Source organism: Cervus elaphus, chromosome 1 (assembly GCF_910594005.1).
Source record: "Cervus elaphus chromosome 1, mCerEla1.1, whole genome shotgun sequence".
Taxonomy (NCBI): Eukaryota; Metazoa; Chordata; class Mammalia; order Artiodactyla; family Cervidae; genus Cervus; species Cervus elaphus.
In genome coordinates this window covers 98027837-98170450 of record NC_057815.1, presented here as the reverse complement: position 1 = coordinate 98170450, position 142614 = coordinate 98027837, and the positions used below count along the sequence as shown (strand labels likewise).

Sequence of the window (142614 nt, the reverse complement as noted above, 5' to 3'; positions counted from 1 at the left end):
CTACTCTTAGCAAAATTTCAAGCTTACAATATAATGTTATTAACTATAGGCACTATGCTGTACATTAGATCCCCAGAATATATTTATCTTATAGCTGAAAGCTTGTACCCTTTGTCCAACATTTCCCTGTTTCCCCCAAGCCACAGCCCCTGGCAACTACCATTCTACCATCCACTTCTATGAGTCTGACTCTTTTTAGATGCTTTTCTCTAACTTATTTAACTTCGCATAATGCCTTCAAGATCCATTCATTGTGTTACAAATGGCAGAATTTCCCTCTTTCTCATGGCTGAAAAATGTCCCAGTGTGTGTGTGTGTGTGTGTGTGTATCCAGTTTCTTTATTCATTCATCAGTTGACAGACACTTAGGTTGATGCCATAATCCTGGCTATTGTCAACAATGCTGCAAAGAACAGATACCACTTTGAGGTACTGTAATCATGCTTGTTTCACAACCAAAGAATTGCTCATGGTTAAAGCTCGGGGGTTTGGTGGACTGGTTCCTTGTTCACTCAGACCTTTTTGCTCTCTTTCTGCCTTTGTTCCTGTTTTTCGGGAAATATATGACTACTGGCCCATAGAACAAACGTACTGATATGGACAATGTAATGACCACAATCAAGTTCCAACATGAAGGCATCTCATGATGAGAAGAGCAGCGTAGCCCCAGCACACAGCCTGCAGCCATTTCCTGCTCCCCTTCTTGCGTAAATCCCGGATAACACCTGGGGCATTGGGAGTTGGTTCTTTCCGACAGTAGTCCACCTCTCCCCAGGTTGGAAACTTCCTTAAAACAAAGCTACTTTTGGTTTACCCAGCACTTGTCTCTCAGTAAGATTTCTTGAGGAACAAGCAACAGAGTCCAAGGTCTGCAACAATACTGATTTCATTTTCTTTGGATGTACACCCCAAACTGAGATTGCGGAATTGAACAATAGTTCTATTTTTTTATTTCTTAAGAAAATGCATGCTGTTTTTCATAACAAAAAGCTATGACAAACCTAAACAGCGTTTAGGTTTAAAAAGACCAGACATTACATTGCTGACAGAGGTCTAGTCAAAGCTATGGTTTTTCCTGTAGTCAAGTATGGATGTGAGAGTTGGACCATAAAGAAGGCTGAGTGCCGAAAAACTGATGCTTTCGAACTATGGTGTTAGAGAAGACTCTTGAGAGTCCGTTGGACTGCAAAGGAGATCAAACTAGTCAATCCTGAAGGAAATCAACACTGAATGTTCATTGGAAGGACTATTGCTGAAGTTGAAGCTATAATACTTTGGCCACGTGATGCAAAGAGTTGACTTATTAGAAAAGACTGATGCTGAGAAAGATTGAGGGCAAAAGGAGAAGGGGGCAGCAGAGGATAATATGGTTAGATAGCATCAGTGACTTGACGGACATGAATTTGAGCAAACTCCCGGAGGTTGCGGAGGACAGAGGAGCCTGGCGTGCTGTAGTTCAAGGGGTCACAAAGAGTCAGACACAACATGACTGAGGGACAACAACCTTATCAGATATAAGGTACCTAATAAATATTTTTTCTCCCATTCTCTAGGCTGCCTCTTTAGTTTGCTGATGATTTCCTTTGCTGTGCAGAAGCTTTTCAGCTTGATATCGTCCTGCTTGTTTTTCTTTTTACTATTTACACTCTTGGTGTCATATCCAAAAAAATCATTGTCAAGACAAATGTCAAGGAGTTTCTTCTTCCCTCAGTTTTGTGTACATCTGTCAGGCCTATTTACTGGTTTCATTCGGTGGTGTCATGTCTGCCTGCTTCTTTGTAAACTCAAGTCCGTTTCCTTTGGTTTGCTTTCTCAATACAGCCCTCCTTGAGGACTCCACTGGGGTTTTACAACATCCTACCTGAAACCTGAGGTTTTCAGGTTGGAACTTTTGTCCATGAATGACTGCTAAAATAACTATTTCTATGGGGGGCTGTATCAGAGACTTTGTATTCCACCACCTTGCTGACCCTGAGCAAACCTTTTAAAGCCAGAGTATTCATTAGTAGCTTTTGGAAGAACCAGGATGGACATTTCTTACACGTGGCATGGAGCATCCTTCCTGGCACTCTGAAAATCCACATCTGATGTATATCTCAGTGTTTTCCTCCTGGGCCAGAAAACTTTCAGGGAAAATTCTTAGGGAAAAAAATCTTAGGTCAAAAACCACTGTGCCTAAAATGTTTTTAAATTAAAAAAAAAAAAAAAACACACAACTATGCCAAAGATCTTCCCATATGCCAAGCTCCCCCATCCTGTCTGCTCCAACTTCAGAATTACAACTTCTGTTTCCATTTGTATATGTCGTAAGCCCTGCCCCCATCACATTTAATCTCTCAGGAGACATAATTTGCTTATACATCCAGAGTGAAATGGGAAGGAGGAAACATTACTGAAAACATTCATTCACATAATTTATTCTCATTGGACTGAAGGGAATTTGAACCCTAATGGTTTAAGATGGGAAATAAAGAAATATTATTTCCTCATTCTCCCTAGCCATACCTTTCAAATCTTCCTGGTTTATTACGTTACTTGGGCAAGTGCACTTGACCACACCTCCTGACATTACTCAATATTTGCTTGAGTGAAAGAGACTGAGACAAACGGAAGGAGGAGCACCCAGCACCCTCTGTCCATCACCCATAAAGAGCCAGCCCAGCCTCACCACTCCTGAGCGAGCTGGAGAGATGAGACCACCACGCCAGCTCCCCCTAATGGGGCTGCTATTCTTTTCTCTTATTCCAAGTCAACTATGCCAGATCTGTAGTGAGTATGCTTTGAGCTAAAATTGCGCTAAACTTTGAGCATTTTGAGCTATGAGCTAAAAACAGCACGCCAGTCTCCTGGAGGCTACTGTGTCGTTACCTGAGGAAAGGCCCCACTCCAGTGCTGGGCATCGCTGGACTCTGCGTGACTGAAGGGTGGCAGGGGGTGGTGGGGACAGGTCTACGATGCGTGTTGTTCTAAGTGGGCTCAGAGGTTCAGGATTTACGTGTTTCACTCTTCTTCCTAGACTAAGATCCTTTCTCCCACAACAGCCCTGTCAAGGAGCTGTCTTTGCTCGTTCCTTTTTAAGAACAGAAAACTCATGATCTCAAAAAGTTTTCAGATCATGGAAAGATATCTTGTGACCTTGAGATACAATCTATTTTTAAGAAGTTCAACCCAGAGGTTTTGGGTTAACTCCTTGTAACTACACAGAAAAAAGTAATGTTAATAATGTCTTTCAAATAATGAAGATTACTCTCTTGTCCTTACTGAGTTTAGATATTCTAAGCGGTACATCTTCCTCTTTTCAACTCTTCCCCAGAGGACATGGGTAAAAACCCATCATCTCTCCTTTGGGTATAGGCTCCAGAGAGTATGTGATTCTATTAAAAAAATACTGAGAGAAAGAAAAGCTGGTCTCAGGTTTAGTGTGACCCCTTAGTAACTGAATGTACCAATGTCTTTTTAATGTTTATTTATTTGTTTATTTGGCTGTGCTGGGTCTTAGCTGTGGCATGTGGGATCTAGTTCCCTGGCCAGGAATCGAGCCTGGGCCCCCTGCTTTGGAAGCACAGAATTTGAACCACTGGACTGACAGGGAAGTCCCATGGATCATTTTAACTTCATCCAGAAATGAAGAATAACCAGAGAAGGTTGTTGAAGCAGGTGATTTGTTAAAGTATTATATAGCTCCACAGGTATGATTTCTCTATTGGAATTCTTTACCATGGAATTGAGCTTCAAACCAGGCCAAAGGTGATGCTACTATGTGGTACCAGCTGTGGCTACATCTCCCTGGTGTCTCTAGCCTACAAGAAGAAATCCATCCCACAGCGGGAAGATGAAAGCTCAGAATCTGGCAGCTCTTAATTCTTTCTCCTGGCCTGTTATTTCCTCAGTTGTGGCATAAGAACAGGGGTTCTCCATCGAGCTTTGGAAGCTTCATTCACAGTAGAAAATAATTAACTTTGCTTTTAGTGGGTAAGGAAGTTGACCTCAGTTGTTCCTTTACCAGGAACTAAAGAAGTCTATTTCAGTGCCCAAAAAATCTGCTGAACTGAATCTCAGAGGTGACTCACAATTGTCCAGTTATGCCTGCTAACAAACCATGACCTTTCTCAATCACTCTGTTCAGATCTTCCTGATTCTCTCTATTAAAGGCAGATGGGCAAGAAAAATAACATTTCCTGGACTCACTAAGGATAGTGACAGAAACTAGAGTTGAGCTAGAAGTAATAATACATACAGTATCTTATGGCTTATTTGGTGGTTTCTTGTCCATTATCTTTGGCTATTTCTTGACTTCTTGAAGTCAGGAAAGTTGCATAACTTACCCCCAGTTATAAGTTAAAGAATAAAGACCCCAGCAAAGATCTTCCTGAGCCCAAGGTTCACATTCTTTTCACTATTCCCCAAGCCCATGAGATAATCTGGAGATGGGAAGGATTTTCTTAGGTGATGGTCAAGGTATGCTGAGAAATATTTTCAGTGATGGTTAACTCTTCTTCTCCTCCAGGTTTATTGGGAGCTCTGGATTCTCTTTTTAATTCCACAGTATAGGAGGACTCCCTCCATCCTTGCCCCTGGGAATTGGACACATTGTAGGCTAAAACTGGAAGGTTTTCAAACGGTCCTCCCTGCTGAGTAATGCCTTGATCTTGATGCCTGGCCAGTTGGGCAATCAGACAATGCAGCTCTGAGTCACTGCAGTCAATCACTAATGACATGTAGAACTTCTGCCTTCTCTTCTCTCTCCTTCTTGTCAGCATTAACCCAGGTGAATAAGAAGAAGATGGAGGAGAAAATGACTGAATCCAGAAAGCAGACTGGGTTACAGGCGGGGACTTGGAAGATGTGCATTGCAGTCTCAGTTAGAGCTCCAATTACCAAGGCCCCTTAAGGACTCCCTCTGGGCCTTAGCGGCTAACATACACACACACACACACACACACACACACACACACACACACACACACACACACACACACACACACACACACACACACACACACACACACGAGCTACCAGGCAGGACACAATGGTAAGGCTGAACCAGTTGTTTAAATATTTAACACTTCCATGCTGGTTGGCAAAAAAACAATACATGGCAGAGTGGGGCGCCAGACCTCCCTTGCATCATTCCAGCAACATTGCCAGTGGCCACCAAGTGGGTCTGTGTCTATGCCATATCTGTTACTAAATATTTTAATATCATTCCTGTTCTTAGCCCTAATATTCTATGTGTGTGCCTCTTATTTCCTCTCTCCCTTCCACAGAGGTAAATAAAACAGACTTCAGGTGTCTAGAACCTCTGATAAACATGATGTTAAAGGCAAACTACACCAAAGGGATCCAAAATGCCAACGTCCTGTTGACCCTCAGACTTGTTGGGATTAAGAATCAAAGCCTAGAACAACAGCTGAGTCAACAAATCAAAGAAGACATAAATAGCAAAGGTGAGTGCCTATATTCCCTGGAATATTTAGAGAAAGAAGTACCCATCTATAAAGATCATCTCCAGTGAGTCCTAAAAATTGTGTGTCCAAGTCATCCCTGGTACATCCATCTTAGCTGTAGAAAACTTGAGATGAACAGGAGTAGAAATAAAATATTGTACACGTGAAACTTATATAATGTTATAAATGTTACCTAAATTTTTTTTTTTAAATCTAGTCCAAGTATGTAGTGGGGTTTTTTTTTAAATAAAGTTTACATAAGATTTTTTTTAAATTGAGGTGACAAAAAGGTACCTCAAATCCTCAACCCCCTGCCGCTTACTGTAGAGTGAAGCTTTCCTTCTTTGGGCCCTGAAAATAGGAAAAGCAAAAGAAATCATACACTCTCATCCATTGAGATTTACATCATTAAGTTGAGTTCACGACCAGACAAGAGCATGGGCCACAACCAAGAAAGCTGACAGCAGAGAGGTGACCATAGGGCTGTGGAGATATGGACTGGAATTGAGACCAGATTCCATATTGAAACTTTCATTTCAACACTGAGCTTTCTAACTAGTGTAAGGGGAAAATACAGCCACCGCTACCTACCCAACAATATTATTGTGAGGATAGGAGGAGCCTGAGAATTTGGATATTTTAAATACAAGTCGATTATTCCTATCCTGGCGAGAAGGCACCCTCAAGGAGGAAGATCCCAAGGCTTTATTATTTATCTATTTCTATTCTTCGTTCAAGGATTTCTTGATTCCAAAAACAGCCCGCAATTTCATGGGAAAGACTAAGATCTAGGTTGCATTTATACAGTACTGCTAGAAAAGGCTCTGTTTGGGGGGGATAAAGAAGAGGACAACAAAACATTAACAAAGAGTAGAACAGGACAAAAAAAGTGACAGCAATATAAATCACAAGGAAGACAGGAGGCCAAAAAAATCATAAGCATGTGCCTTGTTTAACTTGAATACTTTTCTTTTCAGAGATGGAGTTAACCTCAGGACAGCTTGCCTTGGGTATTCTGGCTTTGGGAGCATGTGAAAATCCGGATGAAGAGTTTATACATGGTGATCATCCGGTTAGCAAACTTGGAGACAAATTCCAAGCAGAAATTCAGAATATGGGTGAGAATCACATGCTCAGAGACCCTGGATGTCTTTGTCTCCTCCACTGATTCAGAACTGTATGAAGTTTCTACCTACTCGTTCCTTCTCTTCTTCACTCCACTCATCCCACGTGTAGAAGATCTTCCCTTTGTACCTCCCCCTGTTCCTTTGAAGACCACTTTCCCTTCTTTCTTTCAGATGTGCCTTGAGTTTTCTTTTCCAATATCTTCAGTTAAGCATTGACCCTACGTCAAGCTTACCTTACACTGGATGATAAATACACACACCCACATGCAAACACATGTGAATTAGCGTTTTCTCAGGATACATGCCCAGGATTGGGATTGCTGGGAGAACAGTATTTTTATCTCTTTCATGCTGAATTGCCTCAGGCATAAAATAAAAGGAGTTGAGTTGAATTTGGTGGCCCTGGAAAGTGAAAGTGTTAGTTGTTCAGGCATGTCTGACTCTGAGACCCCATGGACTGTAGCCCGCCAGGCTCCTCGTCCATGGGATTCTCCAGGCAAGAATACTGGAGTGGGTAACTGTTCCCTTCTCCAGGGGATCTTCCCGACCCAGGGATCGAACCTGGGTCTCTTGCATTGCAGGCAGATTCTGCACTGTCTGAACCGCCAGGGGGGCCCTTGGTGGACCTTAAAAGCCTTTAAATGTCTCAAGTTCGCTGTTTCTCTGAGCAATCTCTCCCCTCTCTCATTCATCTCTCTTTAAATGTAAAGAAATGGAGATAGAGTATGTAGAAATAAGCTTAAAATGTACTATTCCAGTACCACCTGTGTGAATAAGGTATTCCTTTGCTCCCTGACAGAAACACACGATGGCAACCCACTGACTAACTATTACCAGCTCAGTCTGGCCCTGTTGGCCTTGTGTCTGTTCAATGGGAGCTATTCAATCACCAGTGTTACTTATTACTTCACTCCTGAAAATAAGAACTATTATTTTGGGGACCAGTTCTCAGTAGGTAAGTCATTAAACCCAATTCCCTTGGTTTCAAGGACATGGGCACCGGGAGGCTTTGTCTTTTATATTTTTCTACCAATAAGTACTTGAAGTTTTTCTTTCCTCACTACCCTAGTCTTCTCAGAAGAGAATTTTTTTTTAGGAGAGCGGATATGGGATGGTTTTTAAGCCTCTTTCTAGGTGTGCAGTACAGAGCAAGGACCCAGTTCCTTCTCCCCCTTTTCTCTGAGTAGCCAATGGATGTTAGCTCTCAACTTTAATTTTCCCACTGGTAAAATGAGGCTAGATCATGAGGATCAATAAGGCATCTTAGGAAGCATAAATATTAGACAAAGGGGGTGTGGTGGAATTCACTTATCTCAACCCTGCATCATTCTCTAACCCATTGGGATCATTTGGATGCATGGGCTTACTTGAACAATACAATCTCTCCACTGGTAAGATGCAATATTTTGATCAATGAAGTGTGTATCCACCACGGAAAAGGACAGCTTACACATCCAAAAAGAAGTCCCCTTTAGACAGATCCACAAACTCATTTTTCCCCAAGAAGCTCTAAGAAAGCCACCATTCAGTGTCTCAGAGTAACAAGGAGAATGTGAATTTCTTACATTTCTCTTCCTATGAGAGGGACGGCACCAGGCCTAAAGAAAACAGAAGGAACCAAGAAATGAGCCAGAAAAACAGATCTTATCCCATTCTTCTAATCTCTTGCCATATCCTCCCCATTAAGAGTGTTTACTGAATAAACAGTTCTCCTAAGTGCTATTTTCAAATCAGTCTAATGAAAAACTTGGAAATTTAGAGACATTTTTGTTTGGTATGTCATCCTCGGTTTTCTCAGTTTCTTTGCCAACGTGGCTGAAAGATGAAAAAGATGAGAACAACCACATTGTAAAGGCAGACTGTTTGTATGTTTGCACCGACAAATTGATAAGTGTTTCTATGACCAAGATGTGAGTCCCTGAGTGCAAGGCTCATGGTTATCCACATAAGGAAGGAATCTTGACATACTTGAGAGGTCAGGGCGAGAGGATGGCTACTGTATCTGGAAATTCTTCTCTTGCATCATTAACTAGCATGACCAAGCATCCCATTCTGCCCAGAGTCCTCCTATTGTTAGTTCTGAAAGTCCCACATACCAGGAAACCGCTTAGCCCAGGGTGAACCCAGGAGGATTAGTCACTCGGTCACCAGCGTTTTGCTTCCTGACAGATACTGGAGCGATGGCCGTTCTTGCTCTAACCTGCGTGCAGAGGAATAAAACACAAAGGAAAATGGAAGCAAGTACAGAGGATAAAATCAATAATTATACAGCAACACTGGCAAAGAAGATCCAGTCTGAGGGAAAACAGGGTCTCTTCGGAAACATATTTAGCACGGGAGAAGCTATGCAGGTAAGTCAGAAGGCAAAACAGGAGACAGAGAACTGGGTCATGGCAGAAAGCAGCTCCTTCCTCCCTCCCTCTTGGTCTCCTGAGGACTTACTATCCACCTGACTTTGTTTCAATCACGTGATGTCCCTCCCCTGCCTGAAATGTACCCCCTCTCTGTCACTCTCCACATCCAATGTCTCTATGCAGCTTCTCCTGACCACATTAAGAAATGCTAGTGCCTACTGCAATCTATTTTGTTTTTCTTTAACATGTCATTTCCCGCTTTACCACATACCATTGTTCAGTGTTTCATCTTACCTCCCAAATTAGGTTATTGTTATGGAAATAAGAAGTAGTAGTGGCAGTAACAGCAGCTGATAATTATTGACATTGTCACTAATGCACAACCACCCAATGGAGAAAGAATTTTTACCTCCATTTCCTAGAATAAGAGCATGAATCACAGAGTACCAGTAAATTGCCTAATAGAACAAAGCCAAAGGGTGATGGAGAGGCGATAGGACCAAAATAATTGGTGTCAAAACTCACACTCAATGCTTACACTGTCCTGTATATGTTCTTTGAAGACCAAGAGTTTATTCCTGAGTTTAGTCATTGATCAGCTCAACTCTAAGGGGTACATACAAGAAGAGATGAGGAAAAGCATATAGGTGGAAAAAAGGATTTCACCAAGTCTTTGGTATGAATTGGGGCCTGCCAGGCTGACCCGGGATGAGAGGACTTTCATAGGGAGAGCAGAAGCGAGGAAAAAAGTGCAGAGGCACCTTCGGTAATTGAGGAAGATCAGAGCGTGCAGCCCAGCCAGTACAGGGCTCTGCTAGAACGACAAGATGAGGCTGATGCTGTGAGTCAGGGTCCAGTCTTAAAGACTGTCCATGTTGTTGTTCCTCTTTACACTTGCTCTGCTAGAAATTAATACAGAGCAGAGGTTTCCTGTTCTGGGTGCACATCTGATTTCCCTAGAGGAGAGGAGCTTTCAGGAAGTGCTCATGTTTACACCCCACACCAATCAGTTAATACACAATTTCAGGTGTGGAGCCTAGGCTTGGTCTTGATCAGCCTGTAGGTGGTATTCATTCATGGCAGGATCAAGAGCTGCTTACCCACCACATTGTTTATAAAAGAAGATATAATGTGATGAGTTTTTTCAGGATGACCTTTTTAATTTTTATTTATTTTTTTGGTCATGTCCCAAAGCATGTGGGATCTTAATTCCCAGACCAGGGATCAAACCTGTGCCCCATGCATTGAGAGCATGGAGTTTCAACCACTCCACCCCATGGAGTTTTAACCCCTGGACCACCAGAGAAGTCCCTTGTGAATTTTCTTTCTGTGTTGTTTTTAATAACTCACACACACACACACACAAAAAAAACCTGATTGACCACTTGGTTATCTTTAAGAGTCTTCAAGAAAAGATAAAAAGGGGAACTGTCCTTCCTCGAGAAACTCCAGAACAATATCTTCAAGCTCAGTCCATCTTAGTCCTTGTCTTACTCTTGTTGTTGTTTAGTCATTGAATCCTGTCCAACTCTTTTTGGACCCCATGGACTGTAGCCCCCAGGCTCCTCCGTCCATGGGATTTCCCAGGAAATTAATTAATACCCTCTTAAATTTTCCTACCCTGTAATTTTGCCCCTTGAGTCCACTTTACATCTGCTGCCTGGAGGGTTTCTGTTCAAGAACCTCTTAGACTTCCCACTGTCCAGCAATCACCCCATGACACTCAGGGTCGGCCCTTGTCTCCAGGCTGTCCTCCTGCGATGCTTTGCGTGTGCTCTCGACACCAGTCCTCCGAAGCCAAGAGGAATCCTCTGGGGAGCTTCCTGAAACTCAGACACTGTCACCACAAACAGGCCAGGCCCCGGCCGTCCCTACGCCCTTCAGTCAGCTGTTCACCTCCGCATGTCGCCTGAGACGCCACCATGGCACCGAGCCCTGTCCCGTATTGCCTTCCCTGCCAAGCCTTCCTCTGTCTCGCTAATGTTTAGGAGCTCTTCCCCTTCAGAAGGACCATGCCGCTAGGCGCTTCTCTTAGGCTTGCGCTGTGCTTAGTCGCTCAGTCGTGTCTGACTCTGCAACCCCATGGGCTGTAGCCCGCCAGGCTCCTCTGTCCATGGAATTCTCCAGACCAGAATACTGGAGTGGGTTGCCATTCCCTTCTCCAGGGGATCTTCCCAAGCCAGGGATCAAACCCAGGTCTCCCGCATGGCAGGCAGATTCTTTACCAGCTGAGCCACAAGGGAAGCCCAAGAATACTGGAGTGGGTTGCCTATCCCTTCCCCAGGGGATCGCCCCAACCCAGGAATGGAGCCAGGGTCTCCTGCATTGCAGGCAGATTCTTTACCAGCTGAGCTACCAGGGAAGCCCTTCTCTTAGGGCAGAGGTCCTCAACCTTTTTGGCACCAGGGCCCAGTTTCATGGAAGACAATTCCATTTTTCCGTGGAAGGGGGTGGGGGGACGTTTCAGACAGTTATGCAGTCAGAGGTTCAGGAGGTAAGGTGGGCGATGGGGAGGGGTAAGGGAAGCTTCCCTGATTTGCCTGCCACTCACCCCCTGCTGTGCGGTCCCCAGGGTGGGGGTGGGGGTTGGAGACACCAGTCTTAGGGCCTTTATCTTAGGGACTCCTTTACAAGAATCTGTTAACACTATCTGACAGTATTTCATACGGTTAACACTATCTCATAGTTAACACTATCTCATATGGTTTCAGTGTCAGCAATAAAGAGTAAATACGGTAGAGAAAGACTGTTTTCATTGACACTGTGAAAGTTTGAGTGATTAAACAATCCCCACCTCCCCACCCAAACTAGCTCATGAGCTTCTTGAAAGGTATCTTAGCGGTCTAAGGTGGTTCCCATGTAGTCAATGTCCAAAATAGATTTACTAAATTAGATTCAAGCTTTCCCACGATGTGAAGTCTCTCCCATTCATTCTCATTCTCTCTCCTTCTCTCTCTCTCGCACACACTAGGCTCTCTTTGTCTCATCGGACTATTACAAAAGTAAAACAAATTGTCAAGAAACTCTACGCACAGTATTTTACAACATTTCTCAGAATGCATTTTCCCTGCCGATTGCTGCAGCCCAGATCTTACCTGCCTTGATGGGAAAGACCTATTTGGATGTCACCAACACTTCTTGCAGCCACAATCCAGGTATAGCACTAATGAGCAGACTGTTCTGCCTTTCAGCGTAACACCCAAAGTGTGTAAGACTGAGACGTCCTCGGGAGCCAAAAGGGACCAGTTAAACCTCTAAAGTATAACAGTTCCCAGACAGATCCCAGACAGAACTCCGTCCTCCATGTCATCAGGGACCATAACTGCCAGAGGATTTGTCCTCATCAACCTTGGTTCAAACACTGACAACAAGGTAGCGTTGACTGAAGGATAAGCATGCTTGCTGAGTTGTGTCCCACTCTTTGGGACCCCCCTGGACTGTAGCCCAGCAGGCTCCTCTGTTTATGTGATTTCCCAGGCAAGAATGCTGGAGTGAGTTGCTGTTTCCTGCTCCAGGGGATCTTCCCTGCCCAGGGATTAAACCAGCCTCTCTCGGGCCTCCTGCATTGGCAGGCGGATTCTTTGCCACGAAGCCAGCTGGGAAGTGACTAAAGGGTGTCAGTCTCTCAAGGGGTGCTTTCTGATTTCTGGATACAGAGAGATTTTCTGAGCATCATTCCCAACCTAAAAAGTATAACGTCTCTGGCTTCTCATTAGGCTTGATGCGTGCGCACCCAGAGAGGTGCCGTTAATGGGGCAAGAATGTGGCAGTGTTATAAGAAAATTACAGCTTGAACCATTAATCAAACCACTGATTTTGCAACAAGGTATAAAGAAAGGAGACTTTTCCTTCTGTCTTGGTCATTTCTGGTTCAGCCACATATAGGTTTACGGAGCTTGGACAAAACCTTAAGCTTAAAAGTTTTCTACTATAAGAAATGCAAATGATAATAGTATGTATCAGGCATTAGTAAGGATTGAAGAAGATAATTCATACAAGATGATTAGCACACAGTGCCCACACGTAATGTTCTCTATAAATGTTAATAAATAAAAGGGCAGGGGGTTGGGAAAAATCTGGGAAGGATGCTAAGAGACACAAACTTCCTGTCATAAAATAAATACTTCATGGCAGTGTAGTGTGCAGCATAGAGAATATAGTCAATGGCATCGCAGTGACTTTGCCGTGGTGACGGGTAGGTTACTAGAGTCCCAGTGCCGACCACCTCCTCATGTATATAAATGTCGAATCGTGTTTTACATGTGAAACTAACATGATGCTGTGTGTCAATAATCAGATAGAAAATGAACAGGCCCAGGGGCTTCCCTGGCGGCTGAGTCACGCGGGACCCACCTGCCCCTGCGGGAGACGTGGGTTAAGTCCCGACCCGGGACGGCCCGACATGCTGAGGCGCACCTCGGCCGCGCACCGCGGCTCCTGAGCCTGCGTGCTCCAGCCTGGGAGCCGCGGCCCCTGGAGGCCGGGTGCCCTGGAGAAGCCGCAGCAAGGAGAACCAGGGCGTTCTCACCTCGCAACTAGAGGCAGCGACCCCGCTCACCGCGTCTAGAGCAAGGCCCACACAGTAGCAAAGACCCAGCACGGCCAAAGCTAAACACATAAATAAATGACTTATTTTTTAAAATCACAAAAAGGAAAAAAATTAAAAAGCACACGAAAAAAGAAAAGAAAAGGGCGGGGGGGGGGGGGGCGGGCATTATTGTATGCTGCACCAATGCAAAACAAAAAAGAAAAGTCAGGAGCCTCTGTGAGAAATGGGAAATGGGGCAACTGATCTGCTGCAACAGCTGGAAGTTGAGGCAAACACAAGCCTTCACAAGCCGGTGAGTATCTGGTTTTAATTCGTGCTCTAGTTGTTTGAGAGATACCCGCCCCCCCCCCCCCCCCCCACCCCCCCCGCCCCGCCCCCAGCTCCGATTGCTGACCGGGCTCCTGGTATAAACCCTCTTCCGCATTAACCGGGAAAGAGTTGTTGCACAGGGTTGGAGAGGTGTGCAGACTCTGACATCGTTTTCATTCTTCTGAATAATAATTCTCCTCTACTTTTCTGTGTCTGCCAGTCAAGTTCAACATCTCCCCTGAAAAGCGTGCTGCTGTGACACCAACGACAGCAACCTTGAATATCTCAGTCAAATACTCTGTGCGAATCAACCAGACAAGTCACACCGAAGTCACCGTGAGAAAGGGTTCTGTCTTCCTCGACGTCATGAAGGCCGCTCAGGAGAAAAATGAGACTCTGTTTCGGTACGTCTGTGCAGTCCGTGGAATTCTCCAGGCCAGAATCCTGGCGTGGGGAGCCTTTTCCTTCTCCAGGGATCTAACCCAGGTCTCCCGCATTGCGGGCGATTCTTTACCAGCTGGGTCACCAGGGAAGCCCAAGAATACTGGAATGGGTAGCCTCTCCCTTTTCCAGGGGATCTTCCGCGTTGCAGGCGGGTTCTTTACCACCTGAGCTATGAGGGAAGCCCGATAGATAACCTAAGATTAAGGAACTTAATGCGATCATGACTCAGCAGGAACACATCGCACCAGAGTACAATGTGCATTTAAAACACTTCTCAGCAGCTTCGCTGTTCATCCTCACAGCACAGCAGGGGTTTAAAAAAGGGAGGTGAAACCTTTCCTCTTCCAGCCCATAGCAGATATTAATAGATAGATAAATAAGTACCAGGGATCGCTCTTCTGTCAGTAGAGCTCCTTCAATTAACAGAATCTAAGTCAGACATTTTGTGTCTAGAATAGTGGTTCTTAACTGTTTTTTAATCACTGACCCCTTTGAAAGTCCGATGAGTGGGATTCTCATCCCAGAAAATGAACAAATGCATAAAATGTGTCATTTGTCATTTTTCATTTTGTATTGGAGTGTGGTTGATTAACGATGATGTGTTAGTTACAGGTATGCAGCAAAGTATACCCGTAAGAGTCTATTTTTTTCAGATTCTTTCCCCATTCAGGCTGTTATAGACTGTAGGGCAGAGTTCCCTCCGCCGTCCAGCAGGGCCCTGCTGGTTACCTGTTTCACACACAGCAGTGTGTGCGTCTCAATCCCAAACTCCCAGCCTATGCCGCCCCCCTCCTCCGCCACCCTTTCCCCCTGGTAGCCAAGAGTTCGTTCTCTAAATCTGAGTGCAAGACTTGTCACTTGAATCTGAGGTTTCACAGACCCTGGGAAGCTTCTGCAGGCCGCCTCCACCTTACAGGAGATTCAGGGACTCCTCAGTTAAGGCTCCCTGGCCTAGAGAGGTCAAATATTAAATTGAAGATATTGACTTTGCCTCTGAAAAATATGGCTTAAATGGCTCCTTAAGCCTAACTGGCATTTATTGTGTCTAATAACATGCTCTAAGATGCAACAGAGAAAATCATATACAAGAAAATATGTATCTCTGTGTATATATATAAAGCCTGTTTTCAAGTGTTCCCAGGAAGGTAGAAAAATCTGACTAAAGAATATGAAACAAATACCAATTATGTCACTTCTTGATAAGTAAATATGAGCTATTAAACTATCCTTTCCTTTTTCCCGAGTACCTCTAGGACAACTGGTTAACACTTTCTTGTACTGTTTAGCATCTTCAACTGTTACTGTCTTGGGTAGAAGATTAGGAACTGTTGATGTCAAAGTGTCTACTATGGCAGGAGAGAGGGGCAGAAACCACGGGCAGTGTTTCTATAATGTGCATGGGTTGTAGACTGCCTGCCTCAGAATGACCTAGAATGTTGATAAAACACGCAGATTCCTGGTTCTGGCCCAGATCTCCAGAATCAAGGTATCTGGGAAGAAGGCCAGGAGGTCTGTGTAATATCTTCCAGTGACTCTTAGGTGCACAAAAGAAGTGCCCGTGGGAGGGCTGCCTTTGAACATCCTGAATCCGTGTACCAACTCACTGTTCCCCACAGCTTCACAGTGGAGGAGACCTCGTGGGGCCCCTACGTCACCTCTGTCCAGGGCATAAGGGCCAGCAGTAGTGACAGAACCTACTGGCAACTTCTGAGCAATGGCCAGCCACTGAGCCAAGGTAAGGCGGAGGACGAGAACAGCCCTGCAGAGCGAGGCGCCCGAAGCACTCACGTGTGCGTGTGTGAGCTTCGGCGGGGACATGCCAAGGGTGTGAGTGTGTGCCCAGCCTCGCAGCCATGTCTGCCTCTCCGTGACCCCGTGGGCTGTAGTCTGCCAGGCTCCTCTGTCCGTGGGATTTCCCAGGCAAGAACACGTGGTGGAGGGGGTTGCTGTTTCCTTCTCCGAGGGTCTGGGAGCGCCAGATCCATTATTTGATGATTTGGTGATCAAATCATTGGATCCACGTCTCCTTCTTCCTTTTCAGGAGCTGGGAGTTATGTTGTCCAAAATGGAGACAATTTGGAGGTTCGTTGGAGCAAATACTAATAAATTCAAACCTCCCTCAGCTGGGTCTGAGCCTTCTGTGGTACAATTCTATGTGGAAATTTATCTTACACATTCCTTTTTGTTTATATCTCAATCCTCACAGCACATCAACAACCTCTACTTCTCTCTTTGAGTGTCCAGTAAAAGACCAACAGCTACACAAAAAGAGCACATTCTAATCATTTAATATCAAAGGGAATTACTATTAGAGGGAAGACTACCTCAGGAAGAAGCGAAGTGAGAAAGATTAGACCCACCTGTCTGAGAAGTTGAGTTCTGCTCACGGTTCCCCTGGTAACTTTCTGGGTGACCTGAGGCAACTGGGGGAAGTGGAGAGAAGGTTCTGAGTCAGACGGCGCAGCAACAACCAGTGAAATCAGGAGGCGTCTCATGGGGAGACTGAGCTCTCTGAGACCCGGGGCGAGGGAGGAACTGAGGAGACACATTGGCCTCACACAGGCAGCAAGTGGGTAGAGAGAAAAATACTGCCCTAGGCAAAGTAAAATGTGAGGCCTGTCCATAAACGTCAGAGCACAAGGTTTGAGGAACCACTTCATCCCCATCTCCAGCAGCCTTCCCTAGGTCCCACTTCTCTTATTTCACCATGAAAATCTTATTTCTTATTTTTCTCTTACTTCACCACGAAAATCACTCTCATAGTCACATCACCAAATCCACATGCAAAAAAAGAAATGACTCCAACGTTCAGTTCAGCAGAACTCACCTAAAAAAAAAGCTGAATCGTGTCTAAGCCTGAACTGGGTTACACTGTATACTGAGTATCTGAGCTGTGGGCACATTCAGTTAGGAACCAGAGATGCCTTTAAGATGCCAAACGTGCTTCAGATGAAGCACAAAGCAACCCATTTAAAGTCACCTGCAAGGGACTCCCCCGGTGGTCCGAGGCTGAGGCGTCACCTCCCAGGGCCGCGGCGCAGACTCGGTCTCTGGGTGGGGAGCTAAGGCCGCCCATGTCTCATCCACAAGGGGAAAACAGTAGCAGCATTTTAACAGGTCTACTAAAGACCTCACAAATGGTCCACATTAAAAAAAATCTTTAAAACACATGATAGTAGTCTCCAAAAGGAAGAGGCCTGCAGGTCGAATTAGTGAACTTGTTTCAGCAACATCTCTCTCATTTCTCCTTGTGTTTTCAAGATTCTCTTCTTTCCTCCCCCGACCAGCAGCCCTGCTTTACAGTCAGGGGCTGAGCGCTCCTCCTGCCCACTGCTTCGGGCACTGATCGTCGACTCTCAGATCCACCCCTGCCCTGGTCTTCATGAACCAGCGTGAACGCGGTCTTCTCAGCTGCAGAGCGATGGATTCCATCCTCTGGGGTCTGCGTCACATCCTGAGAACTCAGTTAGAGGCAGGGGACTTCCATGGTGCTGTGAGCATGGGGTGCCAGCTGTCAGATATATTTATAGACTATACAATCTACGTGAAATTGGAGAATAATGGCTTAAGAGTCTTGTTGTTGTTCAGTGACTCAGTCGTGTCTGACTCTGCGACCCCATGGACTGCAGCACGCCAGACCTCCCTGTCCATCACTCTCTCCTGGAGCTTGCTCAAACTCATGTCCATTGAGTCGGTGATGCCATCCAACCATCTCATCCTCTGTCATCCCCTTCTCCTCGTGCCCTCAATCTTTCCCAGCATCACGGTCCTTTCTGTTCAAAATCTCAGAACTGGCATTATTGTCCATCATAGTGGGACCATACAATTTATCATCCAACCACAACTCTGTTAAAAGTGAAAGTGATATGGAGAACAGTATGGATGTTTCTTTAAAAAATTAAATAAAGAACTACCAAATGATAAAAAAAAAAAAAAAGTGAAAGTGAGTACTATTAATAATTACACTCAGAAAAACAACAGGTTAAAAATGGGGACTATTCTGGAAAAACCAGTACAATGTTGTCCATAAGAAAGCTCAAGTAAAAAATACAAACACATATATGTCAAAATGACAGAAAATACTGCCCCTGAAATTAACCAATGAGACTTAATCTCAATATAACAAAGCTGGAATAGGTCTCTCCAAGATCCCTAACTCTCTCTCAATAATTCTCACTCATTTTCTTTTCCTTTTTTTGGCTGTGTCATGCAGCCTGTGGGATCTTAGTTCCCAGACCAGGTATCGAACCTGTGCCCCCTGAAGTGGAAGCACAGAGTCTTCACCACTGGATCACCAGGGAAGTTCCATCTAGCTTATTTTCAATAATATTCAGTCAATAACAGTAAAGTTCAGATCAGTTCAGTCGCTCAATCATGTCTGACTCTTTGCAACCCCATGAACCGCAGCACACCAGGCCTCCCTGTCCATCACCAACTCCTGGAGTTTACTCAAACACATGTCCACTGAGTCAGTGATGGCATCCAACCATCTCATCCTCTGTCATCCCCTTCTCCTCCCACCTTCAATCTTTCCCAGCATCAGAGTCTTTTCCAACGAGTCAGCTCTTCGGATCATGTGGTCAAAGGATTGAAGCTTCAGCTTCAGCATCAGGCCTTCCAATGAACACCCAGGACTGATCTCCTTTAGGATGGACTGGTTGCATCTCCTTGCAGTCCAAGGGACTCTCAAGAGTCTTCTCCAACACCACAGTTCAAAAGCATCAATTCTTTGGTGCTCAGCTTTCTTTATAGTCCAACTCTTACACCCACTGGAAAAACAATAGCTTTGCTTAGATGAACCTTTGTTCGCAAAGTAATGTCTCTGCTTTTTAGTATGCTGTCTAGGTTGGTCATAACTTTTCTTCCAAGGAGCAAGTGTCTTTTAATTTCATGGCTGCAGCCACCATCTGCAGTGATCTTGGAGCCCCCAAAAATAAAGTCTCTTACTGTTTCCATTGTTTCCCCATCTATTTGCCAAGAAGTGATGGGACCAGATGCCATAATCTTAGTTTTCTGAATGTTGGGTTTTAAGCCAAGTTTTTCACTCTCCTCTTTCACTTTCATCAAGAGGCTCTTTAGTTCTTGTTCACTTTCTGCCATAAGGGTGGTGTCATCTGCATATCTGAGGTTATTGATATTTCTCCCAGCAATCTTGATTCCAGCTTGTGCTTCACCCACTCCGGCCTTTTGCATGATGTACTCTGCATATAAGTAAAATAAGAAGGGTGACAATATACAGCCTTCACGTACTTCTTTTCCAATTTGGAACTAGTCTGTTGTTCCATGTCCACTTCTAACTGTTGCTTCTTGACCTGCATATAGGTTTCTCAGGAAGCAGGTCAGGTGGTCTGGTATTCCCATCTCTTTCAGAATTTTCCACAGTTTATTGTGATCCACACAGTCAAAGGCTTTGGCATAGTCAATAAAGCAGAAGTGGATGTTTTTCTGGAACTCTTGCTGTTTCAAAGATTCAGTGGATATTGGCAATTTGATCTCTGGTTTCTCTGCCTTTTCTAAATCCAGCTTGAGTATCTGGGAGTTCACAGTTCATGTATGGCTGAAGCCTGGCTTGGAGAATTTTGAGCATTACTTTGTTAGTGTATGAGATGAGTGCAATTGTGCGGTAGTTTGAACATTCTTTGGGATTGACTTTCTTTGGGATTGGAATGAAAACTGACCTTTTCCAGTCCTGTGGCCACTGCTGAGATTTCCAAATTTGCTGGCATATTGCATGCAGCACTTTCACAACATCATCTTTCAGGATTTGAAATAGCTCACCTGGAATTCCATCACCTCCACTAGCTTTGTTCATAGTGATGCTTCCTCAGGCCCACTTGACTTCACATTCCAGGATGTCTAGCTCTAAGTGAGTGATCACACCATTGTGATTACCTGGGTCATGAAGATCTTTTTTGTACAGTTCTTCTGTGTATTCTTGCCACCTCTTCTTAATATCTTCTGCTTCTGTTAGGTCCATATCATTTCTGTCCTTTATTGAGCCCATCTTTGCATGAAATGTTCCCTTGTTTTCTTGAAGAGATCTCTAGTCTTTCCCATTCTATTGTTTTCCTCTATTTCTTTGCATTGATCACTGAGGAAGACTTTCTTATCTCTCCTTGCTAGTCTTTGGAACTCTGCATTCAAATGGGTATATCTTTCCTTTTCTCCTTTGCCTTTTGCTTCTCTTCCTTCCTCAGCTATTTGTAAGGCCTCCTCAGACAACCTTTTTGCCTTTTTGCATTTCTTTTTCTTGGGGATTGCTGCCTCCTGTACGATGTCACAAATCTCCATCGATAGTTCTTCAGGCACTCTGTCTATCAGATCTAATCCCTTGAATCTATTTGTCACTTACACTCTATAATTGTAAGGGATTTGATTTAGGTCATACCTGAATGGTCTGGTGGTTTCCCCTACTTTCTTCAATTCATGTCTGAATTTAGCAATAAGGAGTTCATGATCTGAGCCACAGTCAGTTCCAGTCTTGTTTTTGCTGACTGTATAGAGCTTCTCCATCTTTGGCTGCAAAGAGTATAATCAGTCTGATTTTGGTGTTGACCATCTGGTGATGTCCACGTGTAGAGTCTTCTCTTGAGTTGTTGGAAGAGGGTGTTTGCTATGACCAGTGCATTCTCTTGGCAGAACTGTTAGACTTTGACCTGCTTCCTTCCATACTCCATGGCCAAATTTGCCTGTTACCCAATTTCATTAGACTGATTTCCCCAAAAGTGGTGTAAGAAATTAATCTCCTCAGTATATCAACATGGAATCAAACACTATGCCCTCATAGCATGAAAGTCATTTTCTTTGCAATTCTCTTTTAATTCTGAGTGGGTAAAGCATCAAACCTCACTTTATGCACAATGCTTTCCAACACTTCCCTTTAGCACAGCTAGCCTCAATTTCTGGCAGAGAAAGATGAGTTTCTCCCAGTCAGTGGTCTCTTAAGTAGAAGGTAGTAACACTGCTGTCTGATACAAATGGCCTCAATCTCAGAAACAGACAAGAAGGTCAATGGAGTAACATTCCTTTAGCATTTCACTAATATTGGTAAGTGAAACCTAGTTCTGGCCACACTTGCATTCTGAGAAACTCTTATAGTTTGGGATTATATCAGAACATAGATTGAGTCTGAAGGCAGAAACTTATGCCTGCAAAGAAGTAATTAACACAAATAAACCTTTCAGATATCCAGAGAGACTCTGGGTACTTTGATACCAAAAAATGAGGCACAGGAAAAAACAAAGAAAGAAGTCCAGTCAAGAGTTAGCCAAAGACTGTCAAAACATACTCCTTAAGAAACTATGGGCTCTGTGGTTCCTGTTCTGGAAGTTGTTTGCTAATGGAAACAACTGTGTGAACATGAAGCAACCATGGCTGTAAGAGGTAATGTACAAGAAAGTGGATGTTCAAACAGAAGATACATCAAGGGTGCATGGGTTATCTCAGGCTGGTCACCGCAGGCTCTGGAGCTCAAGGTCAGCATCATGCTGGTTCCCAACCCTGTATGAAATTCTTACTGCTGCTGTAACAAATTTCCACAACTGTACTGGCTTAAAACAGTATTATTCTCACACTTCCGGAGGTCAGAAGTCTGAACTGGGACTCTCTGAGCTGAAATCAGAAGTGTCAAAAAAGGGCTGTCTTCTTCTAGAGCTTCTAGGGAAGAATCACTTTCTCTCGTGTTCCAGCTCCTGCAGGAATCCTGCATTCCTAGGCTCTCAGCCCCACCATCTTCAAAGTCAGCAGTCAAATCATGCTGACCTCCGCATCCTTCATCACATCTCCTCCGACTCTAACTCTCCCGCCTCCCTCTTCCGCTTACAAGGACCCCTGTGATGACACTGGGCTCATCAAGATAGTCCACAATAAAAATAAGGAAGCTCAAGCAAAAAATACAAAGAAAATATAAATAATTACTAACCAGGATTCTTGGTCTCTTTAATCAAAAGAAGTTGATCAGAGGCCAGAAAAGATTTTCAGACAAGGCTTTATTGGGACCCCTGCAACAGCAGAGGGCAGCAAGAACAAATAACAGAGTTCCCTGCTAGCTCGTTCCCCCAGCAGAGGCGAGCTGATTCCTTACATGAGGGTGAAGGTAGTGGTGTGTGTCCACGGGTCAGGCAGGAGGGGTAGCGTAGGTGATTTGCCCACCTCTTTGTGGCTTTGTGCACAGAGGGGCCTACATAGTACCCTGCTTTTGCTCCCAGCTCTTCAGAAGTGCGAGCTGAGCTTTTTTGATCTTTATGTATCTCTTGTCCAGAATTTGTCCCCATTGCGCATGCATACAGTTATTTTCAGTCCTTTATCATTTCTTTCTATTTTGTGGCTTGAGGAGACTTTGTCCAGGTTGAAACACTGCAGCAAAGGGTCCCAGGTCCCAGCCTGTCTCAGATAACCTAATCCATTCACAGATTCCAGGGATTAGGACGGGCACATCTTAAAGGTGTGAGGATCATTCTACTCCTTCACACGGTGGACAAGGCTCTCCAGAAATGCAGACCAAAACTGCTTCAGTTCAGTTCATTCGCTCAGTTGTGTCTCACTCCTTGTGACCCCATGATCTGAAGCACGCCAGGCCTCCCTGTCCATCACCAACTCCCAGAGTTTACACAAACTCATGTCCATTGAGTCGGTGATGCCATCCAACCATCTCATCCTCTGTCGTCCCCTTCTCCTCCTACCTTCAACCTTTCCCAACCTCAGGGTCTTTTCAAATGAGTCAGCTCTTCGCATCAGGTGGCCAAAATATTGGAGTTTCAACTTCAACTTCAGTCCTTCCAATGAACACCCAGGACTGATCTCCTTTAGGATGGACTGGTTGGATCTCCTTGCAGTCCAAGGGACTCTCAAGAGTCTTATCCAACACCATAGTTCAAAAACATCAATTCTTCAGTGCTCAGCTTTCTTTATAGTCCAACTCTCACATCCATACATGACCACTGGAAAAACCATAGCCTTGACTAGATGGACCTTGTTGGCAAAGTAGTGTCTCTGCTTTTTTAATATGCTGTCTAGGTTGGTCATAACTTTCCTTCTAAGGAACAAGCATCTTTTAATTTCATGGCTGCAATCACCATCTGCAGTGATTTTGGAGTCCAGAAAAATACAGTCAGCCACTGTTTCCTTATCTATTTGCCAAGAAGTGATGGGACTGGATGCCATGATCTTAGTTTTCCGAATGTTGAGCTTTAAGCCAACTTTTTCACTCTCCCCTTTCACCTTCATCACCGCCCACCAAATACTGTGTTATTAGTCACATATTGCTGTGTAGCAAGTCGCCCTAACACTTAGTGGCTTAAAACAACAACACGTCATCTCACAGTTTCTCTGGGTGAGGAATGGAGGGACAGGTTGCCTGGGTCCTCTGGCTCCAGTCTTTCATGAACCTGCAATCAAGATGTCAGCTGGAGAGACTTCCCTTGAGGCCCAGTGGCTGGATCTCCGAGCTTCCACTGCAGGGGCCATGGTTTTGGTCCCTGATTAGGGAATTGGCATTTAGCAAGCTGTGCAGCAGAAGAAAAAAAAAAAAAAAAAACTCAAACTGAATAAAAATGAAAATACAACAAATCAACTTTAAAAAATAAATTAAAAAAAAAAAAGATGTTGGCTAGGGCTGCCTTCATCTCAAAACTCAACTGGGGAAGGAGCTGCTTTCAAGCTCCTTCACGTGACTGTGGCGGGATTCCTCCCTGCCTGGCTGTGGGCTGGAAGACGCTCTCAGCTCTTCCCCACACAGGCTCTTCCATAAGGAAACTCACAACACAGCAGCTGCTTCATCAGAGCAAGAAGCAAGAAGAGCCAGGGACTGCCAGCCAGACGGAGCTGCTCTTCTGCCACCTCATTCCATTGCTTTTCCTGGATCATGATTATTAGAAGCAAGGTCAACTCATAAGCTAAAGAAGTTCAATTCAGTCGCTCAGTTGTGTCCGGCTCTCTGTGACCCATAGACTGCAGCACGCCAGGCCTCCCTGTCCATCACCAGCTCCCGGAGTCCACCCAAACTCATGTCCATTGAGTTGGTGATGCCATCCAACCATCTCAAGAGGACTGATTGTATAATGGCATGAACGCCAGGAGGCGGAAACAGATGATGGTAGACGTGTATCACACCCTAATATGTATCCTGTGTTCTCACCCACACCACCACCGACATTCTCCAAGAAAGAAAAAAAATGCTTTCTCGCCTATGCTATATATTTGTTCATTAATTCACTCATTCAAAAAGTATTCATTTGATAATGCTGTTTGTAGCAACATGGAGAGATGTAGAGATGATCACACCAAGTCAGACAAAGACATCATTTCTTATGACATCATTTATATGTGGAATCTAAACTGTGATACAAACAAACTTATTTACAAAACATTAACAGATACACCAATTTAGGAAACAAATGTACTGTTACCACAGGGGAAGAGGGGTAGGGGAGGGATAACTTAGGAGTTTGGGATTAGCAGATACACACTGCTATAGACAAAATAGATAAAGGTCCTACTGTATAGCCCAGGGAACTATATTCAAGATCCTGTAACAAATCATAACGGAAAAGAATATACCTATGTATAACTGACTCGCTCTGCCGTACACCAGAAACTTACACAACACTGCAAATCAACTATATTTCAATGAAAAGATAAAATAAAAAACGTTTAAGTATTCCTTTGATGCAGACTAGGAGCGAGGCAGGGTCTCACGTACCTGGGACAAAGCCGTGGACAAAACAGAGGACGTCCCGGCACTGTGGAGCCGACACCCTCGTGGGAAGGAGGCGGACGGGACACGATGCGCGCAGTGCGACGGAGGGTGAGGACCGCAGCAGACGCGGGCGGCGGGTGTCGGGCGGAGGCCGTCCCGCACACAGGCGTCGGGGAAGGCGTCTCTGAGAGCCGACCTCTGACAGGGAACTCCACTCCGAGCTCCGTGGTGACCTCCGGGAGGAGACCCAGGATGGGGTGTGCGCACACACGTGGCTGATTCGCTGTGCCCGGCAGCAGGAATGGACGCCTTGTGAAGCAACTACACTCCAATTAAAAGTTTAAAATTAAAAGAATAAAAATGAAACGGGAACAGGAAAATAAATAGAAGCTGGCCTTTGGGCTTCCCTGGTGGCTCTGTGGTGTAGAATTCGCCTGCCAACGCAGGGGACACGGGTTCAGTTCCTGATCCGGGAAGGTCCCACGCGCTGCAGAGCAACTAAGCCCGCGTGCCACAACCACTGAGCCTGTGCCCTGGAGCCCGCGAGCCCCAGCAACTGGGCCACGTGCCCCAGAGCCCGTCCTCCACGGCAGGAGAGGCCTCCACAGCAGCGGTCCACACCCCACGACCAGCGAGCAGCCCCCACCTGACGCACACGGCAACGAAGATCCAGCATCGTCAAAAGTAAAAACATAAATAAAATTAAAAACCTGACCCCTGAGCAGAGTAGTGAAAGAAGTGAGGGAGCCATCGTGCCAGTACTTGGAGTAACGATGTCCCGGACACGGGGTGCAGCAAGACCCAAGGTGACCGACGGGTTCCAGGAACAAGAGGTGCTGCAGAAGCTGCAAGGGCGAGGGAGAGAGTGGATGGAGGTGAGGTCCAGAAGGAAGCCAGAGGGCAGATCTCACAGGGCCGGAGGTTGTTTGAAGGACTTTGAATCTTAGTTTAAGTTGGGAGTCACTGGAGAATGGCCTCCTAAAAGAAGCTACTTAAGATAGGTCGTTCAGTTCAGTTCAGTCGCTCAGTCGTGTCTGACTCTTTGTGACCCCATGAATCGCAGCACATCACGCCTCCCTGTCCATCACAAACTCCCGGAGTTTACTCAAACTCATGTCCATCGAGTCGGTGATGCCATCCAGCCATCTCATCCTTTGTCGTCCCCTTCTCCTCCTGCCCCCAATCCCTCCCAGCATCAGGGTCTTTTCCAATGAGTCAGTTCTTCGCATCAGGTGGCCAAAGTATTAGAGTTTCAGCTTCAGCATCAGTCCTTCCAATTAATATTCAGGACTGATCTCCTTTAGGATGGACTGGTTGGATCTCCTTGCAGTCCAAGGGACTCTCAAGAGTCTTCTCCAACACCACGGTTCAAAAGCATCAATTCTTCGGCGCTCAGCTTTCTTGATAGTCCAGCTCTCACATCCACACATGACTACTGGAAAAATCATAGCCTTGACTAGACGGACCTTTGTTGACAAAGTAACGTGTCTGCTTTTTAATATGCTGTCTAGGTTGTTAGAAAAGAAAAAAAGTAGTTCCCTCCTTCATAATCTCATTATTTTCAGTTCTCCATGATAAGGAGGCTTGGTTTGCTTTATTATACAGCCACAATCCTAAAAAAATTAATATACACATATTACTTAATATAGTTCATTGATCCCATGTTTTCCAATTACTTACTTTAAAAGACAATACCTGAAAGCCCTGGGTGTTTGAAACTGCTTTCTTCCTCAGATAAGAAAGAGAAATTTAAAAATAAAAAATTCTGGGGAACTGGGGAACCCAAGTAATGATGACTTAATTTGTTTCATAAAGCCAGCCCTCACCCCCGACGCTCACCTGAGAGCCTCAGAGGACTTCTCGTGAAACAAGTGCCTCAGACTGTAAGTGAGGGGTTGCTGTTCATCACCAAGTCATGTCTGACTCTTTGCAACCCCATGGACTGCAGCACACCAGGCCTCCCTGTCCATCACCATCTCCCAGGGCTTGCCCATGTTTCCCCTTCACAGATTCCATCACCATCTCCCGGGGCTTGCCCATGTTTCCCCTTCATGGATTACTGCCTCCTTGTGACGAAGGGGCTTGCATAACTCAATGAAGCCATGCCGTGCAGGGCCACCCAAGACGGACGGGTCACAGAGGAGAGTTCTGACAGAATGCGGTCCACTGGAGGAGGGAATGGCAAACCACTCCAGTGTTCTTGCCACGAGAACCCCATGAACTGTAAGTGAGGTGGGGCCTTAGGAATCACCCCAACTTCAATGAAGTGGTTGCCCATAAATAGCCAAGAGGTTTCTGGGCATGAAAAGGCTTAGGAGAAAGTCCCCTAAAGACTCACCCATTAGCCAGCCTCCCGGGACTTTAGTAAAGGACACTTGGCCTTCATCGCATACTAAGTCCCGAGTGACTCCTATGACCGTGCTGCCTAGACATGACCTTCAGACACCCTGGAAGGTCTGAAGTAGCTAAGCTTACGTAAGCAAATGGAAATCAGCATCAGCGGTTGGGAGTGGCTGGGATGGGGAGGCAGGCAGACTGCTTTACAAAGAGCAGCATACATAAGGGGAAGTAGAGAAACGCGAAACCTGCCTACACTGGGCTTGGGAACAGGAGACGTGGACACACCAGGAGACAGTGGGATGGCCCGGGCTGCCCTCCAGCTCCTGACCCTTCTCTGGGCTGTGACAAGGACCAGCACCCAGACCCAAAGCTCATGCTGTGAGTAGGGCATTTTTTCCAAGGAGGTCAAGGAAGCGGTTACCCTGGGGACAGGCAGAAACCTCAGACACTGACATCTAATGATGAGAGAGTGCCTGAAAGTAGCAATCGTGACAGGAGTTCCACTACAGGGTGTGAGTGTGTATGGTTCATCTCTCCTGACTTAATGGCATGAGTTCTTTGAGAGGCAAGTCTCTGCATTTTACATTAAGAGAAATTGCAGGAATGATGGTTGATGATTCGGGGGGAGACCCTCAGTGACTATTCTGACCATGTGCCACTAGCAGTGAGAATGTTGGGTACCTGCTGAGGATAGGTCAGAGCCCAGATCCTTCTTATATCTCATGTAAAAGTGAGAAAAAGAGGGATGCAAGGAAATCAGTGATTTCTGGGAACATGCTAGAAATAGATGAAATGTCTGTGAGCCATAGCATTTGATGCTGCTAAGTAAAAAAATCACTTTCTTAAAGATCACAGTTCTTTGGAAAGATGTAGGGACTAACTGGGGTTTCCCAGGGGCTCAGAATCTGCCTGCAATGCAGGAAACACAGGTTCAATTCCTGGGTTGGGAAGATCTCCTGGAGGAGGACATGGCAGCCCACTCCAGTATCCTTGCCTGGACAATCCCATGGACAGAGGAGCCTGGCAGGCTACAGGCCATGGGGTCATAAGAGTCAGACATGACTGAAGCACCTGACCATGCATGCAGGGACTGACTGGCCTCAAAAGGAAACCTCAGCGTTTTCTCCATTTCTCTTTAATAATCACCCCTAATGGGGGCATCCCCAAGGATACTAAGAGATGCTTTCTCCTAAGTGATGCAGAAAACATTTCTGAGAAGAGACAGTGAGGATGAGGGGTTTAGTAAATGGCTTTGCCCTTTGCAGCTGTTCCCTCAGCAAAGCAGCCCTGGGTCAATGGCATCCAAGTGATCATGGAGGACTCGGTGATCAACTCCACCTTCCCAAACCCCAGCATCCTGATTGCCATGAACCTGGCTGGAGCCTACAACTTGGAAGCCCAGAAGCTCCTGACTTTCGATCTCATGGCCAGTGACACAGCCGGTGAGAAACCAGAGCCCCTTAGCGGGCTCCCTGAATCTCCACTCCCAGACCCCCCTCCCCAAGTCCCTCCACCCCAACGCTACCTGTGATGGGGCTTGAATCACCCAAACACCTTTCCCTGCATCCCTGGAAGGGCGGAACCTCGAGTCCGGGCACTCACATAGGAGGGCAGTAAAGCAGAAAGAGCTCTAGATTAAACATAAATGAGCAGGCTTCCACGTCTGACTCTGCCACTTATTAACTCTGTGCTCTTGAAGTGGTCACAGATTCCTGTCAACCTCACCTCTGTCATTTACAAAATGCTGGTCATTCGAATAGCAATAACACTAGTAGCAGGATTTCTTTGATGGTCCAGTGGTTAAGACTCCACACTTCCAATGTAAGGTGACGCAAGTTCAATCCCTGGTTGGGGGAGAAACTAAGACCCCATATTCCATATGGCATGACTGAAAAAATAAACACGAACAGCAGTAATAACAAAAGCAATAAAATCTCTGTTCTGCCTACCTCACAGGAGTTGCCTTGAGGTCCAAGTTAGAGAAACGAGTAGAGTTAAAAGTGTCTTGTAACTAGACATGTTTCCATGTGAATTTGCAGGGGTATTCTTGCTGCCTTTCTAGGAAATCCGAATGAGGTGGTCAAACCACATAGAGGTCACCAGGTTGAACATTCCTGCAGTGTTTTCCCCCACCTCTTTCCTTAAGAAAGGTCAAAAAAACTATCTGATCACATTATTTTTGAAAAAATGAAAATTATCTGGAAAGAAGCAGAGAGCTCAGCCTGACCACTGGAGCACTCTCCTCTGGGAATGCCTTTGTTTACCAGTGTTCTCTCCTCCACAGGCCTGGCCGCTGGAGCTCTCTCCTCTGGGAATGCCTTTGTTTAACGGTTTTCTCTCCTCCACAGGTCTGACCACTGGTCAGCTCGCCCTCACCATCATGGCCCTCATCTCCTCCTGCCGAGACCCTGGGGACAAAATATCGACTCTGTGGACACAAATGGAGGACTGGACACCTTCCAGTAAGACCTCATCAGAAGGGGGGCGGGGAGTGAGGCCCTTCCTGAGAATTTCTGTAAAGAGAAGACGGAAGGGTGGACATGGAGGGAAGAGACTGGTGTTCCTCCACTCAGGGACACTCTGATAATCCCCACGTGAGGTCTCCACTTCCGGTCCAACGAACTAGAAAGACCACCCTCCCGGGAGGACATGACTGCATGCCTTCACCTGAAGACAGCAGCCTCCCTTTTATTCCGCGCCCCTGCCAGCTGCCATTCTTGGTCTGAGACACAGGAAGTTATCTCTTGCCGATACAGTATCTTCCTTTTTGGACAGGATTTCTAGCCATGTCCATTTCAAAGGTCTGGCTTTTCCTTTTTCACAAACACCTTCCTTGTGGTGAACGTTAGTCTTACGCAGGCTCCTGTCTCCTCTCAAGGCCTCGATTCCTATGCTTCCACCTTCTATGGGCCCAGTTTGGCCATCCTGGCTCTGTGCCAGAACAACCCAGAGACAGCCTTACCCATAGCAGCCCGCTTCGCCAAGGTCCTGCTGGCCAGCTCGTCTCCCTTTGACGTGGGTAAGTGGCCGGTTTTTAACGCTGCCCTGAGCTTGGAACACCAAGGTCACTGAAGGGTAGAGCTGGGGGTGCTGTGGGGCGGGGGCTTTCCACGGGGGAGGAGGGGAGGACCAGGAAGATGTCCGCAGGTGAGAGATGCTGGGCAAACACTTGGTGGGCGTGTGAGGGATAAACGAAACACAAGGCACACACGAACAGAGAAAGGAAAACAGAAAACCAGGGCAAAACTCGACGTGTCTGGCAGTTACAGAATCTCCATGGGAACCAATAAGTGTGTCATCCAAGTCAGGAGTCGTTCCCAAACAGCAGTTAAATTATTAAACCAACGTCTAGACTCAGCCCCACCCTGAGCCTCCCCTTTAAACCCTACTGAACTCCAGGAGTTGGTGATGGACAGGGAGGCCTGGCGTGCTGTGGTTCATGGGGTTGCAAAGAGTCGGACACGACTGAGAGACTGAACTGAACTGAACTGATGCGTCCACACTCTGTTCTTCTCAGGGCTTCTCCTTACAATGTCCAAACATTCTCTTTATATTAAACAGCTCCTCTCTGAACCTTAAAGCCATGGCGCTCTCCTTCAAGGGTGCCCTGGAACCTTCTTATTCCTGCATCCTGCAAGGCTGCCTATGAACGGAGACTCTCTCCGCCACCCTGTCACACATAATGACCCCTTCTCGGCACGATGCCCTCTGTGAGGTCCCTCATCTGTGGTCATCTTTTCTCCTCCACCACTGTCTAAGCAATAGGATCAGCTCATGTTTTCACCCCTCACGCATGATAGGCAGCTTCAGCGGCCTCTCTCATTCCAGCCTCTGTTAGACCAACACTCAGGTCGAGGTTTGCTCAAGTATCTTCCCTGTGGGTCAGACACAGACTGGCCTCTGTTTCTCATCAGGGACTTTCCCATGACTGGGGCATCTCTGCCAGTTCAGGAAATTGGGACTTCTCGGCCAACACTGTCATCCTTAGTGAGATGATGCAACTTTGGGGTGGAGATTAGGGTGGGGAGGAAAAGGTTAGTGAGGGAAGAAAATGCCATCTGGCGAGTCTCTGGTTTGTTCCCGTCTCACTGTACCAGAGTTTGCCCATTTAGTTCACACGTAGTAAGAAGGAAAGGGATGAGGACCCCTGTAACCGGGTACCCCGGAGGAGGCAGGCCCCCCCTTCCCCTTCATCCAAGAGTTCACTGCCAAGGACCCCTGTATCAGGTACCCTGGAGGAGGCAGGCCCCACCAGCCCCCCTCATCCGAGAGCAACAGGAGAGAGGGCCGAGAGGGAAAAACAGGTACAAGCAACGAATGCTGAAGGAGTTCAGAAAAGAGACCGCGCCTGTTGGGTGGGATGACAGAGGAGGCTTCACTGAGAAGTGACGACGGCTGGGACTCCACCAAGCACTGACTTTTTGGAAGATAAATGCTGGGACATGGGAAGCAGGGTTGAAAATGCTACCAGTCAACTTTCATTCCAGGCGTGAGCCTTGGCGTCGTGCGGAGCGGCTCTCAGGTCCTTTGCTCCTTACTAGCTGTGAGGCCCCTGGGGGGTTCCCCAACCTCTCTGAGTCTTCATGCTCATCCTTGGAATGGAGACCATCAGAGGTCCTATCTCACAGGCTGTCCTGAAGGGTCAGGGAGGTTACTGAACACAGTAAAGTGAAAAAGTGAAGTCAGCCCCACAGTCGTGTCCGACTTTGCGATTCCATGGACTGCAGCCTGTCCCCCTCCTCTGTCCGTGGAATTCTCCAGCAAGAGTGCCAGACTGGGTTGCCATTTCCTTCTCCAGGGGATCTTCCTGACCTGGGGACCAAGCCCGGGTCTCCTGCACTGCAGATTCTTTACCAACTGAGCCACTAGGAAAGCCCCCATTGAACGCAGCAATCCAACAGTAAAACGTGGGTTGTTCCTATTGTGGAGGGGGTGGTGGTCTTACCCTCTGCTCTGATTCACAGACGCGGGAGCAGTGGCGACCTTGGCTCTGACCTGTATGTACAACAGGATCCCCATAGGTTCGGAGGAAGGGTACCGCGCCCTGTTCGCTCAGTCACTAAAGAAGATCGTGGAGGATATCAGCACGAGGATCCGAGACAACGGCATCATCGGAGACATCTACAGCACTGGCCTTGCCATGCAGGTAAACGCATGCTGCAGGAGACGCAGGTTCAATCCCTGGTCGGGAAAATAGACCCCACATGCTGCACAGCCTGGCAAAAAAAAAAAAAAAAAAATGCAGGTAAGCCTTAATTCCCCTAACTTCACCGGTAAAGTATAAAAACAAATAAACATGAACTCTTTGTTTCCTTGGGGAAAAATAATAAATCCAAGAAATGTATTTGTTTGCTATTAATAATGATCAGTTTGTTCATAAAAATTCCCACGTGGCCCTAGTGGTAAAGAACCCACCTGCTAATGCAGGAGACATAGGAGACCCAGGTTCGATCCCTGGGTTGGGAAGATCCCCTGGAGGAGGGCATGGCAACCCACTCCAGTATTCTTGCCTGGAGAATCTCATGGACAGAGGAGCCTGGCAGGCTACAGTCCATGGGGTGGCAAAGAGTCTTGGACACAATTGAAGTGACTTAGCACGACAGTTTGGTCTATTAAAAAAAAAATAAGGCTATTAGAGTAAGTCCTCAAATAACATTGACTTTTCTGACTTCATCTTGCCAATCAAATGTTCTTTTATCAGCCTTATATCTTGATCCAAAAAAAAGTGGGATCATATTCAAAATGATTAATGAAAGTAAGCCAAAGCTGCCTAGACAACTAATTTTTGTCAAGCTGTTTTACTCTGTCGATGTCATTTCAACCTCACAAAGATCCCTACTACACGGCAACACCAGATGTGTATGGCCATCCAGTTTAGACTCTGTGCAGCGTTCCCCTGGGGTAGAGTCTCAGGCTCAGATGCTGTGAGATGCTGCTTGATATAGCTCCAAATACAACCACACACACACACACCTCTCCCTCCGTTGATTAGGGCAGCAGCCTCCTATGGAAAACACACCAATAAAATAGGGAGAGAGAGAACCAACTAGAATCAGAAATTAAAGGGTTATCTGCAGCCAAATCATCTCAAAATGCCCTGTGAAGTGAAGTCGCTCAGTCGTGTCCGACTCTTTGTGACCCCGTGGACTGTAGCCTGCCAGGCTCCTCGGTCCATGGGATTTTCCAGGACAGAATACTGGAGTAGGAAGCCATTTCCTTCTCCAGGGGATCTTCCCAACCCAGGGATCGAATCCGGTTCTCCCGAATTGCAGGCAGACTCTCTACCTTCTGAGCCCTACAGGAGTAATAGAAAAACTACATTATGACCTTGCCAACATGGAATGCCCAAGAACTAGAGAATCATAATATTATGCTTAGTGAAATAAAACAGGCAGAAAAAGACAAATGCTATATGATATCACTTACATGTAGAATCTAAAAAATAATACAATGAATGTATATGCAAAACAGAAACATTCTCGTAGATATAGAAAACAAACTTGTGGTTACCAAAAGGGAGTGAGAAGTGGAAGGACGAACTAGGGGCATGGGGTGAACAGATACAAACTACTAGGTATAAAATGGATCAACAACGAGGGTATGCTATGTAGCACAGGGCTTTATAGCCATTATCTTGTAATAACCTATCATGGAGTATAACCTGCAACAATACTGAAGCACTATCCTATATGCCTGAAACTAAAATAATATTATACAATCCATGAAATTCTCCAGGCCAGAATACTAGAATGGGTAACCATTCCCTTCTCCAGGGGATCTTCCCAACCCAGGGATCGAACCCAGGTCTCCCACATTGCAGGCAGATTCTTTACCAGCTGAGCCATCTGGAAAGCCCATAAATCAACTATACATCAATAAAAAATAAAGAAACAGAATCATGGTGTTATGATGCCAACCCTAAATCTAATTTAGTTCTGGATTAGTGCAGGAGGATGTATAGAATGGTTTGGTATTCTGTATATTAAATTAGCAATGCAATGTATAGCATGGTGACTATAGTTAATAATACTATATGATATATTTAAAAGTTACTAAGAGAGCAAATCTTAAGTTTTCATCACAGTATAAACACAGCGGAACTATGTGTGGCAATGGATGGCTAGACTATATTGCAACCATTTGACAGTATATACAAACATAAAACATACAGTACACCTGAAACAAATATAATGTTACATGTCAATTATATCTCAATTTTTAAAATATTTTTAAAATTAAGATTAAAAAATCAGCAAAGGCCATAAGTAGACTAGAAATCTGTTCATGTTACACATAAGAGTGGATACAAAATCCCCAATGTGCCATGGAACCAACTAGTGAAAATAAAATCAGTTTCTATATTATGTTTCAGTCAGTGGAATTTTGCCAGAGAACAAAACACCATTTTACTGGCTGAATCACACAGGAGCATTCCCAGGGCTCTGGTCTAGAAAGCTTTGTAGTGGGACAAAGGAAGTCTGGAAGAAATTCATGGTGTTTTTTTCATGACTCACTTAAAATAACCTTGCTCTCTTTAGCGCCAGAGAGAGAAGTGTTTGCTTTTGTTAATTTAGTTTGTCAATTCTGCAAGGTACACTGTGATAAGCTGTACCTGAGAATTAAAAGTTTCGCTTGGAAAAAGGCAGGGCCTCATTCATATCCAAATATCAAAGGCCAGGTGGATTTCTCGTCAGTTACATAGCCTCTCCCTAACTCCAGCATGCCAGGGTTTCTTACCCAGGCAATCTGAAGTTTGAAATCACCAGGTATCTACTATATACACTTTTTCTAATCTAAAATATTCTGGTGTCAAAAGCCAAGTGTTTCTGTTGCTGTTCAATCTCTCAGTCGTGTCCAACACCATGGACTGCAGCACGCCAATCTTCCCTGTCCATCACCATCTCCCAGAGCTTGCTCAAACTCATGTCCACTTGAATTAGTGATGCCATCCAACCATCTCATCCTCTGTCATCCCCTTCTCCTCCTGCCTTCAGTCTTTCCCAGCATCAGGGTCTTTTCCAATGAGTCAGTTCTTCACATCAGGTGGCCAAAGTATTGGAGCGTCAGCATCAAAGTTTCTAAGACTCTAACAACTTGAGCTTGAATCCCAGATTGACCACCATCTTGGGAAAATATTGACTTTCTTGGGATTTCATTTTCCCCATAATAGCAAAGGTATAAAAAAAAAATCACAGACATAACATGGCTTTTAATAACTGAGGTCTTTCCCAAGGGAATAAGGTGAATTAAGCTTTCTCCGCAGCCTTCACTTACCTCTGCCTGCTATCATTGCCCTTCAAGTGACCTAGGCCACTCACATTGCTTCCCAGGGGCACTCATGGGGCTTTCCCTCTGTTCCTGAATCCCTGCTCTTTCTTCCATCAACATGCCAATGCTTTCAAGTTTCCTCTGGCAAGAACTTAACTTGGAGAGGTAAACTTCTCCTGCCAAGCTACTATTGACTTCTAACAATGAACGCATCGTTGTTGCTGTTCTGTCACTGAGTCGTGTCCGACGCTGCAAGCCCATGGACTGAAGCACCGTGCACTCCAGCAGGCTCCTCTGTCCTCCACCATCTTCCCAGGTTTGTTCAAATTCATGTCCACTGAGTCAGTGATGCTGTCTCACCATCTCATCCTCTGCCGCCCCCTTCCTTTTTGCTTAATGCATCACTCCTTTCTAGAGAGTTGCTGTTAGTAATGTTTTATCCCAAAGGGATACAGATCACTTAGCAGGATCTGGGAGAGGAACGTGGCTAGCGGACAAAACGTGGTTGCTGAGAAATCCTAATGGATGCCCTTTAACCAAAGAGCCCAGTAAAGCGGACTCTGGGAAGAGCCACTGTCATGGTTGCGGAGGTCAACAGTGCCTGTCAGAACTGCCTGTTTGCTGACACTGTTGCCTCCAGCTCACAACCGCATCTGGCTCCCCTCTCGCATCTCCCATTTATCATTCGAAGCATCACATGAATCAGTCGTCAGCAACTCCAATCCATTAACACGCTCTGGTGGCTGTGATCAGTACAACCCTAAAGAGAGGGAGATGGGAGGACAGCTTCCACATCATACATTAAAAAATGCTGCCGCAGGGACTTCCTCGACAGGCGTGTCATTAAAACTCTGTGTTTCCACTGCAGGGGGCACGGATCCCATCCCTGGTTGGGGAACTAAGATCCCAAGAGACTTGGCCAAAAAAAAATTTTTTTAATTAAAAAAGATGCTTTTGCACAGTATCCCATCTGAAACTCCAATGACTACCCCTAAGGTAAGGCAGGAGCTACGATTTCTAATTTACCCATGAGATAGAAAACTCAGTAGAGTGACTTGCATGGTATATTCATCAAAGACTCATTATGCAGATAACAGAAACTCGAACAGTTTTTGCTTAAGAAAAAAAAACTGAGATTTACTATTTCACATAAACTAGAGACTCCAGGTGATTTCAGAATTAATCAGAATAAAGGTCTCAAATAAAATACCAGGGATCAGTCTATCATCGTCTCTCAGTCATGATTTTTCTGCTTCTCTCCTGCTTCTTCAAAGTGTCTGAGAAAAATGGTCACTAGCGCCTTCAGTTCAGTTCAGTTCAGTTCAGTCGCTCAGTCATGTCCAACTCTTTGCGACCCTATGGACTGCAGCACACCAGGCCTCCCTGTCCATCACCAACTCTCAGAGCTTACTGAAATTCGTGTCCATTGAGTCAGTGATGCCATCCAACCATCTCATCCTCTGTCAACCAGTTCTCTTCCCGCCTTCAATCTTTCCCAGCATCAGGGTCTTTTCCAAAAAGTCAGTTCTTCGAATCAGGTGGCCAAAGTATTGGAGTTTCAGCTTCAGCATCAGTCCTTCTAATGAACACCCAGTACTGATTTCCTTTAGGATGGACTGGTTGGATCTCCTTGCAGTCCAAGGGACTCTCAAGAGTCTTCTCCAACACCACAGCTCAAAAGCATCAATTCTTCAGTGCTCAGCTTTCTTTATGGTCCAAGTTTCACATCCACATATGACTACTGGAAAAACCATAGCTTTGACTAGATGGACTTTTGTTGGCAAAGTAATGTCTCTGCTTTTCAATAGCCTGTCTAGGTTGGTCATAACTTTTCTTCCAGGGAGCAAGCCTCTTTTAATTTCATAGCTGCAGTCACCATCTGCAGTGATTTTGGAGCCCAAAAAAGTGAAGTCTGTCACTGCTTCCACTGTTTCCCATCTATTTGCCAAGAAGTGATGGGACCGGATGCCATGATCTTAGTTTTCTGACCGCTGAGTTTTAGGCCAGCTTTCTCACTCTCCTCTTTCACTAGCGCCTTAGTGATTACTAACCCGTAAGGGAAAGAGAAGAGGCTTCTCCCTCAGGGGTCTGTATGTCAGGGAAGGACTCTGATTGGCATGTGCGTCTGCCAATCCCCGCCACCAAGAGGACGCACGCGGCGATTAGCCCTGCCCCTGCGTCGCCGCCTAGGCCAGGGCTACGGAACCTCTGGCTGGCGCTCCTGTGTGATCAAATGAGTGGCCAGTCCCCCGAAGGGTGTGCGGAGCAGAGAGTGAAGAGGTCTACCTCTGTGAGACGGCCAGGTTGTCCTAGACGAGAGCTCCCCAGAGGCTTGCTTTGCCAGCTCTCCTCGCCCTTCTCCATCTAAGAACTGTGAGCAAATGCAACCGCCCGGATAGCGCTCCCTGGATCTAAGTGTTGTTCAGTCCCGAAGTCGTGTCCGGCTCAATGCGACCGCGTGGACTACAGCCCGCCAGGCTCCTCTGTCCATGGGATTCTCCAGGCAAGGATGCTGGAGTGGGTTGCCATTTCCTCCTCCCAGGGATCTTCGCTACCCAGGAATTGAACCTGCGTCTCCTACCCCTCCTGCATAGGCAAGCAGATTTTTTTTTTACCGCTGAGTCACCTGGGAAGGCTCCATCTAAGGGTAGCTCAGATATTTACTGAGGCGCTGCTATGTGACAGACACTGCACTAAGCAGGGGGGACACAGCTGTGAATGAGACAGACATTGTCTGGAACCTCTGGCTGATCACAAAGGTTAGTGATGGAGTCTAACCCTCACAGGACTTACAAAGGCCAACTCTCGGCTATACCTAATCCGTGTGTGTGTGTCTCTTCCCCCTGGCCCCAGGCTCTCTCCGTGACACCTGAGAGACCTAACAAGGAGTGGGATTGCCAGCAGACGGTGGATACTATACTGGACGAGATCAAGGAGGGGAAATTCCAAAACCCCATGTCCATCGCCCAAATCCTCCCTTCACTGAAAGGCAAGACCTACCTAGATGTGCCCCAAGTGTCCTGCAGCCCTGGTAAGGACTCTGAACATCTCTCTCTCCCTATAAGGTGGCGTCTTATGCCAGGAATGACAGGTGGACCTCAGTGGTATATGTAATGACAGATGGACCTAAGTGGACCAATCGTAAGTGGCATAAGGGCTTCTTATACCCGTGACTTCCAGGCAGACAGAGCCACGTCTGACGTCCGGTCCCCCAGAGCTGTGTGCCAGCACGCAGCCATGCTGTCCTGCCCTTGGAATTCAGCCCCATGTCCACCTCATTCGGCACACGTTTTTTGAGCACCTACTATAGGTAAGGTGTTTTGTGGGATGCCGGTGGAGAGAGGTCCATGGTCCTAACAAATTAACGACTTCATTCATTCATTTGACAAGTGCAACAAGCATGACGCAGGATCTTGTCATATCTGCTCGTTACAAAGCCAGGAGATAAAGTGTAGACAAAAACTACAGTATTTGGAAGAGTGAAATAAATATTAAGTAGGGACCTCCTGGCACTCCAGTGGTTATGATTCCATCTTGCAATGAAGGAGGGGAAGGGTTGATCCCTGATTAAGGGACTAAGACCCCATATGTGTTCACTCGCTCAGTCATGTCCGACTCTGTGTGATGCTATGGACTGCAGCATGCCAGACTTCCCTGTCCTTCACACCTCACAGCCAAAAACCCAGAAAACAAAATGAAAGCAAAATTGTCACAAATTCAGCAAAGACTTTAAACAATGGTCCACATCAAAAAAAATCTTTAAAAAGAAAGAAGTATTGAGTAGAAATAGAAGCGTCTCACACTGCAAAAGCAAAGAAAGTCTGACCAATCATGAGTTTGCCTGGGAGGCTTAGGGGAAGAGCGAAGTTGACTCTACAGTCAAGACTTAGAGATGCAAGAATATGCTTACAGCGCACCACAGGGATGGGCTGAGAACCTGGCACAGAGATGTTATACATTTCCTTCTAATGACATACTAACATAAAATGTGATTCTTCTTACATTGCATGGACTTCCTGGTACAAGCAGTGATTAGCAAGCTCCTTGTCAGGCTCAGTACAGAATCTACAGACACCACAATTAAGCAATCCAGTCCCAATTGTACCAAACTCAGCTACACTCACCTAACTCCTTAGGCTGCTTACCAAAGATTTCCCAACTTGAGCAAGGTAGCCGTAGAGTCCTTCCTAGGATTCCACACTAGTTACCCAGGTATTTTGTTAAATGGTCTGAAACGTATTACCTTTGCTTCTAGATTCTTCAGGTTAACAAAAAGCCCCAAGTGAACAGGGAGTGTCATGTACAATACGTGACTTAGGGGTCACAATCTCCCCTTCAGTTTAAAAATTCTTTTAACAAAAGAAATGTTCATTGTTAAGGGAGCTGTCGGTTCTTTGGCTGTGACCATTTCTCTAGAAAGGTAAACAGCTTCATAGATCACACCAGTTTCTCAGAACATTCCACAAAGCACACAGAATCATTGTCATTTCTTGAAATGTTTCTGGGATGCTCTGCCAAAGACAGAGATGCTGCACCTAGACTGCTAACTCCATAGTCTTTAACGAGTTTGGCCTCTGTGCTCTTCACAGATCAAGAGGTGAAACCAACTCAATCCGACTTTCCCAGCCCTGTTCCCACCTCAGCCTCCAACATCACTGTCGTCTACACCATAAGTAACCAGCTGAGGGGCGTGGAGCTGCTCTTCAACGTGACCATCAGTGTGAGCGTGAAGAAAGGATCCGTGCTGCTCGTCGTCCTGGAGGAAGCACAGCGCCGGAACCCCAAGTTCAAGTGAGCGCTCCAGTGACTCTTGCCGCTCCTTCCAAGTTCAGTCTGAATCCCCATTCTCTCTCCTTCCTTCATGTTCCTGCTTTTTTCCCTTCTGATAAAGTAACAGATCTTTATCAAATAGCCCCTTGAGGTGCCTGCGATCTAGTAATGAAGCAAGGCCCTCATGAAAATTAAATCACTCAAGTGATTTAATAGATAATGGAGTTTTCAAAACAGGAATTCAGAGAGAGAGCACAGAGTGGATTAGAAGGGTCGAGGAATGCTTTTGATCGCCTCAAAGAATAGGCCTCATACAGGAAGATATGAAAGGATGGTATTCCCAGAGGAGGGGATTTTATCACCCCAGAGATAACAAGTTTGGGTATAAATTCCTTGAACTCTTAAAGAAGGACAAAACATTTGAGACAGAACTGAGCAAGGAATTTAGGGTCAATGAATAAACCAGCTTGACTAGAGAACAGAATACAGGCCTGAACTAAATGAACGGTGCCTGAAGGGATAGACTGGGTGATACTGTAGACAGCCTGAAATCCCAGGCTAAGGAAATGGGACTTCACGCTGTGGTGAAGCATTGCAAGTTTTTGAGTAAGATAAGTGTTGCAAAATGTTAACTGGGTTGGAGAATGAATGACAAGAAGGAAAGCAGGGGCGTGACTACAGAAACAGAGCTGTTACACAAAGTGAGGAGGACTTTATCTAGGAGAAACGCACTCATGCCAAGGAAGATGCCCCAGGGCTTGTGAGGGACTGGACGTGGAGGGGCAAGAGAAAGAAGCTTCAGAACTGTTGATGGGAGTGTCAGTAAGAAAGAGTGTCCTTCAGAGAAAAACAATCCCTTTAGACATGTTTGATTGTCTGAGTTTGAAGTGGAATCATCAGGAAGCTTTTGGAGGTCTGAAAGAAGTCCTAGAAAAAGAGGGCAGGGTAAGCAAAAGAGACTGGGTCCTCATCCAACAGAGACGATGATGGAAGTTAAGGACTGTGTAGTAGGTGGCAGATACAATGCTTCCACTAAAACCTGAGACAGATATAATTATTCCCATTTTACAGACAGAACCACTTATATCCAACACAGTTAAGTAATGTTCTAAAGATCACATAACATGTCACTAGTAGAGTTGAGATCTGAAGCCACATTTAACTGATTCCAAAGCCCATGTTCTTCCCACTGCCCAATTGGGGAAAAAAATGAAATAAAAAGGAGAATTTAAGCTTTGGGGAATATTTGTAGTTTGCAAAAAGAGGGAACAGTAGGGAAATATGGAGAAGCTAAGCTGTAAGAGGGGGGAAGGGGAAGATGCTAAGCCATGGAAAGAAAAAGATGAGTTACTTTCAAAGGAAAGATGACATAATCCAAATTCTGCAGAGAGATGTCCGGGAGAAAGACTGACAAAGGCCAAGGAATTGACGAATGGGTGACGCGGGAGCAGTGGCTCAGGGTTAGAATAAGTACACGGGTCTGCAGACCAGCTCAGAGCTTCTCCAACTTCTGTAGAACAGGTTGGGATAAAGATCACATTTCTAGAATACTTAATTTGCCAACAATCTTCTGAATATACTTTACTTCCTCTCCAATCTTAGCTTTAATTTTGCCTGAATTTTATTTTTCTAATTAAACTGTAGTAAATATACATAGGATAAATTTTGAGGAGGAAAAGCGTAAAGAAGAAAACAAAGCATCCATAGTCTATCCAGAACATAATCACTGTTGATAGTTTTTATAATTTTACAGGTATTTTGTCCATGCGTATTACAAATAGTTGTGATTCATATATACATGAAATAGATAAATATTTCTCATCCAATGTGTACCCCACATTTTCACTTAATATTATTGCATAAGCATTTTTCCATGTCACTGAAAACTACTGAAAAATATGCATTTTATATTCCATCACTCACCTAATTTTTTTGCCCATTGTTGAACATTAACATTTTTTAATTTGCTTATTGATAAGTTTTTTTAAAACCCATTTGTATTTTTATTTAATTCCAAGTGAAGTAAATGATTTGTTCATTAGTCATTTTCACTTTCTCTTTTAGACATCTTTTTCTGATCTTTGAAGCATTTAGAAGGTCTCTGGCCCTTCGTCTTTTTTTATTGCCTGACTTGGAGTGAGGCATTAATCATGTATGATATTATTCTCACAGATTTGAAACAACCATGACATCCTGGGGACTTCAGGTCTCTTCAATTAACAATATCGCTGGAAATGTTAATGACAAGACATACTGGCAATTCCTGAGTGGCAAAACACCTTTAATAGAAGGTGAGTGAAGAAAAGGAATGTAGGCACTTTTTCCACTGTTTGAAGTCTAAATTCTTTCATTTCCAAATTTAATTCATTCATTTATTTAATCAATAAATAATTGTGAGAGTATGTGTATATACAATAGTTGTATATATAGCAGCTTTGTATGTACATATGCACTTATATCATAAATATACAGTGGTGTTAGATAGATAAATAAATAGAACAAATGAGTAATTATTTTAAAATGTTTTTTAAAAAAATCAAGAATCCTGGGACATCTCTGGTGGTCCAACAGTTAAGACTCCACGCTTCCACTACAGGGGACAAGAGTTTGATCTCTGATCGGTGAACTAAGATCCCATATGCTGTGTGGCTCAGAAAAAAAAAAATCAAGAATTCTAACATCACTCTGAGCTAGTGGAAAAAAAAAAATTCAGTGAAGAAAAGTGGATTGACCTAAAGTAATAAGAGCTAAAGAAAGAAAAAGCAGATGTGAGAAAGACTTAAAACCAACAAAAAAAACAACAAAAAAGTGTGTTATCTAAGAAGATGGCCACTTTAGGGTTAAAAGACACATATGCGTGAAACAAGAGAACAGCAAACTCACAGCCAGAGGAAATCAATGAGGGATAAAATAACAGCTATCAATGTCGTGATGTTACTTTATTTCCTGTTCACATCAACTCTGTAGGTATTAGTGACTGTCCTTTTAAGCAGAAAAAACAACAACAACAAAAAAAAAACCTGTCTCAGAAAGAAAAGAGACTTGCCCGAGGCATATACATAGTATGTGATGGAGCAGGAATCAAGTCCACAGCTTCCCTCAAAGTCCATTTTTCACCTTCTTTCATAGTAGTGTTTTTAAAAATTGCCAAAAAGAAGAATGTTTGCTTGGAGAAATTTCGAAGAATGAAACTCAGACTCAGCAAAAACCTTAACTATCTCCAAAGTGTTTGCACAAACGCTAAAATATTCTCTAACTTAAAGAGCACTGGTCTACTTTGTCTAAGGATGATGTTAAGTTAACCAGATGTTCACAGAGAGATGTGACCATCCCTTCACACAGTTGTGAAGTCAGTAGAGTCATAGCAGAGTCGGACTGGAGCTTTGTCAAGATGCTTCGTTATCCAAGATAACAACGAGAGAGATGTCTTTCCTAGCACCTGTCATGAATTGAACAAAATCTGGCCCGTCAGAATTGGTGGAATTGCAGCCAAGCATAAAAGAAAGATTTTAGAGTCTCATAAGCCTTGGTTTGAAACACCCCCTCCTCTTGTTTAGCCACATGGCCCAGCTTGTGGGATTTTAGTTCCCCGACCAGGGATCAAACCTGGGCCCTGGCAGTAAGAGCACTGAGTCCTCGCCACGGGACCAACAGGCAGTTCCTAAAGCCCTTTCTTATTTTCTAGCTACGCTAAGCAGATAATGGCTCTTCTCTGAGCCACGGTGCCCACAGCTACCAACTGGAAATAAAAATGCCCTTTAGGTTATTGTGAGGATTAGAAATAACACATTTGAAACGAGTAAGTTCACTGCCTTTTGCATGGTATTTGTTCAAAAATGCGTATCACTCTTGTTATCAATTCTCTTACAGTTTTCATCTCATTAATTGCCCTGGAAACTTAAATCAGGTTTATTCTCCTGTCTGCTAGTTACTTTTCTTCTCTGGGGGGAAAAATGTCCTCTGAGATCCAAAATGATTTGGGCCTGGAATTGTCATGCTTTCTGACGCCTGGCTACTTCAAACTTAATCATCAGTTATGTCATAGTCTGTGTTCCCTGCCCAGAAAGACAAAAATTCTCAACCAACTGCCCTTCTTAAACCCTCCAAAATGTAGGCATTCCCAACTTGAATGCTCTAAATTTGGCTTACATGTGCCATTTTAATAGTAACAACTTTCTTGCACATTTATTATGTGTTAGGTACTGTATTAGGCACTGGCAGTCATTATTTCTAATCCTGGAAATAATTCTTCAGCATAAATACTAGTAGTCCAGTTGTATATAGGAGGGAAGGAGTCTGGGACAATCTAAGGGGTTTGGCCAAACATTTGCTCCACATGGCAGCTGAGAGCCTGAAAAAAAAAGACCTTGAAGTCTCAACTCCATGCTTCCTTCATACTGGTTAACTCTGGAGATCTTGTTCCCCTAACAAATTTAACGGGCTTCCCAGGTGGCGCTAGTGGTAAAGAACCCGCCTGCCAATGCAGGAGAGGTAAGAGACGCAGTTTCCATCCCTGGGTGGGGAAGGTCCCCTGGAGAAGGAAATGGCACCCCACTCCAGTCTTCTTGCCTGGAGAACCCCATGACAGAGGAGCCTGGCAGGCTACAGTCCACGGGGTCACCAAGAGCTGGACAGGACTGAAGCGACTCAGCGGCCCACTGGCAGCCAATGTAACCGGGGATCCTGCGGGCGGCGGGCGTGGCCGCGGGCACCGCGGTCACTTCCGGTGGTTCTCTGCCTGTTTCCAGGAGTCGCTGACTACATACCCTTCAACCGCGAGCACATCACAGCCAACTTCACTCAGTACTAAGAGAAGCGGGACTGAGCTTCTATCAAATGTCCCCAAGGGATGGCTGGAATTGTTTTTCACATCATTTGAAATCTATGCAAAAAAAAAAAAAAAAAGTGGGCATTTACGATGCCACCATATTACTGGTTAAAATATGGAAACCACAATGTAAAATAAATGATGCAAATCGCCGGAGTCTCAATGTCTGTGATCCATGAAAGAAGTCTGATTTTTCACGGCCATGATGGCCAGACATCATTTAAATGTAGGGTGAGGGTGAGGGAAAAGGGGCCCCTGGCTGATATATTGGAAGGTCATTCTGATCTCTTTTTGATTGATTAACCAACACAGTCTTTTATTCTATAAAGGAAATCTTTAAAAAAAAACTTTTTATATCTTATACCAAGTACTCCTTTTCAAATCACCTATTATAAACATAGACACATACACATTCATCCATACATGTGACAAAAATTATTCCATACGAAACTCCCAGAAGGTTCAGAACTAGATCAACGATGTTATATCACAATTCTCCCCTTCCATTTCCAATATTTGTTCTGGGTAAATCACATTTCAAATATATTTGATATAATTTATATTTATGCATAATTATATTTAATATTAATATAAATTTAGCATATGAAATATTTTATATATTAAAGGTAGACATATATCTGTAGCTGTGCTCCATAAATAATACATATAATATTTTGGATGTAAAATATAGGTGTGTATTGATAACCTCACCCTATCCTACGTATGTATATATATGTATACACACACACACACACACACACACACACACACACACACACACACGAAAAGTGAAAGTGAAAGTCGCTCAGTCGTGTCTGACTCTTTGCGACCCCACCCATGGGCTATACAGTCCATGGAAATCTCCAAGCCAGGACACTGGAGTAGTTACAGATCTTTCGGAGAAAAATTTAAGACAATAAACTCTAAACTCTGCTTGTTGGAGTCAATATTGGTATAAACTTTCTAAAGAAGAATATGAAAATGTGTATCAGAAGACCTAAGGTATACTCAACTTTGACCCCCAAAAGTCCCAATTTTGAAATTTATAGGAAGGGGAAAGCATAAGAGGACACAGATACATAAGAATCAAAACTTCAGCTGGGTGTGACTCCGGAACTCAAACCTGGTTCTGTAACAACCTAGGGGGTGGAATGCGGAGAGAGTTGGGAGGGACAGTTCAAGAGGAAGGGGACAGGTGTATACCTATGGCTGATTCACGTTGATGTTCGGCAGAAACCAACACAATTCTGGAAAGCAATTATCCTTCAATTTAAAAATAAATTTTAAAAAAGTCAGCTGGCACAATTAGAGAATAAGCCTTAGATGTGCAGCCTCAATAGACTTCCTAGAACTGAACCCAGACGTGGACAGGCTTAACTGCCGCATCACAGGCCACCCCTGCTGGCATCTGAGAGCAAGAACCTGCCCTCCGGTAACAGTCTGGCCCCCAGGAGAGAAGCATGGCCCACAGGCCCAGGTCCCCACCCCGTCACGGCTGTAAGGGAAGTCACAGGATCCCGGACAAAGGCCAGGACCGTCACCGTCACGGAAGGAGCCCTCAGGAAGTGGCGAAAACGCGCTTCCCAGGTGGCGCTGGTGGTAAAGCCGCCTGCCAACGCCAGAGACATAAGAGACGTGGGTTCAATCTCTGGGTCGGGAAGATCCCCTGGAGAAGGGAATGTCCACCCACTCCAGTATTCTTGCCTGGAGAGCCCCGTGACAGAAGAGCCTGGTGGGCCACAGTCCATGGGGTCGCAAAGAGTCAGACACGCCTGACACAACCTAGCGTGCATGCACATTTCTTCTACACTTAATTTATTGTGGTTTTTTTACGAGTTTGTTCCTAGGTCAGGAAGATCCCCTGGAGTAGGAAACGGCAACCCACTCCAGTGTTTTGCTTAGAAAACTCCATGGACAGAGAAACCTGGCAGACTCTGGGGTCACAAAGAGTTGGATACGACTGAGTGCGCACACACACATGATGTATCGTAACATTTGTAGCATGGGGAAAATGGAAGCCATCTGTACGTCCAACAAAAGAGCAAAATAGGCAGACCCCTTGGATCTACATGATGGGATTCTTAAAAGTCACTAAAATTCATGTTGGAGATAAATACTTGATGACATGAAAAGACATCCATGCATAGCCAAGTGAAGAAATTAGACTATACAACATCCCAATATCATCCATCCCAGGGTGTGATAGTGGTTACCTCTGCATGATAGAATGACTAGTGATCAATTTGTTTCTGTTTTCTAAGTTGTCTCCATTCAACACATAATAGTTGAGCAGTGGAAAATGGGGGAAAATTTTAAACAAAGATGACTTTGGGACTTCCCTGGTGGTTCAGCGGTTAAGACTGCATACTGCCAAAGCAGGGAACACAAGTTCAATCCCTGGTCAAAGAACTATGTAAGATACCACGTGCTGCATGGCACAGCCAAAAAATAAAAATTAAACCAAGACGACTTTTTCGCGTTTAACAATAAAGTTGGTAACAATTGCAGGCACACACAAAGGAATGTGTGTGTGTGTGAGTCCCGCACCCAACATTTGCTCTAATGATAGACATTAAAGGAAGAAAAGGGGCATGGAAGACAAAGAGAGGGGATCCTGGGCTGATTTCATGTGTGAAAACCTCCTTTTAACTACCTGCCTAGTAATTGACTGGGTTTCCCAGGTGGCCCTAGTGGTCAAGAACCTGCTTGCCAATGCAGGAGACATAAAAGACGTGGGTTTGATCCCTGGGTCGGGAAGATTCCCCTGGAGACGGAAATGGCAACCCACTCCAGTGTTCTCGCCTGGGAAACACCATGGACAGAGGAGCTTGGCTGACTACAGTCACAGAGTCGACACGACTGATGTTACTCAGCACACTAGTAATTAGCTGTGTTCATCTGTGTTGGCAGGGGTGGGGACAGGGGAGTGAGGCTGACGACGGGTCTGCTATGAGGAATTGCAATTCCACTTTGAGGAAGTGCCTTAATTAAATGCAATCTGTATGTGTTTATTTTTGCATAACTGCTAATGCACCAGACAGCATTCTGGTGTTTCAGTGACTATAATAAGCGCTTTTGTGACCTCTAGTGGTCATGGCTGGTAAAGGCTAAGTTTGCTTCCCGCAGGAAGTAGTCAGTTAAGTTCAGTTCAGTCACTCAGTCGTGTCCAGCTCTTTGCGACCTCACGGACCACAGCACGCCAGGCCTCCCTGTCCATCACCAACTCCAGGAGTTTACCGAAACTCATGTCCATCGAGTCGGTGATGCCATCCAGCCATCTCATCCTCTGTCATCCCCTTCTCCTCCTGCCTAATCTTTCCCAGCATCAGGGTCTTTTCCAATGAGTCAGCTCTTCGCATCAGGTGGCCAAAGGATTGGGGTTTCATCTTCAACATCAGTCCTTCCAATGAACACCCAGGACTGATCTCCTTTAGGATGGACTGGTTGGATCTCCTTGCAGTCCAAGGGACTCTCAAGGGTCTTCTCCAACACCACAGTTCAAAAGTAGTCAAGAAGTGGGCAGTTGGGCCCAACTACTTTTGTGAAGATGCAAGGGAAAGAGGAAGGAAGATTACCACCAAATACTATCCCCCATTTAAAAATAACACAGAACACAAAGTGCATATAGAGGGAATATTCCTCAATATGATGAAGGCTATATATGACAGTCCTACAGCCAACATCTTACTCAACCATGAAAAGCTGAAAGCATTTCCTCCAAGCTCAGGAACAAGACAAGGATGCCCATTCTTGTCCCTTTCATTCAACATAGTATTGAAATCTCTAGCCAGAGCAACATTGTAAAGCAATTACCCTCCAATTAAAAATAAATAAACTTCTTAAAAGAAAAATAAATGAAATAAAAAGGCTACCCTCTCATGTTTTCAAAGGAACTAACCATATACCTGGAGGAATTTTAAAAAAAACATATGAAATGAAACAAAAAAGAAAAGAACAGTTTTAAATTTTATCATGAAGATCAAGCATGCAAAAGGTGCCATAATATTTTTTTGCAGAGTAAAGTGCACAAGTGAAGAACTTGATCAGATGTATGTAAAAATGTGTAATAAAGTAACAATAATTAAAACAGTATGGCACTGGTTTCAGAAAGAGAGACTATGGGAGTGGAGTGAAATGTCAGAAGGAACTCAAAAAATTAAAATGTGGGAATTTAGTACATTATATCAAATGAGGATTTTCAACTTGGAAAAGAATTATGTTAGAGCCTTACCTCTGTTCCTTATAATCATATGATCAGTCTCAAAGACTCTGAAAATTACTGGTAGATTTTACTGCTTAAAAAATTATTATCATCATGCCTCAAAAAAATTAAAGGATGTACTGAAAGATGAAAAAAAATCAAAACACATACAACTGAACAGGAGTTAATATACATAACAAGAAGCTTTGAATCCAGAAGAAAAAAAATGAACAGTGTGATTAAAAAACAAAATACACAAGAAAGTGAATCACACATACAGAAAAACAGACAAAAAGATATAAAACCAAAAATATGAGAAAAGTTCATCATCAAATAGTAATTTTTTTAAATTGCAAACTAGGGACTTGCCTGGTGATTGAGTGTTTAAGACTGCACTCCCACGGCAGGGGGCCCAGCTTCAGTCCCTGGTCAGGGAACCCCCGAACGCAGCAGGGTGCAGCCAAAAATAATATGCAAAGTGTGTAACCAGGATGCAAGCAATGTCACTACACAGAGCTCAGAATATGCTATCGGAAATCAGCTACAGCTTTGCCTGAGATGCTTATCCAGACTAACTCTGGAAGGCCGTTTTGTTGCATTTTCTACTCACTCCTTGATTAAAGGAAAAAAAGTTGTGTTGTCACTTCCAGCCACGTAAAACATATTGATTTCAGTAACTAAAATATCCAAAACTGTGTAATAATGGAAACTTGGAATTGCATTTAAAAGTAAAGCTGCTCACCTCTTCCAGTTTCAGTCAGAGAGAAAGGGGTGAAAACAAAAATGGAGGCAAGGGGAGGGGTCTTTAGTTCTCATTTCTGCACATTTACCAACACTTAAGACCTTTCCTGCCCCTGACCCCTCACCTCTGACCCCTTTGGGATGGCTTACAGTCATGCCACCTGCTAGAAGTTGACCTGTACCCTCCTCTCCCCCAAGAAGAGTTCAGCTGGAGTCCTAACCAGCAACACCTTAAAATGCCTTATTTGGAGCGAGGATCTTCACAGAGGAAATCAAGTTAAAGTGAGGTAACCAAGGTGTGCCCTAATCTAATAAGATTGGTGTCCTTATAAAAAGTGGGGATTTGGACACAGGACAGACCAGCATAGAGGGAAAACGATATGAAGAGAAGGGAGAAGACGGCCATCTACCAGCCCAGCAGAGATGCTTAGAGCAGACCCTTTTCCACAACTCTCAGGAGAAACCAATGCTGCTGACACCTTGACTTCACACTTGGGCCCCCAGAACAGGCGTGCAGTAACCCTCATTGTTTCTGCCACCCAGTCTGGGATACTTTGTTAGAGCATTCCACTGGGTCATGAGATAGTTGTTTCAGGGTTTTTTTTAACGTGGATCATTTTCAAAGTCTTTATTGAATTTGTTACAATATTACCTCCATTTTGTGTTTTGGTTTTTTGGCCTGTGACGCATGTGGGATCCTTTGCTCCCCGACCAGGGATCAAACCCACACTCCCGGCATTGGAAGGCAAAGCCTCAACCACTGTGCCACCAGGGAAGTCCCGCGGGGACACTTTAAAGTGTCCTCTTTCTCCTCGGGGCGCTTCCTGGGGTTTCAGAGGGTACACACACTGACTGCGGAGGACATCTCAGGGGCCTTGATGCGGGCACGTCCATCGCTGCCGGACAGCTGGCTGCTGCGGGAACTCTTCCCGCTGGCCCTGGCCGTCTGTCGGTACAGCTCCTCTGGCTTCCACTGTAAGCCTGCACACGGCTCCACTTCTGGCCAACAGCATAGTCACACCTTTGACTTGACATCAGTGCAAACCCGGCTACTTCCTTCTACTCTGAAGCCACAGGGTGATTTGATCAGCCTCCAAACACAGACTTTCCCAGCTGTGTCTGTGGGATGATCTTGAAATGTCTCTCACTGAGCCTCATGGAGCACTTCATCCCTGAGCAGCGGGGAGGGAAGTGAAACTCACAGAATATCAACTCTGTCCCAAGAAACCCTTATTGTCATCACCAGTTTCCCCTTCCTTTTTTGATTTTTCCAGTGCTTCTTACAGACCGGGGCTTCCCTGGTGGCTTAGATGGTAAAGACTGCCTGCAATGCAAGAGACCCGGGTTCAATCCCTGGGTCAGGGAGATCCCCTGGAGAAGAAAAAGGCAACCCACTCCAGTATTCTTGCCTGAAGAATCCCATGGACAGAGGAGCCTGGTGGGCTACAGTCCAGGGGGTCCCAAAGAGTTGGACACGACTGAGTAACAAACTACACACTAGAGGAGAGTGAGTAGCTAAGAACAGCAAAGCCAATCCCTATCAGCTCCATTATATTAATAAATCCAGCCTAGGAAGCTCAACTCCTCAATCTGAATTACAGGAATTATCACATACCTTGGGGCCTCAGGCCAAACTGAGTCACAGGCAATTCTGTGTTAAAGTCCTGTTATAAACATAACATTGGATGTGGTTTTTCACCTGCCATATTCAGTTCAGTTCAGTCACTCAGTCGTGTCCGACTCTTTGTGACCCTTTCCATCACCAACTCCCTGAGTCCACCCAAACCCATGTCCATTGAGTTGGTGATGCCATCCAACCATCTCATCCTCTGTCATCCCCTTCTCCTCCTGCCCTCAATCTTTCCCAGCAGCAGGATCTTTTCAAATGAGTCAGCTCTTCGCATCAGGTGGCCAAAGGATTGGAGTTTCAGCTTCAACATCAGTCCTTCCAATGAACACCCAGGACTGATCTCCTTTAGGATGGACTGGCTGGATCTCCTTGCAGTCCAAGGGACTCTCAAGAGTCTTCTCCAACACCACAGTTCAAAAGCATCAATTCTTCAGCGCTCAGCTTTCTTTATAGTCCAACTCTCACATCCGTAACTTTCCTTCCAAGGAGTAAGCGTCTTTTAATTTCATGGCTGCAATCACCATCTGCAGTGATTTTGGAGCCCAGAAAAATAAAGTCAGCCACTGTTTCCACTATTTCCCCATCAATTTGCCTGTCATATTGGCAAAGCTTTAAAAGAACTTTCATATCCTTTCTCAGAAAGGATACAAACAGTCGTGCTCATCCATTGTTGGTGAAGGCTAGTTTTATGCAATTTTATGAGGCAAAATGATTTTAAATGAACGTCCCTTTGATCCAGTGACTTTTCTTTGGAATTTGCTCAATAGAAATACCAAAACAGTACCAAAATGGTATGACTAAGGATGTTTATTGCAGCGTGGTCTATAATAACAGACTTGTAAATAACTTGACTAAGCCACAGTAGGGATTCATTTATTATGGTGAAATCATTCATAGAAATGCCATGGATCTCGTCTGTAAATTCTAAGACAAAAGCAAGAACAGTAGTTGTCATGATTCCCTCTTCTTGGTCAAACAATTAGAAGTTGATCCATTCTTTGTGCCTGTTGACTCACTCCATGAGAAATGCTGGAAATAACTCCCTTGTAAAACTCTAGTAACTCCCCCAGAGTCTGGCTGACTGATTTAGCTGGAAAGCTCTGGAACATGTGTACACACGCTCATGTGTCTCATGACAAGAAGGTAGATGCTCAGTAGATACACATGCAAAGAAGGAAGACTTCTCTGAGCCTTGTTTCCACTGTCATCTACAGACAAAAAAGGACTCTAATACGATAACCTGTGTGTACATGAGAGCCCTTGGTAAACAGCAGGTCACTCCAGTATGTTCATTATTAATAGTGTGTTAGAGCACATTGTGTCTTTAACTCACCTGCTTGTTTTTGGCTGCGCTGGGTCTTCCTTGCTGCACACAGGCTTCCTCTGCTTGCAGGGGACAGGGGCTGCTCCTGGTCGCGTGCACAGGCTCCTCACTGCGGTGGTCCTCTCGTTGCAAAGCACAGGCTCTAGAAGTCCAGGCTGTAGCAGCTGGGGCGTGACCACGCAGCAGTTGCAGCTCATGGGCTAGTGCACAGACTCAATACTTGTGGTGAACGGGCTCAGCTGCTCCACGGCGTGTGGGATTCTCCCAGGCCAGGGATCAAACCTGTGTCACCTGCACCAGCAGGCAGATTCTTACCTCCTGGATCACCAGGGAAGTCGCCAGTACATTGTTTTTGTTGTGGAAAAAACTATGGTACCATTGTCCTTTTAGAAATGCTCTACACCATATGGAAGCTAAATGGATTTATTACAAAAAAAAAAAAAGCTAATATTAATGAGCCCCTTGAGAAGGTTCTGTGGGCTTCCTGAAGTGAAGAGACTGCATGGTTATTTATTACATTATAATATTCTGATTAGAATCTGAGAAGCAAAAATCCAATATTTTTATTAAAATGAGAGCGTACACACACACACATGCACATGCACACATGTGCGTGTTATGTATGCCAGGCATGTTATGATCAGTCAACAGCTGGACCTGGGCCTGGGTTACAGATTTGTTACCTCCATCTCTGGAGTTTAAAATAAGAAATTAAAAATGGAGGTGTTAGATAATTTTTATACAGATGGGAAAATTACAAATCTCAGTAGATACTGGCCTGAATAATCCAGAAACAATGCCTTGTGCCTATACTCTACTTTTTAAACTTTCAAAGTGCTCACAGAGCACAGATTCCCAAACTTGATCAGGTATTAGAATCACTGGTAGGGCTAGCTCAAGACAGGAATTCCTGAACCCCATCTTTAGAATTTCTTAATAAGTAGGAACCAGATATTTACATGTTTAACGAAGGCCTGAGGAAACTCTGAAAACCAACTTTTGGGAGGTGCTAGCAAACATTCCAATAAAACTAAGTCTGTCAAGATTCCCTATTTTGCACCATACTGCTGCTGCTGCTAAGTCACTTGAGTCATGTCTGACTCTGTGCGACCCCATAGACGGCAGCCCACCAGGCTCCCCCGTCCCTGGGATTCTCCAGGCCAGAACACTGAAGTGGGTTGCCATTTCCTTCTCCAATGCGTGAAAGTGAAGTCATACAGTCCTGTCCAACTCTTAGCGACCCCATGGACTGCAGCCCACCAGGCTCCTCCATCCATGGGATTTTCCAGGCAAGAGCACTGTAGTGGGGTGCCATTGCCATCTCCGTTGCACCATACTACATGTATAGCAAAAATTTAGTCTCTGAACCTCATTTTTCTGCAAAGAACTAGCCCTGAACTATCAGAAGAGAAGTGTAAATAAACAGCTGTGAAAAATTTGAGGGGAAAAATACTTTTCTGTGATTGGGGAAGACCTCAGGTCCATCCTTCCATTTTTCACACCCTTTATTTATTCTTCTCATATCTCAGCGTTAGCTGTTTGTATTCCCATCATATCGTTTCCACATAAATTCATAAAGATAGGATCACTGGATTTTCACATTTGTAGCCTCCATTGTACTTAACTCTTACAAAGAAAAAAATAGACATTACAGTTACTACTAAATGCAGAAATTTGAGTTAACGTTTAGTTCTTTTAAAATAAATAATGAGGTAGACGTTTCAGGGTACCAAAAGACTTAAGAGTCCAATCAACGAGTGCCTGTACTGCAGGTTTACTCTCCACCCAAAAAAATACTATACAGCGTTGGGCTTGAGACTTTTACATGCCTGAGCACATGGGAATCGCCCACTTTTTGTGAAGAGGCAAGGATAGCACAGAAGAGCTGCCCAAAATCTGACCCAGGCCGGGCGGGTGGGGGTGGGGGACAAGTTTAACCCTTTCAGAGCCGTTCTTGGGACAGAAATGAGTGGCTGCAGTAAAACCCACTAACTTCTCTGATACAGATTCAGCGTGCAAATAGTCAAGAAGTACATAAAACTGTGGGCAGGGAGGGTTCTCCCAAGACTACAGGTTTTATTGTTGCCGTTTACAAAATTAATCCTTGGAGAAAGACCACGCGCGGATTTAGCAGGAATTAAGTACAGTAGACATCAGCCTCAACTTGTAATCCCATTTTCCGTCTAGAAGCTTGGGGAAAGAGCCTCTTTCTAAATATGAAAAAGCTTCGGGCCCATAAAGATGACTTGCCCAACCTTCTCCCAGAATAATCACACCGTTTTTCATTTTAACTTGGTGTCAGGTTTTAACATTGTGCGTTCACTGGTTTCGGAATCACAGACTAAGCTCAAATTCGGGTTGCACCGCTTTCCGGGTGTGGGACTTGGGGCAAGTTAAACCTTTGGCCTTGGAGATGGAATCTGCGAAGTGGATGTAAGGATGCGCTTGTCGCAGAGATTTGTTGAGGACTCAACGCCAGGACGAGGCGCATTCAGTGCAGCGCCCGGGAAACGTGAAGGCAAGCATGCGTCCGTCGCTTTTTCCCCCTGTCCCGGGAGGGAGGAGGGGCGAGAGGCGGCGCGATGCAGCGAACCGCACGGCAGCACCTCGCCACGCGCGCCAGACCCTCTCCGCGCGGTCCTCCGCGGAGACAGCGCCCGCCCCCGCCGGACCCATCTCGGGACGGACCGCCAGCCCCCGCGGGCGCCAGGCCGGAACCCAGATACCGAGCCTCCGGTTTACTCCGCTTCCTCCAGGGACTCTCTGCGGGCTGGACCGGCGCGAACGCAACTTCCGGTCCGACGGAGCGGCGGCTGGAGCGGCTTGAGACCAGGTTCCCAGGCGTCGCTTTTGGCGGCCGCGCGAGCGGGGCCATGTGGCGGCTGCTGAGTGGCGCCCGCGCGCCCCTCCTGCGAGCGACCCTGTCAGGTCAGCTGTCCCCTGTCCCCCAGGCTTCACCCCCCACCCCCCGTCGGTTGTCTCGCATCGCCTGAGGCCCCCTCGCGGGTGCTGAAGCGCGAGCGGGCCAGCAGCGCCCTCCGCCCCTCACTCCGAGACTCGTGCAGAAGCATCCGCGTGACGTGTGGTCGCCCCCAAGTCCCCGGCTGGTCTTTCTCGGGAGCCGAAAGCCTGGGGTCTCCCTGAGTGGAGCCCGCGGCCCACAGGACAGCTCTTTCGGGAGCGTCAGCCCCAGAGCGCGTCAGGCCCTGTAGCTTTCGGGGTTTAATCTGACCTTTCTTTGTAGATTCGTGGGCAGCGCTGCCCGCCCGTGCCGGCCTGAAGACGCTGCTCCCGGTGCCAACGTTTGAAGGTGAGAGCTTGTCTGTCTTCTGGTCTGTAAACCATTTCTGTGATGGAACCTAGCGGGGGTAGATGAAGAGCAGGCGTTTCCTTGTGCCCCTGTTCCCATTTATCCCTTCAGTAGTCATGTATTGAAGGTATACTCTATGCCAGGCAGTGTTCTAAATGCTGGAGAAAACTCCGTAATGGATTATCTCCCCTGTGACCTACCACTGGTGCGAGACCCGCAGCCCCCTTCTCAGCTGCACCTAATCGGCCTCCAGTTTAGACTTCTGACGTTCGCTCCAAACGAGGTCACATGTGTGTTTGTACGTATTGTGTGAAAAGCATTAATTTGTTAATAGAAACAGTTAAGGTAAGCCACACTTTGATAAATCTTACGCTTTTAAAAATATATTGGAAATCTCAAAAATATGAAGGAGGCCTGGACTTCTGAAGGCCTCATCTTGTACGTGTAACTACCACGCCCATTGGAGCGCATACTGCCTGGAGACGAGGAAACATTACTGAGTTCCCTGTGGCGTGCTCGGTCGTGTTTGACTCTTCTGTAACCCGCGGACTGTAGCCCGCCAGGCTCCTCTGTCAACGGGATTTTCCAGGCAGGAGTACTGGAGTGGGTTGCCGTTTCCTTGTCCAGGGGGTCTTCTTGACCCACGGATCAAACACACATCTGCATTGGCAGGCAGATTCTTTACCGCTGAGCCGCCAGGGAAACCCAAGACACATAGAAATAGCAGGAGGCAGTTTTTGTAGCCTTAAAGGCTCCTGTTTTATATTTGACTTCATCACAGACCCATGCTTATTTTACTGTGGAAATAACAACTGTAAATGCAAGTTAATTTTTTTCCATATTGTCAGTATCAGACCTGATAAAAGACGTAGCATGTGTGGCCTGGGTTTCAGCCCACCTGCCTTCACCTGGCAAGGACATGGTAGGATGTATATACAGCTCTCAGCGTGAAATGCCCTTGAATATATAAAGGAAAGAGCATTGATCAGAGGAGTACTAGGTTGAAAGTTTCCCAGCAAGAATGTGGCAAGCAGGAAAACTTAGCTACTTTTAGGTACAATATAGTATCATACTGTCTGGCTTTGCTGTTTTAACTGGATGACCCAGATCAAATTATAAAATGTCTCCAGGCCTGAGGTTCCTCTTCTATAAAATGGAGATTAAAATTACTACCTTCCATTTCTCTATCTGGATGATAGTTATGTGCATGTTTGTTCACTTTGTGATAATTCACATTTTTGGGGCCCTTTAATATATGTGTGTTAAACTTTTAAAAGTTTAAAAAATTTAAAAAGGAAGCCCTAAAAAAAACCAGGGCTATAAAGTTGTTTTAAAGATTAAATGAGATAATGCATGTAAAGAATTCAGCTTAATTGCAGCACACAAAACATTCACATACACAAAAGAAGTTACCTCATGTTATTTTGTCACTGTCTCATATCTCTATACCTTCCCTAACAGTTCCTTTAGGGTAGGCGTTTTAAAAGAGTAGGCATTTTAAAAAGGCATTTTGCTTGGCAACTTAAACCTTTGCTATCTTAAAAGGTTCAAAAACATTTCTATCAGCAACTGTCGTAGTCAAAAGATTCCAGTTTCAATGAAAGCATCCACAGGGTAAATCGAACACACTTTTGGAATTGTTGTTGAGTGGTAACTTTAAGGCTTTGACCTGGTTGTTATGAATCTTTCTAGGAAGAAAATGAATCCTTCGACTTTGACCGAAGTCAAATCCTTCGGTTTGACTCATTCTTAGTTGTCTATGCTCCTTTTAGATGTCTCCATTCCTGAAAAGCCCAAGCTTAGATTTGTTGAAAGGGCACCACTTGTGCCAAAAGTGCGAAGAGAGCCTAAAAACCTGCGTGACATACGAGGTCCGTCCACGGAAGCCACTGAGTTCACAGAAGGCAGTTTTGCGATCTTGGTGAGTCCCGTGTCCAGCGGCTCCAGGACGGAATCCGGGGACCAAAGCAGACTCCTTGGGTTCCTTCTGGTCGCTTCCTCCACAGCTTTCACTGGAATGCCACCAGCAGCTCTTTAAACTGATGTGCAGCACCCAGTAAGCATTGAGTCATAAATGCTTTTTAACGTAGAGTGAAAATAATGTAAAAGCAGGAGACGGAAGAGGTTACCTCATTTATCCCATAGTCAGACCGTGAGATCTACTCAAACCTCTGATCGAGATTATTCATGATGTAGTATGTAGGATGTCTAGACATTTCCTGCTCATCAGGTAGCTTCTGTGAAGACTTGACGTCATTACCCACACAAATGGCTGTGGACGCTGGTTTAGTTCCCACCAGGCAGCCAGAGGTTTTCGAGTCCGCTTCCCAAAGCCTGCCCAACCAGCCCCTGCCAGCCTTTCAGCACCTCGGTCTGCTCCGCGTTCCTCTCTCTCCACCCCAGCCACACTGGCTTCTGCTCAGACTCACCACAGGCTTTGCATGTGCCATTCCTTTGCCCGGAACGCTCATCTGTTTTCCCTTGGCTGGTTTGTTCCCTTCTGGCAACAGCTATAAATGTCACCTCCTCAAAGAGGTCTTCCCTGGCTGTCCATTGAAGTGGGTCCACACTTGTTCTCAAGTTGTCATCATACCCTGGGCTTTTCCTCTATCATACTTATTAGGATTTATATTTTTACTTTTCATGTGTATCGTTGAAACCACAGTTACCATGAGACATCAGAATAGCACTCAGGCGTGCTAAGTCGCCTCAGTCGTGTCCATCTCTGCGATGCTGTGGTCTCTAACCTGCCAGGCTCCTCTCCATGTAATTCTCAGCAAGAATACTGGAGTGGGTTGCCACGGCCTCCCCCAGGGGATCTTCCCAACCCAGGGATTGAACCTGTCTCTCTTATGTCCCCTGCATTGGCAGGAGGGTTGTTTACCACTAGCATCACCTCTTAAACCACAAATGAAGAATATCTAAATTTTCATGTGTTTCTAATTCTTCCGTCCACTTCTAGGCACTGGGTGGCGGTTACCTCCATTGGGGGCATTTTGAAATGATGCGCCTGACAATCAACCGCTTCATGGACCCCAAGAACATGTTTGCCTTATGGCGAGTACCAGCCCCATTCAAGGCCATCACCCGCAAGGGTATGGGGCAGCGCATGGGGGGCGGCAAGGGTGCCATCGACCACTACGTGACTCCTGTGAAGGCGGGCCGCCTCATAGTCGAGGTGGGCGGGCGCTGCGAATTCCAGGAGGTACAAGGCATCCTTGACCAAGTTGCCCACAAGTTGCCTTTCCCTGCTAAGGCCGTGAGCCGTGAGACTCTAGAGAAGATGCAGAAAGACCAAGAGGAGCGAGAACGGAACAACCAGAACCCCTGGACCTTTGAGCGCATCGCCACCGCCAACATGCTGGGGATACGGAAAGTGCTGAGCCCCTACGACCTGACCCACCAGGGGCGGTACTGGGGCAAGTTCTACATGCCTGAGCGCGTGTAGTGAGGCTCAGGAGCGGGAACCCGTGCCTTTGTGCCCGTAAGCCAGCCCTTCGGGTCTTTAGGTACCTCCGATGTCATAACCGAGGAGCGGCATGTGAACGGATGCTCTGAAAAACTGTAAATCACCCGTCAGATTCTTAAGTGTATTATATTAAAGTGTGAGCATCAGCTCAAGATGATGTAACTTCTCGTTGGTCACTCAGTCCCTTAAAGGATGAAGAACCAGACCTGATTGGTTCTCAACTGGAAGAGGAATGTCTTCAAGGCTAAATCACATGCTTCCTTTTCTACCTCTGATACAAGTCAACCTTTTACGTACACACTTCAGAAGCTAGTTTTTATGGCACTTTACTAGTTACAAACTTTTACTGTTTCTGGAAAAACAAGAAAAACAGCAGTACACAGAATACTTGACTCAACATATTTATTTATGCCCAGCTACCCATCTTCTCTCAGTCATGGAAGGGGGGATGTTGGACAGTGTGGCAAGAGACATACCCTTGCCTTTTAGCAAAAGGAACTGATAGAAAAGCTGAATGGTGTGGTCTTTCCTAGGCCTGAAACCCTCTGAGGCTGGAGGGTGTCTGGCTCTGCGTCTGCTGCCCGGTGCTCAGATCCCTATTGCTGAATGAGCAAGGGCCCTGGGTCATTCAAAGGCCCATGGTTCCAGCTCCGTGTTTGCCTTGAACAAAGTTCATCTGTTTTTCAGAGCTAGCTAGTAGTGGTTTCTATCCTGTATGCAAACCAAAGGAGATACAGATTGACAGAAATATTAAACCATTTGCTTTGAAAGTGGGCAGAAAACAGCATTGACTAAAGTGTCCTTTTTTTTTTTTTTTTTAACCCCACTTTCTTAAAAAGTTAGACTTAATGGCAAAATAATTTACTTTGCAAAATACAAATTCATACTAAGCGTTGAGTGGTCAAGAATGGTATACTGTGCTTTTTAATGTATTTTTAGTGAGTCTCTTGTACAATAGCTAATCACTAAGTTGCATTAGGACACACCTGAACCTTGAAGAGGACAGTGTTTGGAACAGTTTGTTGTACACACGTTGCTTGCTGGCCAGTGCAGCCAGTGTGAGCTGGCAGCAGGAATCAGAAGGAACAGTGATGGGTTCATTTCGCCTTCTGCCCTGACATCATCACCTCTTTGTTAGGGCTCGTGGAGCAGTGGTGGTGATGACTATGGGGCATTCAGTCACAGCATAAACCTGTTTCGGGGTCCACGTTTAATTACTGAACCACGATCCTGGGGCTAGCCATCTCTGCACAGTAACAGGCTGTTGACAACTTTATCACCACCTCCCATAAATAAAGGACTTTTAAAGTGTATGTTGTGGAAATGGGGGTAGGCTGCATAAGTGGGTCAACCCACTCCAAGACATTTTTATACAGACTGATATAGATCATTTCCCATTGATGCCTTAAAATGTTGAAGAATCAAATCCAAGGATTCGTCCATAGCAGAAATCAGCATAGTGAAGTGGACAGAGTGAGCAGCTGTAAGTGGCAGGCCCTGTGCTAAGCACTGTGGACACAGCAGTGAGGCGCCATGCTCGGGGTCTATCACTGGACAATCGCCTCAGAGACTGAGGCTCTGAAGAAGGAAGGGGACGGAGGGTGGGTCAAAGGTGAGACCTGGAGCTGGAAGTGCAGAAGCAGCAGCACCCGGGTCAGATGTCCACCCCACCCCCCGCCGCTGGCCTGCCCACGGTGAAGTCCCGCCCCCAGCAGCTGACGTCAGAGGGCTCCAGCTCCAAGTCCATTTCCTGAACAGTCTCCTATGTGTTCTCCGCGAACTGCCTTCCTAGCCCGCCACAAAGTGCCATACTCCCCGCCCCGTCAGCCCTGCCTGCCGCCCAAGTCCGTATTCTCCTAAGTCTCCCTCTGCGTCACTTTGAATGGGGAGATGGTTGAGGTCCTGTGTCATACGAGGTTTCACAATGGAAAGAAGAACTTGGGAGGAGTCTGCGGCAGCGAAGTGGCGGCCCCAAGAGGTGGAAGAAGGATGAGAAAGCAGGTGAGGGTCCATCTGTGAGGGCTGAAGGGACGACAGAAACGGGGAGATCATAGATCATACACCGGGGTGGCTGCAGCCAGGGTCACCACTCCTGTCTACAGGCATGAAGAACAACTCACAGGCCTGCAAAAACCTGCCTAACCTAGGAAGGGAAGAACGTTACTTATTTTGGGTTCACCCTGTGGCCCTCTTCCAGAGTTTCAGGGTGCTTCCAGTCAATAACGAATTTGTTCTCCACCATTCCCACGTGCCAAAGCCTTCACTACAGGAGAGCCTTTACTGAGGGAGAGCCTTCACTACAGGAAGCCAACACTCTTAGGCAAAGGATTCCCAACAAAACCCCCTGCTGGCAGACCTGCTTACAAGACAGATGGCCACCTTCTGTCTCCTCATCCACCTGTGTTCTACCAGCTCCCTCTTCACTCATTTCCCTCTGTTTCTCGGTTTTCTCCAACCGTAACTCCAGCACCCAATCCCATGCAGATTAAGGCATGACAAACGGGTGACAAACAGCCTTCAGGACACGAGCATCTCAAGTGAAAACAGGTCTGACCCCCACCCCACCCCCGGCCCCCAGAGATGGCTCACCTGTTTTTTTTTTTCAGGCAAATATGCCCCCAATAGTAGAAGCTAAGATAATCGCAAGGATAACGCAGCAGATCATGATCATGATCTTCTTCTGTTCATCCAGATGAGGAAAGAAAAAGCAGGTGAGAAATGACGTCACTGCAGAGAGGGTTTCAGAGGAAGGCAGACAGGGATGGGTCTGGGCGCGGAAGCGGACGTGAAGGGAAAGCAAGATGGATCTGGCTTCTAGAACCCAGGATGCTAAGAGACACATCACCTTTCAGTGAGTGATTCACAGATCTGATCAACAGCAAGCTCCTATTTTCATATTCTGTTCTGCCTTGCAGCTACCATCAAATCAGGTTCACCCCACTTTCCCCCAGAGCCACAGATATTCTCAGTGAGTAAACCAAAGCCTTTTGGGGGGAGTCCCTTGAAATCTAAGATCCAAATACATGGATCTTTACAGTGCATTCTTTGGGAGTTAAACCATTGTCAAAAATTAGAACTTTCAATCCACCTGCTCTAGCACACGGTTAAAAAATTTTTTCACCCCTTTCCAAAACCTAAACAAAAGTCACCACCTGGGGCAGCCCATCACTAAGTGTTTCACAGGGACCTGGAGCCAGAACCACTTCACAATCGGTATATAGAGTCATTTATTTTTAAATTAGCAATTAAAATCATCCAGTTTACATTTTAAAAAAAGAACAAAAAAACCCTTCACTTGTTGTATCCAAATGATAAGCCTCCGGCCTCAGTCTCAGGAGAGCACAGGTCTGTGATTGGCGCTTGGCTGCCGCATTGCTGAAGCCCGGCCAGAGTCAGACATCACAGCCACAGGCGATGGGGGCCCCTCGGCTCCGTCCGAGTGCTGGGCGCTGGCTGAGTGAGTAGCCTTGGCACAGGAAGGCGGGGTGCCTGTGTCAGGCTGCTCCCCTCTCCTAGAAAGCACTAAAGTCAAAGCTGAGGTATGAATCGGGAGGCTGGCCGGGACCAGCCGGGAGTCTCGGGGGCTTACACTGGCTCAGCACAGAAACTACGCTTAAAAATTTCCTGGCTGTTGCTTCCTCCATGACAAGTGGGGCCACAAGGCATCTAACCTGGGAGCAGGAAGACTGCTGAGTGGACCTTGGCTTCCCGAGCTGGCTTAACACCCCCGCGGTCACGCGAACGATACCAGACTGCGATGGGGTGTTCTCAGGACAAGCCCAGCCCAGGCAGCAAGCAGGGAGGGGTGTCGCGCTCGTCCCGCCTTCTGTCTGCTAACGGGGACCGGCCTGGTGCCCACCCCAGCCATCTGGGTTCTCTGAGCGCTTGTGCAGAAAACAGCAAGTTTCCCTATGACATGAGAAGATCACCTTTCTATTATGATGCAGCTGCAGGTAAGCCAAAGTCTCTTACCTGATTTTTGGCCTAGCTCAAGTTACTCTTTTGAGGTTCGAATATCCTCATTTCCAGTTCCCTACTTCCTGAGAGACCCATGCATGTATGTACATACATGTCACACATAACGATTATAAAAATACATCTGGAACACATGAAATGCCTGAATACTCACAGCTGCCCCTGTCTGAAAGCTCCCCAGAGCCTGAGACTCAATCAAGCACCTCAGCCCTGGCTGATTTTACAGGACTGGTTATTCTGGGCCTCCCCGCAGCGGCTTCTCTGCCATCGCTCTAGCAGTAAACAGCCAGCTCCCCAGGCCCAGACGTGGGAACGGTGACCCCACAGCCCAGCCTGGACAGACAGCAACCTCAGAGGACAGTCTCAGGTGGTGCCTCCCTGAGTCCACGTGAGGACGTACAACAGAGACAGAGGTGGAAGTCAGCCACGGAGCTCAGCACACTGAGAGCTTCATTTCAAGGCTGCATTTCAGAGAAGTCAGCTTCCGAGACCACGGCAACCTCTGCCAGCGCCTCCTGCCCTCAGGCAAGGACAATAAGCTGGGATGACTGGGATCCTGCCAGGCTGGAGACTCAGGCCCAAGTCTTACTGTTGCCAAACTTGGAAGAATCCCCTTATTTTGTTAAAGATAGCCCACTTTTGAAAACACCCAACCATCACAATGCTGGGGAGAACTCGTGAGGTAGACAGCACAGTGCCTTGGGGAGGGCTCGGCGAGGCTCTCCGAGGCACAGGACGCAGTTTGACACATCGAGGGGAGACGGAGAAGCTAGCTTGGTTCCTGCAGTCCAGGAGAAGGCGCTTCAGAGCTGGGGGGCAGGAAGGGTGGCGCGGGCTGCATCGGGAGCTGAGGCTCCTCCGGGCGGGACCGTTTGCCGGGTCGGGTCCAGGGGTGGTTACAGGGAAACAAAGGCATGGGGCTCACTCTCTCAGGAAGGCCATTCACACTCCGCTCCCATCTGAAGACAGGGGTGGCGGCCACACCAGGCTGGGGTGAAACCGGGCTCTACGACAGGCAGGGGGGAGATGCTGGTCGGTCAGCACCCAGGGTGACGGTGAAGAGCGACAGTAAGACTCGGCCACACCTGGAAGGCGGAGAGGAGAGAGGAGCTGCACACAGATTCGTGGAGAAGTCAACGCGCACCCACCACATCCGACAGGCGTCCCTCGACGGGGCCTGAAGTAAACACCCCCATGCAAGGGACCCAACGTCCTGTTCTATAGAGCCGCTCAGTTGTGTCCCACTCTGACCCCGCGAACTACTGCCCGCCAGGCTCCTCTGTCCATAGGGTTTCCCAGGTTAGAATACTGGAGTGAGCTGCCATTTCCTTCTCCAGGGGATCTTCCTGACCCAGGGATTGAACCCACATCTCCTGCTTGGCAGGCGGATTCCTCACCACTGAGCCACCTGGGAAGATCCAAAAGCCCTGTTACAAGAGAGAGAGGGGGAAAAAAGGGAAACCCCTGGGCCTCTTACAACCCTTCCCAGGGGCTGTCAGTTCCGTGGATGGACGTGGGGTAGAGAGGCACCTTCGCTGGAGAAAGACAGCCATGCTGTGTACCGGGCCCCCATCAGTTCCGAATGCAAGCTCAGAGGCTTACTGGTACTGGAGACTTCTCACCTGCTCTGCGCCCGCCCAGCCTGTCTCAGAAGCAGAAAGGCACAGTGAACAGGACACGGGAAAGTCCAGGAGTCCTGTCATGGCCACTCTACCTTGCGAGCTGAGCAGGCTTTGGGCAAGTTCCTAATTTCCCTGAGCTCCACCGAGCTTCCCTGAAAACGGGGGTGATGCCGTTATCCTAGAGCGCTACTGGGGGCACAAACGTAGGGTGTCTTCTGTTCAGAGGTCTGACCCCCTCGGGTCACGCACAGGAGACAAGTCCAGGCCTGCCTGCCAGTCTGTCCGGATGTGGTCAGGGAATAAGAAAGCGACCCATCAAGGGCTCAGCAACTTAGCATCTTAGAAGTTGGTAAGTCAGCTAAAAACAATGGATTGATCAGCTGCCTCATTTTACAAAATGATTTACATTCTGAATGCCTGGACTTAGGAATGGTGAGGGGCCCTGTGAATTTGGAAGACATCTTTCATCCATGGATATGGAGAGATACTATACCTTTTCTTAATATCCTTTCCAGCTACAACCAAAAAAATGTCAAGGACTAGAGTCCAAGTACCAGGAAGGGAAAAAAAGCAAATCAATTAATTACTTATGAGGGATCAGCCACCTAATGGATGTATGTCTCAAGAAGTTGAATATTTAGGGTAAAAATAATAATCTGACTTTGAGACCCTCTAGTCACATGGGAGAAGGAGGAAGGAAGAAAAGGCAAACTGAGGCAAAAAGTGAAGGGTCAGCTCTGGTATCACTCTATTACCTCAGTAACCCACCTTCTATGAATTTGTAAAAAGGAGAAAAACATTATAAAAGTTAATCATACTGTTAGTCACAGCAAAACAATAATAGCAAACCTCCAACATTGGGAACATGTTAAATAATTGAGAGTATAGTCACAATCTTGTGTTGAACATGAGATTCCCAAAGAGATTTGAGTGTTGTGAAATGATGCTTGTGACCTTGTAACTGGGTACCAACCTGTTGATAACATAGTCTGAATGCTGTAAAACCACATCCGAGTGTGTGAATGTGCCACAAGGTTATCAGCAGTAATACTGAAAGTTAATTCTGTTCAACTTTTCAGTGTTTATCGGTCTTTTTTTAACCATACATAAATGCTGTTTTATTCAGAAAAATACTTCAGAGGTCACAGAAGTCTTCACAGCCCCAATAACCAGATCACTCTTGTCATGCTGCTGCTACATACATGAAACCCTGATTCAGTGGTCAGCTCTATTGTTTTTACCAGATTTTTTACAAATTCATATCCTAAATTTTAAAGTCACCATCCTCTAAGACTCTCTAGACTTTGCAGACAATGATAAATGGCCACCTTGTTTTACGAAGAGTAGCTCAGACATAGAAAGAATTCCCCTAGGTCCATTATTAGCTGTGTGCTCAAACTTGGCCCTGTTACTTTACTTCTCTAAGCCTGAGCATCTTCATTTATAAAACAGAGATGATAACAGCGCCTGTCTCCTGAAGGTGGTGTGAGGAGTCAATGATGCCTGTATTAGGTGTTGGCACAACTGCACACTCAAAAAACCGTAGCTACCGTATCATTCGAGATCCAGCCAGTCAGCCACTAACAAAACCCTACAGTCATGAATCCGGATTCAAAGCTTCATTTACAAGGAAAGGAAAGGGAAGGCAAAGCCCAACAGCCCTGAAAGACAGCAAGAACTCAGAGGACACGCCCCAGATCCCGGCTGGAGACCGCGCCCAGCGGAGGAGCAGGCTTGCTTGGGATGGGACGTGAAGATGAGGTGCTCAGGAAATGAATGAAGAACACATGGACACAGGAGCGGGAGCAGGGCCAGACCCCTCGGGGTACAGACCGACGAGCACCCAGGCCCCGCTGCAGCCAGGACCCGAGAGCAGGACGAGACGGAGGTCAGAGGAGGCGCGGGGCTGACAGCCGGGGGTGGAGAAGCAGAACCGGAGAGCCCCGAGAGCCTTCCCTTTACTTACATGTCAGCACGGCCGCCTCCGGGCCGCCCTCACTTCAGCCCAACGGCAAGTCCGATAACCAATGCTAAAATGCCCAGCAACACAACTACTACCACAATGAAAATTAGCAATTTCTGGAGAGAGGGATAAGAGAAATAAAAACAAATCATTATTACAAACCACCAAAAAGCCAGTCAGCCATCCAAAACCCACCTGTGCACCGGAAGCATCTTATCGACCCAAACAGAGTGAAATGAAAAGCTGACATCACTACATAAGGACGTCGCACCGGAATATCTTGTTTCCTGAGTCGCCTCTGCACTGGCAGTGCCAGCAGATGGAAATGCGGAGCCCCCATCAGCTCCGGGCCCACACTGCAGCCCTCACGTGTGGACGGCGCAACCCAACTGTCACGGGCCTCTAAGCAGCAACACGCCAAGGTACAACGTGACTGAGTTCCTCCTCCTCAAGGGGGAGTATGAAGACGTTTCTGACACAGTCCTCCTAAATGCAAACCCCCATCCATCTCTCCCCCAAAGAACACTCCCACCTGTCAAACCCAGGACAGTGACTGAGGGTCTGAAAGTGCAGGTCCTGTTGTGAACAGGACAGGACTCATCATGTGAAATAACTCCCCAGCTCCCTAGACCCCTGCCCAAGCAACAGGTAAAGTTAGAAGAAAAAGAACTGAAGAATGAAAATATCAGAGCGCAAAGTCAGAAAAGAGCAGGCTAAAAAGCAAACCCCAGCAGAGCTGGCAACCGCAGTGACTGGGCAGAGATACTCCAAGCAACAGGGGCACCAGAACTAGAGGCGGGAGCGGGCGGTGGGGCAGGATGATGTGATGGAAAGAGCTGAGCTGGACCCTGAATTTGAATCCCAGGTTCCTACACTTTCTAGGTGGCCAGGGACTTCAGTGATTCTTAACTGTTTGATCTATCAAGTAGAAAACACAGGCGTGCCCTGAGAGACGGCGTTCATAGCCATGAGCACACACCTGGGTTCACAGCAGGGAAAAAGAGACGAACGAGGACAGGTGTGGGCTATCGAGTGGAAGGCCGCGAGGAGCACAAGCTCCGCCCGCCGACCAGCAGCCACGCTGGGCAGCGACAGGTCCACCCCGCAGAGCTGCCTGCCCGTGTGGGCTCCTGAGTGGGGACAGTGGGAGCCAGATCCATACAGGACATGCTGGGGGGGGGGGGGGAGCTACTCCCTAGGGAGAGCTGAGGAAGGCTTTTGGAGGAGGCCGGACAAAGGGAAGGTGGGGGGGAATCTCAGGGACATGGATGGGGGCGACCAGGGAGAGGAGAAGCCGGCCGGTCCCGCCGAGACGCAGGGCTCACCCTGCGAGCTTCACTCTGATACTTGACCGCCTTTTTGGTGTCTGCCACGGCCCGCTCCACGAAGCCCACGGACTGGTCCATGTTGTTCTCAATACGGTCAATCATGGCGCCCTTTCCCGGGATGCCAGAGGTGGCGGCGGCAGAGACAGAGACGGGGAGAGGGAGGAGACAGCGAGAGAGCTCACACGATGGACCCTGTCCTCCGGGGGCAGCGAGGGGGCTCACCTTCCGGGCCTGACCCTGGTACTTCACGGCTCTTTTGGTCTCCTCCCGAGCTTTCTCCACATGGTCCACCGTGTGCATGACATTCAGCTCTATGTTATCTAACATCTCCCCCTGCAGAGGACAGGCTCCAGTCACGCCCTGGACATGCACCCCGGGACGGTCCCAGCGCCACGGGGAGCGCCCAGAACCCTGCCCGTGCGGCCTTCCACGGGGCAACCCCGCACACCTCCCTGTGACTGCCTGTGCTTCCCCAGGTCGAGGCGGCAGTCACCCGGCCCCGAGATATCCACTCACTCACTTACTTCGTGAGAGACCACGCCCTGCACGCCAGGAGCACATGGTCTAGAGGCCTGGAGTATCCTGAAGGGTCCCCCCTCCCCTTTTTTTAAAAAATGAAACGTGTGAGAAGAGAAGCCAGAATACATCTCATGTTGCCAGGAGGCTGGCCTCTTCCTGGTCACTCAGATCTGAACCAAGTTCGTTCAGTCTGAGCCGAGTGCCGGCTACTACAGAAAGTACCCGGCGCACGACGGGTGTTTACTAACAGCTGAGGTGGGGACGGATGCTTTCTCTAAGGTATCCCCAGGCCCTGTAAGTAACAAGACATTGGTTTTACCTGAGTTATCTGGTTAAGAGGTCATGGTCTCTTGGTAAGATTCCCGACCTTTCCCCAGCTGTTACTTCCTGACCGGAAGTTCAGTCTTTCCAATTGACTTCTGTGCATCTTAAGATGGGAATTCCTTCCACCCACCTAGACCTTCATTCCCTGCAACCCCTGGCTTTCTGGCAGAGAGAACGGCACTTACCATCACTTGACTCTCAAACCAGTTCCTCGGCAAGGCAGTGTGGGGGAAAAAGACAAGAGTGCGGATGGAGGGACAGGAGGAATGGTCTCCAAGGGTGGAAGGGGATGGAGCAGAGGTACCCCAGCCCGGAGCAGGAAACTGGTGTCAAAACCAGCCAGGCAGCGCTCGGGCTCCGTTAGGATTCCTGCTCCACAGGAAGCAGGTTCGGATCCTTTCCAGGTGGCGGAGCCATGGGGAGCTCATGGTGAGAGTGGCCCCCAACCGTGACATGTCACTGAATTTAACCGCATCCTAAGAAGCAGGAGCCATGTGATATGTGACGGTGACGCCACAGGCAGGGAACAGAGCCGTCCGTCCCTGGGCAAGCTGGCCCGGAACAAAGCAGGTGTCAAGCTAAGCACCATGACGGACTCCAGTTTTCCCACTAATGTTACTTTTGCTGTCCCTTCATTGCTTTTGTTGTTCCTCAGCAAAAAAAACCGTCCCAACAGTCAACCTTTTTGGAAAAACTCATTTAGAAGAAAAAGCAAAAATGGAAAAACATAAAAATCTCCATTACACCTAACTTTTCACCATAATCTGGGGGAAAGACCCCATGTTTGCAGTGTCACCAGTGAAACGCTGATAGCTCCTATCAGGAGACTGTTTTAAGGCATCACCATTAAGAACCCGTGTGCTAATAAAAAATAATGATGATGATGATCTCAAGGCCGGAGCGAACAGGTACGTTACAGAACACATCAAACCTCACATTAATTAGACGTGACTTCCAGGCCGGGGTAACGAGGCTACAGCTCTCCTAGCCCCAGCATCCCAGGTGCCCTCCTGCACCGGGATACTGGGATTCTGGGACTCCACTACGGCAACTCCCAATGCTGCTCCCTCCACACTCAACACCCTGGCTTTCTTGGAGCCAACCCCCTCCGCCCTGCCCTCCTCAGGAAGCCTCAGGCCACGTCCCCGCCCTGCCCCCGCAGTACCCACGGCCTCACCTGGTTCTCCACCAGCATGGCGATGTCCATGAACATGTCGTGGAGCTCCTTGATGCTGCTCTCCAGCCTCACGATGTCCTTGTGCCGGCCCTCAATCTCGCTGAGGGCTTGCTTGGAAATCTGAGAGTCGATGATCTACAGCGGGCCACAGAGAGATGGACCATCGGCCCCCAGGCCTGCCACAGCCCCCCAGGCACCCTTGCAGGGCTCCCACCCCCCAACCCCACACCATCACTCACCCCCGAGGTGAAGATGGCAGGGTTCCCACTCTCCAGCATCTCCTCCAGCTCCTCGTCGGTGGTCTTTTTGCCAGCTTTATAACAAAAGAAGGAGAGCCTCAGATAGAAGATCAAAGCTCATCATTTCAAAAATTCCCTGAAAACGGCCGTAGTCAGGCGCTCAGTCGCGTCCGACTTTGCAACCCTGAGGACTGTAGCCCGCCAGGCTTCTGTCCATGGGACTTTCCAGACGAGAACATTGGAGTGGGTTTCCAGTTCCTCCTCCAGTGGATCTCCCCAACCCAAGGATCGAACCCACACCTCCTGTGTTTCCTGCATTGGCAGACGAGTCTTTACCACTGAGCCACCTGGAAATCCCAGGGGAAGCGCAGTAAGTTTCACTCTAAAGACTGTGGCCTTTACAAGCCTGCTCGCCTTTCTTGATGTCCCCCCTACCCCAATCCAGCCTCGACCTTATCAGCAGTTACCCGCCTGAAGTCCGTGTCTGATTATATTCCTCACAGCCCGGAACGTCTCCGGGCCCCTTCACTCCGCCACGGGGCCCACAGGACAAGGAGCCGGTGCTGGGTGAGCCCTCCCTCCCACCGGCTCATCCCCACCCTGCTCCGCCCAAGCGCGCCCTGTCCCAGGCCCGGCCGGCCTGCCTTCCCTGCCTGCAGCCTGTTCATTCAGTTCCTGCGCTCAGAGCACGGTCCACCCCGCAGGGCCCTGATTCCTACCGATTCCTAAAGTTACTTATTCCTAAAGAGTGAGGTTGTATTAACTCCTTTACACAAATGGGGCAACCGGCACCGTTCTCTGCGTCAAGCAGGCAGCAAAGATGCCAGGAGCCCCAGGCAGCAGGGCTGTGTAGCAGGTACTTCCCTCCATGGATGTGGAAATGCTGGTTCCCATGGCAACCAACGACTTGGCCCTGGTACCACTGAGCCACCCGCTTTCAGCCTAAGATACGACATCCGGGCAGCAGCAGTGCCATGAGCCCCGTCCTCGGCTGGGGCGCAAAAGGGAAGGCAGAAACCACCCGGAGGCCCCGTCTCCCTGGGCCTGACGACCGGACAGACCAGCGCCTGACAGGTCAGGAGAGGGGCGCAGAACACGCTTCAAACACGCACTGATCTCGAGCTGCCGCTGGATCCGCCCTTTGCTGCGCTCACGGAAGTCCACCTGGGCCTCGTTGTACTTGGTCATCACCTCCACAAACTTCCGGGACAGGACAGAGTGCTGCGGGGACAAGGTCAAGGCCATGAGCCCCCAGGAGGCAAAGGGGGCGCAGGCTCAGAGCCCCGGCCCCAGCCTCGCCCACGGCAGCTCCAGAGCTGGGACTGCACGGCCAAGGGCAGCTCTTGGTGGGACGGCAGACTGGTGCAGCGCTGGGAAACGGTATGGAGGTTTCTCAAAAAACCTAAAAACAGAGCTGCCATTTCACCCAACAATTCCACTTCTGGGTGTATACATCTATATCTATATAAACTAATTCAAAATGATACACGCACCCCAGTGATCACAAGAGCTAAATTATTTACAACTGCCAGGAGGTGTAATCCCCCCAAGTATCAACCAACAAAGGACTCGATAAAGAAGATGTGACACACACCTATACATACATGGACAGTGAATACTACCCAGCAATTAAAAATGGAAATCTTGCCATTTGTGACAACCTAGATTGATCTAGAGGGTATTATGCCAAGTGAAATAAGTCAGAGAAAGATAAATACTGTATAACATCTTCCACCTTACATGCGGAATCTAAAAACTACAACAAACTATGAATCTAACAGAAAGGAGGCAGACTCACAGATACAGGGAAGAGACTGCGGTGACCAGTGGGAAGGTGCAGAGGGGACAGACAGGTGGGGAAGAGGGAGGCACACAGTCCTGGTGTCAGATAGGCTCAAGCATGCATTTTCCAACAGGGGGATACAGCCAAGATGGTGTAATAACTGTAACTGGAAAGGAACCTTTCAAAACTGTAAAAGAAATCAAAAAGAAAAACAAAAGAAAAAACCAAAGACCAGGTACAAGACTCAGTTTTTTTGGCTTCCTGACTTCACACCACTGGGAATGCCAGCTCACCTTTTCAAAGCATGTTTTCAGTATCTGTTAACCCGTCTTGCTGAATTCACAGAGTAGCTGAGGCCAACGGAGATACTCTGGGAATCCCAGAGGCCCTGCCCGACTCCCCTCCACATCCAAAGACCTTTGCGTTCTTACTCAAACTGATCGCCCAGCGTGTCCTGCTTCAAATTTTCTTGCTTCTGACTCAATGCATTCCATCAACAGCCCTGGTGCCTAAACGCAAATCATCACTTTTATTCCTTGCCCACTTCTCAGCATCAAGCCCCAACAAACGTTTTTCCTTTGCCAAATCACCAATATCTACACTTGTTTAAACCCACCATCACCAGGCAAATTCAGACCAAAATCATTACAAAAACCCAATGAGAGACCCACCCGCCCCTCGTCTCTTCCCCAGGCTGATCCAGTTTTCAAATGGCTACCAGGTTATCCTAACAGATTGCAACCCAAAGTAAATGCATACCAGCTAGTTGATCAGATCCAAACTCCCGAGACCACAGTCAAAGGCCCCAGGAATATGGCACTGGGTCCTCCACCGAAAACTGAACGCCCACTATCCTGTGACAAACTCTTGTCTCTAGACAGACTGTTCTCTTCACGTCTGCCCCTACCCACCCGACTACACACACCACTCCTGCCCCCGTGCCCCCAAGAATAACCTCTCCCTGAGCCTGCCCATATCAGCATCCTGCCCATCCAAGGCCCAGCCTCCTCTGGGCACCTCAGTCTTTCCAGGCTCTTCTGATGCTGGCAGCACAAGGACTGATCCCGTCTTCCTACCCTCTCTCCTGCGGGTCCTATGTCATAGCTTCCTTGTGACACTGGAACATCATGCCCGTTCTTCAGGGAGAAGGATCATATCTTTGATGACCACCAAACAGCCTGACTCCAAGCTGGACAACTGACGACCAACAGTCTGCAGAAAGAAGACTTCGGTTTCCTCTCCTGTAAACCAAGGAGGCCCACTACACCCTCACCCATGCTCTGGGAACCTCGGGCGCCTCCTGAGAGGACCTCCAGCTCTGTCCCCCACTTCGACCTGGGCAGCTCCCCTCTACCAGTTCTTCACACTGAGTTCCAAATAAGGTTTGGTTGGTTGGTTGTTTTTAAAGATCCACAGCCAGAAAAAGGAACTAACTCTCCTACACTGTTGGTGGGAATGTAAATTGGTGTCACTATGGAGAAGAGGATGGAGGTTCCTTAAAAAACTAAAAATAGAGCCTGCTATATGATCCAGCAATCCCCCTCCTGGGCACAGATCCAGAAAAGATGAAAACTCTAATTAGAAAAGATACAAGACCCCAGTGTTCACCGCAGCACTATTCACAATAGCCAAGAGATGGAAGCAATCTGTGTCCATCAACAGATGACTGGATAAAGAAGATGTGACATGTATATGCAATGGAATAATACTCTGCCGTGAAAAAGAATGAAATACTGCCATTCACAGCAACGTGGATGTACCTAAACAGTATCTCACTTAAATGCAGTAAGTCAAAGACAAATGTCATATAACATCACTGGTATTAAGTATGTGGAATCTAAAAACTAATACAAATGAATTTATTTACAAAACAGACAACAAACTTACAGTTACCAGAGGGGAGGTGGGGGGATAAATTAGGAGTAGAGGGTTAACAGACACACACTACTATACATAAAACAGGGTTTACTGTATAGCACAAGGAACTATATTCAGTATCTTGAGATAACTTACCATGGAAAAGGATCTGAAAAAGAAATACACATATGCGTGTATGTGTCATAACTGAATCACTTTGCTGTATATATGAACCTAACACTATATTGTAAATCAATTCTACTTCAATAAATATTTAAAAAAAAATAAAAAAGACTCCACAGCTAAGGAAAGAAAAATTAAAAGACTGGAATAGACGGTTGTCAGGCCAAGAAGAATCTCACCTGGGATTTGCGGATCCGAAGGTCTGCCGACGACCGCACCTCGTCCCCCTCAATATGCTGCTCCATGCCTGGGTGGGAGAGAAGGTTGTTCCAGCAACGCGGCCCCTGCTCTCCGCCAAGAAACACCGTGCGATGCAGCCCCTCTCTCACACACACGCCGGCCCGGGAGACCAGCAGCAGGCAGGTCCTGTCTCAAAAGCCGGCTCACGTCTGGGCCCCAGAACACGCGCTCCACGACCTTCAGCCCAAGGTCCCCCTCGGCCACGTCCCAGCGCAGCAGTTACCAGCACGAGTCTCCCCGTCCCCGAGAGACCCGGCTCAAATCCCCGCCCTGCCGCGTCCGTGTCCCCCGGAAAGGCCGCGTGCCCCCAGAGTTCCCGCTCTCCGGGCTGTGAACTGGGAGCGCAGCAGGGTCCCCTCGCAACGCCAAGGTGACATCAAACGCGAGCGCGCAGCCGGCGCGCCCGGAAGCGGCCGCCGCAAACCTCCGCCCACCGCCAGGAAGACAGGCAGGACGGACCCACGCGGGCGAAGAAGTGACACCTCAGGCTCGGCAACGCCGCTTGCCCGCCCGGACCAGCAGCACGCACGCATCACCAGACAGTGAGTGGGGCGAAACGCAGACAACAGCCACAGGCCTAAGGAAGTTTCCGAGCTCGCAGACGGACTGAATCTATGACAGCGGCCTCGCGGGACCCTGGCCTAACTCAGGGGTGGGGGTGGCGTGACGGGAGGTGCACCTGGTCCCCGGGAGATGCCTGCAGCCTTCATATCACTAACACCTGTTCCCACGCACGCAGGTGCTGGGAGAGGAAACGGGAGCAGGAAAAGGCGAGGGACCGCGTTAAGGGACCCGAGCCACCAGACATTCGCCAGCTGAAAGCACACTTCCATTCCCGTCCCCAAGCTTCAGTCCTCGCTCCCCCAGCCACAGACAAAGTTCTGGGGCTGTCATCCGTCATTCCAGAGACAGAGCCCAGGTCACAAGCAGACATGCCATGCACTATGTCACCCCTGAGGAAGTTCTGCTCCAGGAGGGCCGGACCCCAGGCGTGAGATGCTGGGGGGCTGCCTCGCGCTTAGCCCGCTTACTCTTCAGCTTGTTCCGGACATTGTTCGCCCTCTTCTTGATCTCGGCAGTGAGCTGCTCCAGGTCGTCCTTGGTTTCTGGGTAAACAAAGGCCAGCAGAACCAGTCAGAAGAGACTGAAGGCTTCATCAGCGACAACAATCGCTGGAGGAGGTGCGGCGCTTTCTCAGGCGCCCAGGGCAGTACGTATCCCGGGGCTCCCCAGACAGCGGTCATTAGAACGCAGGAAGCTTATTGTTTAAAGGCATTTTCCCAGGCACCCTGGCCTCGACCTACAGAATAAAAACACGTCGTGGAAAAAAAGGAGGGACTGGGGAAGCGTTTCAGGCAGAGGAAACAGCAGAGGTGCCGGGGGCAGGGACGCGGTATGCCAGCAGCAGTGAGTCCCCGCCAGTCACGAGAGGGACTCGGGAAGGAGCAGAAGGCCCCGCCAAGTGGGGCCGTGGGAAGCAGAGGTGATGGGAGCGTCCCTGGGGATCCAGTGGCTAAAGTTCCACGTTCCCAATGCAGGGGGCCCGGGTTCGACCCCTGGTCAGGGAACCAGATCCTCCAGGCCCCAACTTAAGAGTCTGCATGCTGCAGAAACAGCAAAGATCCCACGTGCTGCAACCAAGAGCTGGCGCAGCCTAATAAATAAATAGATGTTAAAAAAAACTTTTTTTTTTAAAGGTGACAGTAGCGGGGCAGTGTGAGCAGGACAGCGTGGAGGAGGGTGGGCGGTGACGCGGCACGCACCCTCCCCTCTGCTCACAGAGGGCCACCGAGGCCCAGCCCAAGGCCGGCGGCGCGGCGGCGGGTGAGCCCGCGCCGCACTCACTTCACTCACTTGGCTCGGGGATGGGCGCAGAGAGGATGACACTGTAGAGCCTCTTCGCTTCCTCCACGTGCTCGGAGATCTTGTCAATATTGACTCGCGTCTCCTCGATCTGTAAGTAGAGAGACCACAGCCTTGGCGTTAGGAGAGAGAACCTGGCCGCAAACAAGGCTCCCCGCCCAGCGTCGGGGCTCGTGGAAGGAGACGGTGATGCCGGGCAAGCCTTCTGAGGCCCACCGACCCCAGAGAGCACCCCGCCCACTGTCAGAGAAAGGCGTGCCAACAGCCGTCCGCGAGGCTGCGTCTTCACTGCTCCCTGGGAAGAAGACACTGCCCACCTCGGATGGAGGGTCCCGGCCGAGTCAAGAAGAGCCAGGAAAAGCAAGGCAGCATCAGAGGGAAGGGTCAGGACACCAGGCAGGTCCTCAGCTGCTCTGGAAGTAGGAACAACAATGGGTGAGGAGGAGAGGCAGGGAGAAAGGAAAGAGGAAAAGTGAAAGGGAGAGAACAAACCTAGAGGGTGAGAAACAGTGAAGAGTGAGGGGAAGAGAAGGAAACGGAGGTGAGGGGAGGGGAGGGGAGGGGAAGCGAGAGCCGAGGCGATGACTGTCCCGGCCGGGAGCCGCAGAGTGCCCCTGGACCCGTGTTCCGGGAAATGCCTCTCACCAGCTGCCCGCCCCGGACGGCCGGACCCGCTCCTCTCTGGCTCCTGACTGCCAGATGTGCAGGGGAAAGTCCCAGAGCCTCCCTGGAGGTCCAGCGGTCAGGACTCCCTGCTCCCAGCGCGGGGGGCCTGGGTTCAATCCCTGGTCGGGGAACTAGAGCCCACGGGCTGACACCAAGCGTCTCCATGACACAGCTGAAGAAGCTCCCACACGCTGCGGCTAAGACCCGGTGTAGCCAGATGAACACAAAGAAAGCAAGTACTTGGAGCCATGCCTTATTCCCGCATGGGCTCTGCCGCCCGCGTGTTAAGTTCAGCCTCCGCTCCATCTGCACAGGCACCAGCTGCCCCGGCCCCCCGGCCCCCCGGCCCCTGCGGGGGTGGCTTGCATCGAAGAGACCTTGAAGCCTCCACGTCCACCTGCCTGCCCTCCACAGCGAGGGGCACGCCAACACGGCCACAGTCAACAAACAGAAACCTCATAAGATGCCACACAGGAGGGTCTTAGCCCCTGAGATGCAATGGAAAGTCAATTCACAATGCAGCTTCCAGCAGCCCCTTCCTCCAGTGAATAAGCCACTTCTTTCAAAAAAAGGAAAAGAAAACCTGATCACGGCTCTGCAACTGGCAAAGAAAGCAGGGGAAAGACACGCGTTCTCTCTTTTTATATTTACTCATATTTCTGGCTGCTCTGGGTCTCCGTGTGGTGTTCAGGATTCGCACGGCGGTGGCGTCTCTGGCTGTGGAGCACCAGCTCTAGACGCAGGGGCTCAGCAGCTGCAGTCCCGGCTCGAGAGCGCGGGCTCAGGAGTCCTGGCGCACGGGTCAGCTGCCCCGCGGCACATGGGGTCTCCCAGACCAAGGGTCGAACCGGCGTCCAGCCATCTCATCCTCTGTCGTCCCCTTCTCCTGCCCCCAGTCCCTCCCAGCATCAGGGTCTTTTACAATGAGTCAACTCTTCGCATGAGGTGGCCAAAGTATTGGAGTTTCAGCTTCAGCATCAGTCCTTCCAATGAACACCCAGGACTGATCTCCTTTAGGATGGACTGGTTGGATCTCCTTGCAGTCCAAGGGACTCTCGAGAGTCTTCTCCAACACCACAGTTCAAAAGCATCAATTCTTCGGCACTCAGCTTTCTTCACAGTCCAACTCTCACATCCATACATGACCACTGGAAAAACCATAGCCTTGACTAGATGGACCTTGTTGGCAAAGTAATGTCTCTGCTTTTTAATATGCTGTCTAGGTTGGTCATACCTTTTCTTGCAAGGAGTAAGCGTCTTTTAATTTCATGGCTGCAATCACCATGCAGTGATTTTGGAGCCCAGAAAAATAAAGTCAGCCACTGTTTCCACTGTCTCCCCATCTATTTGCCATGAAGTGATGGAACTGCATGCCATGATCTTAGTTTTCTGAATGTTGAGCTTTAAGACAACTTTTTCACTCTCCTCTTTCACTTTCATTTTCACTTTCTGCCATATGGGTGGCGTCATCTGCATATCTGAGGTTATTGATATTTCTCCCAGCAATCTTGATTCCAGCTTGTGCTTCATCCAGTCCAGCACAGACAGAACCTTGTGCACCAGGACCCAGGAGAAAGGAGCAGTGACCCCACAAGAGGCTGACCTAGACGTGCCCGTGAGTGTCCAGGAGTCTCCGGTGGAGGCGTGGGTCGGCGGTGGCCTGCTGCAGGGTCGGGAGCACTGAGTGCAGCAGCCTGTGCATGGGACCTTTTGAAGGAGGTCCTCATTATCCTCATTACCTCCACCATAGTTTGGCCCCAGGTAAATAACAGGGAGGGAAACAGCCCCGCCCATCAACAGAAAATTGGATTAAAGATTTACTGAGCAAGGCCCCGCCCATCAGAACAAGACCCAGTTTCCCCCCAGTCTGTCCCATCAGAAAGCTTCCATAAGCCTCTTATCCTTCTCCATCAGAGGGCAGACAGAATGAAAACCACAATCACAGAAAACTAACCAATCTGATCACATGGACCACAGCCTCGTCTAAGTCAATGAAACTATGAGCCATGCCGTGTAAGGCCACGGAAGACGGACGAGACATGGTGAAGAGTTCTAACAAAATGTGGAGAAGGGAAAGCAAACCACCTCAGCATTCTTGCCTTGAGAACCCCATGAACAGTATGAAAAGGCAAAAAGACAGAACACTGAAAGATGAACTCCCTAGGTCGGGAGGTGCCAATATGCTACTGGAGATCAGTGGAGAAATAGCTCCATGAAGAATGAAGAGATGGAGCCAAAGCAAAAACAACACCCAGTTGTGGATGTGACTGGTAATGGAAGTAAAGTCTGATGCTGTAAAAAATAATTTTGCGTAGGATCCTGGAACGTTAGGTCCATGAATCTAGGCAAATTGGAAGTGGTCAAACAGGAGATGGCAAGAGTGAATGTCGACATTCTAGGAATCAGTGAACTAAGATGGACTGGAATGGGTGAATTTAACTCAGATGACTATATATCTACTACTGTGGGCAGGAATCCCTCAGAAGAAATGGAGTAGCCATCACAGTCAGTAAGAGTCCGAAATGCAGTACTTGGATGCAGTCTCAGAAATGACAGAATGACCTGTGTTCGTTTCCAAGGCAAACCATTCATATCACGGTAATCCAAGTCTACACATATAAGTGCAATCTAAAAACGGGCACAGATGCCCCTATTTGCAGGGCAGGAGCAGACACACAGGTCGCAGGCACGCGCAGTTCACTCCCTTTTGTGCATCTGCCAGGTAGCCAACGCCTGGGAAGGGCAGGGCGAGCAGGAAACCTAAGTGCCGAATCGAAATATCCAAGCGCTGTTTGTCTGCGTGTTCAGGTTCTTCTAAAGAGACGGACATCACCCCGCACAACGATGTCGTTAAGAACTAAACCCGACTTAACCTACACCTGTCCCAGAGACAAGGCCCTTCCCCGGACGGCTGTGACGGCCCCATCGCTCCCCTTCTTATGCACGAGAGCACTGCAGCGCGACGTGACTGAGGATGTCAGTCAAGGCCGTGACGGCAGCAAGAGGCAAAACCGAGGTCTGACCCCAGCATCTCTCAGATCCAAACCCCGTCTCCCGGACCAGGTGAGGGTGCAAGAACCACGCTCATCTTCTCCCAGGCCCATGTGTGTCCAGCCCGTGTCAGGTGGAGGTGTGGAATCCACTCACCATTCCATGAGACTGGCTCAGCGACCTCTGATAAACATCACAGGCCTTCTTTTCTCTAACCAAGGCTCCCTGGAAAGACCTTTTCTCCAAGGAGTGCTCTGTTGACCGAGGGAACCGATCCAAACATTTTTCTTTCTTGAATCACCATGCTAAATTTGCAGCCGATACATCCTCAATGCCTACTTATTGTATGTTACTTTCTGAAATATATTGGTGGTCCCTGGTGGTCCAGTGGTTAAGGATCTGCCTTCCAGTGCTGGGGACATGGGTTTGATCCCTGGTTGGGGAACTAAGATCCCTCAGGCCACAAGGAAACTCAGCCCGTTGTGCAACAGTACTGAGAGGGAAGCCCGCACACCGTAACGAAGGGCCCGTGCACCACAGTGAAGGGCTCTGCGTGCTGCGGCTGAGACCCAGCGCAGCCAGACCAAGGAAACAGTCAGTGATGGGCCCCGTGGTCACGGCACAAACCCTTCCGTCTCCTCACTGAGAGGGGGCATCTGTGTAGTCCTCTCTTGAATCAGGCAGGCTCATGACTGCTTCGGCAACAGCGTACAGTACAAATGATGGGCAGTGTGACTTCCACAGCCGCCGGGCCTGCCTTGGAGCCCCGAGCTGCCTCTACCAAACCAAAGACCCTGAGTCCAGTGTGCTGAGAAGCCCAAGCCACAGAAAGAGGTGAAATACAGGTCTCCTCTGAGACACCCTGGTGTCTCCTTCAGGCACCAGACGCCTGAGTTAAAAATCTCTGAGATTCCAGACTCTGGCTAGTCAAGACCCCAGAAACTGTGCAGCAAAAATAACCCACCTCTGGGTGTTCCCTGGTGGTCTGGCGGTTAAGATTCAGTGCTTTCACTGCTGGGGCCCAGGTTCAGTCCCTGCTCAGGGAACCGAGATCCTGTAAATCACAGAGCAGGGCCAGAAAGAAAAAAAACAAAAACCTCCACTGGGCCCTTGTCTGAACCCTGAATTCCTAATCCACAGAATCCCTCAGTATTACAGAAAGGTTATTTCACCCCCCCTAACTGGCAGACTGATTTGTTACATAAGCAGATACAATCAGAACAGACACCATCTCTCAGGCAGGTCCTGTTTCCTCTAAAACTTCATCCTCTCTGCCAGTGAAGAAAAAGACCAAGGGAAATATGCAGACAACTGCGAATCAGACAAAAATCTAAGGTTTACCATTTGCTAGACCCTGGCTTAGTCAGCCTGTGAGGCCTCAACACCCAAGGGTCAATCCCTTTCTGTAATAACTGGGAGGCGAGAGAAATCACTGGAGTTTCACAGGGCAAAGTACATTTGGAAACCTCCTGGTCTTGTGACTGCATCTGCACCTTGCAAATGCCTCTCTGACCATCTGTGATTCACACCGTCAGTCCTTGCAAATTACCAGGGGTGACCTACTTGCTGGAAGCAGTCCAGAAGTCCAAAAGATAAAAGTCTTGTGTACTTTTATCACGAGAGGACATTCACAGGCAATCCACTCTGCTCCATCCTGCAGGAGGTACGGGCTGTGTTCCTCAGACACGTAAAGAGGGAAACCTTTTCACTTCCCCAAACCCCCATTATCTGGGATGCACTTTAATCCACCTTCCAGGATATTTCCAGACCACATTCTCCAAAGCAGACTTTGTGATATATATATATGTATATATACATATGCATGCATGCTAAGTCACTTCAGTCGTGTCTGACTCTGTGTGACCCTATGGACAGCAGCCCACCAGGCTCCTCTATACACAGGATTCTCTAGGCAAGAATACTGGAGTGGGTTGCCATTTCCTTCTCCAGTATATATACATATATACATTAACAAATATACTGGGGAACAGAATGGTGAAAAAACTTAAATTTACTGAAGACAAACTTACTGTAGGTCACATGCTGTGCAGGTATAATAAAAAAAACTTTGATTATTATACAGTCAAATCAAAGTTATTACAAAATCAAAATCACTGTGGATGGTGACTGCAGCCATGAAGATACTTGCTCCTTGGAAGGAAGGCTATGACCAACCTAGACAGCATATTAAAAAGCAGAGACATTACTTTGCCAACATAGGTTGGTTTAGTCAAAGCTACGGTTTTTTCAGTAGTCATGTATAGATATGAGAGTTGGACTACAAAGAAAGCTGAGCACTGAAGAATTGATGCTTTTGAACTGTGGTGTTGGAGAAGACTCTTTAGAGTCCCTTGCACTGCAAGGAGATCCAACCAGTCCATCCTAAAGGAGATCAGTCCTGGGTGTTCACTGGACAGACTGATGCAGAAGCTCTAATACTTTGGCCACCTGATGCAAAGAGCTGACTCACTGGAAAAGACCCTGATGCTGGGAAAGCTTGAGGGCAGGAGGAGAAGGGGACGACAGAGGATGCGATGGTTGGATGGCATCACCGACTCAATGGACATGAGTCTGAGCAAGCTTGGAGAGATAGTGGAGGACAAAAGAGTTGGCGTGCTGCAGTCCTTGGGGTCACAAAGAGTCAGATACGACGTAGTGACTCAACAACAACAATACCGCTAGGCCTGTTCTAGAGGAAAGTGGGGTTGAGAGCAGTTACACCACTTTTCCAAAGCTACACCACGGTCATGAGCAGAGCTGAGACGCAGACCAAGACCCGTGCACCGGCTCCCTCCTGTCTCTGCCCAGAGACAGAGCCTCCAATACGGACCCTCTCTGCACCCTATTAGATGTGAAAGGAGGAAGTTAACCTTTACCACAGTCCCTTGCGAGCACTTTCTGAGTGCTGGATCCTTTCACCCCCAACTTATCTATCAGGTGAATATTTTTCTCCCCATTTCACAGCTAAACCCACAGAGACTTAGAGAGGTTAAGACATGTGCCCGATAGAGCATCTAAACAGACATTTCTCCAAAGAAGACAGACAGATGGCCAACTAGGCACATGCAGAGATCTTTAACATCGCTAGTGACCAGAGACATGGAAATCAAAACTACAATGAAATATCATCTCATACCAGCCAGAATGGCTATCACCAAAATATCCACAAGTAAATGCTGGAAAGGATGTGGAGAGAAGGGAACCCTCCTACACTGTTGGTGGGAATATAAATTGGTAAAGCCATTATGGAAAACAGTATGGAAGTTCCTTAAGAAACTAAAAACAGAGCTACGTATGACCCTGCAATCCCACTCCTGGACATACATCCAGAGAAAAACATGATAGGATATTCATATTTATATGAGGAAATGTAACGGATTTCCTCTATTCAAAAGGATACATATACCCCAGTGTTCACAGCAGCATTGTTTACAATAGCCCAGACATAGAAGCAACCTAAACATCCATCGACAGAGGAATGGATAAAAAAGTGTGGTACATATATACGATGGAATATTACTCAGCCATGAAAAGGAACGAAATCATTTGCAGCAACATGGATAGACCTAGAGAGTGTCATACTGAGTGAAGTAAGTTAGACAAAGAAGGAGAAATATCGTATGACATCCCTTATATGTGGAATCTAAGAGGAAATGATACAAATGAATTTACTCACAAAACAGAAAGAGATTCGCAGACTTTGAGAACGAGCTTATAGTTGCCAGGGGAAGAATGGGGGGAGGGATAGGTAGGGAGTTTGGGATGGTCGTGTATACGCTGGTGTACATATTTAAAATGATAACCAACAAGGACCTACCGTGCAGCACATTAAAGTCCGCTCAGGGTTACGTGGAGGCCTGGGTCAGAGGGGAGTTTGGGGGAGAATGGTTACATGTCTATGTATGGTTGAGTCCCTTCGCTATTCACCCAGAACTATCACGGCATTGTCAATCAGCTCTGCAAGTGAAGTGAAACTTAGCCGTGCCCGACTCTGTGACCCCATGGACTGCAGCCTCTGTTCACAGAATCTGCAGGCAAGCATACTGGAGTGGGCTGCCATTCCCTTCTCCAGGAAATCTTCCCAACCCAGGGATCGAACACAAGTCTCCCGCACTGCCGGCAGATTCTTGACCCTCTGAGACACCAGGGAAGCCCATTAATTAGCTATACCCCAATACAAAATAAAATGTTTAAAAAAAAAGACACGTGCCCAAGATCACACAATTAGCGGCAGATAAGGAATTAAGTCCAAAAGAATCATGCTCTTTCCAGCCAAGCATGCTGTCCCCTTCTCCACCTTAAATATGATGGGGCCTTTTTTTTTTTAATGATAGAAAAGCATTTAAGAAAGAGAAAGCAAGAAGAAAAGCGGCAGCCCCCTGAGACCTTGTTAAGTCTCCAAAAATAACTACCTTCCATCTGGCGCCAGATAATGCTTTCCAGATGTAAGATCCTCACGTGACCTCAAGGGATCCTCGGGCCAGGCTTGAAAGTAAGTTCTGCTGTTCCTGATTTCCAGAGCAGGGATTAAAGCCCAGCTGGGTTCAGGAACTTGCCCAAGGTCAGCTGCTATTTAAAGGCTTGAGGGAAGACTCAGACCAGGTCGTGGAAGCCAAGGCGCACCCATCTGCCCACCCAAGGAACACTACCTCTCGGGTCCCCTCCTACTGGGTTAAGAGAAAAGGGAGGACCCTGTTACTGCAGAAAGTCCTGATCTTAGGAAAGAAATCAATGTAACTGGTTCTCCGAGGCAAGAGCAGGGCGATGAGCGGCAGCAACGTCACCCAGCTCCTCACGCCCACCCCCAGCACTGAACTGAAAGAGCTTTTCCTTCCAGGGTCCACACCTAGAGCAACACGGGACTCATAAATAACTCAAGCACCGTCTGATCTCGTTATGACTCCTCCAGCAAAGGGACGGGCCCACCCACGGGAAGGGTGGGGTGCAGTCCGGGCTAACTTCCCAATCAGGCACGCACACGCGCAGGCTCACCCCGAAACCCGCTCTGACCCTCACAGATGGGTGGCAGGAGCCATGGGGCCCGGATCCACTTGGAGAAGGGCGAGGGGAGGCTCCCCCACACCCACACCTGCCCTGCAGAGACGGCGGGACGCCTCTCCAGACACAGCAGGAGAAGCCTGAATGGGGAGAGTGCAGTGTGGCGACGCAGGCCGGACCGGCCACGGTTTGGTTCGGGCTTGTTGAAACACCTGTATGGCAGGTGCTCTGTGAACCTTTCAGAAACATGAACCCGTTTAATCCTCCTAACAGTCCTTTGGGGAATTATGTTATCAGTCCCAATGTACAGATAAAGCAAGCAAGCCTGTGAAGGAATGTTCATAAAAACGGCAGCTGTCAGGAACAGAGCTGAGTTTCTTTTTTTACATGGGTCATTCATTTTTAAAGTCTTTATTGAATTTGTTACAATACTGCTTCTGTTTCATGTTTTGGTTTTTTAGTCATGGGGCATGTCGGATCTTAGGTGCCCCCCGACAGGAGAGCAAACCAGCCTCCACTGCGCTGGAAGGTGAAGTCTTAACCACCGGACTGCCAGGGGGAGTCCCCAGGGCTGAGGCAAACCCAAGCTCTCCATCACTCACGTCTTCCACAGCACCTTCCAGCAGGACCCTCTATCTCAAAGACCATGTGAATCTGTACACACAGGCCACCCATTTCTGCCTCTGCTGAATTTCAAAAAACCTAAACCGGCAGTTTCTTGGTTTGTGAGTTATTACCAGAATTAAATCAAAGGGACTGAAGTTTTGGTAACAACAATTCTGATCTATCCCAATTACAGGCCTAAAAAGACAATGAAATGCATTTTTTTTCTTTTTCTTACATTCGTGGCTGGGTCCCCTGGGTTAGTTCTCTATCTAAATTCTGTACTGTAGGCAAGACAGGATATCATGAAAATGTTATCATGACCGTAAGACTTTACCAGCATCTCTTTGATGTATATAGTGTACCTTCTGCTGGGTTCTCAGTAAGATTAGAAGTCCACATCCTCCCCAGTAATAGGAGGCTCTCCTCGCAGCCTCTCAGTCGGGCTCCCCACCCCAGGAAAACGCTTTCCTCTGCTGCCCCTGAAAGACCTGCGGGCTTTATTCTTGCCTGAGGAAGCTGTGTCTCCTTACGTCCATTCAGAAGAAACACAGCGGAAGGGCACCCACCTCGGAGAAGAACTCATCCATGAAAGCTGTGTTGTCAACAGCGATCTCGACCTCGTCGGCGTCGTCATCCTGCGTCAGCTGCTTCTGTGAGGGACAAAAAGGACAGGGTGAGACCAAGACCCCCAGAAAAGCCAAGAGCGCCGAGCGCGCGCTACGCGGCAGGACTGTATCTGCAGTGCGTGTCTCACACACGTGACCTTCAAACCTCAGAACAGCTCTGAGATGTAACAACCTCTCATGTACTCTGAGCTTAAATCCTAGCTCACCCCCAAAAATGTGTATATGTGTGTAGCTGAATCGCCGCTCTGCAGCAGAAATTAACGCAACATTGTAATTCAACTACAGGGAGCTCAGCTGGTGAAGGATCCACCTGCAATGCAGGAGACCCCGGTTCGACTCCTGGGTGGGGAAGATCCCCTGGAGAAGGGATCGGTTGCCCACTCCAGTCTTCTTGGGCTTCCCTGGTGGCTCAGCTGGGAAAGAATCTGCCCGCAGTGCGAGAGACCCCAGTTCGATTCCTGGGTTGGGAAGATCCCCTAGAGAAGGGAAAGGGTACCCGCTCAAATATTCTGGTCTGGAGAATTCCATGGACTGTACAGTCCATGGGATCACAAAGAGTTAGACATAACTGCCTTTCAATTAAATAGAAAAAAAAGAAAAATACCAGTCAATCAATCGAGTCCAGGTTTCCTCAGCTATAAAGGGCTAATCATAACACCAGTTAAATCACAGGTTTGTTTACAAAATAAATGAGATAAAAAATACATAAATAAATGAGATGATGAATATAAAACACTTTCAGACAGTGCCTGGCATACTGTAAGTACTCAATAAACATTATGGTTTTTTTTGGGGGGGGGTGGTAATGATGGTATTGGTGCTGTTATTATAACTTATTCCAGTTGGAGACCCTAAAACATTTAAGTAACTTGGCCAAAATCACACAGCTAAAGTGTTGGAGACAAGCAGATTCCAGCCCATCGTTTGGGTCTGGATCCCGTGTTTCTCACCTGCTCTCCACGATGTTCAGGTGCATGACCTACCCTACCAGGGACACATATTAGAACAGTCCCGATTCCTCCAAAGCACCAGCTTCAAAGCCTCAGGGTGGGAGCAAACCTTTTCCTGTTTTCAGCAACTACCTATCGTAAACGAAGCAGCACCAGGAGCGCTCCCGGTCAGAGCTGCGTTCCCAGGAAACAAGCAGCCCTCCCCGCCGCCTCCGGCACCCCGGCGACCCCAGCTTTCTGAACCTCATTCAACCACCTCCGCAGGACCGTGACGTGGCAGCGAAAGGAAGCGCCCCCATTCCCACCCGCCCAAGGGCCCGAGCAGCTTCTGCGTTCTTCCCAGACGTCCCCCCGGGCCGGGCTGCTGCGCTGCACACAACACCCCATCTCCAGGCGTCGGGGAGAAGGGGCTGCCCGGGGTGGAGGTGGCGAGGGGGGTGAACCTCGATACCGGCTTCTCCACCCACTTCAGGGGCCTGGGGCCTCCTAAGACAAGACATGCCACTCTCAACACAGGACTCCATGGGGAGGCAAGGCTGCCAGGGCCCCCGTTCCCTCCCCAGCTGCCATCCCGGGAATGGGCTACGGCCGATGCAGTTCCCAGAACTTCCCCTGAAATCTGGGGCTCTCAGCCCTCTGGGGAGCCGCCTTTGACTGCCGACCCCCTCATCTTGGGCTTCCCCAAGAGCTCGGTGGGTAAAGAGTCTGCCTGCAACGAAAGAGACCCGGGTCCAATTCCTGGGTGGGGAAGATCCCCTGGAGGAGGAAACAGAAACCCATTCCAGCATTCCTGCCTGAAAAAGCCTGTGAACAGAGGAGCCTGGTGGGCTGCAGTCCCTGGGGCCGCAGAGAGGCCGAGCGCCCCCACCTCGTTCTCTGGCATGCCTGCAGCCTTCAGCAACCCGAGGGTCACAGCTTCGTGCAAGGACGTGAACATCGAGGACGCCGCTCTGGCCCCACAAGCATCTTCCTGACACTTGGGACTGAGCTCATGAGAGTTCACTTCCCAGGATTAAAACTCCCAAAGCCTAGTGGGCCTGTGCCCAGGTAGGATGCTTCCCAATCCCAGGCCCTTTCCTGAAACCAAATTCATTCCTTAAGAGTTCAGTCAAATACTATTAGGTGTTTAGATATTGTTTGATCAGGTACTGTCATCTCCTTCAGTATTCTTTAAGATTTTGTGCTCAAGAAAAGGAAAATAAAAAAGGGGGAAATGCCCCCAATATGGTCTAAGGGGAAAAAAAAATGTCCCAAAGCCTAACAGAGCACACGGGCCCCCTAAGATCTGGCTCCCACTCACATTTCTTTTTTTAATTGAAGGATAATTGTTTTACAGAATTTTGTTGTTTTCCATCAAACCTCTACATCAATCTGCCGTAGGTATACATGTCTATCTACTCCATGATGCGTCTCTAGGCCAGGCGCTGGGAACCCCAAAATGTTTCTGGACACACCACGCTTTCATCTCGCCGAACTGTCATCCGAGGACTTCTTCCTGAAACGCATTTGTCCAGCTGGCAAAATTTCATTCAGCCTTTAAAATTCAATCCCAAACAAACTTCTCTGTCTCCCTGATCCCCACCTCCTGCAAAATTTAAAACCTCCCTGAGCTCCCAGTGCATCCTGTGCAAACCCTCTTCAGTCCCACCCCGCCCACCATTAATCACCCCTTCCCTACCGATCCTTCCCCACGGACCTGAACTCCCGGAGGGTCAGGGCTGCCTTGGGATTTGCCTAGAGAGGACACTTGGAGTGTGTGCCTGCCCAGAACACCTTCCTTTGGGAAGGTACCTAACCTCCACCTTCCCCACATGATTCTGGAAAAGTTATCAGTCCCCACGCGGGCTCCCTGAGGATTCTGAATTGTGAAATGAACAGAACCAAATCGCCCTCTAGCAACACCCAACAGAGATGCTACCCTCATTTCCGCCTTCCCTAAGCCACTCCTCGGCTCAGAGCAAGCTCTACGGATCTTCCGCAGTCTTCTTTCAACAGCACTCTTGCAATACTGCTTTTCACTTGTTTAGCCAGAAGCTTCTGTCACTTGCAATTAAAATGACTCACACTTGGACTTCCCTGGTGGTCCAGGGGTTAAGACTCTGCGCTCCCAATACAGCGGGCACGCGTTCAGTCCCTGGTCAGAGAAGATCTCACAGGCCGCATGGCAAGGCCAAAGAGAAAAAAAAATGAAATGAAATGACTTGTGGTTCAGTTCAGTTCAGTCGCTCATTCATGTCCGACTCTTTGCGACCCCATGAATCGCAGCATGCCAGGTCTCCCTGTCCATCACCAACTCCCGGAGTTTACCCAAACTCATGCCCATCGAGTCGGTGATGCCATCCAACCATCTCATCCTCTGTCGTCCCCTTCTCCTCCTGCCCCCAATCCCTCGCAGCATCAGGGTCTTTTCCAATGAGTCAACTCTTCGCATGAGGTGGCCAAAGTATTGGAGTTTCAGCTTCAGCATCAGTCCTTCCAATGAACACCCAGGACTGATCTCCTTCAGGATGGACTGGTTGGATCTCCTTGCAGTCCAGGGGACTCTCAAGAGTCTTCTCCAACACCACAGTTCAAAAGCATCTTGTGGTGGTAGTGGTTTAATCGCTAAGCTGTGTCCAACTCTTGCAACCCCACAGACTGGCCCACCAGCCTCCTCTGTCCATGGAATTCTCCAGGCAAGGATACTGGAGCCGGTTGCCATTTCCTTGTCCGGGGGATCTGCCCAACCCAGGGATCGAACCGTTGGCTCCTGTGTTGCAGGCAGATTCTTTACGGCTGAACCACCAGGGAAGCCCTGAAATGACTAGTACTTGTCGTTAATTAACCTATTCCAAACGTATAGCGGGCACGCACCACATGCTGAGAGGTAAGGAAAACTGAATGGATTGAGTTTAGAACCCCCACCGAGACCGGCAGCCTGGATCCACCCAGCAGTTTCTAAACCTTGAGATAAAATGCTGCTTTTACCAACTATCATCAATACCTGGGCCTCTCAGCGGACCCCAGGGGGCTCCATCTCCCAAGAAGGACCTCCAAGACCCTTGCTAGAAAACAGGAACCCGACCTTCCTGCAGGAAGGCGATTCAGTGCACCCCTGTTGAGACGTCCCTCTTTTGGAGGTGTTACAGAGACCCCCACTGGGGAAACACCCCAGGTTTGTGAATACACACGTAACTCAAACATAGACACACAAGTGTGCCCACTCAGTTTCATTCAAACAGGCAAATGCACTAAGGAAGTGAGGTGAGGCTGCATCATGGATGGACTCAGAGAAGTTTCTGGAAGCTGGGAACAACTATGTCCTGGAGCGTGGAGGCAGGCATGAGCCATCCGCCATGATACGCACGAGAGGCCTGGCCTTCGGACAGGGACTCCCCACCTGCTGGCTTTGAGCAGGCACCTCCAATGAGACGATGCCCGAACTGGGGGAAGAAGGAAGCCTTGGGTCACCCACAGCTGCGATTCAAGGCCTGTCATTTCACTTACCTGCGGTGAGGCCTCCAACAAGTTCTCTGACTGCTCTGAGTTTTTCTACTACTAAGTGGTCATAACACCACACAGCCTGTGACTAAGAGGTTTGGAAGAGCTCACCCGTGGGAAGCTTCACACGGCACCCAGCAGCGCATAGTGAGGGTCTGCTTCCCCACCACCCAATCGTAAGGACGTGCGGTCTAAACGGACAGCAAGCGCTCACATAAAGTCTCAGTCAAGGTCAGCTCTGCAGCAGCAGGACCGCCAGTCTGCAAGCGACTCCATCTCACGTTGGGCGTGCGTGCGTGCGTGCGCAGTCGTGTCTGATTCTCTGTGACCCCGTGGACTGTAGCCCGCGAGGCTCCTCTGTCCGTGGGATTCTCCAGGCGAGAGCACTGGAGTGGGCTGCGAGGCCCTTCTCCAGGGGATCTTCCCCACCCAGGGATCAAACCCGCATCTCCTGCAGGTTTGGCATCTTTACCACTGAGCCACCTGGGAAAGCCCCCCATGCTAGTCACTGAGGCTCAGGGGCTATTGATTTACTTGGCTCGACATCTCTGAGCCTCAATTTCCTTACCTACAAAACAGGGGCAACAGTGTCCAGCAGGGCTTTTGTGAGGATTAAATAAGGCGATCGCTTTAAGGTCCTCACATGATGAACAGCACATGGCCGTTGTTCAGCCGCTCAGTCGTGTCTGACCCTTCGTGACCCCATGGACGGCAGCACGCCGGGCCTCTGTGTCCCTCACCATCTCCCACAGTTCATGTCCCCTGCATCAGTGATGCCATCCAGCCATCGCATCCTCTGATGCCCTCTTCTCCTTCTGCCCTCAATCTTTCCCAACATCAGGGACTTTTCCAGTGAGTCAGCTGTCTGCATCAGATGGCCAAGATACTGGTACATGGTAACGTCTCAGTAAAGCAACTATACACAAGATCTAGCAAAGTCATCACTACAGCTTTCATCTGGATCTAAGTACTCTTAAACAGGAAAGAACAAAAAAAAAGATACAGAACGTTAGAGCTGAAAGTAACCCTGCAGATTCTATCATCAAATTCTCTCACTTAAGAGATGGGTAAACCAAAGCCCAAGACCAAATCATGAGCTATGGGAAGAGCCGGGAATAGAATCCAGGTTCCTGGACTCCCATCTGCCCAGGACGGGGAAGTTTTTCCTACAGTTCTTCCCACTGCAGCGAGCTGCCCCCAGAAATGACAACGATGGCAGCAAAGTTCAGCCCAGATGAGACAATTCCAGGAAGCGGCCATTGGCCCAGGTCATCTGAGCCACGTGCCAGTGGCATCGGGGTTTCCCTGAGGACAGATCCGCCCGATCCTGGGCGGGGGTCCTTCCCTTCAGACGCAGGGGTGCTCTCACAGGGGCCTCGGGAGCCCCAGGGCCAGCAAAGCACGTGATGCGCCTTATCTCCGGCCGGCGGGACTGCGCGCCGCCCTGAAGGGCACCGGGGCATCTTTATCGAGGCGTGTGGCAACAGGAACGTTACAGCAGCTGCAACAGCTGAGAACGCCTGCCAGCACCACGCACCCGCCACCTGCTTCCTCTTCCCGGACTCCTGCCCCTCGCCTGCCAGGAGACACGCCGTGCCTCAGCCGCATGGGGCTCACCTCCGTCCCCCACCCCTCGCCCCCCGCCCGGGCCCCCGAGCCCCTGAGGACGGCAGGGCCGAGCCGCCCTCTCTGCACACAGTGGGAGGGGGACACAGACCCAGGACTCAGCGCAACATGCAATCCCACTACCCGCCTGACCGCGTCTCAGCCGCCTTCTCTGTGGGCTCAGCCTGCGGGCCCCCATCACCGGCTCCTCTCAGGGGATCGTTTCCCACCCGCAGCCCGTGTCAGTTCAGTCGCTCAGGCGTGTCCGTCTCTGCCACCCCGTGGACTGGACCGTAGCTCGCCGGGCTCCTCTGTCCATGGGATTCTCAGGCAAGGACACTGGAGAGGGTTGCCACGGCCTTCTCCAGGGGCTCTTCCCGACCCAGGGATCGAACCCGCGTCTCCTGCTTGGCGGGTTTGCCGCCTGAGGAGCCCCTGGGAGGTGCTAGGTGGCCACCACCCTCTGGCTGAAAGCGGGGCTGGGACAGGGCACTGTGGGGGCCTCGGGCCGGCGCTGGTCCCCACTAAGCCTCGGTTTTCTCACCAAGTAAGGAGCTTAGCTTTCCAATGCGACTCTGGGGACCCCCAGGAGATCTCGGGGACGCCTCAGAAACCCCACAGGGAATTCGGGGTGGGGAGAGTCAAGCCCGCATCCCCTCTTCCACCTGCAGAGCTCCACCTTCATCTGCTTTTTACACTGAGGTTGAATACACGATTTCACTTTCAGAACGAGGCCTCTTGCCAAGAGAGAAAGGAAGAAAGAGAGAGAGGAGAGAAAGAGATGGAGCAGGAACCCCACCAGAGCACGTGAATGGAGCCTTCTAGAGAAAAGGGAAAGAACACGGGGTCCCCTCCCTCCTTTCCGAGGCAAAGCATGGCTGAGTGCACATCCAAATCACCAGCAATTCCTGAAGGGTCCTGACAAGTCAGGGTGTCAAGGGGGAAGGGACAAAGAGACAGGGGGAAAGGCCACCTCAAGTGCAGAGCTCTCTGCTTACGGGCTCTCTGATGCCCCTCCCGCGGTGGGTGTCAGGCCTAGGGAGACTCAGCAGCCCTCGGGAAAGGTTCGGGGTGAAGGAGATGACAACAGAAAGGGGGGACCAGCAGCCCGGCCTGGGGAGGCACGTCTGGGCCCGATGTCCCCGCCGGGAAAAGACCGTGGTCGGCGGGCCGGGCCCTCCGGCTGCTTCCTCCTCTCCACGTGGAAAGAGCTCTGTGCTTGGGAGACTCCTGTTTATAGACCCAGATCTTCACCCACTGAATCTGGTTCAAAGAGACAAGGACGTGGGATTCTCCTTGTCCCTAATGCCTGCCTCCCGCCCAGCCTCCTTTCCAGAATGAGGGGTTGTGGATTGCCAAGGACAAATACCATCACATCCAAGGCCTCCAAACACACACACACACCCCTGCCTGGGCCCAGCGTCTGGTTTTTCCAGTCTCTCTTCTCCAATGAGAAGCCAGAAAGTCTGAGTAAGTGTCAGCTCTCAGCAGGCACTCAGGGCTCTCTGTTCCCCATCTGAGAGTCAGAGGGACCTTCATCAACGCCCCTTCGCCCTCCTAAACCGAAACCTTCCTGGAGGGGACGTTCCCCTTTCTGCCTCTTCCTGACACCCTGCCCGATGAATCAAGAGGAAACGAAGCGGCATCCTGGGTGAGCCTCACGCGCTCACTTTCAAGACGTGGTTCTGGCTGAACAGTCTGAGGCAAGAACTGGCCCCATTTGGAAATGAAGACGTTGAGGAATAAACTCATCACCAGATTAGCCCAAGGCCACCAAGTCCCTAGACAACTGGACAAGCCCCAAAGCCCCAGCTGGCCGAGCTCCAGGCGTTCCACCGTCACGATGATAAGAAGGGTATTTTGTTGCAGGCACTCTCATGGTTTCAAACATAATATTTGCTTCTCACGGCAGCCCCAGGAGGGACACGGATGACACCCCTCTACAGCTGAGATGGCTACTTCATGTGGTTAAATGGCTCGTCCCAGGTGACCCCGCTGATAAGGAGCAGTTAGGGCTCAAATGCAGGGCTGCGGAAGTCAGGGCTCCTGGCTCTCAGCCTCCACACTGTCTGAAGACGCCCTCCCCAGGCCAGCTCAGAAACACACCTGCACTTACTTCAGGGACGCTGCAACGTCGATGAAACTGAACTGGACTCATCTACATGCAGGAATGAAAAAGATTCCAGTGTCGGGACTTCCCTGATGGTCCAGTGGCTAAGACGCTCAGCTCCCAGCACTGGGGGCTCGGGTCCAATCCCCGGTCAGGGAGCCAGACCCCACAAGCCGCAACTGAGAATTCGTACGCCACGTTAAAAGATCCCACCTGCCGCAACTAAGGCCTGGGGCAGCCAAATACATAGTATTTTTAATTTTTTAAAGAAACATACCAGTGTACATAAGCCCACAGACATGCGGGTTTGCAGAGATGCAGATGACTGCCTCGCCAAAGACCCAGCTGTGTGACCTTGATCGAGTGGCCTAACCTCCCCAAGACTCAGCTCCCCGCGTGCAGCAGGAGTAATCTGCCGGAGCTGCTGTGAGGATTAAACCAGTGAATGCATGTGAAGCATTCAGAGCGAGGCGGGTACAGATTAAACTCCCAAGACTATCAGTTTTCTCCAACATGAGTTTCTGCTAAAGATGCAACCCTAACGCCAATTCTCAGAAGCTGACAGCAGGTCCCTTAGAATGGACTGACATCCATTTGAATGAAGTCATCTCTCTACATGTGCATTTAAAGAACAGAGCTCTCTGTAAATTTTGCTTCTGCTAATTCTCAAAAATGTTGACCTTTACTACTCATCACTCATTTCTAAACAGTTGTCATTTCCACTTTGGTTTCTTTTGAACCCATGAGTTATTTAGAAAAGTAAGTAAACTTTCTAAATCAGTTCAGTTCAGTCGCTCAGTCATGGCTGACTCTTTGCGACCCCATGGACTGAAGCACGCCAGGCCTCCCTGTCCATCACCAACTCCCAGAGTTTACTCAAACTCATGTCCATCGAGTCAGTGATGCCATCCAGCCATCTCATCCTCTGTCGTCCCCTTCTCCTCCCACCTTCAATCTTTCCCAGCATCAGGGTCTTTTCCAATGAGTCAGTTCCTTCTAAATACATTAAGAATTTAAATCTTCAAAGTGGGTAAACCCAAGGAGAGCTATTATTGCATAGTTAATTTCTAACTTTATTATATTGTCGTCAGGGAACAAGTCCAATATGACTTAATATTTTGTGGAACTTAGCATTTTATTTGTGTGTTAGCACATGGTCAGTATTTTTTAATCGTCTGTGAAGCTTGAAAAGCTCCTGCACTCCATTTGTTGGACACAAAAATCATCAAGGCGTCACCCGCACCTGCTGCGTTCATTCCTCTGCTTTTGTTGGGCAGGACTTGAGCAAGATATAGAGCAGGAGTAGTGAAGAGAGATGGAAGTTCATCTAAAGAGAGGAAGGAGGAAAAACAAAAACACCGTGCAGGCAGACGTCATCTATACAGTAACCTGTGATCAGGGAAGTTAATTCACCCAGAACCACACGGTAATAAGGAACAGATGGACCCCTGCGTGGTCCAACCCCTGGGTCACAGTGGATTATTTCAGACAAAGATCTGGGGTCTCAAAACCAAGGGCCTCGCCCACACATTCTTCTCATTCACCACAAGGTCCCATCCGGAGTCACAGATCCATCTGTCCACTCACTCAGCCAGCGGTATTTGCTGAACATCTCATCTCCCAACAGCACACACCAGGCTGGGCACCCTGCCCTCCCCGAGCCTCACGGTCTCAGACGGGAGGCACCCGGGCCGCTCCGTCACCCTGTGGGGGAGACGACAGTCCAAGGAACGGGACGCCCAGGCGAGGACGGGGCGGAGCCTGGGAAGGTGAAGCATCGAACGGCTGGCAAGATGACTCCTGGGGAAACTGCAAAGGATGCCTGCGGGAAGGCATCTGCGGAGGGAAGGCCACACCTTCTTCCTGCTGGTCCTCTCACCCCAGGAGCATTCACGGAGATTCAAAGGTGAACCTCGGCTTCCTCTCCCCGACCCCAGGCTTCTCCACGCCTCCCTGGCTTCCTCCCCTGCTCCCAGCCCCATCAGCGCCCCACACCCCTCAGCATCCAGCTGCCAAGGATACCGGAAAGAGGAGGGAGCCTACACTGCCTGCCTCCCTCAGCCTCAGCCTCCCCCCAACCTGCTTTCAGCCTCTGTCCCCCAAGGCCCTCCCCCTCAGGATGCTCCGGGCGCGGCACACCAAAGGCTGTGGAAGTCGCTCAGTCGTGTCAACCCTGTGCCACCCCATGGATAGCCCAGGGGATTCTCCAGGCCAGAACACTGGAGTGGGCAGCCCTGCCCTTCTCCAGGGGATCTTCCCCACCCAGGGCTCCCGCATCGCAGGCGGATTCTTCACCGGCTGAGCCACCAGGGACGCCCAGGAATGCTCGCAGTTACTGAGCGCCCACCGTGAGGAAGACTCTAACACGGGCCTGGACTTCCCTGCTGGTTCCGTAGATAAGACTCTGCACGTCCAGCGCAGGGGCTGCGGGTTTGATCCCTGGGCAGGGAAGTAAGATCCCGCAGGCCACAGTGTGTGGTCAAAAAATAAATAAATAAAAATAAGACCAGAACCTAAGACATGGGTCTTAAATTTACCAAGGCGTTTAATCTCTGCAAGAATCTTCTGGGGCCCTCTCCACCTTACAGGTGAGAAAACCAAAGCATAAAGATGCCAGGCAGCCTCCCCAGACCCTGAAGGCTGAGTGCCGGAGCCGGGAGGAGAGCGGGTCGCTGGACGCAGATCCCTGAGGTCCGTGACCCTGGAGCGATGCGTCCGAACAGCACCTGCCACCCCCAACCACAGCATGCAGCCCTGGTCCCCCAGAAACACACGTCCAAGGCGCTGACACAGAGGCTGTACCAACAAGGTCGTGATGGATGAAAAGACTGAGAAACAGTCACAGCTCCGAGACGCCGAGGAAACGGGGAGCCCAACGCACTGTGCCATCCTGGGTGGGACCCCAGGCCAGAGACAGGACCACCCGTGGGAAAACGAGTGGGATCCACACAAAGTCTGGAGTTGAGTGACTCACGATGTTCCAAGGTCAGTTTCTCGGTTTAGACACACGTCCCATCACAACCTAAGACGCTAACAATGGAGGAAGCCTGGCCGGCGGGGACTCTCTGCACTCTGTGCAACCCTTCTGTCAGTCTAAAATTAGTCCAGCATAAAACACGCATTTCCACAAAAAGCAATCCCGCTGCCATCCTGCGGGTTCCCTGACCCAGGCAGCTAAACAAACCCAGACAGCATACGCTCCACTGATCTCTTTAGGTGCGAGGTGAGCCTCACCCAAGTGTCCACACACAGACAGAGGAACGTTGCCATGGAAATGGCCCAGCCAGGAAACAGGCTGACCCAACAGCAGAGAGGGGAGGAAGTTGCAAAGAGGCCTGATATAAAACGCTGCAGATAAGGCTCCCTCGGGACTGCCGAGCCTCGCAGCAACTTCATCTGCTGTGGCAGCTCAGTCACTCAGTCATGTCCAGTGCTTTGCGACCCATGGACTGCAGCCCACCAGACCTCCCTGTCCATCAGCAACTCCCATAGTTTACCCAAACTCATGTCCATTGAGTCAGTGATGCCATCCAACCATCTCAGCCTCTGTCATCCCCTTCTCCTCCTGCCTTCAATCGTTCCCAGCATCAGGGTCTTTTCCAATGAGTCAGCTCTTTGCATCAAGTGGCCAAAGTATTGGAGTTTCAGCTTCAGCATCAGTCCTTAAAGTGAATATTTAGGGTTGATTTCCTTTAGGATGGACTGGTTGTATCTCCTTGTAGTCCAAGGGACACTCAAGAGTCTCATCCAGCAGAAGAGTTTGAAAGCATGAATTCTTCGATGCTCAGCCTTCCTTATGGTCTAACTCATATTCGTACATGACTACTGGAAAAACCACAGGTTTACAGCTTCCTGGGCTGTGGGAGTGTGGTCTGGACTCACAGAGGACTTCGCTGGCAGGCAGCTTCTAAAACAGTGGCTGCTTTTACATATCAACAGAAACAAAGTTTGTGGAGGCTCCAGGAAGGCCTACTGAATGCTGTCAGCTCAGATCTGGAACGTGCCCTGCGGCGATGACACTGGAACTGAGCCTTCAGGGATGTGTAACAAGTTCTAGGGAGGAAGGAGGTGGCTGGATTCTCACCGTGATACCCACATCCTCTCCTTCGTGGTCTTCCTGAAAGGGGACAACCCTCCATGAGGAGCCGGGCTGGAAGTTCAGGTCCAGGTAGGAGCCTTGGAACTCACCCATCCTCATCCTTAAAGGTGGAACCAGCGACCTCTGGCTTTATTAGCACTTCAGGTAGGTCAAGTTTCACTAACCCAGAGGGGATGGAGCTGGAAGAGTAAGTCCCCGTGAAGAATAAGGAGTGTGTAAGGGCCAAGATGTTACTGATCAGTCGACAGACAAGGGTGTACCATGCGGAAGGGTACGGGTCCCACCTGCCACGGTGTCAAGGGGCAAACAGTACAGCTGGGGAGGCGGTCAATGACAGTGTGACAGATAAACAAGGAGGGCGTGCTCAAGTCTTGATCTCACCCCTCGGATCTCAAGCCAGTCTGAGCTTCAATTCCCTCACCTGTAAGATGGGAATACTATATAACGCCACCTTGCCTTGCAGGGTGGAGAGGATTAGACACACACACGTCCTTTCCAACAGTAAGCGGCAGCTCGATCAATGACCATTGCTACCACATTGATAGGTGAGGGGACACCAACAAGTCACAGGCCTGTGGATCTGAGAGACAGCAGGACTTAGGAGACCAGAGAGTCCAGCTCATAAAAGACAGCCGGAAGGTGCTTTCAAGCCCACGCCACGGTAAGGGGGAAAAAGGAAAGAAAAAACCCGCTGACAATAGAAGAGAAATATTTTGCTCTGAAGCAACGTGCAACCCATGAGGGCTGCTGGCAGGCAGAGGGGCAGGCCCCAGCCTGTGTTTCGGGAGTATTACCAGTAAGGAGCAAGCCTGGGAAGACAGGCAGGAATTCTGCCAAAAGGGGAAGGCAGCCCTGAAAGGAAGGTAGACAGCATGTCTCCCCCGGCCCCACCCACGGGACTAAAAATAGAACTAATCGCCTTCCTCCAGCCCCGCATTCTCTCTCTGACCTCTGGCTGCTGGTCTGTAATCCCTCGCAATCCCTGTCACTCCCGCCTCAGCTCCACCACCGTCTGCTCACCCCAACAGCGCTCCCAACCTGGGACCAGCTTTCCCAACCCCGGACCTGCTCTCCCAACCCCGGGCCAGCTCTCTCGGGGAGCGAATCCGGCCAGGGAGACAGGGAGGCAGGAAGGAACCACGGCCATTAGAACCTTCAAAGGGGAAGCACGGCCCCTGTTCTGATGGCTGTGACCACACTCCTGGGGAACAAGTGTGGGGAACCTCTAAATGCGGAAGGAGGCCAGGGACAAGCCCTGCAGGACACAAGAGCAAATAGAGAGAGTGAATAAGTCGGTATGGTCTTTAGCACCTCAGGAGTCGATTTCATTAGCACATCCTTATCGGCTCTCTGTGGAGGATCCGGTAAACCCCAAGAAGTTTCCAGCTCTCTGGGCACGTGTCCAAAGTCCACGACCTCCATTCCACACGTGGCTGCCTCTCTGTGAGCATGACCAACTCTCACGTCGCAGCTGTTCAGTCTCTCCGTCGTGTCCGACTCTTTCCGACCCCATGGACCGCAGCACGCCAAGCCTCCCTGTCCATCACCAACTCCAGGAGCTTACTCAAACTCATGTCCATCGATCGGTGATGCCATCCAACCATCTCATCCTCTGTCGTCCCCTTCTCCTCCCACCTTCAATCTTTCCCAGCATCAGGGTCTTTTCAAATGAGTCAGTTCTTCACAGCAGCTGGCCAAAGTATTGGAGTTTCAGCTTCAACATCAGTCCTTCCTATGAACATTCAGGGTTGATTTCCTTTAGGATTGACAGGTTTGATCTCCTTGCAGTCCTAGGGACTCTCAAGAGTCTTCTCCAACACCACAGTTCAAAAGCATCAATTCTTCAGCACTCAGCCTTCCATGTGGTCTAACTCTTACATATGACTACTGGAAAAACCATAGCTTTAACTATAAGAACTTTTGTCGGCAAAGTGATGTCTGCTTTTTAATATGCTCTGTAGGTTGGTCATAGCTTATCTTCCAAGGAGAGAGCATCTTTAAAGTTCATGGCTGCAGTCACTGCAGTGATTTTGGAGCCCAGGAAAATAAAGTCTGCCACTGTTTCCATTTGATGCTGGAGGCTCGCCTTTCATGGACCATATTCCTTTGTTTTCCCTACATGACCACGTGTTCTTTCAGACCAGGACTTTGTATAAGAACTCTGCCTAGAATTCCCTGGCGGTCCAGGGGTTAAGACCTGGTGCTTTCACTGCTGTGACCTGGGTTCGATCCCCGGTTGGGGATCTATTATTCATAAGATCCCACACGCCTTGTAGCATGGCCAAAAATAAAAATAAAAAACTCTACATCTCAGGATGCCCAGCAGTTCACGAGGCAGGCAGAGGTTAAAAGGCACCACCCGTGGTGTCTCCATGAAGCCCAGAGGGAGGATGGGTGAGAAACTCCAGGACCTTTGCCTCTCTACTAAGGAGCCTCTCCAGCCTCTGACGAGTAGATTTCAGTCTCAACAAGGACCCGAGCGGAAGCATCACTTCTTCTGGGAAGAGCCCGGAGGCCCTAACGCCCCAGGGCCGGGGACTGGCCCACGGGGTCTTCCGGGGGCTCTTTCTGTCCCAAGGATGGGATCGTCGGTCTGTTCCTCGGGTGCCCCCCTCGCTGTGATCCCCAAGGCCCAGCAGTATGTGTTGTCAGCATCAATTCCCACCCCCGCCCCAGCGCCTCTGGGAGGGTGGGGACAGAGAAGGTGCTGGCTGAACACTGGCTGAGTGAAACCAGGGCCCAGCAAGAGGCTGCGGGACGGGAAGGGTCTGGACTCAGCAGATCCAAAGTTCAGCGGCGGAGACCTCGGCAGGAACCGCCTGGAGAGACAGGCTGGGCGTGGGCACCAGAGCTCCCGGCCATCCTGACGTCACCAAAGGGCAGGCTTCTGGGCCGGGCCGGCCGGGAGGAGAAGGGCAAGAGGCGGATGAGTTGCGGCCGGTGACTGCGGCAGCAGGAAGGGGCACCCTTCAGGGACGGTGCTGCTCCCAGCCCGTCCGTTTGGGGAACTAGAGTTGACTGAGGTGGGTGATTATCAGGGATTATCTCATTTCACCCTCAGTGACCCTGAGGGGAGGGTGCAGTGATCCACTTTACACCAACTCTGAGACCTTGGTTCCAGAGTGCTTGCAACAGGCTCCCAGTGAAGCACTTTTAGAAACACACACCCTTAGGGTTGATGGAGACTTTGAACCTCCTCCTGGGCTGCCCACCTCTCCAAGAGGGCGCAAATTCCTACAACAGTCAACATCCCACCAAGCCTCCCTCCCAGGTCCCACCAGCCTGGCCCCGCCTTGGGCAGCTCTGACTATCACAAGGAGAGAAGCCCGGAACCACGGAGGGAGAGGGGCCCCCGCTCAGGCAGCTACGGGAGAGCTCCAGCAGCAGCAAAGGCCCAGCACAGTCAGTCAATAAGCAACTAAATGAAAAAAAAAAAAGTGCTTTCTAGGGTCAGCACGTCTGCCCGTCAGCCTCCGGGCCTCACTGTTCTCCTTCCACCCACAGGAGCAGCACTAACGCCCCGCACAGGACGCGCTTCCGCTGTCTGGGGGCAGTTCACGCTCCGCTGGCCCCAGGGTTTAGAAAGATCCCCGCAGACAGAGATCGCACTGCAGACCCCGCACAGAGATCACTGCGGCTCAGGGTGAAACTGGCTTTGAGCAGGTTAGCAAAGCATGACAAAAGGAATCAGAGAGCGAAGATGGTAACAGTGTTGCCGTGAAGTTGCGCTCTCTCTCTTCCGGGGGCGGGGGTGGGGGCTGGCTCGGGGAGGTGAGCAAGAAGCCAAAACCCACCTAAACCTTAACAGCAGTCTTCAAGGAAAGCGTTGGTATTGCTGGAAGGGACTTGGAGACCCACCGAACTCCCTGTGGCAAAGCGGGGTGAGAGGAGCAGCGAGGCGCAGTGACACGGAGGGGCAGCGCGCGGGCAGCAAGCCACAGCCAGAACCTCCTGACCCGAGCCGGTCCTCTCTGCACAGCGCGTCATCCCTCTCCCTGCTCCAGGGGGCCGCGCCCCCAGCCTCACCGCTCCGTCTAGCCTCCCTTCCACCGCGCTCCCGGGAGGAAAAGGGAGAGACGCAGCATTGGCGCCATTTTACAGACGGCAACACTGAGGCTCGGAGAACCAATGGGACTTGCTTGGGTTCCCCCCAACAATCTGAATTTCTACTTGGGCCTCAGCGCTCAGCTGAGGCTCTCTGCTGTCTGCTGAAAGGGCATCTCGCCCTGGAAATGGACTTCCTCACTTAAGGAAGGGCACTGCCTCTCCTGCTGACCAGCTCTGCACCGCGCCATGACCGCCCGCTGTGCTGGACCTGCGGGTCTTCAACACCAGGCTCTGCTTTGCTCTCTGCCTCCGGGGCAAGGGCTCGGGGAGAGGTCAGGAGCCTGGCTCCTCCCTGGATCGGGCTCCCGTCCGCCCCGTGACCCGGGGCATCCGTCCTTCCCAGGCTGAGCTCTAGTCTCCTCCTCTTTACAAACAGAGGCAGCCGCTTCTGCTCTGTCATTTCAGGGATGTTTGGAGGCAGCAGGGAGGCTGGCTCCCACCACCAGTGACCGTCCCCTGGCCTTGGTCACATCCCTTCCCCTGCCTCCAACGCAGTCCTACTACAAGCCGGTGAAAGGGTCAGGAAGGTCCCAGCTCAGATAAGGACAGGGAAAGAAAACAACTGTGACATCAGCCCAGCACTCCTTCACGCTTGCCCAAGGCTTCATTTTTCTGAAGAGATTTTACAGTGACTAGTGTGAGATTCACCACGGCTTAGTCCTGGGTGCGCCACGCACCATACAAAGGGCTGTGCGTGCTCTCTTGGGTTTAGTCCTGAGGACTACCCATTTTACAGATGACAAAACTTAGGCTCCAAGGTCACGGGCACAGCTGGTAAGCAGTGGAGCGGGGAGGCAACCCCAGCTCTATCCAGACCCCTGTTGCTCGGACTTCAGTTGCGCGTGATCACCTGGAGAGATTTATGGATAATCAGATTCTGATTCCCTTGCTCTGGAGGGAGGCCTAAGCGGCCGCGCCTCTGACAAGCTCCCAAGTAGATGGGGCGACGTTGCATCAGGGGCTAGATCTTAAATTCCCCTAAGACAGGGCCTGAGTGACCCAATCCCCAGGGCTGAGCACTGGGTTTGCCCCATAGAGAACACTCAGTAATTATTTATTCAATGAGTCAATGAATATTGCACGTAAATACCCATGCTTTACCCCTTCTCTATACTAAGCCCGATTACATCATCCGATCTCAACACAAATCTCTAGGGTACCATTAACCTTCCTTCGACAGATAAGGAAACAAGTTCAAAACAGTAGGCTGCCTAAGGTTTCACCGATTTTACGCAGCAGGGCTGGAAGCGGACTCCCTTCAGATCCTTGGGCCCGATCACAGCCGTCCCAAGGATGGGGGGCGCGGGAGGGGGGGATTAATAATTACAGACAGCTGGATGCCGAGGCGCTGAACATCCGCTGGACCAGATCAGCTCACGGTCAGGCGGTCGCCCACGGGAGCTGCTCTCTCGAGGGCGAGGGCAGCGGGCTCAGCGCCCCCCAAGGCGAGAGAGACTAGGGGGCGCCCGGAGGAGGCGGGTCCGGGCGCAGCGCCCGGCAGCGGCGGGCAGGCGGTGCGCGCCCCCGACCTTCACCGGGAGTCCCTCTGAACGCCCCCGCGGACCCCAGCTCTCGACAGACGCCGTCCAGCCGTGCGTGGGCGGGGGGGGGGGGGGGGTGGTTCCAGGGAGAGCGCAGCCTGGCGACGCATCGGCGGCAGGCGACCCGGGGACGGGGGCTCCGTGCGTCCGGGCTCGGGGAGTGCAGGCCTGGACCCGGGCCGGGAGAAAGACCCCGCCCGCCCCCGGACTCACGGCCTTCAGCTGCTCCAGCCGGTCCTTCATCCTGGCGCCGGGCCGGGGCCCAGGTGAGCGGCCGGAAGAGGCGGCGGCCGGGCGAAGAGGAGCGTCCGCGGCCCCGCGAGGCCCGACCGCGCTCCCGACGCGGCTCCGGGGGCGCGGCTCCGACCGGCGGCCCGCCCTCACCTGGGCCGCGCCCCGCCCTTAAAGGGCCCGCGCCCGGGCCGAGGGGCGGGCCCGCCTCGGTGCAGGCGCCCAGTCGTGTCCGACTCTCTGCGACCGCTCCGACTGCAGCACGCAGGGCTTCCCTGTCCGTCACCAACTCCTGGAGTTTGCCCAAACTCATGTCCGTTGAGTCGGTGATACAATCCAACCATCTCATCCTCTGTCGTCTCCTTCTCCTCCTGCCTTCAATCTTTCCCAGCATCAGGGTCTTTTCAAATGAGTCAGTTCTTCACATAAAGTGGCCAAAGTATTGGAGTTTCAGCTTTCAACACCAGTCCTTCCAATGAACATTCAGGACTGATCTCCTTTAGGATGGACTGGTTGGATCTCCTTGCAGTCCAAGGGACTCTCAAGAGTCTTCTCCAACACCACAGTTCAAAAGCATCAGTTCTTCACTGCTCAGCTTTCTTTATATACCAACTCTCACATCCATACATGACCACTGGAAAAACCATAGCCTTGACTAGATGGACCTTTGTTGGCAGAGTAATGTCTCTGCTTTTTAATATGCTGTCTAAACTGGTCATAACTTTCCTTCCAAGGAGTAAGCGTCTTTTAATTTCATGGCTGCGATCACCATCTGCAGTGATTTTGGAGCCCAAAAAAATAAAGTCAGCCACTGTTTCCCCATCTATTTGCCAAGAAGTGATGGGACCGGATGCCATGATCTTAGTTTTCTGAATGTTGAGTTTTAAGCCAACTTTTTCACTCTCCTCTTTCACTTTCATCAAGAGGCTCTTTAGTTCTTCACTTTCTGCCGTAAGGGTGGTGTCACCTGCATATCTGAGATTATTGATATTTCTCCCGGCAACCTTGATTCCAGTTTGTGCTTCATCCAGCCCAGCATTTCTCATGATGTACTCTGCATAGAAGTTAAATAAGCAGGGTGACAATATACAGCCTTGACATACTCCTTTCCCAATTTGGAACCAGTTGTTTTTCCATGTCCAGTTCTAACTGTTGCTTCCTGACCTGCATACAGATATCTCAGGAGGCAGGTCAGGTGGTCTGGTATTCCCATCTCTTTCAGAATTTTCCATATTTTGTTGTGATCCACACAGTGAAAGGCTTTGGCGTAGTCAATAAAGCAGAAGTAGATGTTTTTCTGGAACTCTTGCTGTTTCAAAGATTCAGTGGATATTGGCAATTTGATCTCTGGTTCCTCTGCCTTTTCTAAATCCAGCTTGACTATCTGGAAGTTCACAGTTCAGGTACTGTTGAAGCCTGGCTCGGAGGATTTTGAGCATTACTTTGCTAGTGTGTGAGATGAGTGCAATTGTGGGGTAGTTTGAACATTCTTTGGCATTACCTTTCTTTGGGATTGGAATGAAAACTGACCTTTTCCAGTCCTGTGGCCACTGCTGAGTTTTCCAAGTTTGCTGGCATTTTGAGTGCAGCACTTTCACAGCATCATCTTTCAGGATTTGAAATAGCTTAACTGGAATTCCATCATGTCCACTAGCTTTGCTCATATCAGCTGAGAAATAACTCCAGAAAGAATGAAGAGATGGAGCCAAAGCAAAAACAACACCCAGTTGTGGATGTGACGGGTGATGGAAGTAAAGTCCGATGCTGTAAACAGCAATATTGCATAGGAACCTGAAATGTTAGGTCCATGAATCAAGGTAAATTGGAAGAGGTCAAACAGGTGATGGCAGGATTGAACATTGACATTTCAGGAATCAGAGAACTAAAATGGGCTAGAATGGGTGATTTTAACTCAGATGACCATTATAGGAATCAGAGAACTAAAATGAACTGGAATGGGTGAATTTAACTCAGATGACCATTACATCTACTACTGTGGGCAAGAATCCCTTAGAAGAAATGGAGTAGCCATCATAGTCCACAAAAGAGTCCAAAATGCAGTACTTGGGTACAATCTGAAAAATGACAGAATGATCTCTGTTCATTTCCAAAGCAAGCCATTCAATATCACAGTAATCCAAGTCTATGCCCCAACCAGTAATGCTGAAGAAGCTGAACGGTTCTATGAAGAGCTACAAGACCTTCTAGAGCTAACACCCAAAAAAGATGTCCTTTTCATTATAGGGGACTGGAATGCAAAAATAGGAAGTCAAGAAATACCTGCAGTAAGAAGCGAATTTGGCCTTGGAGTACAGAATGAAGCAGGGCAAAGGCTAATAGAGTTTTGCCAAGAGAACGCACTGGTCATAGCAAACACCCTCTTCCAACCAGTCACTTCAGTCATGTTCTACTCTTTGCGGCCCCATGGACTGTAGCCCACCAGGCTCCTCCGTCCTTGGCATTCTCCAGGCAAGAATACTGGTGTGGGTTGCCATGCCCTCCTCTGAGGGATCTTCCCAACGCAGGGATTGCCGGTGCATCTCTTGTGTCTTCTGCATTGGCAAGCGGGTTCTTTACCACTAGCGCCAACTGGGAAGCCTCCCAACAGGTGGGAGAGGGAGCTACTAATTCTGCTGGAGGAAGGGCATTCCAAGTAAAGGAATGTGTATGGTCCAGGAACTGCGGGTTGGAGCTGAAAGGCTGTTCTTCATGGAAATTACTGGAGGTGAGGCAGGGTGGGGTGGGCTGGGAGGAAGACTTTGGATTTTATGATGTCGGCCATGGGGATCCGTCAGAGAAATGTACGCAGTTCAGTGGTGCAGTCAGAACACCTGCCACTCACCGTGTGGATGCCTTTGCAAAGTTACTGCTTCTCTAGGGGATGAATCAGAGATATCACAGCTTTCCAGGTTGCTGTGAGGCCTGTTGCCAGAGGGGGAACGGCTGATTCGTCGTCTCCTGTGGAGCAGAGGTGTAAGAGGACGATGTTTGTACTGGAAACCTTAGGCTGTTGTTTTCTGACTTCCCCAGGTGGCTCAGTTCAGTTCAGTCGCTCAGCCGTGTCCGACTCTTGGCGACCCCATGAACCACAGCACGCCAGGCCTCCCTGTGCATCACCAACTCCCAGAGTTTACTCAGACTCCTGTCCATCGCGTCGGTGATGCCATACCCCCTTCTCGTCCTCTGTCGCCCCCGTCTCCTCCCGCCCTCAGTCTTGCCCGGCCGGTACTCCCTTCCGAAAGCTGGGCGTGTTTTCCCCCTGCCCCTCCGTCTTCCCCCCCGCGCCTCCACACCTCCACTTTCTTTCCACTCCCCTGTCCGCCTTCCTACTCGGGAACAAACGCTATGTCCCGCAGATTACGGGTGGAGCTCAAAAAATGGGACCGGCGGTGGCGAAGGGTCAACACTCCACTCAGGGAAAGAATCTGCGCTTTGCATCCAGATTAAATGCTGTGAATATTTTCCTGGCTCTGGGGCTTCCCTCCTGTGGCTAAGACTTCCCCTTTCCATGGGGGTGGGGGCGTGCAGTGTGGGTTCCATCCCCGCTCAGGAACCAAATCACGAAACAGGAACAGTATTGTAACAAATTCTGTAAAGGCTTTTAAAAGTTTCCATATTTTAAAAAGTGGTTTTCTTCATAATCCTAGCAGAATTCGGCCTCCGGTGAGATCTCGGTGCGCCTTCCGTGCTGGCGTGCTGGCCTCCCGGGAAGGCGGTCTGCAGCGGGAGGCCGGCTTGCACCCTCGCCCCGCCCCGGTCTTCGCCGTCTGTCCGCGTCCCTGCAGCCCGCGATCCGGGGGCGCGGTCCCGTCTCGGGTCACAGGGAGGCTCGTGCGCCCCCAAGTGGTCAGCAGTGGGAAAGGCGAACAGGTCAGAAATCGCGTTCCACCTTCTCTCCTTAACGCAGGCTTGTCAATGAGGAGCGCGAAGCTCTGCGCTCTAGAACAGTCTTCTGAGGACGCAGACGCGTGAGCCGGTCTCCACGGTGGAAGTCTGAAAAGGACCGCAGGAGATTATCAGGGGTAGCCATCCAGCCTCTGCCTGAACATACTGTAATTTTTTTTTTAACGATTATTTCAAACACTCCCAAACATTTTCTCTGGTTGAACAGTTCCACCTGTTGTTTAAAAGTTTTTTGTTATGCAGAACAAAAATTTTCCCTCCCTCTAGCTTCCATCACTCTTTCTTGCTCCTTACCTTTGTCTGAATACTTAAGAAATTTAATCTGTCACCGGGAGGGTTTCCAGGTAGGGATGGCAGCTCTGGGGCCACGGACCAATTGCTGACACGTGGCCAGGAGGACTGCATTCTAGACACAGTTTCGCCCACAAAACAGCTGTCACCTGACATCACATAACCTGTTTTCTTATCTGTGAGATAAGGAGGTTGGTCAAAACGGGTGCTTCTCAACCTTTTCTTTTTTTTTCAGTTTTTTTTCCCTTAATGTATATATTTTATTTAAGTATAGTTGACTTACAATGCTTCAACGTGATTTGGTTGAACATATATTATTTTTTTAGATTATTTTCCATTACAGGTTATTATAAGGTATTGACTATAGTTCTCTGTGCTATACAGTAAACCTTTGCTGTTTGTTGCATATCTATTTTTTTTTTATTAGAAATCTAGCATTCTATTCTTACTAAGTCAAAGATCCAGAACATCTATTGTTACAAAGTCTAAGATCCAGAGCATCCCACATTCTTTATTTTTATTTGTGGATATCGTGCTTAACTGATTCTATAGCCCTTAGAAAATAAATTTACTCGATATTCAGAAATTTGATTTCTGCAAACTCATATATACAGAGAACAGATGATTGCCAGAAGTGGGGGCCGGGGAACAAAATGGGTCAAGAAGTATAATTATAAGATACTAAGTCCTGGGGATGTAATGTACAGCATTACATGTAGTTAACAATCCTGTATTATGTATTTAGAGTTGCTAAGAGAATAGATCTTTAAAGTTCTCATCATAATAAAAGTAAAATTGTAACTATGTGAGGTGATGGATATATTGTGGCAATCATTTTGCAGAATATGCATTTATCCAGCCATTTGATATAAATGAATTTATTTACAAAAAAGAAACACTAACAGGTTTTGAAAACAAATTTATAGTTACCAAAGGGGAAACTCCGCAGGGAGAGGTAAATTAGGAGCTTGCGATTAACATATGTACCCTACCATATGTAACATAGATAACCAACAAGGATAGCATAGGGCACTCTACTCAAATTTCTGTAATAACCTACATGAGAAAAGAATCTGAAAAAGAATGGGTATTTGTATAACTGAATTACTTTACACCTGAAACTAACGCAACATTGTAAATCAACTATACTCCAGGAAATCTTTTTAAGCTCATGTGGCACAGCTCAAACTAATGCAATGTTATGTGCCAATTATATCTCAATAAAACTAGGAAACAGAAAAGAAATCTGGTTTCCTAGGAAAGGATATTTCTGTGAAGAAAAATAAAACGACCTTTTGGTTATCCTGTGTGGCCATAACAGAAATGACTATTTGATTTTCTTTAAACTTTTAACACATGAAAACCAGAATATAGAGCCCTCTTGAGACTTCCCTGGTGGCCTGGTGGTAAGACCCCACACTCCCAACTCAGGGGCACGGACTCGACCCCTGGTTTGGGGGCCAAGACCCCATCTGCCGCACAGCATGGCCAAAACAAGCAAGAAACTATTAAAATGTTTTATTACAATGTTTTTTTAAAGAGCCTTCTTAACTGCACTTGGGAGTCCAGGGACCCATGAAGGGAAGCATCAACAGAGTTCTTTTCTTATGACATTCTATGTAAAGGTGGTTATCACAGACTTCAAGCCTTTTTAAAAGCTCCTGTTAGGTGTGAACCCAATTTTGTTCATCTTCTATTAATATTTGCTCTTCCGTGACAGGCGGAAGTCTGGATTCCAGAAGCCAGTTGTGTAAAACAAGCTGAAGAAAGGCAAGTTGATGAGGGACAAGGGACCTGGGCAAGGGGAGGCCAGAGGCTGGTGAGGGAGACTCTCACTGAGCCCAGGTGGGCGGCGGCGTCTCCAGGGAGGTGGAGAGCGCCTCGGCTTCAGGCTTTGCAGGAGCTGCTTCTGGCCGATGCATTTTCATCCCTCTGCTCGCCCCGGCGCCTGGCCTCCCACCTTGTCGAGCGCTCAGCTGTTTCCCACTAAAGGAGCCCTGCAGTGCTCAGCTTCACTTTGGTGTGTCCGACTCTCTGAGACCCCATGGTCCAGAGCCCGCCAGGCTCCTCTGTCCGTGGGATCTTCCCATCAGGACTACTGGAGTGGCTTGCCATGCTCGCCTCAAAACACTGTGTGTGGTTCATTCACTGGTTTCCCTGGTGGCTTAGATGGTAAAGAATCCGCCTGCAATGCGGGAGACCCAGGTTCAATCCCTGGGCCGAGAAGATCCCCTGGAGAAGGGAATGGCAATCCACTCCAATATTCCCATGGACAGAGGAGCCTGGCAGGCTACTGTCCATGGGGTCGCAAACAGTCGGACACCACTGAGTGACTGACACTTACTTACTTCAGCCATCAGGACTTCCCAGGTGGTGCAGTTGTATGCAGGAGATGCGGGTTCGATCCCTGGGTCGGGGATGGAGGAGGAAGTGGCAGCCACTCCAGTATTCGTGCTTGGGAAATCCCATGAACAGAGAAGCCTGGAGGGCTACAGTCCAGTTTGTGACTCGGGTCGCAAACGAGCGTAGTAAGATTAATTGAAGTGTTTGCATTTTGGCTATAGATGACCAATAGTTAATTTCATTTTTGCAGACAAACCCAAACAAGGACCCTGGGGTGTGGGTCTCTGCTTCCCTCTAAGCCTGTTTCTTCCCCACAGGAGGAAAGACCTGAGCCTTGGCCCATCCTGGCCCTCGGGGCTGCTCTGACCCTTGTACCTGGAGGCAGTACGGCCAGGGTGTGTCGTTCGGTCAGAGGAGATACGGGAAGCAGAGAGCTGAAGGGGAAGACCCTCTCTGCTCCCCATGGCAATTCCTCCCCACTGCGGGGGGTGGGGAATACATGTCTGACTTGTACTTTCCACCCCGTACCCTTTGCATTAGTTATCTATTGCCGTGTAACAAATTGCCCTAAAACAGAATAAACAACATCATCTTATGGTTTCTATGATTCGGGAATCCCGGTGCAGTTTAGCTGGGTGCCTCTGCCTCAAGACTGTAGTTAAGGTGTTGGCTGGGGGCTATGCCTCATCTCAGGGCTTGACCGGGAAAGAACCTGCTTCTGAAGTCACTCACATGGTTGCCGGCAGGATTCAGCTCATCAGGGCTGTTCCTCACCCCATGGGCCCCTTCCTAGGGCAGCCCAAGTCCATCAGACCAAGCAGGTGAGAGGGACAGAGAGAGACCAAAACGTGTTTAGAACCTAACCTCACTGTGACACCACTTTAGCCATATTCTATTGATTAAAAGTGAATCCCACCTCCTAGAGTAGAGAAAATAAAGACAAGAGTAAACAAGTGGGACCTGATTAAACTCAGAAGCTTTTGCACAGCAAAGGAAACTATAATCGAGGTAAAAACACAACCCTCAAAATGGGAGAAAATAATAGCAAATGAAACAACTGACAAAGGATTAATTTCCAAAATATACAAGCAGCTCATATAACTCAATACCAGAAAAACAAACAACCCAATCAAAAAGTGGGGAAAAGACCTAAACAGACATTTCTCCAAAGAAGACATACAGATGGCTAACAAACACATGCAAAGATGCTCAACATCGCTCATTATTAGAGAAATGGAAATCAAAGCTACAGTGAGATATCACCTCACACCGGTCAGAATGGCCATCATCAAAAAGTCTACAAACAATAAACCCTGGAGAGGGTGTGGGGAAAAGGGAACGCTCTTGCACTGTTGGTGGGAATGTAAATTGATACAGCCGCTATGGAAGAGGTATGGAGATTCCTTTAAAAACTAGGAATAACACCACCGTATGACCCAGCAATCCCATTCCTAGGCATATACCATGGGGAAACCAAATTGAAAAAGACACATGTATCCCATTGTTCATTGCAGCACTATATACAACAGCTAGAACTTGGAAGCAACCTAGATGTCCATCAACAGATGAATGGATAAAGAAGTTGTGGTGCATATACACAAAGGAATATCACTCAGCCACAAAAAGGAATGCATTTGAGTCAGTTCTAACGAGGTGGATGAACCTAGAGCCTATTGTACAGAGTGAAGTGAGTCAGAAAGAGAAAAATAAATATCATATTCTAACGCATATATACGGAATCTAGAAAAATGGTACTGAAGAATTTATTTACAGGGCAGCAATGGAGAAATAGACATTGAGAATAGACTTATGGACATGGGGAGAGGGAGGAGAGGGTGAGATGTATGGATAGAGTAACATGGAAATTTACATTATCATGTGTAAAATAGACAGCCAACAGGAATTTGCTGTGTGGCTCAGAAAACTCAAACAGGGGCTCTGTGTCAGCCTAGAGGGGTGGGGTGGGGAGGGAGATGGGAGGGAGGTTCAGAAGGGAGGGGGTATATGTGTACCTATGGTTGATTCATGCTGAGGTTTGACAGAAAACAGCAAAACTCTGTAAAGCAATTATCCTTCGATTTAAAAATTAATTAATTTAAAACAAACCCTCAACATTCAAAAAACTAAACAAAAAAAAGTGAATCACTAGGTTCGCCCCCCACTCAAGGCGAGGGGATACACACGGGCATGAAGGCCGGGAACCATCTCGGTAGCTGCCAGCAACACAGTTCAAACCCCAAAGGAACGCCAGGACTAGGCTATTTCACTGCCTCAGAGCTTGCTTCTCTGTATCTGAACTGGACAACGCTGGCCATTCTAGGATCGTGTCCCTCAAATGTGCTTCCGGGACACGCTGGGCTTCCTCACAGCCCCGCCACTGTGCGGTGACCTGTGCCTCCCACGCCTTCCATGAGCCGCCTTGCACCTCCTCGTCACGGGTGTGAACCCGGCCCCGATCGTCAGGCCAGAAACACGCAAGGCCCTCAGACTGCGCGCTTGCCTGGCCGCTCAGTCGTGTCTGGCTCTTTGCGACCCTGTGGACCGCAGCCCTCCAGGCTCCTCCATCCATGGGATTCTCCAGGCAGGAATACTGGAGCGAGTTGCCATTTCTTTCTCCAGGGGATCTTCCTGACCCGGAGATCCTGACCCAGGGATGGAATGCGGATCCCCTGCATTGCAGGCAGATTCTTCACCATCTGAGCCACCAGGGAAGCCCAGCACTCAGCCCTTGTTTACCAAATTTACTAAATGAGTCTTCTGGTAACATGACTCCATTACGTCTTTCTTCTGATTGAAATTCATCATTGGCTTCTCATTACAAGAGCAGAGGGTCCAGAGTCTTCTCTGAATAGTGTTCAAGCCTTTACTCAGTCTGGCTCCAAGCCCCATGCTCTGTTACTGCCTCACACACTCACACACACACACACACACATACACACACACACACACACACACACCAGCAGCCTCACCAATCTCTCTCCTCTTCTCTGCATCCACTGTGCCCGTGATTCCCACCTATCTCTGCCTGAGTTGCCCTTTCTGCATTTCATGTCCGGCAAGCCCCTGCTCCTCCTCAAGACTGAGGCCCTCTCCAGCTCACTCGGATGGTCTCCTTGATCCTCTGCCCTCCTGCCCTCAAGAGAACTTGTTCAGATCTCTTTTACAAACAAACCCTAGGTTGTCTTATACCAAGTTGCTTACACTTATGTTGACGGCAGTGTTGCTGTCCTTCTGTCACTGAGTCGTGTCCAGCCATTTGTGACCTCATGGATGCAGCACACTAGACTCCTCTGTTCTCTACTATGTCCCGGAATCTGCCCAGATTCATGTCCATTGAGTCAGTGATGCCATCCAACCATCTCATCCTCTGTCACCCCCTTCTCCTCCTGCCTTCAATCTTTCCCAACATCAGGGTCTTTCTCAATGAGTTGACTCTTCACATCAGGTGGCCAAAGTATTGGATCTTCAGCTTCAGCAATGTTCCAATGAACATGCAGGACTGATTTCCTTTAGGATGGACTGGTTTGATATCGTTGCTGTCCAAGGGACTCTCAAGAGTCTTCTCCAACACCACGGTTCAAAAGCATCAATTCTTTGGCACTCGGCTTTCTTTATAGTCCAACTCACATAAGTGACTACTGGAAAAACCATAGCCTTGACTAGACGAAGCTTTGTTGGCAAAGTGATGTCTCTGCTTTTTAATATGCTCTCTTGGTTTGTCATAGCTTTCCTTCCAAGAAGCAATCATTTTTTTTTTTAATTTCATGGCTGCAGTCACTGTCCACAGTGATTTTAGAGCCCAAGAAAATAAATCCGTGACCAGGTCTTATATTATTCACCTTCCAGGGCTACCACAAGGCAGGCGCACTACAATTATTTGGAGGCTAAATTAAAGCATAGTTGACCACTGACACACACAAACACACATGCATACACACACTCCCTGCAGATTCTCCTCTCCTCTCCCTAAGAAGGATTAAAGGGCCTTCCTGGACCTTAAAACTAAATGTAGTTGTTGCTCCATGCTCCACTGAAGGATGAACTCTGTGTCACTGAACTGTGTCTAAAACAATGTATTTTAAAAACATAGAGAACAGACTTGTCAGATGAGGGGGGATGGACTAGGAGTTTGGAATTAGCAGAGGCAAACTATTATATATAGAAATTTCTATATATATAGAAATCTATATGGATAAATTTATATATATAGAAATTCTATATATATTTATATATATGTAATATATATATAGAAAGGATAAGCAACAAGGTCCTACTGTATAGCACAGGAAACATATTCAATATGCTATAATAAGCCCTAATGGAAAAAGAATATGGAAAAAAATGTATATATGTGTATATAACTGAATCACTTTGCTGTACCGTAGAAATTAACACAACATTGTAAATCAACTATACTTCAATAAAATAAATTGTTTAAATATAATGTGTCTTGTTTATAGGGTGTTTTATATCAAGTTGTTCAGATTTTTTTTCTACCCACAAGTCTCCTTATACCACAAGATTATGCCTATGATTTGGCAGTATAAATAATTTGCACCATATTCACTGGTTTTTATGTTTATATGAATGCCTCAATCCCTGGAGCCCCTGACACATAGCTCTCCTCTGAAGAGCCTGGTAAGTGGGAGACACAATAACAAAGTGTCTTGTAGAGAAGTCTGCGGTTACTTCTGAGCTAGAGAAGACAGGCTTGCTTTTCTGTGAAGCAGCTGTCAAGAGTTAACCGGATAAGTATAGAGAAACCTCAGGTGAGAGGCAATTGAACACTTAGGTCTTTAAACTTTTTGTAATCAAAAAAATACACCATCTAGTGTATTTCTCCATGCAGACGTCTGCATGACCATGCTGCGTCTTTTATTGTCCTGTTATGTTTGGGAGTTCTTTCCTTGGCGACCTCACAGTAACTTAGGGAGACAGAGTAAATATTATTGTCCTCATTTTATTAGGCAATTGTAATTGGATGGCGTCACCAACTCGATGGACATGAGTTCGAGCAGGGTCCGGGAGTTGGTGGTGGAAAGGGAAGCCTGGCGTGCTGCAGTCCATGAGGTCGCAGGGAGTCGGGCACGACTGAGAGGCTGAAATGAATTGAATGACAGAAAAATGAAGCGATTTTCCCAAGTTCTCACAGGACCATCGTCGATGCTGGGAGAGACAGTGGTTTTGTGCCCAGGGTTTGAAACCACATTGCCTAGGGCAAAGCTCAGTTCTACGTTTCCTGGCCATGTGACCTTGAACAGGATATTTATCCTCCCTGTGTCTGAGTCTCCTCGTGTGTAAACAGAGATCATGATAACACGCATCTCATGCGTTCTCGTGATGATGAGTGCGTTGATATATGGCAATCATTAACTGCTTATTCAATCTCTAGAAAAGGCTGCTAACTCCTACCGACACTATTTGCTCAAAGAGGCTGGGGAATTGAAAAGTTCCTGGAGTATTGCAGTCACTAGTGAAATCACCCTTTTGGTGTTCAGTCAGGATCAGCTACAGCAGCATTTTCCAAAGTAGTTTTGGCAGGATAAAACATTTCCTGAGAGGTTCCAAGGAATAAAAGAGTTTGGTGGTGACAGAATTTAGAAACAGGGCGACGTAACATCCCCACCTTGGAGAGTCATGACGACGAGTGTTCACGTTACAGGCACTGAACAAACCCGCAGTGAACGATTCGTTTTATTTTGGTCAGTACGTGTTCTTCACATCTGTTCGACCGTATCATGTTTATCTCCCCCAAACACCTAGTACTGGCCAGGACTGGTGTCCTGCAGATATTGACCTCGTAGACCATTGCAGAACAACATACGAGGGGCAGCAAGACTCTGCAAGTGAACCAAAGAAGATCCTTTCGGGTTCTTGTCTTCCAGATTAAAATGACCTTTCAGGTTCCTGTGACTTCTGGTCACGGTTTCTGCCCTTGAGGCCTGTGATACGCGTCAGAAGAAAATCAGAGGACGCTTCTTTAGGTAGATATAGTCCTAAGTATTTTATTCTTTTTGTTGCAATGGTGAATGGTATTGTTTCCTTAATTTCTCTTTCTGTTTTTTCATTGTTAGTATATAGGGATGCCAGGGATTTCTGTGTGTTAATTTTATATCCTGCAACTTTACTATATTCATTGATTAGCTCTAGTAATTTTCTGGAAGAGTCTTTAGGGTTTTCTATGTAGAGGATCATGTCATCTGCAAACAGCGAGAGTTTCACTTCTTCTTTTCCTATCTGGATTCCTTTTACTTCTTTTTCTGCTCTGATTGCTGTAGCCAAAACTTCCAACACTATGTTGAATAGTAGTGGTGAGAGTCTTGTTCCTTGTCTTGTTCCTGATTTCAGGGGAAATGCTTTCAATTTTTCACCATTGAGGGTGATACTTGCTGTGGGTTTGTCATATATAGCTTTTATTATGTTGAGGTATGTTCCTTCTATTCCTGCTTTCTGGAGAGTTTTAATCATGAATGGGTGTTGAATTTTGTCAAAGGCTTTCTCTGCATCTATTGAGATAATCATATGGTTTTTATCTTTCAATTTGTTAACTATAAAACACTGATGAAAGAGATCAAAGAGGACACAAACAGATGGAGAAACATACCATGCTCATGGATTGGAAGAATCAATATTGTCAAAATGGCTATTCTACCCAAAGCAATCTATAGATTCAATGCAATCCCTATCAAGCTACCAACAGTATTTTTCACAGAACTAGAACAAATAATTTCACAATTTGTATGGAAATACAAAAAACCTCGAATAGCCAAAGTAATCTTGAGAAAGAAGAATGGAACTGGAGGAATCAACCTGCCTGACTTCAGACTATACTACAAAGCCACAGTCATCAAGACAGTATGGTACTGGCACAAAGACAGAAATATAGATCAATGGAACAGAATAGAAAGCCCAGAGATAAATCCACGAACTTATGGACACCTTATCTTTGACAAAGGAGGCAAGGATATACAATGGAAAAAAGACAACCTCTTTAACAAGTGGTGCTGGGAAAACTGGTCAACCACTTGTAAAAGAATGAAACTAGAACACTTTCTAACACCATACACAAAAATAAACTCAAAATGGATTAAAGATCTAAATGTAAGACCAGAAACTATAAAACTCCTAGAGGAGAACATAGGCAAAACACTCTCCGACATAAACCACAGCAAGATCCTCTATGACCCACCTCCCAGAATATTGGAAATAAAAGCAAAACTAAACAAATGGGACCTAATGAAACTTAAAAGCTTTTGCACAACAAAGGAAGCTATAAGTAAGGTGAAAAGACAGCCCTCAGATTGGGAGAAAATAATAGCAAATGAAGAAACAGACAAAGGATTAATCTCAAAAATATACAAGCAACTCCTGCAGCTCAATTCCAGAAAAATAAATGACCCAATCAAAAAATGGGCCAAAGAACTAAACAGACAGTTCTCCAAAGAAGACATACAGATGGCTAACAAACACATGAAAAGATGCTCAACATCACTCATTATCAGAGAAATGCAAACCAAAACCACAATGAGGTACCATTACACGCCAGTCAGGATGGCTGCTATCCAAAAGTCTACAAGCAATAAATGCTGGAGAGGGTGTGGAGAAAAGGGAACCCTCTTACACTGTTGGTGGGAATGCAAACTAGTACAGCCACTATGGAAAACAGTGTGGAGATTTCTTAAAAAACTGGAAATAGAACTGCCATATGACCCAGCAATCCCACTTATGGGCATACACACTGAGGAAACCAGATCTGAAAGAGACACGTGCACCCCGATGTTCATCACATGTTCATCGATGTGCACCCCGATGTTTATAATAGCCAGGACATGGAAGCAACCTAGATGCCCATCAGCAGATGAATGGATAAGGAAGCTGTGGTACATATACACCATGGAATATTACTCAGCCGTTAAAAAGAATTCATTTGAACCAGTTCTAATGAGATGGATGAAACTGGAGCCCATTATACAGAGTGAAGTAAGCCAGAAAGATAAAGAACATTACAGCATACTAACACATATATATGGGATTTAGAAAGATGGTAATGATAACCCTATGTGCAAAACAGAAAAAGAGACACAGAAGTACAGAACAGACTTTTGAACTCTGTGGGAGAAGGTGAGGGTGGGATGTTTCGAAAGAACAGCATGTATATTATCTATGGTGAAACAGATCACCAGCCCAGGTCGGATGCATGAGACAAGTGCTCAGGCCTGGTGCACTGGGAAGACCCAGAGGAATCGGGTGGAGAGGCAGGTGGGAGGGGGGATCGGGATGGGGAATACGTGTAACTCTATGGCTGATTCATATCAATGTATGACAAAACCCACTGAAAAAATAAATAAATAAAATAAAATTAAAAAAAAGAAAGAAAATCAGAGGACGCTGCTGCGGCGCCCCTTGGAGCTTCGGCGGCCGGAGCAGAGGCGCAGAGACGACGGCCGGTGGGCGCCGTGCCCGCCGGGTCCCCCAGGAGCGCCCTCCCCGCCCCTCTGCGCACGCGCGGGCCTGAGCCTGTGGCCCAGGTGCCCCGCCCCCTCCCAACGAGCCTGGATGCCCGTCACTGACCCTGCTTCGGTGGCTCAGAGCATTGCGGGGACAGCACTTGGCCTTTGCTGTCATCGTGGTTTCCGTTATTGTTTGCTCGTTTATTACGCCAGGTCTTAGTTGTGGCGCGGGGCATCCTCGATCTTCACTGCTGCTTGGAGGTCTTCAGTTGGAGCAGGTGGAATCTAGCTTCTCCCCCAGGGATCGAAACCATGCTCCCTGTATTGGGAGCTCACAGTCTTAGCCACTGGACCACCAGAGAAGTCCCAGCTACAGCCAGACTTGACTTCTTTCCGGGCTGGAGCTTCCTCTTACTTGCCTTTCTATTTCCTGCTCTACCTACCACAGGTGGGAGCATAGTACACAGTGAGTGAGTGAGTGAGTGAGTGAAAATCGCTCAGTCGTGTCCGACTCTTTGAGACCCCATGGACTGTACAGTCCGTGGAACTCTACAGGCCCGAATACTGGAGTGGGTAGCTCTTCCTTCTCCAGGGGATCTTCCCAACCCAGGGAGCAAACCCAGGTCTCCTGCATTGCAGGCGGATTCTTTACTGTCTGAGCCCCCAGAGAAGCCCAATGCTGGAGTGGGTAGCCTCTCCCTTCTCCAGCAGGTCTTCCCAACTGAGGGGTCGAACCGAGGTCTCCTGCTTTGCAAGCAGATTCTTTACCAGGTGAGCAAAAGTACACAGTAGAGTTCAATAACTCATTGTTTAATGTCTCCTTGAATGTTGTGGAATGAATCAGTTCCTCAATAATCAGGGGGTAGAAGAATGAATAAGCTTCCTCTACACAAAGATAGCAGGGTATCTGTGTTCTGCTGCCGTTTCCGTGAGACAAACGACCATCATCACAATGGTTTTCATCCTACGCAGACTGACCAGGGTCGTGTGAATGAGTCCTTTTCCCTCCTCACTGTCTCCAGCCAGTGTTTGTCTTCACAGAACTGGCTTTGTTTTACCTGAATCCAGATGTGAACCAACACTGCCTCAGTTCTACACCAAGGGGCTTCCTGAGCAAAGCCGTTTTCCCGCAGTGGGCGTACTTAGCTAGAGTCTTAGTCCATTCGAGCTGCTGTGACAAGATAGCACAGACGGGGTGGCTTACCAATGGTAGAAAGTTACTTCTCACTGGGACGCTGGGAGTCTGAGGTCAGGGTACCAGCCTGGCTGGGTAAAGGCCTTCTTCCAGGTCACAGACTTCTCATTGTACCCTCACACAGCGAAGGCACTAGGGAGCTCTGAGGAGTCTCTTTCATACAGGCAGTGATGCCACTCACGAAGTCTCTGGCCTCCTGACTAAGCCCCTCTTGTCCAAGGCCCATCTCTTAATGCCATCACACTGGACATTAGTATTTCAACCTGTGAATTTGGAAAGAATGCAAATATTCAGGCCATATCAACCACGGATAGGCACAAAGAGATAATAAGAGATAAGTGAACATCTATGTGTGTGTGTGTGTGTGTGTGTGTGTGTGTGTGTGTGTGTGTACAAGCAAGAGAGAGAGAATGAGAGGAGAAATGGACAGAGAATGGGGAAGAGAATAAGCAGATAAGATGTTCTGTTAAAAACATCTCTTCCTTCAGTTCAGTTCAGTTCAGCTAAGTCACTCAGTCGTGTCTGACTCTTTGTAACCCCATGAATCGCAGCACGCCAGGCCTCCCTGTCCATCACCAACTCCCGGAGTTTACTCAAACTCATGCCCATTGAGTCGGTGATGCCATCCAATCATCTCATCCTCTGTCGTCCCCTTCTCCTCCTGCCCCCAATCCCTCCAAGCATCAGGGTCTTTTCCAATGAGTCAGCTCTTCACATCAGGTGGCCAAAGTATTGGAGTTTCAGCTTCAACATCAGTCCTTCCAATGAACACCCAGGACTGATCTCCTTCAGGATGGACTGGTTGGATCTCCTTGCAGTCCAAGGGACTCTCAAGAGTCTTCTCCAACACCACAGTTCAAAAGCATCAATTCTTCTGTGCTCAGCTTTCTTTATAGTCCCACTATCACACCCATACATGACCACTGGAAAAACCATAGCCTTGACTAGACGGACCTTTGTTGGCAAAGTAATGTCTCTGCTTTTTAATATGCTATCTAGGTTGGTCATCACTTTTCTTCCAAGGAATAAGCGTCTTTTTATTTCATGGCTGCAATCACCACCTGCAGTGATTCTGGAGCCCCCCAAAATAAAATCTGCCACTGTTTCCACTGTTTCCATCTCTTCCTTACAAAGGAAAAATGACTTCTTGAAAATAATATAAGCAGGAAGAAGTAACTGCAAAACCTGTGACCACTTACCCCCGTCTCCCATCTCTCAGAGAGCACACCCGTCTGTCTCCAGTCCACCATGTTACAGAGAAGCATCCAGAGTGTTTGTTGTGTTTAGGACCACAGGAACCGCATCACTGCTCTCTTGAAAGCATCCTTAAGCTCTCTGTTCCTCATGCTGTAGATCAAGGGGTTCAGCATAGGGGTGATGAAGGTGTAAACCACGGACACCACTTGGCCCCTCTCCGGAGAGTAGCTGGAGCTGGGGCACAGGTAGATGAGGCTGGTACCTCCATACTGGATCAGAACCACAGTCATGTGGGAGGAGCAGGTGGAGAAGGCCTTGTGCCTCCCCTCTGCAGAGCGGATCTTCAGGATGGCGACCACGATGAAGACATAGGACAGGGTGATCAGCAGGAAGGGGAGGGTGAGGACAGCGACACTAACCACGAACAGCATGGCCTCGTGGACCCGGGTGTCTGCACAGGCCAGTCTCACCACGGGCAGGACGTCACAGTAGAACATGCCGATGTCTTTGCTGCTGCAGAAGGGGAGTCGGAAGATGAGCACAGTCAGCTGCATGGCCAAGATGAACCCCAGCACCAGGGATCCCAGGGCCAATTGGGCACACAGCCGCCAGCTCATCATGAGGCTGTAACGCAGAGGGTGGCAGATGGCCACGAACCTGTCATAGGCCATGACGGCCAGCAGGATGCAGTCGGCGCTGCCCAGGAAGATGAAGAAGAACATCTGGGCACCGCAGCCAGCCAGGGAGACGAGGGTTCTCCCCATGGACAGGGTGCTGGCCAGCGTCAGAGGGGCAATGGTGGAGGAGTAGCAGGTTTCCAGAGCCGCCAGGTTGGCCAGGAAGAAGTACATGGGGGTGTGCAGAGAGCGGTGGGTCCAGATGATGAGCGAAATGGAGATGTTGCCACTGACGCTGACGAGGTACATGATCAGGAAGGCCGCGAAAATCAGCATCTGAACCTCAGGTAGTTTGGAGAAGGGGCGGAAGTGGAAGTGAATCATCATCCCAGTCTGGTTTGCATCCTCCACGTGGTCCATGCCTCGGGCCTGCTAATGGTCCAGGCGCTGCCCCTGAGGATAGCCGAACGTCAGGACTCAGGACTCCTGCTGGCTGACCCACTCGGCTCTGCGTCTCTCCCTTCCCTCCTCAACTCCGACCATCTTTCCCTCCAAATTCAGCATCTCACTTCTTCAACAGCTCTTTTGTTGTTGTAATCACCCAGAAGTAGCTCCCCACTGAAATCTTTTTTAAGTTGTGGTAAAATATATGTTATGTAATATTTATCATTTTAACCCTGTGTCAGTGCACAGTTCAGTGACATTAAATACATTCACGATGTTGTATAACCATCGCCTCTATCTCTACCCAAAACTTTTTCATCATCCCCCAAAAAATTCTACTCGATAAACTAAAACTCCCCACAATCTCCTCCCAGTCCCTAGCAACCTCAATCCTACTTTGTCTCTATGACTTTTCCTATTCTAGGTGTCTCCTGTAAAGGGGAATCATACACTACTTGTCCTTCTGTGTCTGGCTTATTTCACTAAGCATAATGTTTTCAAGGTCCATCCATGTAGTAGCTTATGCCAAAATTACATTCCTTTTCAAGGTTGAATAATATTCCATTGTGTGTGTATATGCCCCATTGTGTTTATCCATTCATCTGTTCACGGGCGCGTGGATTGTTTCACCTTTTCGCTATTATGAATAACTCTGTGATGAACGTTGGTGGAGGAATAGCTGCTCAGGTCAGCAGTGAAATATTAACCCACAGCATGCCACTGTTGTTACTGTTTAGTCACCAAGCCATGTTTGCTGACCCCATGGACTGGACGCCACCAGGCTTCTCTGTCCGTGGGATTTCCCAGGCAAGAATGCTGGAGTGGGTTGCCATTTCCTTCTCCGGGGGATCTTTCTCACCCAGGGGTGGCACCCACACCTCCTGCATTGGCAGGTGGATTCCTTAACACCCAGCCACCAGGGAAGCACAGTGCCACTCCCAGAGCACAGATCTCCCTCGATCCCTTGCCTGGTCATCAAAAGCACAGGCTCACCTGTCACTGACCAGTGGAATCATCTTGAGCAAACTGCTGAAGTTTCTGCTTCAATTTCTTCGTCTATGAAGATAACAATAGGACACAGCACTTAGGATTGTTCTGAAAAGTAAATGAGTCTGGTCCCTAGGAAATTCTCCGTAAATGTGAGCAAACATCACTAACACTACTGTCCTTCCACCTTTTAAGCCTGCCTCGATGCCCCCAGTTCTCCCAGATAAGACTCCTTTCGGCTTCCCTCCCTGCTCCAACTAACCAAGACCTATGGTCCAACTCTTCCATCAGTCTTTTGCCAATACTGTCACTTCTTGACCTGCCCACCCTGCTACCTTCTGTAATATCCAGCATCTTCATTCCAGGCTGAGCATGACTACAGAAAATCACAAAATTGTGCTGACTGGTGCCACGACAGAGATAAAAAGGTGTTATGAACCCTAGTACTGTCCCCAAGCCTCTGAGTCAGCTGTTCCCTCTGGTCCCCATGACGACTAGAGCAAATTTCCCTGGTCTCTTTAAGACCTCTCTTCTGCTCTCTCCTCTCTCACCAACAGGAATGACCCAGCCTCCAACTTCACTGGAAAAAAAAAAAAAAAAAGAAGCTACCTGGAGGCAACTCTTCATCATTCTCACTAGCTCTAGACCCAAACACTCTCTGCCTAGCCCTAAACCCACAGCAAGTTTCCACATGCCTTTCTCGAAGCGTCCCCTCTCTCTGCAAAATGAGTCGTCTTAGCCCCTATGCTCCCTCTGGGATCTTGCACAAGTCATTCCCTCTGTCTCTGATGTCTCCCTTTGATCCCCTCTACAGCAACGTTACCTCCCATGGTAAAAAGAGAAAGAAATCCCCTTAATCTTGTATCATCCTCTAAGGCCTCCCTGTCTCCTTTCCGCTTCAACCATTTCCTATTTGTGCTCTAGCACAGTCTGGTTTCCATTCTACGCCCAGAGACCCCTCCAACAAAGGCCTCCATGGGCTTCCAAATTGCTCGATCCAAGAGCAATTCAACTGGGTTGCTCTTTGGGACACTAGTCCACCATCTTCTTGCTCAGTTGGTTTTCTGAATAAAGTCTCCATCCATGCCCAAATAGCTCATCACTTGACTTTTCAGTGAATAGTCTGAGTAACAGTAAGTGCCCTTAATTCTGCCCTCACTTCCATAAATGGTCCCAAAATTAAACAGCAAGTTCTGTCCGTATGACTAGCACAGGGAACATTTAAATAGACGGCTGTTGAATGTGCAAAGGGAAAGAACCTTATTATTTCATTTTATTTTAGAATCTCTTCACCCAGTTTTCTTCCTGCTGCTGCTGATCAGCTGGAAAGAATTTCAGGGCAAGTTTATATGGTATCCAAAACAACATACCCCAGCTATACACACACCCCACACATCACACCTGCTGTAGAAACAGAGCTTGGCCTTGCTCCCATTGCTTAAGCCCTTCACATGCCGCAGAAGGGGGGCAGGGCAGGGGACTCGCACCCTGAGCCAAACCAGAACCAACAGAGGCACCTGATTGGCCTTGCTCTCCCCACCAGGAATGTATTTTTGCTTCTTTCTGCTCTGCTGATGCCTGAAGATACACCACAACCTTTAAGAATATGAAAATGATGTAAGGGCACTGCTGTTTTCCCTAAACAGAATAATGCAACCTTAATATTCTTGTTGACTTGTGACTTTTTTTCTTTTGAATGCATGTTGTGTTCTTTATTCTGGTAGGCCAGCCCTTTTAAAGTCTGGCTCCCTGCCTGTTTTGCAAGTTTTTCTTCCCTTTTCTAAAGGCTTCTGCTCTGTGCTTTCATCTCTTGGGCACAACCCTATGTGGTAAGAGGGTTGGAAAGTGAAAGTGAAAGTCGCTCAGTCGTGTCAGACTCTTTGAGACCCCATGGACTATAACTACACCGCCCATAGAATTCTCCAGGCCAGAACACGAGTGGGTAGCCGTTCCCTTCTCCAGAGGATCTTCCCCACCCAGGGATCGAAGCCGGGTCTCCCAAGAATTCTTTACCAGTTGAGCCACAAGGGAAGCCCAAGAACATTGGAGTGGGTAGCCTGTCCCTTCTCCATTGAATCTTCCCGACCGAGGAGTCAAACCAGGGTCTCCTGCTTTGCAGGCGGATTCTTTACCAACCGAGCTACCAGGCCCAGAATTCGAGTTCTCTGCCAGGAGGAGGTGATCAGTCTCCAATCCTCAGCTCAGGCTGAGGCCCTTCGACCAAAGAGGGTTGGAAGATGGGCGGAACTGTGGTCAGGAATTTTTCACCTGGAAGTTCCTAAGGGTCTTGCTCCTCGAGAATTTTAATTCCTTTCCTGGAAGCACCCTTGGAGCACACACCTGCCTGCCTCTGTCCCCATGCACAGCAAGTAAAGACGCCCACAGCACTCCCTACCCCAAATGTTTAATCTTTGTGGATTAGACACCAAGGGGACCAATCAAGCACAAGAAAGAGAGATTATCTATAACCAGGGATCTCATCACTCCTTTCGTGATGCATTTGCCTCTGTGTTTGCTTGTGCATCTGTCCTCTCCGTGGACCTCAAGCTCCATGAGGCCAGGGACTGGCTGGGCTCCACCCTTCACTAACGCCCAGGACCTGGCCCCGTGTCAGGCAACCATGTACGCCTGTATTGACATGAATACTGGAGAGCTACTGAGCTTCTATCAGTGCCAGCGACTGCTACCCAGGACTCTGGAAGTAGAGATAATACTCTTCAATTTAGAACTCTGATGCTAAAAGAGCACATCCTTTCTAGAAAGAAAGTCAGCAATTTTCAATAAAACCTATGCATTGAATCACTACTCTCACATTGAAGGATCTGTCCTGAGGAACAGTCTGGAATATGGAGCCAAATACAGAAAGAGACGTGCAGTGTGCTTGGACAATAATTTTTATAAGGAAACAGAGCAAATACTCATCAAAAGGTGACATTCTAGTCACTTGAAGTATATTCATGTCATGAACTGTGGTATTAGTAACCTTAAAATTGTTATAAGGTTTAATAAAGTGAGAAAGGGCATATAATATTAAATTGAGGAAAAGGGCTTCCCCAGTGGTGCTAGTGATAAAGAACCTGCTTGCCAATGCAGGCGACATGAGAGGAGGGTTCAATCCCTGGTCGGGAAGATCCCCTGGAGGAGGATCCACTCCAGTATCCTTGCCTGGAGAATCCCAAGGACAGAGGAGCCTGGCGGGCTGCAGTCCACGGGGTCACAGAGAGTTGGACACGACTGAGCGACTTAGCACGCACGCATGCAGATGAAGGAAATGAAGAGGCAGCATTGCCTGTGGAGCATCACACCAGTTATGCCGCCAGTCTAAACAGGAAACCACGAATTCTCAAAGGCGTCTTAAGAGAAAAACGGGAGATTACTATTTTCTTCACGTTTTTCTTCATTTTTCAAACTTTCTGTGAAGAATTTGCATTTATTTTTAAATTTTAAAAATGCTATTGATTTTTTTAAATTCCCATTTGGGAGGCAAGGAAACTGAAGTTACATAACACACCCCTAGTTATACAACCGATAATCTCTGTCAGAGCAGAGATTAACACCTAAGTATGGCCACAAAGTCTGCACGCTTCTCAATGATGTTGTCCAAGACTGTGCTAAATCTACGCGTTTATTTACGTGCTTCTTCATTTCCACGCTCTTGACCTGGGCTGAGTTTGTTGTTAGGTAGGTGCCCTTCATTCCTTCCTTCCTTCTTCCCTTTCTTTTCCTGCCCTTCACTCTCTTCCTACTTTCCTTCCCCCTTCTCTTTTTTTCTTTCCTCTCATCTCTCTTTTTAAAATTTCCTTTCACCTCTTTCCTTAGAATAGTGCTACTCAGACTGACCATGTGAAGGACTTTTTGTAATTTATTTAATTTTTAATTGAAGGGATAATTGCTTTACAGAATTTCGTTGTTTTCCATCAAACCTCAGCAAGAATCCACCATGGGTATATATAGATCCCTGAACCGCCCTCCCAGCTCGCTCCCCACCCCACCCCTGCTCTCATCTCTTTCTAAAGTTAACCTTTTAGATTGAGCTCATCATTCTAGCCTATCAAGGTCTTATGGAGAATTACAATTCTTTATTCCAGTAAATAATCAATTTCTCCCCATTGTCATCTAGAAATTTAATGAACGTCCTCCCCAGAGTATATCTGTGTACTGGACCATAGTTCAAGGAAGCTACAACCCTCAATCATATGGCCCTTAATATCCCTCAAAATTTACTTCAGAATGTCAGTTTTCAAATCAGTTTAAAAATACAAGACTCACTGTGTGGAACATCTTTGGAACTCTTAAAAACTGCAGTGAACATTGCAATAAACAATCACATTGCCTATACAATGGACGTTCAACTTGCCTGGGATAGAGACTCACCTGAGTTCTCAATGCATCCCCCACACGCTCACCCAGACACATACACTTATCTCTTACCGAACACATGTGCGTCATCCTACTTGTCCACAAGGGCTACATAATCCATGTTTCTCTGTTTGCCCTAGCTGATAGGAAGCCCAAAACTAAGTTTTATACTCAACTGCTCAGCATTTCTCAGACCCAATACCTTCGTTTATCTTTAACTTCTACCTTTCATACTGTGCAAGTTGACTTTGATCTTATTGCAGCTAGGGTTTTATTACGGGGCTTCCCTGGTGGCTCAGACGGTAAAGAATCTACCTACCATGCAGGAGACCTGGGTTTGATCCCTGGATCGGGATGATCCCCTGGAGAAGGGAATGGCTACCCACTCCTGTATTCTTGCCTGGAGAATCCATGGACAGAGGAGCCTGGCGGGCTACAGTCAAGGGTTTTATTGTAAGGCACTGGATTTTTAGGAGATAAATATATTATACAAATAAAAATTATCCTTGCCTTTTGTGTCTTCACCCAAGGCATTGAGGAGTGAATGAGAAATCTCTCTTCACTTTCAAGTTTACTCCTCCTCTGGGGTCTTCTCAATGAGACAGAAATAGCAATACGATAAGCTTTGGTTGTAGCTAAATGTTCTCGTCCACTGTCTGCTTTATTCTGCCTTTGCTTCTGCACAGTTCCTTGCTACTTGAAGGCTGGATCAGGAAACGCCAGGTCTTCTCACGCTCAGGAGCGATAAACCCTCAGGAGTGTTGCAGCCTCTTTGATGAGTTCTTCATGCTACCAGCACTGCCTCCAAAGACTTGGTGCTCTTCACATGGAGAGACCTTCCTTTTCCATAAAGACCTTGGCCCTCTCCTCTAGCTCCTCGCCTCACAGGGGACTGTTCACGCATTCACTCATCTGGCAAGAATTTACGGAGCATCTACCATCAAGTCGGTATTGGGTGCGTAACTGAAAACCTCAGTAGATCACACTCCATTTTCTGGGTGTCCCGACAAACCATGTAGACCTCCTAGGGGGAGAGCGGACAACTCTCTCTCATCCCTCTGAGACAGCCTAGGAAACGGGTCATATTTCTAGGGAGGAACAGACTTTCCTTCTCGCGTGCTCAGCAGTGGAGTGTCTTTTGAAGACTTGCCTGTGGTCAGTATATAAAATGAAAGTGTTAGTTGCTCAGTCATGTCTGACTCTTTGTGACCCCGTGGACTGTATGTAGCCCACCATGGAATTCTCCAGGCAAGAATGCTGAAGTGGGGAGCCCTGTTGTTAGCATCCTTGACATCAACAGTGTCACTGCATTAGCTCCAGGAGGGCCAGCGAATGTTCCAACTCATCTGCGGCTCCACACCAGGCAGCCCCTCACGAGACCAGGAGAGCCCCAGGTTGGTGCGTTGGTCCATTCCCGTGGTCTAGACCACACAGCAGCTCGGTCAGCCTGGTTTCCCCACCCTCTTTACCTTCTGCCTGCAGAGCTGGCAGCCACGGCCTTCCCTGAGGCTGGGTGAAGCACGAGCTGGAATCCTGCTCCTAATCCCTCGAGAAGCACTGAGACCGACTCTCTGAGAAACCAGCCAGAACGAGGGACGCTCACATCTAGACACCATCCGTCTTTCCAGCTGCTGCTTCTCAAGGGGACCATGTGGGACTTCAGGACTTGTGGGCACAGAACCCCGGGTTCCTTCTCAACTCTCACTCCTTCTCATCTCATTTCTGGAGATCTCCCTGCCAATTGTGGTTCAACCAAGCCCCAAGAGGCTAACTCACCTTTTAACCTGACCATCCCCTGTAGGTCAATGTTTGAACACAAACAGGAATTGTTTAGGGACATGATATTCTAAATTGGTTTAATTGCCTCCAGACTTAGCTCTGTTTTAATTATTGCCTAGATTTTTATTCTCCCATGTTGAGGTAGTTTAGGCAGACATACAGTTTTAATGTATCCAAGTAGGGGTTAATTTTGTGTACCTAGACAAATTGTAAGGATCCTTCAAAACTCAACCAAGTGTCACATGCTCAATGAAGCCTTTTTCTGATACACATATTAATTCCTTCCCTTACTCTCCTCCAAAATTAAAAGATGCTTACTCCTTGGAAGGAAAGTTATGACCAACCTAGATAGCATATTAAAAAGCAGAGACATTACTTTGCCAACAAAGGTCCGTCTAGTCAAGGCTATGGTTTTTCCAGTGGTCATGTATTGATGTGAGAGTTGGACTGTGAAGAAAGCTGAGCGCAGAAAAATTGATGCTTTAGGACTGTGGTGTTGGAGAAGACTCTTGAGATTCCCTTGGACTGCAAGGAGATCCAACCAGTCCATCCTGAAGGAGATCAGTCCTGGGTGTTCATTGGAAGGACTGATGTTGAAGCTGAAACTCCAATACTTTGGCCACCTGATGGAAAGAGTTGACTCATTGGAAAAGACCCTGATGTTGGGAGGGATTGGGGGCAGGAGGAGAAGGGGACGACAGAGGATGAGATGGCTGGATGGCATCACCAACTTGATGGACATGAGTTTGAGTAAACTCCAGGAGTTGGTGATGGACAGGGAGGCCTGGCGTGCTGCGATTCATGGGGTCACAAAGAGTTGGACACAACTGAGCGACTGAACTGAACTGAACTGAACTAAACCCTCCTCCACAAAGAAAGAATCATGCGTGCTTCACCCTCCTCCACAAAGAAAGAATCATGCGTGCTTCACGCTCTGTGGTGGCTGTGCCCACCTCAGTTATAGCACTTATCTCTCCGTGTTGTATTTAGACAGGGCTTCCCTGGTGGTTCAGTGATGAAGAATCTGCCTACCCATGCAGGAGACCTGGGTTCAATCCCTGGGTCGGGAAGATCCCCTGGAGAAGGAAATGGCAAGCCACTCCAGTGCTCTTACCTGGGAAATCCCATGGACAGAGGAGCCTGGCGGGCTACAGTCCACGGGGTCACAAAAGAGTCAGACACGACTGAGCGACTGAACAAAAACAACATTGCGCTTATATCCTCGCTTTTGACTCTACTAGGCTAGATCTTCAGTGGGAGCAAGTAATCCAAGTCGATTGCATTTTATCACTGAGGGTGAAACTAAGCACCTAACCGAGGTCTTGTGTTCGTTGTTTGCAGAAGGTCACAGTGCTGGGCATGCCTTTATTTACTCACCAAACATCATCCAACATCCTATCACACTCCCTATAATCAATGTGCTTTGTAACAGTGGCCACTAGTGACTTTGGCCAAGGCCACTATAAAATGTAGAAAAAAAATTTTTTTCAAACTTCAGCCATACACTAACAGTGTTCGTGATTTATGTTTTATTTGAGTTATCAGGATTATTTACTTAAGCTTTTTCCTGACTTAAATTCAGTTCACTCACTTTTTTTACATAACAGCATCGTACTGGTTATATTTTTTATCCCCCAATTTTAAATACATACAAAAAATATTTAAATGATCATTTATGTAGCCCCTAAAGCTTTCATCTCAAGGACAGTTAGCTCTGAAAACTCTGAAAGTGTTGTTCAAATGAAGTGTTATGTGAGAGAGAGAGAGAGAGAGAAAACACTTGGCAGGAGTTTGTCAAAACGATCCTGAAAGAAAAATGCAAAACACTTCCAGAAGAAGCAATCCACCAGCCACTTGACAGTCTAATTGGTGTAACTGTGTGTATCCTGAGGAGGAACATATTTTAGCAAGTATCAGGAGTCCACTTGGGGAAGAACAAACAAAACCATCCTGCTTCTCTAGAGCAGAGATTGCAAGCCGCTGACCCACAGGCTGCAAAGAGGCGGTGGCTGGCTTTTCAGAGGGTTTGTGTTCAGCAGTTTTGGTACACTGCTCAGCGCTTCAGAATGCGAGACTGCAGAGCAGCTAGCTGCCAGACTCGAGCTGGAACGCAATTTCTTTAAAGTCCAGACCCTTTCCACTGCAGCCAGAGTTACAGTCATCTCTGAGGGACACTGTGGGCCATATTCGGCTAACTATTTTTAAATTCCAGCCTCATAAGACATCTCTAACCTTTCTTCTCTAAGTTCTCCATTTTCCTCCCACTTCCATTTCTCTCCCTCTCTTCATTTCTTTTGTCTTCCTTTCTCTCCTTTTTTTTTTTTTCCTGGTCACCTATGCTGAGTTTAATGTGCCTATATCTTACAGGTACTAAGTAATTATTCATTTTTAAAAAGTTGAAGTGAGAAAAATATACTGACTCTGAAATCATGCCCCATAGGGTTAACAGAAACTGGTGACTAACAGAAATTCCTGTTATTGTTGTTCCGTGCTAAGTCATGTCCAACTCTTTGTGACCCCATGGACTGCAGCATGCCAGGCTTCCCTGTCCTTCACTATCTCCCAGAGTTTGCTCAAATTCATGTCCATTGAGTCGGCGATGCCATCCAACCATCTCATCCTCTGTCATCCCCTTCTCCTTTTGTCTTCAATCTTTCCCAGCATCAGGGTCTTTTCCAATGAACTGGCTCTTAGCATCAGCTGGCCAAAGTATTGGAACTTCAGCTTCAGCATCAACCTTCCAATGAGTATTCAGGGTTGATTTCCTTTAGGATTAACCTGTTTGATCTCTTTTCAGTCCAAGGGACTCTCAAGAATTTTCTCCAACACCACAGCACAAAAGCAACAGTTCTTCGGTGCTCAGCCTTCTTTATGGTCCAACTCACACATCTACACACGACTAGTTGAAAAACCATAACTTTGATTATTTGGACCTTTGTCAGTAAAGTCTCTGGTTTTTAAAATGCTGTCTACATTTGTCATAGCTTTCCGTCCAAGGAGCAAGTGTCTTTTAATTTCAAGGCTGCAGTCACCATCTATAGTGATTTCAGAGTCCAAGAAAATAAACTCTGTCACTGTTTCCATTGTTTCCCCATCTATTTGTCATGAAGTGATGGGACTGGATGCCATTATCTTAGCTTTTTGAATGCTGAGTTTTAAGCCAGCTTTTTCACTCTCTTCTTTCACTTTCATCGAGAAGCTCTTTAGTTCCTCTTCGCTTTCTGCCATAAGGGTGGTGTCATCTGCATATCTCAGGTTATTGATTTTTCTCCCGGCAATCTTGATTCCAGCTTGTGATTCATCCAGCCCAGCATTTCACATGATGTATTCTGAATATAAGTTAAATAAGTAGGGTGACAGTCTTGATGTACTCCTTTCCCAATTTGGAATCAGTCTGTTGTTCTATGTCCAGTTTGAACTATTGCTTCTTGACCTGCATACAGACTTCTCAGGAGGCAGGTCAGGTGGTCTGGTATTCCTATCTCTTTCAGAATTTTCCACAGTTTGTTGTAATCCACACAGTCAAAGAGATGCAGGTTCAATCCCTGGGTGAGGAAGATCCCCTGGAGAAGGACGTGGCAACCCACTCCAGCTGTCTTGCCTGGAGAATCCCATGGACAGAGTAGCCCAGCAGGCTACAGTCCATAGGGCTGCAAAGAGTCAGACAGGACTGAAGCGACTTAGCACGCCACAGCACAGAGTCCAGGGGTCTGGGTCAGCAGCACTCCTGTGACAAGGAAGAGAAGCCTGACTCCAGACGGGACCTATTCCTTTAGCGCTGACCTTTGTGCTCTGTTGCCGGTGCTTAGTCATACTGGCTCTGCCCCTTTGTGAAAGAATGTCACCCACAGCCTGAAATACACAGAATGGTCCATTCTGCGCTCTGCCTCCCAGACTTGACCTTGAAAGGAAGGTTTAACACTTTCCATTCATACAGAGATTAAAAGTTGCAGAATAGAGAAGAGCATTTGTCTTGGAGGGTTGCAGGAACGTTGTAACGAGACACACATGGCCAGCAGCAAGAACCAAGGATGACCACAGCAGCGCCGCCCCTCTAAAGTCTGGCCAGCACTAAGTGCAGTGGCCAGCCACGGCCCCTCCTCCTTTCTTATCAAAGAAGCCTGATTTCTAACTCAGGCAAGATGGTTCTTTGGGACACTAGTCGACTATCTTCTGAGCTCATTGGTCTGAATAAGGTTCTTAATCCTGGCCCCAGCACTGTGGGTCTCGAGTCATTGGCCTGTCCGACAGCAGGCAGACCAAGCCTGGAGTCTGGACCCAATACTACTATCAAGGAAGAGCCAATATGGCCATCCAGAAGGCAAGACTTGAACAAACGCAAAAAACAATGAAAGCTGCTCAGCTGGAAATGACTAAGGATTTAAAAGAAAGAGGTCATGGCTCACTTTGTCTTTTCCTACTATGACTGTACACATCATCATCTTATTTGACTGTCATCCCAACCCTCATCCCTTTTTTATGTGAAGGAAAGACTGGGGCTCACGTTTGTGTCCTGAGCCTGGGACTAGGTATCCAGCATATGTGCCCAGCAAATACAGGAGCACCAGGAAACACAGAGAAAGAACAAGCAACTTCTTCTGCTTCGAGGGGCCTTACAGACTTTTTAAAGAGGCAATACGGAAACATATGAAATTCAATTGCATAAAAAAGAAGTGTGATCTTGTGAAAAGAAAAAGATCACTGTCAGATAGTCTGGCCAAACAGATTTTTAACGACCAGGGAATTTTTGCAGAAACTAATGCTTGTGGCTCACATTTTATTGTGTAAGTGAATATTGAAATACCTGAGTTTGAGTAAACAGCCACAACTTTTTTGGCGGGTTATTACGTTCAATAGTTACACCTGACACACCTATAAAGTCTTCTAATTTTTTTGAAATCTTGTCTTCAATCTGCTCTTCTTTAGAAGCAAAGGAGCATTCTCCAGCACTGTGAGTTTTATTTTTACTTTCCATATCAGAGTCAATCACTAAGATTTTTTTTTGTCTTTTTGTTGGTCTAATATTCACATCGTCTGATTCAGAACTATATTCTGAAGAACTATCAACTTCTGAGACACTAGTACACATGTTGCTCAAACAATCACAGAAAGCATTTACCTAAAATTCACTGAAAAATTCTTCACTCAAAATTTCGTGATGCATCATTTTTGAAAATTTTACAATAATAAACTTGAATTTATACTATATACAAGGTTGGAACAAAAACTTAATAGAGCAAAATGTGAATGATAATGACAATCCTAAATAGTATATTGAACACTTGATCAATTTTAAACAGCTTCACACAATAATGTTAACTGTACCTTTCTGAAAGTGTATCATGACATCTCCGGTCGACATGGGTAATATGTCTCTTCAGAGAGTAGCACTGAAACATACACATTACCATATGTAAAGCAGATAGCCAGTGGGAAGTTGCTCCATAACCCAGGAAGCTCAGTGCGGGGCTCTGAGACAACCTAGACAGCTGTGATGCGGCGGGGACGGGGAGGGGACCGGTGTCTACCTTCGGCTGATTCACGCTGGTGTGTGGCAGAAGCCAACTCAATATGTAAAGCAATCATCCTCCAATTAAAAATAAATTTCAAATAAAAGAAATGACAGAAGAGAAAATGATGAGCAGGTGATGGGATCAAAATAAAAAGGAATTTCAAACGTAAAAAATAAAATAATATATTAAGGCCTTGGAAGCTGAACAAGGGAAAAAGCAAAGGCTGTCTGGATGTGAATCCATTGGGCCTGAATGCCTTCAGGGGTAAAGGCCCTTGCAACAGGTGACAGGATGGCATCTACTGTATCAGCTGTGGTCACTGTCTTATCCACCCCCCATCCATCCTTTCTTCACAGACATTCCCGTACTGGTCCTTATTCTAAGCACTGTGATGAGAGAGGAGGCTGATTATGTGGGCGGAGACCGGCCCAGCGTTCCATCTCTGGAATCTGATAGGAAGTGGATGACTGAGTGCCGATTAGCATTTCACAGGGGCACAGCCCTCTCTCCACGCCCTCTTTCCTTCCCTTTGAGCCTCCTGTCCTTCAGATCGCTCCCTACCTCTGATTTGGGGAATATTTTTTCTAAGGACAATTTCTGGCTCCACGAACCAGCGCGTTCTTGCCATAAGCCTTGTCACTGCCTGAGTCACCTCTCAGTTCCTTATGCTTCAGATCCAGGGCTTCAGCCATGGTGGGAAAAGGCATAGACAACAGACCCCGCCCGGCCGTCTCCTGGGGAGGAGCTGGCACTGGGGCGAAGGTAGGTAAGGAGCCCTACTGCAGGAGAGCCACGTGAGGCGGGAGGCGCAGGCGGAGAAGGCCCCGCGCTCTCCCTGGACGACTCCACCCCAGGACGGCGGCCAGGATGCGGATCAGGAGAGGATCAGGAGGAAGGGGAGGGTTAGGGTTAGGGTTAGGGAGAGGATCAGGAGGAAGTGGAGAGCCACAGCGGCCACGCCCGCCGACACACAGCGCGTGGCCTGGTGCCCGCGGATGTCCGCACAGGCCGGGCGCGTGACGGCAGGCGCGTCACAGAAGTGATAGATTTCATCGTGGCCACAGAATGGAAGGAGGCAGATCAAGGCAGTCAAAGGCAACGCCAGCAGGAACCCCAGCCCTAGGGAACCCAAGGTCATCTGCCTGCAGAGCTGCCGACTGGGCCCGAGGCAGTAACGCAGGGGTGACACGTGGCCACGTGCCTGTCCTAAGCCCCGGCAGCCAGCAAGACACAGTCAGACCCCCGAGAAGGATGAAGAAGCACACCTGGGATCCGCAGCCAGGGAGAGAGATGGGCGTCCTCCCCGTGGGAAGGGCGCTGGCCAGGGGCGGGGCGGGGGTGGGGGCAACGCCGGTGGAGTGGGCGATCTCCAGCAAGGCCAGGCCGGGGGTGAAGAAGCACATCGGGGTATGCAGGGAGGGGTCTCGCCAGACTGTGAGCCCGATGGCCACGCGTCCAACGAGGCTTCCTAAGTACAACAGCAAGAAGGCCGCGAGATGGAAGCCCCCCGCCGGGTCTGTTGAGAAGGGGCGGGAGGGGAAGTGGACCGCTCCCGCCAGTGCGCCTCCGTTAGCCCCGCGATGGGGAAGGAAGTCATGGGCAAAGGGCCCTTCCTGTGTCCTTGGGCCTGGCACAGGCCCAGCTCTGCTGGAAACAGTCTGCAGTCACCGAGTCCTTGCCCTTACTGCTTTCTTTGGAGTTTGGTTAGTGGGATCTTGCCTCCCCTACCATCCAATCTGCTAGCTGTGTGACCCCGGAGAAGTTACACGTGCAAGCGTTCTCCTTTTACACTAGGGACCACCTTGGAGCGGTGGTGTCTGAAAGTGTCACGCCCCACGCCAGCCATGGGGCTCTCATCGAGGTTTCCCTTCAATTCAGGTTTTCCCTTGATCTCTGTTCGTCCTTTTTCTTTCTTAAAGCAAACCTTCCTGACCACACTCATGCTTCTTCGTTACTCTGATGGTCCAATCACGCCCAGGACACCTTAAAAGTACATATTCGTACAAAGAGCATGTCCTCCTCATAGCAAGCCTAGAAGGCCAGCGACACAGGTGTTTCCGTTACCTGTTTGACAGAGGTGGAAGCTGGAAGCCAGAGACGTTAAACAGCCCACACTGCTGTCTTCCCCATTCCCCAAATTCACAGTTTTGGTATTGTGGGGTTTTTTTCCTTTAAACTTTCAACAATCCAGTTTTGTTGTGTTTTATTTCATCAAATACTAACCCTACTCTTGTTTCATCTTCTTTTCCATATCCACCTTTGTTTACATTATTATCAAGTCCAACCTAAATAGGACTTTCACCCCCATATGAATGGCTTACACCCCACCAACCCATCTTAGCATAATTTTAGATTAAGTTCTCCTAAACACTTTTTAAGACATGTTCCTCTACTCTGATCCTAAGCTTAAAAAGCAAAGGAACCTCGAGAATCCCCTGGCAGTCCAGGGGTTAAGACTCTGGGCTTCCACTGCAGGGGGCATGGGTTTGATCCCTGATGGGGGTGCTATGGTCTCATGTGCTTCAGTGCTGCAGCTAAAAAAAAAAAAGGAAAGAATTTCTTATTATTTTGATATCACATATAATTATCACAAAATATTTTTATAAGTGAAATGAGCACAACTTACCTGGGGTATAATGTCAGGAAACTCCTCAATGACCAAATCCACAGTCACATCCTACCCACCACACCTTTGTTCTAAGCCATCCAGTCCTTATGCACATGACCCTTAAATTTTGTTGAGTTTTAATTTGCTGCAAAATAGACTTGCTTGTGCACACAAATATTGTGTTTATGAATTACCTTTTCAGTGTTATTCAAATGGCCAGGGGTAGTAGTTCCAAATGGAGAAGTCTTTGCATTGATCTTCTTGGGGGATTCTCAGAGAGGCCAGGCCATGCCCAAAACACTTTCCTGATAAATAGAGGGGGTGGGACCAAAGTATACACAAATTAAACACTCAGCCACCATTATATTTTGGTGTAACAAGTGAACCAAGTTTTAACATTGTGTTTTCTTTTGCTTTAGTTGTTAACAATGATCCCCAACACAGACAAAGTCCTGAAGAAATGAGTATTACCACACTCACTGATGGAGAGGTAAAAGGCTCAACACTTTAGGGAAATAATATTTCATAGTTTTCAAACTGAGTAATGTATGCATAAGCATTCATATACTATCCTCTTAATTTGTGTAGGTCTTGAATTTTCCAAATAAAAATTAGCATTTGACTTTAGCTATAATGCTTTGGAGTTTAAAATTAGAAATTAATCTTAAATGAGAATGATAATGACAACAGCAACAGAAACCTTTATATACGAGGTAAAAATCACAGCATAATTTTAGTAGGGAATAATGAAACCAACCTAATATGGAATGCTAGATTCAGTTGGTGAAATACTATGCAATTGTTTAAAATTATATTTATAAATACAATGTAATAACATGAAAATAGTTGTGATATAATGCTAAACAGAAAATGAGATTTAAAAAATTACAATCACCACACTGTAGAAAAAATACACACTTTGAGTGATGAGCCTGAGAAGTGTTTTTCCTGTTCTGTATGTTCTAATATTCTTTTTTTTTCTTTTTTTTTTAATTATGAAATATTTATTTCCAACAAACATACACATTTAATAAAGGGAAGAAGGAGAAAGAGGAAATAGTTATTACATATAAATAAATGTATGTGTAACAAGAAAATATGCAAAACTACTACATATGCTGAAGTATTTAGGGGTAAAATTAATTACTGTCATTTTTTTTTAATGTTAAGCATTTTGAATTTTATTTTATTTTACTTAATTTTTTTATATTGTAGTGGTTTTTGCCATACATTGACATGAATCAGCCTCTAATATTCTTTAACAAACATCAACATTCTGAGCATGCTACTTAATTGCAAACTTTAGCATAACAAAGGGAGTAACAAGCAGTGTTGCCCTCAAACTGTGGAGTGCAGTATTTCGGAAAATTTCAAAGCAAACAGTTTATACAGAAATTAAGAAAAATATATGTCTAGTCACAACTGATGACTTTATTTTCAACAATAAAAGTGTCATTGCATGAATGGCCAGTTAGTCCTTCTTTCAGATAACTCATCATCAATCACCCCTGGAATGGAACTGAAGGAAGTTTGCTTTCCCAGCCAGCCTGCCTTCCCAAAATGCCCACTGCAGACCAATCTCTGTGCATCAACTCCTTTATGGACTCATCTGAAAACAAAGCCACCCTGGCTAGAAGCACCAGGCCCCTCAGAGGAAAATGCTGATTTGGAAGCTTGAAATTGGCTCTTTCACACTGGATACATAGTCAACACATTCCTTTCATTCTACGCTGTTTACCCTTGACTTACTTGTGGATAGGTCTGTCTCGCTGGTGCACAATACACGGCTAGTGTCTTTGAGGCAGCTTCTGTATTTTGTTCTCCTTTACACACACATTCACACATGATTTGCATATAGCAAATGCAACTCTTGTTTTTTTTTTGCAACTCAATGTTTTAAACCTAATTCAGCCAAAGCAACAAAGCCAAGTATCTTGAGTCACAGCAGGGAAAACTGGAAAATAAAATAAAATAAAACTAAAATACTAGCTAACGTGTATGAAGTGTTGCTGGGTGCTCACTGCTTTAAAAATAATAGTAACTAACATTTACTTGGTGTCAGGGACTATTCCAAGCACTATACACTGATTAATGAGTTTATTCCTGATAATAAACTTATGAGGTAGGAACCATTATTGTCTTCATTTTACAGATGAGAAAACCGAAGCACAGACTCCAACGTGGCAGAAAAACTGCTGGTTGCACACACTTAACCTCTGCTCCATGTCGGCTTGCAGAACACGTCCTCATGTTTGTTTCCTTTGCAGATTTTTTTGGATTTGGGGGAGAATACTGATTTGCTACATTCCATCTATAGAAGACAGTGCATTATCTCCTATTTGGAAAACTTTTTTTTAAAAAAATTGAAGCTTTTTCGGGAAAGACTCCCGTCCTGCATGTGTTTGGGGTTCCAAACAACTTGATTCGGGGAGAGAAGAGGAAGCTCACCTACCCTCTTTGTGGTTCACACGATGTTTTATGTGCTCAGTCGCACTGTCTCCCATTGATGGAATGTAGCAGATCATTACTGCGGTTAGCACAATGCTTTGGGGGCCTTTACTTGACTTGGTAAAGGAATGCACTACTTCTGGAAGGTCCACCTGGACAGTCTGAAAATACTGTTCGGGCGCAGCATTTAACCCCGGAGCTGTACCTAAAAACCAGCAGAGTGATAGAATGTTCTGTTGCCCAGGTGCCTACTGAAATTTCATTTTGGCTTTATGTACTTGCTTGCTCGCTTCTGTATCGGCTTCTGGCTGTGCCGGGTCTCGGCTGCTCCGCGCGCTCCTCCCGCGTCCGGAGGCCCGGCCGCCCCCTGTGCCGCCGTCTCCGGTCCTGCAGCAGAGGCTCCAGGGCATCGGGCTTCAGCAGCTGCCGCACCCGGGCTCTAGACCACAGCCCGGGTGGCTGCGGCCCACGGCCTTAGTTGCTCCGCAGCAGGTGAGATCTCCTCGGACCAGGGAGCGAACCCACGTCTCCCGCATTGGCAGGCAGATTCTTTACCACTGGACCACCAGGGAAAGGTATAAGGAATTCCAGAGGACACGTAAGGGTGGACATGCCTGTTACCACAGCACAGGGGATCTGGGCGGCCCAGAGACCCCTTCAGGCTTCCAATGAGACGCGAATCTGTCATGGTGATGCGAAGACGCTGGCCTGGCCACCGTTCTCAAGTCAGCAGTGGATTTTCTAACGCATGGAAAACAGACACTCACAAGAGTCTAGGTGTCTTAATAAAGAAATCCATGTCTGTTTCTAATTATTCATGAACTATAATAAAGATGACTACATACAAAAAAATAGGCACTTAATATTTCTACTGCTGGGAGTTAATTCTAAAGAAGCAAGTCAAAGGAACAGAGGAGATCTTCATATAAAGCTATTTCTAGTACTAGTATTTCTGTACCTAAAAGAAAGAAGCAAATTGTGCCACCCACAGGGAACAAATCCTCTAATTGTTCGAAAATCGCTAAATAACGTGGTGTATGAACTCAGTGCCTTAAAACGACTTCACTAGGAAAAGAATCGAGAAGTGATGAAAGGTGGAAAGTGTGAGTAGAGGAAAGTCAGCTTAAAAATAAGCAAAGAAAGGCTTCCCCGGCAGTCCAGTGGTTAAGAGTCTTCCTGCTAATCCAGGGGACACGGGTTCTATACCTGGTCCAGGAAGATCCCACGTGCCACGCGGCAACTAAGCCTGGGCACCCCAACTACTGGGCCGGGGCTCCAGGGCCCACGAGCGGCAGCTACCGAAGCTCACCCACTTCAGAGCCCGTGGTGCACGAGAGAAGCCACGGCAATGCCAAGGCCCTGCACCCGCGCTGGAGAGTGGCCCCCGCTCACCGCAACTAGAGAAAGCCCGAGCGCACCAATGAAGACCCAGTGTGGCCACAAAATTAATAAATAATTTTTTTAATAAAATAAAATATTTTTTTAAAAAAGCCAAGAAAGCTAAATCCTCCACCCAGCACACACACAGCAGTGTAAAACATCTTTGTAACCGGACAAAAGCCTTAAGAGCCAATTTGTGTCATTGTTAGT

At 47.9% G+C, this 142614-nt stretch overlaps 5 protein-coding genes across 12 annotated transcripts; 3 read left to right on the top strand and 2 right to left on the bottom strand.

Annotated features, from left to right (window-relative positions):
* Positions 1–2619: 2619 nt before the first annotated feature.
* TCN1 (transcobalamin 1) lies at positions 2620–18100 on the top strand. Of its 5 annotated transcripts, none has more exons than XM_043914502.1 (10): positions 2620–2769; positions 5268–5447; positions 6425–6565; positions 7374–7529; positions 8744–8925; positions 11900–12083; positions 14058–14190; positions 15847–15965; positions 16272–16312; positions 17492–18098. In XM_043914502.1, exons 1-10 carry the CDS (start codon positions 2691–2693, stop codon positions 17624–17626), a joined length of 1350 nt encoding a protein of 449 aa, XP_043770437.1. In that variant the 5' UTR covers positions 2620–2690; the 3' UTR covers positions 17627–18098. The 5 variants fall into 5 exon arrangements, with proteins under 5 accessions (XP_043770437.1, XP_043770452.1, XP_043770445.1 ...); XM_043914517.1 differs by having other exon boundaries at positions 17521–18097; XM_043914510.1 differs by having other exon boundaries at positions 17518–18097.
* A 9375-nt stretch (positions 18101–27475) lies between these two features.
* Positions 27476–45284, top strand: CBLIF (cobalamin binding intrinsic factor). The gene is made up of 9 exons (XM_043914543.1): positions 27476–27644; positions 28532–28708; positions 29615–29728; positions 30145–30285; positions 32231–32412; positions 38388–38565; positions 40124–40325; positions 42477–42595; positions 45053–45284. Exons 1-9 carry the CDS (start codon positions 27566–27568, stop codon positions 45112–45114), a joined length of 1254 nt encoding a protein of 417 aa, XP_043770478.1. The 5' UTR covers positions 27476–27565; the 3' UTR covers positions 45115–45284.
* A 10495-nt stretch (positions 45285–55779) lies between these two features.
* MRPL16 (mitochondrial ribosomal protein L16) lies at positions 55780–60591 on the top strand. Its single transcript, XM_043914449.1, has 4 exons — positions 55780–55956; positions 56273–56338; positions 58111–58259; positions 59301–60591. The coding sequence occupies exons 1-4, from the start codon at positions 55902–55904 to the stop codon at positions 59784–59786; spliced, it is 756 nt and encodes a 251-aa protein (XP_043770384.1). The 5' UTR covers positions 55780–55901; the 3' UTR covers positions 59787–60591.
* Positions 60592–63030: 2439 nt separating this feature from the next.
* STX3 (syntaxin 3) lies at positions 63031–105018 on the bottom strand. Of its 4 annotated transcripts, XM_043914462.1 has the most exons (11): positions 104873–105018; positions 86708–86791; positions 76872–76971; positions 76049–76123; positions 74957–75024; positions 72067–72175; positions 70955–71028; positions 70716–70850; positions 68918–69028; positions 67371–67483; positions 63031–64867 (listed from the first exon to the last, which is right to left on the bottom strand). In XM_043914462.1, the coding sequence occupies exons 1-10, from the start codon at positions 104900–104902 to the stop codon at positions 67400–67402; spliced, it is 870 nt and encodes a 289-aa protein (XP_043770397.1). In that variant the 5' UTR covers positions 104903–105018; the 3' UTR covers positions 63031–64867; positions 67371–67399. The 4 variants fall into 4 exon arrangements, with proteins under 4 accessions (XP_043770397.1, XP_043770416.1, XP_043770407.1 ...); XM_043914481.1 differs by lacking the exon at positions 67371–67483; XM_043914472.1 differs by lacking the exons at positions 67371–67483; positions 68918–69028 and adding an exon at positions 68693–68803.
* Positions 105019–122355: 17337 nt separating this feature from the next.
* LOC122703460 (olfactory receptor 10V1-like) lies at positions 122356–123306 on the bottom strand. The gene has a single exon (XM_043917754.1). The coding sequence runs from the start codon at positions 123304–123306 to the stop codon at positions 122356–122358; it is 951 nt and encodes a 316-aa protein (XP_043773689.1).
* Positions 123307–142614: the final 19308 nt, after the last annotated feature.

Coding starts and splice junctions, on each gene's coding strand:
- TCN1 (XM_043914502.1), top strand. CDS start 2,691: ATGAGACCACCACGCCAGCTCCCCCTAATGGGGCTGCTATTCTTTTCT. Junction 5,448..6,424: donor AGAAGACATAAATAGCAAAG/GTGAGTGCCTAT, acceptor TTTTCTTTTCAG/AGATGGAGTTAACCTCAGGA. Junction 16,313..17,491: donor AAAATGGAGACAATTTGGAG/GTTCGTTGGAGC, acceptor TGTGTTTTCAAG/ATTCTCTTCTTTCCTCCCCC.
- CBLIF (XM_043914543.1), top strand. CDS start 27,566: ATGGCCCGGGCTGCCCTCCAGCTCCTGACCCTTCTCTGGGCTGTGACA. Junction 28,709..29,614: donor CATGGCCAGTGACACAGCCG/GTGAGAAACCAG, acceptor TCTCCTCCACAG/GTCTGACCACTGGTCAGCTC. Junction 29,729..30,144: donor GGAGGACTGGACACCTTCCA/GTAAGACCTCAT, acceptor TCTCCTCTCAAG/GCCTCGATTCCTATGCTTCC.
- MRPL16 (XM_043914449.1), top strand. CDS start 55,902: ATGTGGCGGCTGCTGAGTGGCGCCCGCGCGCCCCTCCTGCGAGCGACC. Junction 55,957..56,272: donor CCTGCGAGCGACCCTGTCAG/GTCAGCTGTCCC, acceptor CTTTCTTTGTAG/ATTCGTGGGCAGCGCTGCCC. Junction 56,339..58,110: donor CCCGGTGCCAACGTTTGAAG/GTGAGAGCTTGT, acceptor TGCTCCTTTTAG/ATGTCTCCATTCCTGAAAAG.
- STX3 (XM_043914462.1), bottom strand. CDS start 104,902: ATGAAGGACCGGCTGGAGCAGCTGAAGGCC. Junction 76,124..76,871: donor TGCGCCCATCCCCGAGCCAA/GTGAGTGAAGTG, acceptor TTGTTTACCCAG/AAACCAAGGACGACCTGGAG. Junction 67,484..68,917: donor ACCAGGGTCAGGCCCGGAAG/GTGAGCCCCCTC, acceptor CCCTCTCTCCAG/AAATTGCTAATTTTCATTGT.
- LOC122703460 (XM_043917754.1), bottom strand. CDS start 123,306: ATGGACCACGTGGAGGATGCAAACCAGACTGGGATGATGATTCACTTC.